General features: G+C 44.1%; 1 protein-coding gene across 1 annotated transcript; it reads right to left on the reverse strand.

Moving 5' to 3' along the window:
• Window positions 1-51,853: 51,853 nt before the first annotated feature.
• On the reverse strand, window positions 51,854-71,621 carry LOC123403748 (protein trichome birefringence-like 19). Its single transcript, XM_045097663.1, has 4 exons — window positions 70,938-71,621; window positions 53,343-53,735; window positions 52,639-53,187; window positions 51,854-52,490 (listed from the first exon to the last, which is right to left on the reverse strand). The coding sequence occupies exons 1-4, from the start codon at window positions 71,376-71,378 to the stop codon at window positions 52,221-52,223; spliced, it is 1,653 nt and encodes a 550-aa protein (XP_044953598.1). The 5' UTR covers window positions 71,379-71,621; the 3' UTR covers window positions 51,854-52,220.
• Between the last annotated feature and the right edge of the window lie 33,513 nt (window positions 71,622-105,134).

A 105,134-nucleotide genomic window follows, 5' to 3' on the forward strand; every position in this document is an offset into this window, starting at 1 on the left:
TTTCTGATTTTGAGCATTTCTGTAGAAAGTCCCCTTGTGGTGAGGTGGCATCACTTTTATCGTTGTAGGGTGGTGCATGTGTTTGGTTAGAGGTTGTGCTTGCTTGCATCATTATGTCTGTGGCATCATCTTCCTGCTGGTATTTATTTCCTGCTTGTTCTCTTTTGGGTAGCTACTGGGACCGGAAACGAGTTCGAAGAGTCCGCTGAGTTCGTGCAGGAAGATCAGGATCAGTTCCACTCTGAAGAAATCACAGGCAAGATGATCGTGACCTTGACACCGTTTCTAGCTTTGTTATGCTTAGTATTATGTTTCCTTCGTTACATCTCCACTGCCTACCACATGATATATAGGCCATCAAACATTTCCATGAAACCTCAAACACCTCCCCTCCTAACAAATATTGTTTGCCTAAGTTAGGCTTGCTCAACCACTAATTGTTAGCGTTGCTAGTTGCAGGTGCTTGCTGGTCCATGTGATAACATGGGCAACTTGATCTCATCATATTTATCTGCTATTTAATTAATGCACCTGTCTACTTGGTAAATAACGAAAGGCCTAGCCTTTTGCCAGGTGATTTGTTCCGTTGTTGCCGCCTTAGTTTTGGCTATCGGTGTTTTATTCCATAACAGAGCGCTCCTAACACGTTCGGGGTTGTTATGGGGACCTCCTCGACAAATCATTCAGTGTTAAGACTTGTCTGGCAGGACCCAACTTTGGTGTTGAATTGCTAATAACTTAATGATAAAAATGCATAGGGATTAGCTACCCCGAGGAATCAAATCAACCCCCGGGGCTAGTGCTCCTCATGAGCATTGGTCCAAACCAGAGCCACTCACGGGGCCACCCGGGGCAACTCGGGGGATGTCTATCCGGCCACTGTACGTAGTGCTCATCCGTCGTGTCATGAGAACGAGATACTTGGCTCCTATCGGGATCGTCGACACCGGGAGGTCTTGCCGGACTTGTCTTACCATAGCGATATATCTTGCGCATTGGAATTCCAGTGAGACTTTGGGTCTTCTCAGAGTTGAGGTTTTCCTCTATGGAATCCTACGAGATCACAAGTTTTGTGGTAGAGGATTACTATGCGGCATGTGGTATTTTGTGATGGACTAGTTGGAGCACCCCTGCAGGGTTTAATATTTCGCAAAGCCGTGCCCGCGGTTATGTGGAAAACATGGATATTTTGTTAACGTCCGGTACTAGACAACTTAAAGTAATTCAAATAAAACTTGCCAACTTAGTGCGTAACCGTGACTGTTTCTTTTAGAGCTCCTTCTCTGATCGAGAACACGGTGGGGTTATGAATGATGTAAGTAGGTGTTCAGGATCACTTAGTGATCAACCTAGTCTTCGACCGTCTTGCGTAGACCACCATATTCAATTGATGCTCATCGTAAGATAGCCACCATATATGCTTAGGATGCTGCAAACTCAAACACTTAACCTACCTCACCCATTTAACTTGGTTAGACTCGATACCAAGGTCATGAGATTGCTGAGTCCTCATGGCTCACAGTTTACTACAAACACCCACAGGTACAGGTACCCCAGATGCAGGAGTTCCTGATGATAACCGGCTGAAGTGGGAGTTTGACGAGGACAGTGGCATGTTGTATGTGACTTATCCCGAGGACTAGAGGCGCATGGTCGTGATCATGGGACTAGCAAGATGGGATAGCATATTGTTCCGTTTAGCTTGTTCTTAGTCAGACCCCATCTTATGTATGAATAATGAATGCTTGTGTGGATAGTAATATAGCATGTGGCGAGTGTAAGCCGAATCTTATACTCATCTCTCTATTTATGTAATGGCATTGTTATCCTACTTGCGAAACGCTTATATGCGACCCTTTCCCCTTTTGAGGCCTCACCCCCAAATAAGGAAAGTGTCGCATCTTGGTCGTTAGAAGTTGGTAATCAGAGCCTTACGACCATAGGAGCCTTTGTGTGATCGAACTTGGCCGAGTCGAGTCTAGCAAAAACTATTTTTAGTCTTAGTTATATCGAATAGTAGGTCTCTTTTTTCTCCTCTTCTATGCTTTGGTGAGGTTCAGGAATTAGGAAATTTTAATTCTACTCCTCTTCTCGCTTAGAATTTTTTCAGGATCTCGTGGATATTTTTGGAATCTATATGATACCGATGTGATGGAGTTCTGTCTTGGTGCCTCCCGCTGTGTTGATTTTATTCCGGAGAGTTGAGATCCATGGAATTCTTGAGCACATCGTTATCATTCATATTTCTTAGTATCTCATGACGAAGGATGTTCGAAATTGCTTCAATACTAGTAGTGGCGAGAGGAGTCTAGATTCCCAAGTACTGGTGCAGATAGGTCCGGATGTATCGCCACACTGAGTATCGTTGTGATTACGAGGATCTGAGATAGATGAAGTTCTGAGATTCTGGTTATGTGTTGACGGATGTGATGCCCTGGACGGGTTAGTATAGGAGTTCAGTGATATATTACTCCTTGTATCCGTGGACCAGATTGCATGTAGAGACCAGACCTCAAACAGTCCAGTCTCTATGAATCTGTGTCATCCCTGGATCGGTAATGCTGACACGCATGGTACTTGAGGATTTATAAAAGAGTTTCAATCACACACTTCATTACATCGAATGTCTCAAAAGAGAACTTATTACAATAATATGGCTTAAGGCCATCTAAAATGATAACAACGGAAGGCTTGGAAGATAAAGTGAGTCCATCAACTCCAACGGCATAGCTGAGTGAAATACAACGACATATGGCACCTTACTCGACGTGTGAAAAGTCTGCAACATGAAATGTTGCAGCCCAAAACGGGTCAGCACATGGAATATGCTGGCAATGTAACACATAGAGTAATGAACAGAATAATTGCTATCTCTACATGCATATATGGCTGGTGGAAAGCTCTATGGTTAACAGTTTTGCATAAAGCCAATATTTTCCCTACAACAAAGGAATAAGTTTATTTAACTATCATGGTTGTTGTTAAACATTCAGAAGGTTCCTCCAACTCAATCCCAATTAAGCATCATCATTAAACCAACAAATAAATTTAGAGTGATGAGTTCAACATGATAATCATAGAACCAGATACTCAAGATGTCCATAACCGGGGACACGGCTAACCATGATTAGTTTGTACACTCTGAAGAGGTTTGCACACTTTTCCCACAAGACTCGAATACATCCATGGTCGGAGATTTGAGACACAGTCTTTCTGAAGCATTAACTCTCTACTCTGGGTAGACCGTACCACCTAACCCACTACATCTGCTACTCTATCGCTTCAAGAGCTTCACACAACTTACTCAACCATGACAGAGCCCATAATGGCTTGTGGCTGCACACGAAAGTTTCTAGCATGAATAATCTTATGATCCCTTTGGGCCTTGGTGGCGGACCGTAGGATGATCACACGGTTCCTCCGGGATATCCTACGACAACACTAGACTTCTCCAGGTGCCGTGACAAGCAATCCACCCAGATGTGTATTTAAGTAGCCACCTTAAGTGAACCATTAATTAACAATACTCACATCTGTCATGGATACACTCACCCAATCCACATCTACGAGCATAACATAGCAATATAAGCATAACATAGAAGTAACTCCCAAAGGTTTGATGATAAACAGGACAATACGTTCTACCTCATCATCTACTTACGAAAATCCACTTGTTAAATCATATCCTAACCATGCAATGTTTTGAGGGTTGATCTAATGCAATAAAAATGGGTAATAAAGGGGTATGACCAAAGTGTTACTTGCCTTGCTGATGATCCGCAAAACCTAGAGACTTGTAGTAGCACGCTTCGCACTCCGGGTACTCTATCGTAAACAAACAATAACATACATAAGCACTCAAACTAGATGCACGGGTAAAATTCAAATAAGAGATCTAACCAGAAAGTTCAAGTGAAGAACTCCGGTTTGCAAAAAGAATCAAAATAAGAAGCAACGAAGCTCAAACTGCGAAAGAAACGAGATTCGTTTACTAATCTAGACTAGAGTCAAGTTTTACAGTACAAAAATCTTGTGCAAGTTGGTTAAATAGAAAGAGGACTTCGTGATGAAGATCTCGGCGTTTGAATCACCTAATTTCGATAAACGAGCGAAAAGGTAAACTAAAACGAAAATCATGGAGAAATCGCGATTGCAAATAATCGCGGAAAATCCCTAGAAAAAGAAAATCTAACGAACAGGCTAACGAACGATCATTCGCTGTCTGCGGCTAACGGATGAACATCGTTCGTGAAAACAAACGTACGGACGAACGTCCGCTATTTAAATAAACCGATAAACTGATCTGGAAAAATTAATATTTTTTTGAAAAACAAATCCGGGGCTACCTTCAGATCTGGCTGGCGGCGGTAATGGCGGCGGCGATGGCGCGGGGCGGCGGCGCGGGAGGCGAGGCTAGGGTTTGGGGGTGGGGCTGGGCTAGCTATATAAAGGCCTTAGGGATAGAGTCCCGGCCGGATACGGCGCATTCAAAAAATTTCGGATTTTTTTCTTTTAAATAATTCCGATGCGTAGTAGATAAATAAAAAGAAATATCACACGGACTCCAAAAATCCTGAAATAAATTTTCCCCGTCCTCTAAAAATATGCCGGACAAGGTGAACATTTATTTGGGTCTCTAATGCAATTTTGAAAAACGCATTTTTTCTAATTCAAATAAAATAGCAATAAAACTTCGAATAAAATTCTTATTTGATCTTAATATTTTTCCTCGAGTATTTCTTTATTTTGGGGAAGTCATTTTATCCCCTCTCTTTTATTTCATATTTAGAAATACTTGAAGAGAAAATAATTAAAACCAAATGATCCTTTTTTCAAATTTTGAGAAAACTCAAATATGAAAATAACGAAATTCCCAACTCTCTCCGTGGGTCCTTGAGTTGCGTAGAATTTCTAGGATCAACCAAGAATGCAAATAAAATATGATATGCAATGATGATCTAATGTATGACATTCCAAATTGAAAATTTGGGATGTTACAAACCTACCACCTTAAGATGAATCTCGCCCTCGAGATTTGGGTTGGCTAGAGAATAGGTGCGAGTGATCCTTCCGTAGGTCTTCTTCTCATTCCCAGGTGGCTTCATCCTCGGTATGGTGGCTCCACTGAACTTTGCAGAACTTGATAACCTTGTTGCGTGTGACTCGGCTGGCAAACTCGAGAATCTTCAATGGTTTCTCCTCGTAAGTCAAATCGCTATCCAACTGAATCGCTTCTAGTGGCACTGTATCTCTCCGAGGAATATCGGCCATCTATGGATGGAACTTCTTCAACTGGGAAACGTGGAACACATCATGAACTCGTGGCAATCCTTCTAGCAATTCCAACTTGTAAGCAACTTCTCCCATACGTTCACTTGGTATGGTCCCACAAAACGTGGTGATAACTTTCCCTTAATTCCAAAACGCTTAACTCCTCGAAGTGGGGACACTCGAAGATAAACTCTGTCTCCGACTTCGTAAACTGTCTCCTTGCGTTTTGAATCCGCATAGCTCTTCTGCCTGGACTAGGCTACCTGAGTCTATCGTAAATCAACTTAACCTTCTCTTTAGACTCTTTAATCAAATCTGGCCCAAACAACTGATGGTCTCCAACTTTATCCCATAACAACGGTGTCCTGCACCTCCTTCCGTACAAAGCTTCGAAAGGAGCCATCTTCAAACTGGCTTGATAAATGTTGTTGTAAGAGAACTCTGCATACAACAAATTGTCGTCCCAACTAGATCCATAGTCTAGCGCACAAGCTCTCAACATGTCCTCCAGAATATGATTGACTCTCTCGGTCTGTCCATCTGTCTGTGGATGAAAGGTTGTACTGAACTCTAGCCTGGTACCCAAAGTTTCATGCAACTGATTCCAGAACCTTGAGGTAAACTGGGTCCCTCTATCTGATACAATGGTCCTCGGAACTCTGTGCACACATACGATCTTGGCCATGTATATATTTGCCAACTTAGCACTGTTGTAAGTGGTCTTTACTAGGATGAAATGAGCTACCTTAGTCAAACGATCGACTACAACCCAAATCAAGTCATAGCCAGAACGAGTCCTGGGTAATCCTGTGATAAAATCCATGCCTAGCTTGTCCTACTTCCATTTGGGTATCGGCAATGGCTGTAGCAATCCTGCTGGCTTCTGATGCTCTGCCTTCACTCTCTGACATACATCACAGACTGCTACATACTTCGAAATATCCTTCTTCATTGCTGTCCACCAGAAACCGTCCTTCAAATTCAAATACATCTTGGCATTTCCTGGGTGAATCGAATACGGCGAATCATGGGCCTCCTGCAGAATCAACTTCCTGATCTCGGGGTCATTAGGCACGTATACGCGATCCTCAAACCATAAGGTATCGTGCTCATCCTCAAGAAATCCTTTAGCCTTTCCTTTGCTCATCCTTTCCTTTATCTCGGCTATCTCTTTGTCAGTATTCTGAGCTTCTCTGATCTTATCCATTAGGGTAGACTGAATCTCCAATGCTGCTACATAACCTTTCGGAACTATTTACAAACATAGCTCGCGAAGATCTTCTGCTAAGTCCTCGGGTAATCCTCTGGTCATGAGTGTATTGACATGACTCTTGCGACTCAAGCATCGGCTACTACATTAGCCTTTCCGGGATGATAGTGCAACCTCATATCATAATCCTTGATGAGCTCCAACCATCTTAGATGTCTGAGATTCAACTCCTTTTGCGTGAAAATATACTTCAAACTCTTGTGATCCGTGTACACCTCACAATGGTTTCCGATGAGAAAATGTCTCCATGTCTTCAACGCATGCACTACGGGGTGCTAACTCCAAATCGTGGGTAGCATAGTTCGACTCATGGGGTTTAAGCTGTCGTGAGGCATACGAAACAACTCTTCCCTCCTGCATCAGCACTGCTCCAAGTCCTCAACGAGAAGCGTCGCAATACACTTGATAATCCTTGTGTTGATCTGGGAGAATCAACACTGGGGCTGTAACCAAGCGTTTCTTCAACTCCTGAAAACTAGCTTCACATTCCTCAGTCCATTTAAACTTGGTGTCTTTCTTCAATAACTCCGTCATGGGCTTTGCAATCTTAGAGAAATTCTCAATGAATCTCCGGCAGTATCCTGCGAGTCCAAGAAAACTCCGGATCTCTCCAACTGACATGGCTGATTCCCAATTAGTCACAGTGACAACTTTGGTGGGGTCTACTGCTATTCCTTCTCCGCATATAACGTGCGTGAGGAAACCAACTTCCTTCAACCAAAACTCACACTTGCTGAACTTGGCATATAACTAATGTTCTCTGAGCTTCCCAAGTACCAAACGCAAATGCTCCTTATGCTCCTCTTCATTCTTCGAGTAGACCAAAATATCATCAATGAACACCACGACGAACTTATCCAAAAACTCCATGAACACCTTGTTCATCATGTTCATGAAATAGGAAGGTGCGTTAGTCAGACCAAATGACATAACGGTATACTCATATAGCCCATACCTTGTGGTAAAAGCTGTCTTAGGTATATCCTGCTCTCGAATCTTCAGCTGGTGGTATCCTGATCGCAGATCGATCTTAGAAAATACCTTAGCTCCTTGCAACTGGTCAAACAAATCATTGATCATCGGCAGTGGATACTTGTTCTTGATCGTCCCTTCATTCAATCCTCGATAATCAACAACCATCCGCAATGATCCATCCTTCTTCTCCACTAGAAGCACTGGTGATCCCCAAGGTGACGAACTTGGGTGAATATATCCTTTATCCAGTTACTCCTTAATCTATTTTTTAATTTCCTCCAAATCCTTTGCGGGCATCCGATACAGTCTCTTAGATATTGGCCCTGTGCCTGGCAAAAGTTCAATCAAAAACTCAATGTCTCTATCCGGTGGCATGCCTGGCAACTCCTGTGGGAATACATCAGGGAAATCCTTCACCACTGGTACTTCCTCTTTACAACTCCTGATAGGGAATTTACTTGAGTTCTCTTTGGCACATGCCGGGATACATACTTAATCCTTCTTCCTTCTGGGGTGGTGAGTAAAATCGACTTACTGACGCAGTCAATGTTACCTCCATACTTCGATAACCAATCCATGCCTAATATTACTTATAGTCCTTGTGGTTCCAATACTATTAGGTATGAGGGGAACACGTAGTTACCAATCCTCAATGGTAACCGATCACATCATATGCTAGCCATGTACTCTGCTCCTAGCGAGGTTACTAACATGGGTGACCTAAGGGCTTGGGTTGTAGGTTATACTTATCCACAAATCCCCTTGATATGTATGAATGCGATGCACGAGTATCAAAAAGAAAGATTGCAGTAAATGACTTATTCAAAAACTTACCTATTATTGCATCGGGTTGTGCTTCAACCTCCTCCACACTAACGTGGTTCACTTGTCCCCTGTTGAAAGGGTTGGGCTTGTTCCCAGAGCTTCCATTGTTATTTCCATTCTTTGCTTCATGACACTCCGTGGCGTAATGTCCATTCTTCCCGCACTTGAAACAAGTAATGTGACTTAGATCCTTCTTGGAGGGTGATACGTCCATTTTGCATCATGTTTTCATGTTGATACTTATCACTTCTTTGGATGTTATTTCACTTCACGGTACTATTCTTATGCCTTTTCTCTCTTATTTTGCAAGGTTTACATGAAGAGGGAGAATACTGGCAACTGGAATTCTGGCTTGAAAGTGGAGCAAAGTTGAGACACATATTCCGCGTAACTCCAAACGCCGTGAAAATCAACGGAGATTTTTTTCCCAATATATAAAAAATACTGGGTCGAAGAAGTGCCAGAGGGGCACCAGGGGGTGGCCACAAGCCTACACGACCCGACCATCCCCTAGGCCGGGCCATGGGGGCTTGTGGGCACCCTGCTGGCCCACTGCCCCCCTCTTTTGCTATATGGAGGGTTTTGTCCAGAAAAAAAATCAAACGGGAGCTTTTTCGTGGTTACGCCGCCGCCATGAGGCGGAACTTGAGCAGAACCAATCTAGAGCTCCGGCAGGACGATTCTGCCGGGGAAACTTCCCTCCCAGAAGGGGGAAATCGTCACCATCGTCATCACCAACACTCCTCTCATCAGAGGGGACTCGTCACCATCAACATCTTCATCAGCACCATCTCATCTCCAAACCCTAGTTCATCACTTGTAACCAATCTCCGTCTCGCGACTCCGATTGGTACTTGTAAGGTTGCTAGTAGTGTTGATTACTCTTTGTAGTTGATGCTAGTTGGATTATTTGGTGGAAGGGTTTATGTTCAGATCCTTTATGCTACTCATTACACCTCTGATCATGATTTTGATTATGTTTTGTGAGTAGTTAATTTAGTTCCCGGGGACATGGGATAAGTCATGCTAATAATAGTCATGTGAATTTGGTATTCGTTCAGTATTTTGATATGTTGTATGTTGTTTTTCCTCTAGTGGTGTTATGTGAACGTCGACTACATAACACTTCACCATTATTTGGGCCTAGATGAAGGCATTGGGAAGTAGTAAGTAGATGATGGGTTGCTAGAGTGACAGAAGCTTAAACCCTAGTTTATGCGTTGCTTCGTAAGGGGCTGATTTGGATCCACTAGTTTAATGCTATGGTTAGACTTTGTCTTAATTATTCTTTCGTAGTTGCGGATGCTTGCGAGAGGAGTTAATCATAAGTGGGATTCTTGTCCAAGTAAGGGCAGTACCCAAGCGCCAGTCCACCCACATATCAAACTATCAAAGTAACGAACGCGAATCATATGAACATGATGAAACTAGTATGACAGAAATTCCCGTGTGTCCTCGGGAGCGTTTTTCCTCCTATAAGACTTTGTCCAGGCTTGTCCCTTGCTACAAAAGGGATTGGGCCACCTTGCTGCACCGTTGCTACTTTTGTTACTTGTTGCTTGCTATGAATCATCTCACCACACAATCACTTGTTACCGATAATTTCAGTGCCTGCTGATTTTTCCTTGCTGAAAACCACTTGTCAGATCCTTCTGCTCCTCGTTGGGTTCGACACTCTTACTTATTGAAAGGACTACGATTGATCCCCTATACTTGTGGGTCATGAGAGGGCGTTGCTGGGTTGGGACGGTTCTGTCCGTTGCTTCCTCCATTCCCATTCCCATTCTTGGGGCCACTATGATTATGTGAACTCCCTCCATTGGACTGATGGCCTCCATGGTTATGGTGATGTGTCCTCCCGAGTTCGGGGTAAAACGGGGCCTCTGCTGAGTTCCTGAGTTGTACTTCCCTTGTCCATACTTCCTCTTGCGGTTGTCAATTTACTGCTGCTTCCCTTCAATCATGAGCGTTCTATCTACCAACTCCTGGTAGTTGTTGAACGTTGCCACCATCAACGGCATGCTCATCTCATCATTCAGTCCTTCCAGGAACTTCTCCTACTTAGCAGCATCTATAGCAACATCATCCGGGGAATAAGGTGCTAACTTACTAAAATCCTCCACATACTGGCCCAATGTGCGTCCTCCTTGTCGCAAGTTGCGAAACTCGCGGTTCTTCATGGGCATAGCTCCTACTGAAACATGGACGGTGGGAAAAGCTTGCTGAAACTGGTCCCATGGGAAAGTGTCGATGGGGTAAGTGACTGTGAAATTCTACCACCATGATGTTGCGGGCCCATCTAGCTGATGTGCGGAAAAATGCACTCTCTCCGCATCTGTGCATCCTGCAGTGGTCAACTCCCTTCCAATCTTGCGCAACCAATCATCTGCAACAATCGGCTCGGTGCTACTGGAGAACACCGACGGATTTAGCCTTAAGAAACGGGCTAAGTGATCAACATCTGGTGGTGGTGGTGGGTTGTTGTTGTTGTTTCCCTCGTTCTGATTTTGGACTAGTAGCTGCATCAGGGTATTGTGCTGTTGGATCAACTGAGTGAGCTCCGGCGGGAAAGCAAATCCGGGGTCACGTCTCGGAGGCATCTGATGGGTTTAGAAAAAGTGAGAAATCAGAATAGAATGAGGTCTAAGGAGAAAAACACTACCCATATGCTCATGAGACAAACACAATCATATCACTCAATCAATTCAACCAAGGGCATACAAATGGTCTAACTATCGTTACAAAAGTGCTCGGACTATACTATATACATTGGGAAAATACTACTACTGATATGGTGGTCGACTAAAAGTTTTGATTGGTGGAAGACTCCATGATATCTGTTCCAGCTTGATCAACATAGGCATCATCACTATCATCAGGGTCTGAGTCGGTGTCGTCGATGATGATGTAGTTCTCTGGACAGGTGGAATCGTCTTCATCTCCTCTTGGCACGGGGTCTACCATGATTACTTCTAGCTTCTTGGTCATATCTTCATTCTTGTCCACGAGTATCTTTATCTCCTCCTTGTATCCATCGCATGTAGACTTGAGTTCTTCCTCCATCTCCGTGATCCTGGTCATTGCCTTCTTCAGATCATTCATGCTTGCACACATCTCGTTCTCCTGACGTCGAAGTGTTGGTTTTACTCCTGGATGAAAGCTGCAATGGATCTGTCTCTCCTGGTGATGATCATCTCCCATTGCTCGTCTCGGCGCCCACAAATCTGGTAGATAGTATCCTTGAGATCCTGGTGGTAAACTTCTCCAATGCGTCCCATGGTGACGTGGGCTGCCATGTTCTTTCCTAGACTCCAGGTTGGTGCATCAAAGGAAAACTCTATGGGATGGGTGACTGGCATGAATTTCCTTCCTGGAACTTGAACTCGAATCTTCCAACGCTCCTCTTCTGGTAAAGTGGCGATGTAGGTCCCGGTGAAGCTTGGTATTCCGATGTTCAGGTACCTAGTAACTTCCTTAAAGTATCTTCCAAAAGGGGTATCTTCATCGGGTTGCGTGAACTTGTTCCTTGCATCTGCCATCCTATAGAGTATAAAGGGGTGAGGAGTTAGAAATGAGATGAGAAGAGTGACCTATGGTTTTAGCTTAGTGGTCATGTCCTATAGTCAAGGTGTGCTCTGATACCATCTTGTAGCGACCAGACCTCAAACAGTCGAGTCTCTATGCATCTGTGTCATCCCTGGATCGGTAATGCTGACACACACGATACTTGAGGATTTATAACTGAGTTTCAATCACGCACTTCATTACATCGAATGTCTCAAAAGAGAACTTATTACAATAATATGGCTTAAGGCCATCTAAAACGATAACAACGGAAGGCTTGGAAGATAAAGTGAGTCCATCAACTCCAACGACATAGCTGAGTGAAAGACAACGACCTATGGCACCTTACTCGACGTCTGAAAAGTCTGCATAATGAAATATTGCAGCTCGAAACGGGTCAGCACATGGAATATGCTGGCAATGTAACACATAGAGTAATGAACAGAATAATTGCTATCTCTACATGCATATATGGCTGGTGGAAAGCTCTATGGTTAACAGTTTTGCATAAAGCCAATCTTTTCCCTACAACAAAGGAATAAGTTTATTTAACTATCATGGTTGTTGTTAAACATTGAGAAGGTTCCTCCAACTCAATCCCAATTAAGCATCATCATTAACCCAACAAATTAATTTAGAGTGATGAGATCAACATGATAATCATAGAAGCAGATACTCAAGATGTCCATAACCGGGGACACGGCTAACCATGATTAGTTTGTACACTCTGAAGAGGTTTGCACACTTTTCCCACAAGACTCAAATACATCCATGGTCGGAGATTCGAGACACAGTATTTCTGAAGCATTAACTCTCTACTCTGGGTAGACCGTACCACCTAACCCACTACATCTGCTAGTCTACCGCTTCAAGAGCTTCACGCAACTTACTCAACCATGCCAGAGCCCATAATGGCTTGTGGCTGCACACGAATGTTTCCAGCATGAATAATCTTATGATCCCTTTGAGCCTGGGTGGCGGACCGTAGGATGATCACACAGGTCCTCCGGGATATCCTAGGACAACACTGGACTTCTCCAGGTGCCCTGACAAGCAATCCACCCAGATGTGTATTTAAGTAGCCACCTTAAGTGAACCATTAATTAAAAATACTCACATCTGTCATGGATACACTCACACAATCCCCGTCTACGAGCATAGCATAGCAATATAAGCATAAAGTCGAAGTAACTCCCAAAGGTTTGATAATAAACAAGACAATAGGTTCTACCTCATCATCTACTTCCCAAAATCCACTTGTTAAATCAGATCCTAACCATGCAATGTTTTGAGGGTTGATCTAATGCAATAAAACTAGGTAATAAATGAGTATGATCAAAGTGTTACTTGCCTTGTTGTTGATCCGCAAAACCTAGAGACTCGTAGTAGCACGCTTCGCACTCCGGGTACTCTATCATAAAAAAACAATAACATACATAAGCAATCAAACTAGATGCATGGGTAAAACTGAAATAAGAGATATAACCAGAAAGTTCAAGTGCAGAACTCCGGTTTGCAAAAAGAATCAAAATAAACGAAGCAACGAAGCTCAAACTGCGAAAGAAACGAGATTCATTTACTAATCTGGACTAGAGTCCAATTTTACTATACAAAAATCTTGTGCAAGTTGGTTAAACAGAAAGAGGGCTTCGTCACGAAGATCTGGGCATTTGAATCACCTGATTCCGTTAAATGAGCGAAAAGATAAACTAAAACGAAAATTAGGGCAGAAATCGCGATCGAAAATAATCTGGGAAAATTCCTAGAAAAAGAAAATCTGACGAACAGCCTAATGAATGATCGTTTGATGTCTGCGGCTAACGGATGAACATCATTCGTTAAAACGAACATACGGACGAACGTCCGCGCTATTTAAATAAACCGAAAAATAATAAATAAACCGATCTGATATTTTTTTAAAACAAATCCGGGGCTACCTTCAGATTTGGCCGGCGGCGCAATGGCGGCGGCGGCGATGGCACGGGGTGGCGGCGGTCAGGGCGGGGCGGGGAGGCGTGGGCGGCGGGGCTAGGGTTTGGGTGTGGGGGTGGGCTGGCTATATAAAGGCCTTAGGGATAGAGTCCCGGCCAGATACAACCCGTTTAAAAAAATTTAGAATTTTTTTTCTTTTTTTTAAAAAATAATTCCGACCCGTAGTAGATAAATAAAAAGAAATATCAAAGGGACTCCAAAAATCCTGAAATAAATTTTCCCCGTCCTCTAAAAATATGCCAGACAAGGTGAACATTTATTTGGGCCTCTAATGCAATATTGAAAAACGCATTTTTTTCTAATTCAAATAAAATTGCAATAAAACTCCGAATAAAATTCTTATTTGATCTTAATATTTTACCTTCAATATTTCTTTATTTTGGGGAAGTCATTTTATCCCCTCTCTTTTATTTCATATTTAGAAATACTTGAGAGAAAATAATTAAAACCAAATGATCCTTTTTTCAAATTTTGAGAAAACTCAAATGTGAAAATAACGAAATTCCCAACTCTCTTCGTGGGTCATTGAGTTGCGTAGAATTTCTATGATCAACCAAGAATGCAAATAAAATATGATATGCAATGATGATCTAATGTATAACATTCCAAATTGAAAATTTGGGATGTTACATTGCATGACCAGAAATTTCGGGAGTTCTTAGGTCGGAACTCACGTAGTTACTTATAGGACAATCTTCCAATAGATGCATGATTTGAGGCTGGGATTCGAGGTTTAGTGGATTCGTTTGTTCAAGGTCATTTTACAGTGGTTCTCGTTGTGTCTTAAAGAGTCCTTGTAGATTGCTTTGACTTGGGGACGCTTCGTATGTAGTGTGCATTGCCTTGTACATGATGGGTACTACAGGATCGAGCCCGTGCGATCATATCCACAAAGATATTGGATGGAATCTCTGTCATACATTTGTTCCGAGCAATCCTAGCTCATACTTGGTTTTCGAGTGGCTTTGAATCAAATGTTGTCAGCAGTTACTTTGAGGAAGCATTCTTACTAATTATTGTTCGAATGCAATTGCTAAGTATTCTTGTTTAGATATTTGTGTCTGTTGATTCAGCTTAATCTTTGAATGTTAATCTGTGGTCTAACGTATTGTTCGTCTCTAGGATGGCTCCACCAACTCACCAGAATCCGGGTCGTGAGGGTGCTGATCCTCCACCACGCCTCCTCCGCCATATCATCCGCCACCGCCTCCTCCTCCAGAGGCATGACAAGCGGTGATGGCTGCAACAATTGCAAACACTTAGATGTTACTTCAGTTGTTGCAAGAGAGGAATAATCAGTAGAAGGGCAATTTCAACTATGGTGGACATCAGTTTGCAACTCTGAATCAATTCCTTGCGAACCAGCCGAAGTCCTTCACATCTTGTGACCAGCCATTCGATGTTGATGACTGGATTCGTGACATGACCAAGCACTTCGAGTGCAGTAATGGGCGACCACAGGACTTCGTCAATTTTGCAACGTTTCAGCTCAAGGGTCAGGCAACAGAATGGTGGCAACAGTTGAGGGACTCTAGAGGTGACAGAATGATCATCTTTGATGATTTCTGCAGGGATTTCAGGGCTCACTATATTCTATCTAGCTTCGTGGAAGAGATGCGTGAGAAGTTCACATGCTTGAAGCAAGGAGGATCTTCTGTGTACAAGAACAATGTCGAGTTCCATGAGCTGGCTCAGTATGCTAAACAGGACATCCCAGATCAAAAGAGAAAAATTTATCAGTTCACAGGTGGTCTAAAGGAAGACTTGCAGTTGGCCCTTGCCTTGCACGATCCCGATGAGTTCGATAAGTTCTACAACTTGGCTCTTGATACGTCTCCAACGTATCTATAATTTTTTATGGTTTCATGCTATTATCTTGTCAAACTTTGGATGTTTTGTATGCCTTTTATATAATTTTTGGGACTAACTTATTAACTCAGTGCCAAGTGCCAGTTGCTGTTTTTTCCATCTTTTTCACCCCTTTCAGAGGAAATTTTGAAACGGAGTCCAAACGGAAGAAAGTCCCCGAAAAGATTTTTTTTGGAACGGAAGAAGATCAGGAAGCTTGGGAGCCAAGGGAGGGGAGCCTCAGGGGCCCCACAAGCCCCCACCCCACGGCCAAGGGGGGAGACCGCGCCATCCAGGCTTTTGGGCCCCCTGGACGCCCTTTGCCCTAGGTCTTTCGCCTATATATTCCCATAAATTCAAGAAAAAATCAGGAGATCATCGAAAGTACTTTTTCGCCGCCGCAAGCTTCTCTCTCCGCAAGATCCTATCTGGGGCATGTTCTGGTGCCCTGCCGAAGGGGAGATTCGGATATGGAGGGCTTCTTCATCAAGACCATGACCTCTCCGATGATGCTTGAGTAGTTCACCATAGACCTATGGGTCCATAGCTAGTAACTAGATGGCTTCTTCTCTCTCTTGGATCTTCAATACAAAGTTCTCCATGATCTTCATGGAGATCTATCCGATGTAATCTTCTTTTGCGGTGTGTTTGTCGAGATGCGATGAATTGTGGATTTATGATCAGATTATCTATGAATCTTATTTGAGTTTCTTCTGATCTCTCTTATGCATGATTTCATATCCTTGTAATTCTCTTCGAGTTGTGGGTTTTTTCTGGCCAACTAGATCTATGATTCTTGCAATGGGAGAAGTGCTTGGTTTTGGGTTCATACCGTGCGGTGACCTCACCCAGTGACAGAAGGGGTAGCGAGGCACGCATCATGTTGTTGCCATCAATGGTAAAAAGATGGGGTTTTCATCGTTGGTTTGAGATTATCCCTCTACATCATGTCATCTTGCTTAAAGCGTTACTATGTTTGTCATGAACTCAACACACTAGATGCATGCTGGATAGTGGTCGATGTGTGGAGTAATAGTAATAGATGCAGAAAGTATCGGTCTACTTGTCTCGGACGTCCTATATGTATGATCATTGCCTTAGATATCATCATGACTTTGCGCGGTTCTATCAATTGCTCGACAGTAATTTGTTCACCCACCGTAATACTTCCTATTTTGAGAGAAGCCTCTAGTGAACACTATGGGCTCCAGGGTCTACTCCACACCATATTTTCAAACTTACACTTTTTACCTCGTTGCACTTTCCGCCTTCAAATCTCACTTTGCAAACAATCTTGAAGGGATTGACAACCCATTTGAAGCGTTGGGTGCAAGCTTGTTTGTGTTTGCGCAGGTACTCTCGACTTGATAAGACCCTCCTTCTGGATCGATACCTTGGTTCTCAAACTGAGGGAAATACTTACTGCTCCTGTGATGCATCACCCTTTCCTCTTCAACGGAAAATCCAACGCAAGCCCAGCCTCCGTCAACGTGTCAATTTCTGGCGCTGTTGTTTGTGGGATAGCAGAAGAATTTCTGGCGCCGTTGCCGGGGAGGAAGATTAAGTCAAGGACTCATCCAAGTAGGTGTCGCAAACTCATCTCTTGCATTTACTTTGTTTTCCAGTTGCCTCTCGCTTTCCTGTCCCCCACTTCACCAATTTGCCTTTTTCGTTCGCCCTTTTCGTTCACTCATTTTCTCGCGTGCTCTTTGTTTGCCTGTGTTCTTGCTTGCTTGCTGAAGTCGCCATGAACGAAAACACCAAACTTTGTGACTTCTCGAATACTAATACTAATGATTTTATTAGTACTCCGATTGCTCCCGCCACTAGTGCGGAGTCATACGAAATCAATGCCGCTTTGCTGAATCTTGTTATGAAAGAGCAATTCTCTGGCCTTCCTAGTGAAGATGCCGCATCCCATCTCAATACCTTCATTGAGATTTGCGATATGCAAAAGAAAAAAGATGTGGATAATGAGGTGATTAAATTGAAGCTTTTTCCTTTCTTGTTGCGAGATCGCGAAAAAACTTGGTTTTCTTCTTTGCTCAAAAATAGTATCGGTTCTTGGGATAAGTGCAAAGATGCTTTTTATATCCAAGTATTTTCCGCCGGCTAAGATCATCTCTCTCCGTAATGATATCATGAATTTCAAGAAACTTGATGATGAACATGTTGCACAATTTTGGGAGAGAATGAAATTAATGATTAGAAATTGTCCCGCTCATGGCTTGAGTCTTTGGATGATTATTCAAATCTTTTACGCTGGCTTGAATTTCGCTTCTAGAAATATCTTGGACTCCGCTTCAGGTGGAACGTTCATGGAAATCACGTTAGGATGATTTTCAATGCGTCCATAGAGGAAAAGCTACTCAAAATTGACGATTTGGCTATGAGCGTTGATAGAATGTCTAGTGATGTTGATGCTTTGAAAGTTAGATGTGCTCCTCCCAAACTCAACATGGATGAAACTCTGAAAGCTATGTGTGTTTCCATGATTGAAAGCCAAGAAAGAACCGCCCAAATTCGTGCTAGACATGAATGGCTTAAAAAGGCGTGTTCTCGTGATGAGAATCACGAAGATCTTAAAGTGCTTGGTGTGACTCCTATTGAATATTTGTTTTCTTGTGTTAAACCTAATGATTATGGGGCTGGATATGAATCCACTTTGGTTGAAAAGTGCCCCAAAGATTCAGAGTCCATCTATCTTGATGCTAAAAGCATTAAAAGTGGAGTAGAAGATGTTAAAACTTTGAGTAGTAATGAAATTACTACCGTGGATTTCAAGGAATTCAATTATGATAGTTGCTCCTTGATTGAATGCATTTCTTTGATGCAATCCATGTTAAACTCTCCACACTCTTATAGACAAAACAAGGCCTTTACCGATCATATCGTCGAAGCTATGATAAAATCTCTTGAAGAGAAACTTGAATTGGAAGTATCTATCCCTAGAAAGCTTCATGATGAGTGGGAACCAACCATCAAAATCAAAATCAAAAACTACGAATGCAATGCTTTGTGTGATTTGGGTGCTAGTGTTTCTGCGATTCCAAAGTCTTTATCTGATGTTCTGGGTTTTAATGAGATTGAAGAGTGTTCTCTTAATTTGCATCTTGCTGATTCTACTGTCAAGAAACCCATGGGAAGGATCAATGATGTTATTATTATTGCAAATAGGACCTATGTACCCGTCGATTTCATTGTGCTTGACATTGATTGCAATCCTACATGCCCTATTATTCTTGGTAGACCTTTCCTAAGGACTATCGGTGCTATCATCGATATGAAGGAAGGGTATATTAGATTTCAATTTCCTTTAAGGAAGGTCATGGAACACTTTCCTAGAAAGAAAATAAGATTGCCTTATGAATCCATGATGAGGGCCACTTATGGTTTGAGCACCAAAGACGACGATACGTGATTCTATCGCTTATATGCCTAGCTAAGGGCGTTAAACAATAGCGCTTGTTGGGAGGCAACCCAATGAATTTATCTTTTTTTTTTCTGTTTTGTTGAATCCACACTTTCATAATTATGTTGTGATTGTGTTTTTGTGTTTCTTTTTGTGTTGGAGCCAAGCAAAGCCTTTATGACTAGTCTTGGTAATGGTTGTTTGATCCTGCTGGAAAAAGACAGAAACTTTTCGCTCACGAGATGATTTTTCATTTTTATTCAGAAAGAGCTTTTAAGTTGATTCTTTTTTATGCTGATTGATATGCTTTTTTCCCAGGCCGTTGTAATTGGTCAGATTTGTTGAGGTACCATAAGTATCCGAAGTATACAGATTGCTACAGACTGGTCTGTTTTTGACAGATTCTATTTTTTTGAGTTAGTTGCTTGTTTTGATGAAACTATGGTTAGTATCGGGGGGTACTAGCCATGGAAAAGTGAGAATACAGTAGCCCAACATCAATATAGGTAGAATTCAAGTTTGCTACAGTACCAAAAGAAGTGGTAGTTTGTTTTCTTGTGCTAATGTTATCACGAGTTTCTGTTTAAGTTTTGTGTTGTGAAGTTTTCAAGTTTTGGGTGATGTTCTCATGGACGATGAGATAAGGAGTGGAAGGAGCTCAAGCTTGGGGATGCCCAAGGCATCCCAAGCCAAATTCAAGGACACCAAAAAGCCTAAGCTTGGGGATGCCCCGGGAAGGCATCCCCTCTTTCGTCTTCAATCCATGAGTAACATTACTTGGAGCTATATTTTTATTCACCACATGATATGTGTTTTTCTTGGAGCGTCTTGTATCGTAGGAGTCTTTACTTTTTGTTGTGTCACAATCATCCTTGCTGCAAAAAACTGAGAGAGAGAGACATGAACTCATCATGATTTTGCTAGAATGCTCATAGTGCTTCACTTATATCTTTTGAGCTAGATACTTTTGCTCTTGTGCTTCACTTATATCTTTTGAGCTAGACACTTTTGCTCTTGTGCTCCACTTATATCTTTAGAGCACGGCGGTGCGTGATTTGGTAGTTGGCTTATGCTATGAAAGTAGTCCCAAATGTGATAGGTACCCAAAGAGGATACAAAAACCTCCATCTTCATGTGCATTGAATAGAAAGAGAAGTTTTGATTCCTCTCAATTAGTTTTGAGACGTGGATTCGGTAATATTAAGAGTTATGTTAGTAGGGTGTTGTGAATCTAGAAATACTTGTGTTGAAGTTAGTGATTCCCGTAGCATGCACGTATGGTGAACCGCTATGTTAGGAAGTTGGAGCATAATTGATCTATTGATTCTCATCCTTTGTGTTGAGGTCGGGATCGCACGATGGTTAACAACTACCAACCCTTCCCCTTGGAGTATGTGTTTAGCACTTTGTTTCGATTACTAATAAAAACTTTCGCAACAAGTATGAGAGTTCTTCATGACTAATGTGAGTCCATGGTATAGATGCACTTTCACCTTCCACCATTGCTAGCCTCTCTAGTGCCGTGCAATTCTCGCCGGTGCACAAACCCACCAAATTCCTTCCTGAAAACAGCCACCATACCTACCTACTATGGCATTTTCATAGCCATTCCGAGATATATTGCCATGCAACTCCCATCCTTCCGTCTCATGACTTGTGTCGTCACTCTCATATTGCCGTTGCATGATCGTAAGATAGCTAGCGAGATGTTTCAACGTCATACGCCATGCTAGATCGTTGCACATCCCGGTACACTACCGGAGGCATTTCCTATAGAGTCATCATCATTTTGAGCTGTGAGTAAATAAAAGTGTGATAATCATCATTATTAGAGCATTGTCCCATGTGAGGAAATAAAAAAAGAGGCCAAAGAGCCCAAAACAAAAAAAAGGAAGGGAGAAAAAAAAGAGGCCTAAGAGCCCAAATAAAAAAAAGAGAAAAAGAGCGAAGGGACAATGCTACTATCTTTTTCCACACTTGTGCTTCATGATAGCACCATGTTCTTCATGATTGAGAGCTTCTTGCTTTGTCACTACCATATGCTAGTGGGAATCTTCATTATATAACTTGGCTTGTATATTCCAATGATGGGCTTCCTCAAAATTGCCCTAGGTCTTCGTGAGCAAGCAAGTTGGATGCACACCCACTAGTTCTACTCTTGAGCTTTCATATACTTATAGCTCTAGTGCATCTCTTGTATGGAAATCTCTACTCATTCACATTGATATCTATTAATGGGCATCTCCATAGCCTTTTTGATACGCCTAGTCAATGTGACCATCTCCTCCTTTTTTGTCTCACAACCACCACCACACTCTATTCCACCTATAGTGCTATATCCATGGCTCGCGCTCATGTATTGTGTGATAGTTATAAAAAGTTTGAGAAAGTAAGAGTGCGAAAACAATTACTTGGTCAATACCGGGGTTGTGCATGATTTACATTAGTTGTGTGAGGATGATGGAGCATAGCGAGGCTATATGATTTTGTAAGGATAACTTTCTTTGGCCTTGTTATTTTGAAAGTTCATGATTACCTTGCTAGTTTGATTGAAGTATTATTGTCTTCATGTCAATAGAAACTATTGTTTCAAATCTTACGGATCTGAACATTCATGCCACGTAAAAGAAGTTGCAAAGGACAACTATGCTAGGTAGCATTCCACATCAAAAATTCATTCTTTATCACTTCCCTACTCGAGGACGAGCAGGAGTTAAGCTTGGGGATGCTTGATACGTCTCCAACGTATCTATAATTTTTTATGGTTTCATGCTATTATCTTGTCAAACTTTGGATGTTTTGTATGCTTTTTATATATTTTTGGGACTAACTTATTAACTCAGTTCCAAGTGCCAGTTCTTGTTTTTTCCATGTTTTTGACCCCTTTCAGAGGAGATTTTGAAATGGAGTCCAAACGGTAGAAATTCCCCAAAAATATATATTTTTGGAACGGAAGAAGATCGGGAAGCTTGGGAGCCAAGGCAGGGGAGCCTCAGGGGCCCCAAAAGCCCCCACCTCGCGGCTAGGGGGGAGGTCGCGCCATCTAGACTTGTGGGCCCCCTGGAAGCCCTTTGCCCTAGGTCTTTCGCCTATATATTCCCATAAATTCCAGAAAAAATCAGGAGATCATCGAAAGTACTTTTCCGCCGCCGCAAGCTTCTCTCTCCGCAAGATCCCATCTGGGGCACGTTCTGGTGCCCTGTCGGAGGGGATATTCGGATACGGAGGGCTTCTTCATCAACACCATGACCTCTCCGATGATGCGTGAGTAGTTCACCATAGACCTACGGGTCCATAGCTAGTAACTAGATGGCTTCTTCTCTCTCTTGGATCTTCAATACAAAGTTCTCCATGATCTTCATGGAGATCTATCCGATGTAATCTTCTTTTGCGGTGTGTTTGTCGAGATGCGATGAATTGTGGATTTATGATCAGATTAGCTATGGATCTTATTTGAGTTTCTTCTGATCTCTCTTATCCATGATTTCATATCCTTGTAATTCTCTTCGAGTTGTAGGTTTTGTCTGGCCAACTAGATCTATGATTCTTGCAATGGGATAAGTTCTTGGTTTTCGGTTCATACCATGCGGTGACCTCACCCAGTGGCAGAAGGGGTAGCGAGGCACGCATCATGTTGTTGCAATCAAGGGTAAAAAGATGGGGTTTTCATCATTGGTTTGAGATTATCCCTCTACATCATGTCATCTTGCTTAAAGCGTTACTCTGTTTGTCATGAACTCAATACACTAGAAGCATGCTAGATAGCGGTCGATGTGTGGAGTAATAGTAGTAGATGCAGAAAGTATCGGTCTACTTGTCTCGGACGTGATGCCTATATGTATGATCATTGCCTTATATATCATCATGACTTTGCGCGGTTCTATCAATTGCTCGACAGTAATTTGTTCACCCACCGTAATACTTGCTATTTTGAGAGAAGCCTCTAGTGAACACTATGGCCCCCAGGGTCTACTCCACACCATATTTTCAGCCTTACACTTTTTACCTCGTTGCACTTTCCGCCTTCATATCTCACTTTGCAAACAATCTTGAAGGGATTGACAACCCCTTTGAAGCGTTGAGTGCAAGCTTGTTTGTGTTTGTGCAGGTACTCTGGACTTGACGAGACCCTCCTTCTGGATCGATACCTTGGTTCTCAAACTGAGGGAGATACTTACTGCTCCTGTGCTGCATCACCCTTTCCTCTTCAAGGGAAAAACCAACGCAAGCCCAGCCCCCGTCAACGTGTCAATTTCTGGCGCTGTTGTCTGTGGGATAGCAGCTCTTAGGGCTGAAGCGGCTTTGCTCAAAGTGGAGAACTCAAGGAAGCATTTCAGAGATTCCAGTTCCCCGTCCTCAACTCAGGTGGTCTAGAAGCAGTAGAAATATTGGGTGTCTCCTCCTCCTCGGCAGATTCAGCAGTTCAAGTAGTCAGGTGGTCGTGGTTCTTCCTACCCACCCAACCCAGCTTTCTAGCAGAGGTTTCAACAGCACAAGCAAGGGAATCCTCAAATGCAATTCCGTCCTCTGTCAGAGGTCACTTGTCACAAGTGTGGGCAGAAGGGTCACTACTCTAACAAGTGCACCACTCAGCAGCGTCTTCCGCCTCCTCCTCTAGTGAAGCCTCCATGCAATGCAATGGTGAAGTTCAATCCCAAGTCTACGAGAGTCAGTATGGTGAAGGCAGCAGAAGCAGAAAAATCCTCTCATGTGATCATGGGTAATCTTTTGGTTAATGATTTTCCTGCAAAGGTTTTATTTGATTATGGTGCATCCCATTCATTCATTTCAAGGCCTTTTGTTGCAAAGCACAATCTTGTGACAGAAGACACTCCTAGGCCGTTAAAAATCATTTTTACGGGAATGCAAATGACTTCGAATGGGTTTGTTCCTGATGTCTCTGTCAAGACGGGCGGCTATTCCTTTGCGGCTTCTCCAATTGTCCTTGGCAAGTCTGATATTGATCTGATCTTTCGGATGGATTGGCTGGCTATGAACAATGCATTTCTTGATTGTCAAGCAAAAGAAGTCAAGATAACTCATCCTTCGGAGGATGTGATTATCTTCGCTGCGCGTGATCACACGATCCGTCTATTTTCCTTGAATGAGAAGGGTGAGATCTCTCCAATTTCTCAAGTCCTAGTGGTCTGTGAGTATGAAGATGTGTGGATACATAGACAAAACACTATAACTAGTAAGCCTCTAGTTGACTAGCTTGTTGATCAAAGATGGTTAAGGTTTCCTAGCCATAGACAAGTGTTGTCACTTGATAACAAGATCACATCATTAGGAGAATGATGTGATGGACAAGACCCAAACTATGAATGTAGCATGCAATCGTGTTATTTTATTGCTACTGTTTTCTGCATGCAAGTATGCATTCCTATGACCATGAGATCATGTAACTCACTGACACCGGAGGAATGCCTTGTGTGTATCAAACGTTGCAACATTACTCGGTGATTATAAAGATGCTCGATAGGTATCTCTGAAGGTGTCCGTTGATTTAGCATGGGTCAAGACTAGGATTTGTCACTCCGTATGACAGAGAGGTATCTCCGGGCCCACTCAGTAATACAACATAAAAACAAGCCTTGCAAGCAATGTGACTAAAGAGTAAACCACGGGATTTTGTTTTACGGAACGAGTAAAGTGACTTGCGAGTAATGAGATTGAAATAGGTATAGAGATACCGATGATCGAATCTCGAGAAAGTAATATACCGAAGGACAAAGGGAATGTTATACGGGATTAACTGAATCCTTGACCTAGAGGTTCAACCGATAAATATGTTCATAGAATATGGAGGAGCCAATATGGACATCCAAGTCCCGCTATTGGTTATTGACCGGAGAGTGTCTCAGGTCATGTATGCATAGTTGTCGAACCCGCACGGTGTGCACACTTAAGGTTCGGTGATGTTTTGGTATTATTAAGTTATGTATGTTGGTGACCGAAAGTTGTTCGGAATCCTGAATGAGATCCTGGATGTCACGAGGATCTCCGTAATGGTTCGGAGGTAAATATTTATATATAGGAAAGTTGCATTTGGCTTCCGGAAAGATTTCGGGCATTACCCATAAAGTACACGGAGTGACGAATGGATTCCGAAATTTTGCCGGGAGGGACCACCCACCCGGGAGAGGACCTATTAGACCTAGAGGTGGCGCACCAGCCCCTAGTGGGCTTATGCGGCCAGCCCAATAAACCTATTTTTGGCCAAGGTGCAAAAAGAAAAGGAAAAGAAAAAAAAGGAAGGAGGTGGCCAAGTAGGAAGGGAGTCCTCCACCAAACCGAATTGGAGGAGGACTCTCCTCCCTTGGCTCGGCCTAACCCTCCTCCTTGGAGTAGGAGGCAAGGAAGCCCTCCCTCCTATTCCTCCTATATATAGTGGAGATTTTGAGGGCAAACTACAACAGAAAAGCCACGTGGTGCCGTCTCCTCCATAGATCGTCGTCTAGATTAGTCCGACATAGCTTGGCAAAGCCCTTCTAGATTAGTTCACCACCACCACCACTATTACGCCATCGTGCTACCGGAGAACTCATCTATCTCTCTGCCCCTCTTGCTGGATCAAGAAGGCGGAGATTGTCATCGAGCTATATGTGTGCTGAACGCGGAGGTGCCGTCCGTTCGGCGCTAGATCAGGACGGAGTTCGTGGGACGGCTTGCAATTTGGATCGCGGGGACGTTCGACTACATCAACCATGTTTGTTAATGCTTCCCTCTTAGAAATCTACAAGGGTATGTGGATCTGATCTACCCTCTCGTAGATCATCATCACCATGGATAGGTCTTGTGTGTGCGTAGGAATTTTTTTGTTTCCCATGCAATGTTCCCCAAAAGTGGCATCATGAGTTGGGTCTATGTGTAGATGATATCTCGAGTAGAACACAAAGGAGTTTGTGGGCGTTGATGTTCAATTTTCTGCCCTCCTTAGTCTTTTATTCATTCAGAGGTATTGTTGGATGAAGTGGCTCGGACCAACATTACTCGTACGCTTACGAGAGACCAGTTTCATCGGCTGACATGCAACTTGTTGCATAAAGATGACTGGTGGGTATTTGTTTCTCCAACTTTAGTTGAATCGGATTTGACTGAGGCGGTTCTTGTAAAAGCTTAAATAGCAAGTTGCATATGACCATTGTGGTTTTGCGTAAGTAAGATGCGATCATACTAGATACCCATAGCAGCTACGTCAAATTTGAACAACAAATTAGAGGACGTCAAACTTGTTTTTTAGGGTATGTTGTGATGTGATATGGCCAAAGACATGATATGATATATTTGATGTATGAGATGATCATGTTGTAATAGTTAAATATCGACTTGCAAGTCGATGCTACGACAACCGACAGGAGCCATAGGGTTGTCTTTAATTATTTTGCGCTTGGTGATGCTTTGCTTTATCGCTAGTCAATACTTTTAGTAGTAACAACATAGTTAGCACGACAACCTCAATGTTAACACAATGATGGATACCATGATGATGGAGATCATGGTATGGCGCCGGTGATGATGGAGATCATGCCGGTGCTTTGGTGATGGAGATCAAGAAGCACAAGTTCATGACCATATCATGTCACTTATTATTTGCATGTGATGTTAATCCTTTTATGCACCTTATTTTGCTTAGGACGACGATAGCGTCATAAGGTGACCCCTCACTAAAATTTCAAGATAAAATTATCTTATCCCCAAGTGTGCACCGTTGCGACAGTTTGTCCTTTAGAGACACCACGTGATGATCGGGTGTGATAGACTCTACGTTCACATACAACGGGTGCAAAATAGTTGCACATGCGGAACACTCGGGTTAAACTTTATGATCTTAGCATGTACAGACATGGCCTCGGAACACAAGAGACTGAAAGGTCGAACATGAATCATATAGTGGATATGATCAACATGGAGATGTTCACCATTGAAGCTAACTCAACTCACGTGATGATCGGACTTGAGTTAGTGAATTTTGATCATGTGACACTCGAATGACTAGAGGGATGTCAATTTGAGTGGTAGTTTATTAGTAATATGATTAAATAAACTCAGTTATCTTGAACATATTCTAAGTAATCTTTGCAAAATTTTATGTTGTAGATCAATGGCTCGCGCAGTAGCAACCCTGATTTTTAATGCGTTCCTACAGAAAGCTAAGCTGAAAGATGATGGAAGCAACTTTGTTGACTGGGCGTGTAATCTGAGAATTATCCTCACGGCAGCCCAAAAGCAATATGTCCTTGATGCGCCGCTAGGTGATGAACCACCCCAATTGACATTGCGAGAAGTTATGAACGTGTGGCACATGCGCAAGGATGACTACTCATTAGTTCAATGTGCAGTTTTGTATGGCTTAGAACCGGGACTTGAAAGACATTTTAACGTCGTGGACCATATGAGATGGTCAAGGAGTTGAAGTTTATCTTTGATAAGAATGCCCGGATCGAGAGGTATGAGACCTCCAATAAATACTATGCTTGCAAAATGGAGGAGAACGGGTCTGTCAGTGAACATGTCCTTAGAATATCTGGGTACTCTAACCGTCTGGCTGAGCTCGGAATTGCTCTCCCGCCAGAGGCTATCACTGACAGAGTTCTTCAATCACTGCCACCTAGCTATAAAGGCTTTGTGTTGAACTACAACATGCAAGGGATGAATAAGTCACTCGCCGAGCTGTTTGCGATGCTGAAAGTCGTTGAGTCTGAAACCGAGAAAGAACATCAAGTGTTGATGGTCAATAAGACCACCAGTTTCAAGAAAAATGGCAAGGGAAAGAAGGGTAACTCCAAGAAGAGTGGTAAAGAAGTTGCCCCTCCAACGAAGAAACCCAAGTTTGGACCCAAGCCACAGACTGAGTGTTATCATTGCAAGGGGACTCGTCACTGGAAGCGGAACTGTCCCAAGTATCTGGCCGATAAGAAGGCGGCCAAAGCCAAACAAGGTATATTTGATATACATGTTATTGATGTGTACCTCACCAGCTCTCGTAGTAGTGCCTGGGTACGGTTCTGTTGCTCACATTTGCAACTCGAAACAGGAACTGCGGAATAAACAAAGGTTGGTGAAGGACGAAGTGACGATGCACGTGGGAAATGGTTCCAAGGTTGATGCGATCGCTGTCAGCATGCTCTCACTTCAACTACTTTCGGGATTTGTGATGAACCTAAATAAGTGTTATTTAGTGCATGTGTTAAGCATGAACATTATATATTGATCTTGTTTATTCCGAGATAGTTACTCATTTAAGTCACAGAATAATGGTTGTTCTATTTATATGAGTAATATCCTTTATGGTCATGCACCCAATGTGAGGAGTTTGTTCATGTTGAATCGCGATAGTGATGACACTCATATCCATAACATTGAGGCCAAAAGATGTAGAGTTGATAATGATAGCACCACTTTCTTGTGGCACTGCTACTTAGGTCATATTGGTATAAAACACATGAAGAAACTCCACGTTGATGGACTTTTGGAGTCACTTGATTTTGAATCACTTGACACATGTGAACCATGCCTCATGGGTAAGATGACTAAGACTCCGTTCTCCGGAACAATGGAGCGTGCAAGTGACTTGTTGGAGATCATACATACTGATGTGTGCAGACCAATGAGCATAGAGGCACGCAGTGGATATCGTTATTTTCTCACCTTCACTGATGATTTGAGTAGATATGGTTATATTTATTTGATGAAGCACAAGTCTGAAACGTTTGAAAAGTTCAAGCAATTTCAGAGTGAAGTTGAAAATCATCGTAACAAGAAGATCAAACTCCTACGATCTGATCGAGGAGGTGAGTATTTGAGTTACGAGTTTCGTGCTCACTTAAGACAATGTAGAATTGTTTCTCAGTTGACACCGCCTCGAACACCATAGCGTAATGGTGTGTCTGAAAGTCGTAATCGTACTTTATTAGATATGGTGCGTTCTATTTTGTCTCTTACCGATTTGTTGTTATCATTTTGGGGCTATGCATTGGAGATAGCTGCATTCACTTTAAATAGGGCACCATCAAAATCCGTTGAGACGACCCCATATGTGGTATGGCAAGAAACCAAAGTTGTCGTTTCTTAAAGTTTGGGGATGTGATGCTTATGTCAAAAAGCTTCAGCCTGAAAAGCTAGAACCCAAAGCGGAAAAGTGTGCCTTCATAGGTACCAAAAATAGACAGTTGGGTACACTTTCTATCTAAGATCCGAGGGCAAAGTGTGAATCGCTAAAGACGGAGCATTTCTTGGGAAAGAGTTTCTCTCAAAAGACTTGAGTGGGAGGAAGATAGAACTTGTAAGTGCATCTAGTGCCCCTTAGTGATTTGGTGGTTTGAAGACTTATATGTTAAGTATCTAATGTGTTCATGAGTGTACACAGGATCTATAAATTGCTAAGGAGTTTGAAATATACGATGAATATCGACCCCTAAAAATTGATACCTTCGGCTGAAGAAATTGGTCTTCTGCTGAAGACTTTGATCGCGAAGAAATTGCGGTGAAATTGATATTCCTCATGAAGATATTGAAGATGAGGAATTCAGTGTGTCATGAAGAAAAACGATCCGAAGACTTTGAAGCGTGAAGATTTATTTTTTGTGTTTCATTTTCTTCAGTCTTAAGTCATACGAACATCGTACTGTTAAAGGGGTTTGAGGTAACACTTCAGAATGAATTTCCTCATGATGCTCAACCCAATCCTAATCCTACCAAAAGCCTCAAGTGAGGAATAAGAGAGACATGAGGACTCTTACACATGAGGGTCCCGACAGTTGCCGCAATTCGCGCCACATCAGCGATCTTATCCATACCAACGGTCATATTATTTAAGGGCATTAATGTCAAATCATGTCGGGATGCTCCTAGGCTATAAATAGCCACCCCCCACAACCATTAGCTGGTTGGCTGCTCTGCGAGAAACTGACACTTGTCATTAAGAGCAACCCAAATTCCTCAGAGTCTGCGAGAGTAAATCATCAGTGAGGAAAGACCCCAAACACCAAACCACAAACCAAAAACCAAGTGATTGAGCATCACTGAAGAATTTGTCCCTGTGTGGGATTGAAGCCTTTTACCTTTGAGGATGATGCATCCTCCAAACGGTTAGACGTCATGGTCTAGAGCAATCCAGCAGTCAATTGTGGATCGCCTGGTGACCAAGTTTGTGAGGGTTTGGAAGTCTGCCCTGAAGACTTACCACGAGTGTTGGGCGAGGACTGTGTGTCCTTAGCTCAAGGAGAATACAGTAGGGACTGTGTGTCCCGGGACTGTGTGTCTTTTGGTTTCAATACCAAGCCGCTCCAAGCCAGACGTACAACTGTCACAACAGTTGGAACGAGGTCATTAACCAATGTCTTCACTATGATACGGGTTCTATTTCTTCAACTCTTTCTATTCCTAAATATTGTATGTTGAAGATTTTCATTGTCTCTGTTTGAAGGATTTACTAAAGACTTTCTCTGAATTTCCTCAACCTCAAATTCTTCATGCGAGTTAATCATCACGTGCTTACTCTGTGCCTGTGTACTGTGCAAACTTTTTTTCATATTCCTCATCTTGAAAACTATTGTAGTGATACTTTGCACCCCTGATCCTTTGTTGTTCCGCTGCAAGTTATTCATCAGTGAGGAATTTCCTCAAAAGGAATTTCCTCAGCGATGAACTTCTAAAAATCTCCTATTCACCCCCCTCTAGTCGATATAATGCACTTTCAAAACTTGATGAGGTTGTAGAACCTTTGCTTCAACCATATGGTGTCGCAGGACAGAAAGAAGTTTATGTCGAACCTACACGAGTTGAAGAGTAAGCTAATGATGATGATCATGAAACTTTAGATCAAGTTTCTATCAGACCTCGTAGGTCGACAAGGACACGTACTGCTCCTGAGTGGTACGGGAATCATGTCTTATCAATCATGTTGTTAGACAACAACAAAACTACGAGCTATGGAGAAGCAATGGTGGGCTCGGGTTCCAACAAATGGTTAGAGGCTATGAAATCCGAGATAGGATCTATGTATGAAAACAAAGTATGGACTTTGGAAATATTACCTGAAGGGAAAAAGGCCATTCAGAACAAATGGATCTTTAAGAAGAAGACGGACGCGGACGATAATGTGACCGTATATAAGGCTCGACTTGTGGCAAAGGGTCTTTCACAAGTTCAAGGAGTTGACTACGATGAGACTTTGCCGATGCTTAAGTCCGTCAGAATCATATTGGCAATAGCTACATTTTTCGATTATGAAATTTGACAGATGGATGTCAAAACAGCATTCCTTAACGGGTTTCTTAAGGAATAGTTGTATATGATGCAATCGGAAGGTTTTGTCAATCCAGAGAATGTTGACAAAGTATGCAAACTCTAGCGATCCATTTATGGATTGGTGCAAGCATCTCGGAGTTGGAATCAGTGCTTTGATGAGGTGATCAAGGCGTGTGGGTTTATACAAGCTTTTGGAGAAGCTTGTATTTACAAGAAAGTGAGTGGGAGCTCTATAGCGTTTCTAATATTATATGTGGATAACATATTCCTGATTGGAAACAATATAGAACTTTTGGAAGCGTAAAGGATTACTTGAATAAAAGTTTTTCACTGAAGGACCTGTGAGAAGCTGCTTACATATTAGGCATGAAGATCTATAGAGATAGATCATGACGCTTGATAGGACTTTCACCGAGCAAATACCTTGATATGATTTTGAAGAAGTTCAAAATGGAACAATACAAGAAAGGGTTCTTGCCTGTTACAAGGTATAAAGTTGAGTAAGACTCAATGCTCAGTGACTGCAGAAGTTAAAGAAAAGATGAGTGTCATTCCCTATGCTTCAGCCATAGGGTCTATCACAAAGTTGTGAGAATTGTGACTCAAGTCTTAGAATCTTACGATCTTACGATCCAAAATAGCTGCTCCGATTCTACGATTTTGCTCATAGAATCTAAGTTTCTGTGATCCCGATAGTCAAGATTCTACGATTCACGATCCTAGCAACGGAGCTCCGATCCGATTCAGAATCGCGATTCTGACAACTTTGGTCTATCATGTATGCAATGTTGTGCACAAGACCTGATGTCAGCCTTGCCATAAGTATGGTGGGAAGGTTTCAAAGTAATCCAGGAATGGAGCACTGGATAGCGGTCAAGAATATTCTAAAGTACCTGAAAAGGAGTAAGGAAATGTTTCTCGTTGAGGGAGGTGACGAAGAGCTCGTCGTAAAGGGTTACGTCGATGCAAGCTTCAACACTAATCCGGATGAATCTAAGTCACAAACCGGTGACATATTTATTCTCCATGGGGGTGCTGTAAGCTGGTGAAGTTCCCAGCAGAGCGTCGTAGTTGATTCTACATGTATAGCGCAGTACATAGTTGCCTCGGAAGCGGCAAAAGAGGGTGTTTGCATGAAGCAGTTCATGACAGACTTGGAGTTGTGCCAAGTGCACTGGATCCAATAAATCAATTCTACGACAAAAACTGGTGCCCTTGCTCTATCCAAGGAACCAAGGTTTTACAAGAGGACCGGACACATAAAATGACGCTTCAATGCCATCCAAGATTACATCAAGGAGGAGGACATCAATATTTGCAAAGTGCACACGGATCTGAATGTTGCAGACCCGTTGACTAAGTCTCTTCCACGAGCAAAACATGATCAACACCTGAACAGTATGGGTGTTAGATTCGTTACATTGTAGATCACATAGTGATGTGAAGCTAGATTATTGACTCTAGTGCAAGTGGGAGACTATTGGAAATATGCCCTAGAGGCAATAATAAAAAAGTTATTATTATATTTCCTATTTCGAGATAATCGTTTATTATCCATGCTAGAATTGTATTGAATGGAAACGCAAATACATGTGTGGATACATAGATAAAACATTGTCCCTAGTAAGCCTCTAGTTGACTAGCTCATTGATCAAAGATGGTTAAGTTTTCCCAGCCATAGACAAGTGTTGTCACTTGATAACAGGATCACATCATTAGGAGAATGATGTGATGGACAAGACCCAAACTATGAACGTAGCATGTGATCGAGTTATTTTATTGCTACTGCTTTTCTGCATTGTCAAGTATACATTCCTATGACCATCAGATCATGTAACTCACTGACACCGGTGGAATGCCTTGTGTATATCAAACATCGTAACGTAACTGGGTGACTATAAAGGTGCTCTACAGGTATCTCCGGAGGTGTCCGTTGAGTTAGCATGGATCAAGACTGAGATTTGTCACTCTGTATGACGAAGAGGTATCTCGGGACCCACTCGGTAATACAACATCACAAAGAAGCCTTGCAAGAAATGTGACTAAAGAGTTAGCCACGGGATTTTGTATTACGGAACGAGTAAAGATACTTGCCGGTTACGAGATTGAAATAGGTATAGAGATATCGACGATATAATCTCGCGCAAGTAACATACCGAAGGACAAAGGGAATGTTATATGGGATGAACTAAATCCTTGACATAGAGGTTCAACCGATAAATATTTTCATAGAATATGTAGGAGCCAATATGGACATCCAGTTCTCGCTATTGGTTATTGACCGGAGAGTGTCTCGGGTCATGTCTGCATAGTTTTCGAACCTGTGGGGTCTTGACACTTAAAGTTCAGTGATGTTTTGGTATTATTGAGTTATGTATGTTGGTGACCAAAAGTTGTTCGAAGTCCCGGATGAGACCCCGGATGTCACAAAGAGCTCCCAAATTGTTCGAAGGTAAAGATTGATATGTAGGAAAGTTGCATTTGGCTTCCGGAAAGATTTCGGACATTACCAGTAAAGTACCGGGAGTGACGAATGGGTTCCGAGATTTTACCGGGAGGGGCCACCCACTCGGGAGAGGGCCTAATAGGCCTAGAGGTGGCGCACCACACCCTAGTGGGCTGATGCTGCCACCCCAATAAACCTATTTTCGGACAAGGTGCAAAATTAAAAGGAAAAGGGAAAAAAGGAAGGAGGTGATGAAATAGGAAGGGAGCCCTCCACCAAACCGAATTGGAGGAGGACTCTCCTCCCTTGGCTCGGCCAAACCCTCCTCCTTGGAGTAGGAGGCAAGGCAGCCCTCCCTCCTATTCCTCCTATACATAGTGGAGGTTTTGAGGGCATACTACAACAGAAAAGCCATGTGTTGCCCTCTCCTTCATAGATCGTCTCCCTCGTCTAGATTAGTCCGGCATAGCTTGGCGAAGCCCTGCTGGATTAGTTCACCACCACCACCACCATGTCGTTGTGCTGCCGGAGAACTCATCTACCTCTCCTCCCCTCTTGCTGGATCAAGAAGGCGGAGATCTTCATCGAGCTGTACGTGTGCTGAACGCGGAGGTGCTGCCCGTTCGGTGCTAGATCGGGACGGAGTTCGTGGGACGGCTTGCGATTTGGATCGCGAAGACGTTCGACTACATCAGCAACGTTTCTTAACGCTTCCTGCTTAGCGATCTACAAGGATATGTGGATCTGATCTCCCCTCTCGTAGATGATCATCACCATGGATAGGTCTTGCATATGTGTAGGAAATTTTTTGTTTCCCATGCAACGTTCCCCAACACGTTTGCCTACCCGAACTATTCGTCTCCCAAAACTACTCTGTTCTGAAACTGCAGCAGTCAGAGCTGACAAAACCACTCTCAAATCTGATGCTCGAGTGACCCAATCCTCAAACCAGCTAACCAGATTGAAGTACTCAAAGTAAGAAATGAGCTCACCAATTTTAGGGTCGATCCAAACACGTTTCATCCTTCAATCACTAGCTTGAACAATGTCTAGTCACATGCATCAAATTTGTACATAACCTCCACTTCTTCTCCTTCCGATCTCTCACATGTTGTGTTCCTCTCACTAACTCTCACGAATGGGAGACACCATGAGGAGGGGTGGAGTGGCTAGGGTTGTCTCCTTGCTCCATTCACCAGGGAGCACTCACAACTGTTGGATGCAACGAAGATCAATGGCTGACATATGTTGGACTTATGGGCTGATGTTGGGCTGCCAACACATCTCCATGTGGAGGGACTTAGCCCAACAAACTCCCCCTCCCGACATCATGGAGAGTCTCACTACCTTCTGGCATCCATGCCAGCGAGCCAGCGCCATACTTTGATCTTCTTCCTCGTCACCACTTTAGTCAACATATCAATCCCATTTTCATCGGTGTGAACCTTCTCAAGTTGCATTTGCTTGGAATACAACACATATCGAATCCAATGATAGAGGAATTCTATATGCTTAGAACTTGAATGAAAACTTGCATTCTTACTCAAGTGGATAACACTTTGGTTGTCACAAAGTAACACATACTTGTCTTGCTTAAAACCAAGCTCAGAAGCCAACCGTTTTAGCCATAGTAACTCTTTGATCGCCTCTATTACTAAGATGAATTCAGCTTCAGTTGTATTCGGTGCCATACACTTTTGCAGCATGCTTTGCCATCACACTGCTCCCCTACATAGGTAACCAAGTAACCTGAAGTAGACTTCCTTCTGTCAACATCTCGAGCCATGTTAGAATCTGAAAAAGCAATCAGCTTGGCCTCACCACCACCAAAGCAAAGCTTTAGATTTGTGCTGCCCCTGAGATATCTCAAAATCCACTTCACGACTTCCCAATGAGGTCTTCCTCAATTAGACATAAATTTGTTGTACTAACTGCATTAGCAATGTCAGGCCTTGTACGCACTATAGCATACATCAAACTCCCAACTACTAAAGCATAAGGAATATTTTGCATTTCCTTTTTCTTCTCATCAGTGGTAGGACATTTGAAAGGGCGTGGATGTCGCCTAGAGGGGGTGAATAGGAGATTTAAAATAATTATGGTTTAGGCTTGAAAAATGCAGAATAAAACTAACATTTAATTTGTCAAGCACAAAACCTACAACAACTAGGCTCACCTATGTGCACCAACAACTTATGCTAAGCAAGATAAACAACTAAGTGATAGCAAGATATATGACAATAAACAATATGGTTATCACGAAGTAAAGTGCATAAGTAAAGGGTTCGGGTAAGAGATAACCGAGGCACGCGGAGACGATGATGTATCCCGAAGTTCACACCCTTGCAGATGCTAATCTCCGTTGGAGCGGTGTGGAGGCACAATGCTGCCCAAGATGCCACTAAGGCCACCGTAGTCTCCTCATGCCCTCGCACAATGCAAGATGTCGTGATTCCACTAAGGGACCCTTGAGGGCGGTCACCGAACCCGTACAAATGGCAAACCTTGGGGGCGGTCACTGGTACCCGTACAAATTGCTCGGGGCAATCTCCACAACCGAATTGGAGACCCCGATGCTTGCCCGGAGCTTTACACCACAATGATTCAGCTTCGAGACACCACCAAGCTTCTAGGACGCCAAAGCATCCACAAAGAACAATATCTAGGGTACTAAGTACCAAAGGTAATAAGCTTCTCAAACTTCACTTCCACGTATCACCGTGGAGAACTCAAACCGATGCAACTAATGCAATGGCAAGGGAACACGGAGTGCCCAAGTCCTTCTCTCCCAAATCCCACCAAAGCAACTAATGCTAGGGAGGAAAATGAGAGGAAGAACGAAGAAGAACACGAAGAACTCCAAGATCTAGACCCAAGGGGTTCCCCTCACTTACAGGAGAAAGTGATTCGTGGAAATGTGGATCTAGATCTCCTCTCTCTTTTCCCTCAAGAACTAGCAAGAATCATTGGAGGGATTGAGAGTTAGCAAGCTCGAAGAAGGTCAACAATGGGGGAAGAACACGAGCTAAAGTGATGAGGTTCAATGGGGAAGAAGACCCCCTTTTATAGGTGGGGAAAAATCCAACCGTTATGCTTCATAGCCCGCACAGAGCGGTACTACCGCTCGGTAGGTTCACCAACCATGCTGAGGACAAAAAGGATGCGAAAAACAGTCCGACGGAGCGGTACTACCGCTCCTGGAGCGGTACTACCGCTAGGGAGCGGTAGTAAAAAATTACTACCGCTCCGAGGGCGTTACTATAGCTACAAGAGCGGTACTACCACTAGGGAGCGGTAGTAAAAAATTACTAACGCTCCGGGGGCGGTACTACCGCTGGATACTGAAACTGCTCTAACTTTCGCATACGGACTCCGAATTCAACGAAACTAAGTTTGTTGGAAAGCTAACGACATGGGCTAACACAATCTTGATAGAAATATCAATAAGAAGCAAGTGAGAAAAGTCCCATAAGAAAATGGTGAGAACCCTTCTTTGAATAAGACCGGTAAAAGCTCCCAACATCGAAAACATCATAGAAGATGCATATGGACTCCGTTTTCGATGAACTCGAGCTTGTAATGAAGATGACCATAAGCTCTAAAACTCACAAAGAGAAACACCAAACAAGAACCAAGAAGTATGATGCAAGGATGCAAATGGTTTGAGCTCTCAATGAACGATATGATCAAGCTACTCACTTCAGAGCCCCCCTTGACATTACGGCAATCTATCCTAAAATAGAAAACCTATCAAGGGCAAACCTATACCTTGAACCTCGTCCTCTTGAGCTAGATGACGATGATCTTGGCTTCCTCAAGATGGACCACCTTTCTTGATTGCGTTGGCTTGATGAAGACTAGTTGATTGCTCCCCCATACACACTATGGATGAGCCGCTCTTCAGCATATCTTCACAAGTCCATTGCCACCACAATGGACGGCAAACTCCAAGCATGATATATTCATGCTAATCCGCTTAAACTTGCACGCCGCAATCTTGATGACGATCACCACTTGACGTCATCCTTCATGGGTTGTATGAGATCTTCCTCTAGACGCAAGCCCATGAAAACACACCTAACCCCACATAGAATTCTCATGAAGACCATGGGTTAGTACACAAACACGTAATGGACAATGCTTACCATACCATGGGATCACTTGATCCCTCTCGGTACATCTTGTACTCTTTGTGTGTTGATCATCTTGATTTACTCTTTGTCTGACGTTCTTGATCAACCTTGTGTCTCTATGACCATTCTTTGGATAATACCTTGAAGACCACCTTGGTCATCATATAAACTCCTTGAACCCAACAGATGGATTTCAAGAAGTGTCTATGGACAAATCCTATAAATATAACTTAAGGAAACCATTAGTCCATAGGGATTGTCATTAATTACCAAAACCACATATGGAGAAATATACTCTAACAACATTGTTTTTTTCTCAACTTGAAATGGGCTGCTAGTGGACAACTCACAACTTTAGCATTCTCCATCTTGAACTTCTGAAGTACCTTCTCAATATACATCTCTTGAGAGAAGTACACCTTGTTGCAATTCCTGCCTCACTCAATTTTCATTCCGAGAATGTTCTTTGGTGGACCTAAGTCTTTCATGGCAAAGCATTTTCTCAGCTCCTTCTTCAACTTAGCAATCCTAGAGACATTCTTGCCAACAATCAGGGTATCATCAACATAGAGCAATAATATGATAAAATCATCACCTGAGAACCTCTGAATAAATACACAATGGTCAGAGCTATGCTTCTTGTAGCCTTTCTCCCCCATGACAGTTTCAAACTTCATGTACCATTGTCTTGGTGCTTGTTTCACGCCATAGAGATTTTTCTTTAGCTTGCACACATAGTCTTCTTTGCCTTTCACAAGAAACCCCTTAGGTTTCTCCATGTATATTCCTTCCTCCAACTCACCATGAAGGTATGCAGTCTTCACATCCATTTTCTCAACCTCCAAGCTGAGACTTGCTGCCATGCCAAGGATTACTCAAATGGATGTCATCTTCACGACCGAAGAAAATATCTCATCATAGCCAATGCCTTTTCTCTGGTCGAATCCTTTTACAACTAGCCTCGCCTTATACCTTGGATGTAATGTGTGCTCTTCTTGCTTGATTCTGTAGACCCACTTGTTCTTCAAAATTTTCTTGCCTTTGGGCAACTTCACCAACTCATAAGTATGATTGGGCAACTTCACCAACTCATAAGTATGATTCTTATGCAAGGAATCCATCTCTTATTGCATAGCATTTTTCCACTCCACCTTGTGCTCATATTCCATTGCATCTTCAAAGAATTAAAGTTCCGATCCGTCAGATAAGAACACCACGTATTGATCTGAGGGATACCTGCTGGAAGGAATTCGACCCATTTTGGATCCCTTGAGTGGAGCGGCTGGTGGACTTTCTCGTGGTGCTACTTCCTACTGATCTAGATCATCAACTTAACATCATACTCTTCCTGCTATTTGGGAGCATCTTCTTCACCCGCACCACCATGTACATCATCTTGTACATCTTCTACATCTGCTTCAACTTGCACATGAGGAGGAGCTGCAGGAACTGGGTCAGAATCAATCATGTCTCGATGCTGCTAAGGAGGAACCTGCCCCTTTGTATTCACAATATCCTCAATTGTTTGGTCTTCTACAAACACAACATCACGTCTTCTCACAAATTCCCTTGCTATAGGGTCAAACATCTTGTAACCAAACTCATCACCACCATAGCCAAGAAAGATGCACTGTCGTGTCTCTAAATCAAGCTTTGACCTTTCATCTTGAGGAATATGAAAAAAGCCTTGCACCCAAAAACTTTCACATGGTCATATAAGACGTCCTTGTCACGACAAGCTCTGTCAGGAACATCTCCCTGCAAAGGATAACATGGCGATAGATTAATAAGATAAACTGCAGTCATCAAAGCTTCACCCCAAAAGTGTTTACGTAGCTTTGCACTTGACAGCAAGCATCTAAATCTCTCCACAATTGTCCCGTTCATCCTCTCAGCAAGACCAATTCATTTGTGGTGTCTTCGAGGGAGTAAATTGATGCCTAATACCTCGCTGCTTACAATATGCATCAAATGGCCCAATATACTCTCCTCCATGATCAGCTGAATGCACTTGATCTTCTTCTCAATTTCTCTCTCACCTCAAGCTTGGAATTGCTTGAATGCATCTAGTACTTGATCTTTGGTCCTCAAAGTGAAGGTCCAAACTTACGTGGAAAATTCATCAATAAAAGTCACAAAGTACTTTGCACCACCAAGAGATCTTACCGACATTTTACAAATATCAGAGTGTATCAAGGCAAGCTTCTTAGGCTTCTTGTGACGAGGTAGAGTCTTGAAGGCAATTCTAAGTTGCTTCCCTGCTAGACAATTTGAACAATTTTTGATGTGAACTCATTTCAAACTCTTCAACAAATTTTTCTTTAGTGGCACTGTCATCCCCTTCTCACTCATGTGCCCAAGTCTCTTGTGCCATAGTGCACAATGATCATCCTTCTCTAGTCCATTGACATAAGTACTAAAGATCTTAGTATGAACATGATACAAAACTGAGACTGTTTTACTCGTTGCAACAATCATGTTGCCTTCGATGAGCTTGTACTGCCCTTTTCTAAAATTTCTCAAGTAATCATCTCCATCAAGCAAACCAACTGAGATAATATTGAGACAAAGTGCCTCAACATGCCTCATAGACTTGAGGACTAACCTTGTACCATTTGCGGTCTCCAAATGCACATCTCCTTTTCCAATGATGGTTGCCCTATCATTATTTCCCATCTTCACAACACCAAAATCAACAAATATATAGTTAGTGACGAGATCTCTATGAGATGTAGCACAAATGTAGAACCGCTATCTGGTATCAAATCATCTCGTCACCATCCACAAGGTTTACGGTTTCATAAAAAAACAACAATGATCCTCTCCTCAATAGTGGAACCAAATCTGCCCTCATTTTCTTCGTGCATAACAAGCATGATGTCCTCTTCTACTGCAGTAACTCGGTTGCCCTTCGTTTCACTATCACTGTCAGGTGCCTTCTTATCTTGCTTCTTATTTTTCTTTTTGTATTTCTTCCACTTGTCACATTGCCACTTAATTAGCACACTTGCCTCTTGATTTGCTCCTACCTCTTTCTGCCCCTTTACCTCTACATATGCTATTCTTCTCCCGCTGGACTCACTGACCAACACCTATGAATGTGAGGAAGAACTTGCTTCAGCCACCTTTCTGAATTCTTCATTTAGTACCCTAGTATTCACAAGATTCTAAGTGACAACTCCATTAGGTGCTGAATTGCAAACCATGACTTTAAAGGTCTCCCAGCTGTCCGGTAATGAGCCTAGTAGTAGCAAGGCTCTCACTTCATCTTCAAATGTTATTCCCATTGAAGAAAGCTGATTTATAATTCCTTGGAATGTATGCACATGATCTGGAATTAGAGTGCCCTCTTTGTACCTCAAACACATCAAATTTTTGATCAAGAACATCTTGTTTGTACCTTCTTTTCGGGCAAAAAACTCATCCAATTTCTTCCATAAGGTGTGTGCATGTGTCTCATTAATGATATGGTTCAAAACATTGGCATTGACTCATTGTCGAATAATCTCACAAGCTTGGCGATGAAGTACCTTTCACTCACCTTCCTTAATGCCCTCCGACATCTCAATGGAGAAGATTGGCTTCTACTATTCTTTCACATATAACAAGTCCTCCATCTTGCCCTTCCATGCTTGGTAATTTGTACCATTCAAACATATCATCCTGCTCATATTCACTTCCATCTTTCACCACAAGAAACACAACAATTTGCACAAGCAAACCAAGGCTCTGATGCCACTTCTTGGGGCTGGACAATAACAATGAGTTGCACAAATTTACCGACACAAAAAATATGCACTCTACCCAACACCCTCCACTTGCGACGAACTTTGAGGACAGATTAAACCAACAAGTAAGCAACGGAATAACACAAACAACATGCACATGTGACACGGGATTTAATGTGGAAAAACCTCCTCAAGTTGAGGAGTAAAAAACCACTTTTGTGGACCGATCGGTCCACACAAATTTTCTACTAGAATGATGAGTACAAAGTCTTCTCTAGAACCTCTAGAGAAATTTACAACACACTCTCCACATTGCCAACCAACAACAGCAACAACAACCACAAGAGGCAATATTTCAGCAAAGCAGAGTACACACAACTTATGTCCCCTTCACTATTTTGCAAACTGCTCTTTAACCTCTTAATCAAACGGTGCCAAATTTGACAGACAAGTAGATACGCGAGTTCCTGAGATTCCCTCAAAATGTTAGCTCAATCAGACACTGTTTGCCTACCCAAACTGTTTGTATCCCAAAACTACTCTAGTCTAAAACTGCAGCAGCCGGAGCTGACAAAACCAGTCACAAATCTGATGCTCCACTGTCCCAATCCTCAAACCAGCTAACTAGACCGGAGTACTCAAAGTAAGAAATGAGCTCACCAAGTTTGGGGTCGATCCAAGTACGTTTGAGCCTTCAATCACTAGCTTGAACACTGTCTAGTCAGATGCATCAAATCTGGACAGAACCTCCACTTCTTCTTCTTCCTCTCTCATACACGTTGTGTTCCTCTTTTGTGTGTTCTCTCTCACTCACTCTCATGAATGCCAGCCACCACCAGCAAGGGTGGAGTGGCTAGGGTTTTCTCCTTGCTCCCTTCACCAGAGAACACTCACAAACGTTGGATGCAACGAAGATCTACGGCTGACATGTGTTGGACTTATGGGCTGATGTTGGGCTGCCAACATACCTCCATGTGGAGGGACTTAGCCCTATATAGACAACATAGGCGGAGTGAGCATGTGTTGTACATGATGTGCGGTTTTGTTACTACTAGGCATGGGAGGATAAGGAAGTTAGTCTTGATGGGTAGGTGGTGCCTGACAAGGACACATTTGGGTCTAGATGGATGATGATATCGATGAACATGTGAGCCATTGAATCAAAGATAGATGGATGAAGTGGCACCAATATTCTGACAATCTCTATGATAAGATAATCCATAAAAGTTAAAAGATAGAATTTGACATGTGGTATTGTATCGAGTTGAGTGTTGGCCAATTAAAAGGCGATATGTCCAACAATTAGGTGCAGGAAAGACTCGCATGTTGAGATGGATACATGACAACATAAGAAAGGATCAGGTCTGAAATGATGTTATGCATAACAGAGTTGGGGTGACACCGTTTAAAGAGAATGTTGGCGAACATCGCGTCAGATTGTTTTGGCATATACACCACAAGACTTCATAAGTTTGAGTGCACAACACACGATTAAGGTGTGTTGATAATGTCATGAGTGTTTCGGGTAGAGCAAACTTAACGTGGAAGGATTCCATAAAGAGAATCTGAAGGTCTGGAATATCACCAAAGATATAGTCATGGATAGGGGTGTGTGGGAGTTTTTTATCCACGTGCCAGATTTGTGACTTGGTTTTGATATGTTATAGGTTTCAACTCTAGTCCATCCTAACTTGTTTTAGATTGAGAGGTTGTGTTGTTTTTATTGTTTCAAAAATTATTGTTCACCTAGGTGCATCCTAAGAGCATAATGGTACTTCCAAGCACCAACGTGATATATGACACCACTTTAAGAGCATCTCCTACAACTTCTCTTTCCCTCATAATTTGCCAATCATGGGGGAGTTGGTCAAAACAAACATCTCACTTTCCAAAATAGTTTTAGTGATCAATGAAATAGTCTATCCCCCCTATATGAAGGGGGTGGCGCTCTCCTTATATAACCTTCATTACATGTCACACCATCAACAAACCTAAAAAATCACTCTCTCCACAAATGCTTCTCCACCCGTCCCAAGCCCGACCGCTACATGGCTATGTCGCCGCCTCCATGCCGGGGGATGCCTTGCCTTTCAGCGTGCCTCCCCCAGTATTGCAGTGTCTGTCGTCGTCGGTCCACTGTTGCGCCCTGCTCGTGACAGCTCCCCAACACGCCTCCTTCTCCCGTCAGTCGTCGCCTCCCCACCACTGTGACACATCTTTGGTAGTACACAAGCATTCGGTGAGTTCTCTCACATTGTATTACCTTTTCTTTGTTGTGTAAGATCCTAAATAACACAAGTGTGAGGATGATGATTTTTTGTGTTGTCTATGCACTCCTCTGCACCGCATGGATATTCCATGCTTTTTGTTGTTTCTTCTGGAAATTTCGGTCTGTGCCACTACTTAACTTGGATATTCGAAGGACACCACCAAGATTTCACAAATTCGGTTCGTTCCACTATAAGTGAAAATAAATTAGCTACATGCCCCTACGCGATGTCTCCGCTAGTTCCCCTCAAGTTGTCATCTAATTTAATATGTTTTCTCCACTGTGGGACTCATCGGATGCCATGTAAACCCAATGTGACTTTCATACGTGTGGATGGTGGGATCGTTCTTCAACATGGTTCCGCCTGATCACACTAGACTCTAGATTAAGGTTTGGATTGCCCCAACCCTAGTCGCTGATAGCTGCGCGGTGTCGTAGGCACATGCACCCATGATATGTGATCGCATGGACGCATGCCTAGGTGCAATGTCCCCCCCCCCCCCCCCCCCCCGCGCCCCATTGGAAGACAACTAAATCAAGGATTGGCCGACAACCGTGTTGAACACTGGTCAGGGGCGTATGTCGGTGGGCCGTGTAAGAATATTTATTAAAATTCACAGTGCGAGGTGTGCACAAGTGATTATAGGATATGAAATAATTTGAATGTAGTTGTTGATTCAAATATCAAGGTTTGGTTTTATATTATGTTTTCTTAATTTCATAACTCAAAATTCATGTAGTGTTTGAATCATTACTTTTGTTAGAAGACAAATGATGCTTTATTTTATAACATGCGGTTAGTTTATTGCTTTAGTACCACATTTTCTTTCCTTTAGCATTCAGTTTTCGGTTTTATAAGTTTATGCCACTAGTTATATCTCACTACTCATTTTTGTCATTACAAGTTACAATTACTCACAAATGTCATCGTTCTATGAGATGCTTGCCCAAAAATGACATCGTTCATGAGATGCTTGCACACAAATGCCATTAGATATCTCAAAAATGCAATCATTCCATTATATGTTTGCTCAAAAATGCCATTAGACATCTTTATTGTCAGGTCAAGCACGTTGACATGCTATATCACAAAAATACCCCTAGACCCATATGTCACTTCTCTCTATCTCACAATGATAAGTGTGAGCCCCACTTGTAAGGAGTAAGCAAGATATTAATTTTAGAGGAAAAATAACAATGTTGTTGGGATAAAGTGGGATCCATACTTTACTGTAGTGAGATAGATGAAGAGCTGACATGTTGGTCGATAGGTATTTTGACCATTATAACCTCGTAAACGAGACTAAAGCTCACAGTAATGACGTCTAGTGGCATTTTTAAGAAGGAGAGCGCTAGAGATCAGACTACTGATCCGTTATGTTTTATCAGACTAGTCATTGACTGTACGATAAGAAGCATGATGTCCATCAAATTTGGCAGTATAGCCCCGCATGTGGTGTCGAGGTGTGTTGAATTGCTTCCTTAAAAAATGCGCCCATTAGTTTATTTGCATGTGTGATTCCACACAAATTGCAATCAATTTGTTTCCAAACAACCACTCATATAAATGAGGGCATATCGAATTAATTAGGCGCCATGATAAGTGCTTCCATGAATGTGATTTGCTTCCATACAATTAGATTTCATTGCTCATTTCGACTGTAAGTTTAACTGCCTCTAAAATAATATTATGTTTTTCGGCCAACTTTAGAAATTGTTTCCGTGGCAAATACAGGTTGCTTCCATCCTGTTAGAATTGGTCTTCCAATGGAGAAGATTCCTTCCTTCGGGTTAGAAATTGATCTTTTAATAGATAAGATTCCTTCCTTAGGGTTAGAATTGTTTGCTTCAATTGGCAGATTTTTTCACTTCCACCGCAGCAGTTGATGGTTGCTTCGATCTATTTCGATCATATTTGTGTCCAATGCAAGCACACAAAAACACGTTTCAAACAACTTGAAAATTATTTGGGTTGTAGGATAAAGGATTTGTTGACAAGATTAAAATTTGTTTACATTAAACACTTCCTTTTAAAGATTAGATTTTCTTTCGAAGCAAGAGGAGATCACTTCTATCTAGTTGAAAATTGTACTTCGATCGATCGGACAAATTATTTCCATTGCAACCGTTGTTCACTTTGATCTAGTTAGAAATCGTTTAATTCAATCATCCATGAATATTGCTTCCATTATAAACAGAGATTTTTTCGATCCATTTAGAATTTGATAGTTTCAACATGTCATATAAATTGCTTATACGGCAACAATAACCAGAATTGATTACAAAGGTAGGTCATGTGTGTCTAGCTAGGTCTCTAGGCGCAATGCAAGCAACATTATGGAATTAGGTATTTGCATCCATCAACTTAAAGTGGAACTTTGCCTCCAAGAAATTTGGTATTTGCATACAAATAAATGAGAATTTGCTTCCAAAGAATTTGGAACTTAGATCTAAAAAATGCGGTGCTTTCGCACAATAGTGACGTATATGATCAGGTTTTGCATCGATCTAGCACAATGCAGACGTTGTGCTTTCAAACATATATATTTTGCTTCTAAATTATTACGATACTACATTGCTGTCATACGAACAAAGATTTGTTTCCATCAAAATGAAAAATACATATTTTAACCTATATGACTATATGTTTCCACAATAATGAAACATTTGTCTCAGTTAAACAAAGAATTTGCTTCCATGGTGATCGCAAGGCACCACACCATCTACGGCCGTGACATGAACTGCAAGCAAAAGTGTGAACACCATGTGAAAAGATATGTTGCATCTTACTACCTTCTTCTGTGCTTCCCGCAATCCAAGCCATAATCTTGTTAATATAATTCGATGAAATCAACGAGCGTTGGACAAGAACTCTATACTGCTTAGTATAGTGAAAATGTCCCAATGGAAAAAAATACTAACCATGGTTCCTCCATTCATTGAGTTAATTGTCAATTAAATAAAAAACATGATGCCTGCAAATATGTATGTTGCATGGAGATGAAGCAAAATTGAAAACAATGTCAAAGCATAAGTTTGATATGTGTCAAGCAAACTGGACTTGGTGACAAAGCGTTACCATGGTATTGTACATACGGACGATGCAAAAGCAAGATGTATATGAAGCATGGAATGGATGCAATCTCAATATAACTATTTGTATCGGAAGCATGAAAAATTGGAACCTGAAATTAGCCATGCTTGCATCCATGGTGTGAGTGCATCTTGGTGTGATGTGCAAACCAGATCCACCTAAACGAATAAAGTGCAGTCTGCTGGTCACAAAATCATACTTCCAAATAAGAGTGTCTATTATTTCCATTGTACGGATTTGAACTCTGAAATTGACAAAGAATAAGATTAATCAGTCTCTTCACGAATGGAGGATATAAGACAGGTTACATACTATTGGCCACGTGAGATGTCGTTGCTATGGAGAAGGGACGTGCGCAAGCTGTAACCTACACAGGAGGTCGTCCGGGGGCAGCACCAAGGAGTGGGGTGCTACAGGCAGATCTGATTTGCCAACTGCGGTGGATGGTGAGCTGAATTGGAATCCTGGTGAACATGAGATCGATTCCGAGAGCGATGCAAGAGAAGGCATGGGGAGGCATGTGCAAGGCGAACTTGGAGGTGTGGTGTGTCGACAGCCAGGCAGGGAGAGGTGGGACGAGTGATTTATGCGAGAGTCCACCAAAACCGGACAGTTAGCAATGACACGAGGGGTCAAGCTATGATTTATCATCCGTCTGATTAAGCAAAGATCAATGGCTCACGAGTAGTCTGACTAATATTTTGCATGAGGCTACTGGTAGGAAGTGTTTCCCTTTTAAGAATGCCTAATGAAACAATGACATTTTTTAGCAGTTCAAATTTGCAATGGTAAAACTAATTAGTGAGACATAACCAATGACATAAATGATAACAACCTGTTTTTCCTTTGGCGACGGACCACGGTAGATCACTGCATCATTTGTTAAAGACCCTAACGATGCATTCTCCTCCGTATGTCATCCCCCGTGCCTTCTTTATGAATTCTGGTGGTTATAGCATTCCGACGAAGCGCGTCGAGTCAAATTTAGGTGGCCGCACAAATTTGCATCTTCTGAAACTGAGTAGGATCACCGCGGAATCAAGGAGCCCGTACCGTTGTTTTGTTCAAGCCCAATGTGCATGAAAGAAGAAGTAGAATGTGCTAATGATGAAGGTGCGATTGATCACACACCACATGTACTTCCGAGCAAAGGGGAGAAAGATCTTTGACTTTTCATTCTTCTGAGCTGCGTGCTTTGACTTTTCAAGGACCGAGAGGAGTAAAAACAACCGTTATTGAGGCTGCCCGTAATGGGAGTATCATAGGTAGTATCATACATGCCAACTAAGCAATTTTGATGAGGTGACATAGAATTAAATGAGAAAAGAGAGGGTTGAGTATCATATTATGATACCGTATCATATTAAATGATGTGCTAATATGTATCTTGCATGTCAATAAATGACCTATCTATGATACTATCATATGATACTATGCATTACGAATGTGGTATCATACACTAGTATCATATGCATGATACTAGTATATGATACTACCCATTACAACCAGCCTGAGAAAGAGGAAGGGACCATCCATCATTCCCAACTACCAAGTGCTTTTCTCCCATTCCCAACGGTGATTGAGGAATTAAGAGGAAGGGGGCATCCATTCTCAACTATCAAATTTAGGGTCGAGATAACGCCCATTTGTAGTAGAAGCAACAACGGACCACACGCTCAATGGTCATATGTTGCGTCATGTCACTGCATGCATGCATAAGTGACGAAACTGATGATGTCATTCGAATTTTTTTGTATTTTCACTATTTAAAATATTTTATCGCTTAAATAAAAAATTCAATTAAAAATCGTTTTTATCATCAAATCCGTCGGGACAAGATCTTCGAAAATAGATCTCATATCGATACATTTCGACGACTTCTTTTTTGGATTAAAAGTTGTCACGTTCATTGCACATAAATTGTCATCATGATTCCACTAAAGTTGTCATCATATATTTCAACTAGTTTTTCTTCTATATTTACAGAAAACTTTGACATGTTATAAAAAAAGAAATAAATAAACTAAACTTGACATGATGAATTACTAAGATTCTCCATGATCCATTAAATAATGTTGACATGCTTCACAAGTAAAAAATGATATATGTCGTTAATTACTATAAAAATGTATGGCCATTAGCTTAAATTTGACATGAACATAAACTAAAATTGCCATGATGAATTACATAATTTGCCATGCTACATGCACTAAAATTTATCATGGTTCATAGAATTTTTTTTCATGTTCAAAATACTTAGATTGCCATGGTTAAAATAATAAAAGTGCCATTATCTGTGAACTTAAATTGCCATGATGAATTACTAAAAACTGTCATGATCCATGAGTTAAATTTTTCGTGATTAATTACCAAAATTTTCCATGGGCAGCTAATAAAAATTGCCATGAAAAACAGTGGAAATACAATGATAGCTTTAAATCTAGAAGAAAAAACTGGATGAAACATGTCGTGGCAATTTTATTGTAAACACTATGACAACATGAGTGTAAACATGTGACAACTTGTGGCCTCAAAAAAAGTTATCAAAACATATCAATATGAGATCTAGTTTTAAGATCTCCTTGAGACGAATTTAACGGTGAAAACGGATTTTCAATTAGATTTTTTATTTAAGAGATAAAACATTTTTAAGTCTAAAAAATCAAAAAGATTCTACCGATGTCATAAATTTGATGTGGCAAGATGAATAACTATGGAAACGTGTAGACCATGTTGCCTCGTGTCACACATGTGAACATAACTATTTCCGTTGTTTTAACCTTCTCCTTCTTAGAACATCTCCAATAAAAGATATATATATATATATATATATATATATATATATATATATATATATATATATATGCAAAAATAACTATTTTTTCCATCTTCGAGGCCCCAAAACGCTTCTTTAACAAATGGTGTGAATGCAAAAAGAATTACATCTCCATCTTCCGAAGATGTAATTAGAACACGTTGCGGTGTAAATTTGCATCTCCACATCTAGGAGATGTAAAAAAGGGAAACCGTCCACGAACCCACCAACTGTCGTTCAGTTGCCTTCTGCGCGCATAGCCGCCGCCCGATTCCCGACTGTCCGCCTTTTAGTCGCCGCCCGCCGCCGCCATGGCCGATGCCAATGACCCCGCTGCCTTCTCCGAGTCCGCCGCTGGTGCCCTGCCCCACCTCGCGCGCGACTGTCTCCTCCGTGACAATCGTTCCTCATGCGGCCATCGCCGCCCTGGATTTGCCCAACCCGTCTGCTCGCCGTCGAGCCGGACGCTGCAAAGAAGAAGCAAACGGTCAAGCCTCCGGTGGAGGCATCAAGCGGCCGGCTGGCCGTGGCCGCAACCCGATGGCAAACCCTCGGCCGATGTGTTGGTGGAGGATGAAGAGGATGTCCCCGGTGATGAGAGAAGGAACCCCACCGCTCATTCGGCGACTAAATCATATAGGCCGGATGGAGTGAAGAAAGTAAGGGAACCAAGGTCAGCGACAATGATCTCAAGGAATCGGTGGCAACATGATGAGTGGCATGGAAGGTGGCTTCAGTGGCAACATGAGCGGCACGAGAGGTGGCAACGGAGGTGCTTCTGATGGAGTTCGCGGTAATGAGACTTCAACGCAAGAAAACTTCGACAAAGATGCCATCGATGATGCTTATACCGCCGTCCACAATGGCACTAGTGACAACGGAGAACACAATTTAAGATATATATATGCGCATTTTCATTTGTTGGACCAAGAATTGTTTGAGACAATTGACTTTTGCTTGCAGGACATAAAACTATGGTTGATTGTCCACTTCTGTTGCTAGAATTATGAAAACGCACTGTGCAAATGCACCTGTGCAACACTTGTGCAGCGGCTGTGTAGCAACCATCACTGATCACAAAGCAATCCTTCCCCGTGGGGCCCTTAATGTATTTGTATCTACTTGATGCTATATTTTCTGTTAGTAGAAATGTCATTTATTGAAAAAAGTAACATCTTTATTCGATTGTTCATAATACCACCGTTTGTTAACGGTAATCCATCTCTGCCCGATGAACAGTACGGCGGTTTGGATTACAAAAAAAATCAAAAAAAATATCAAATTTTTTAATGGTACAAGATGCTCTTATGTGTGAATTCCCTGCAAATTTTTATGAAGTTTGGACATTCGAGGAGCTTGCGGTAAAAAAGACAAAATCAGGCATGAATAGTGCGTTTTCGAAAAGTTTCTTGCACATCCGTTTTTTTTTACCATAAGCTCCTCGAATGTCTAAACTTCACAAAATTTTACAGTAAATTCACACATGAAAGCATCTTGTACCACAAAAAAAATTGAATTTTTTAAATATTTTTTTACCCAAACCATCGTAATGTTCACGCCCAAGCCAGGGAGCCAAAACGCCGCATCCCGTTTGTTAAGTAGTACTATACCTCAGTTCACTAATATAAGGCCTTGTTTGGAACCATAATGAATTATAATAATCTGGATTATTAACATAGATTATATAATCTGGTTTATAAAAATAATCTAAGTGGGCATGTTTGGAGGTCAGATTATATAAACTGTAAACCAGCTTTTAAATTGTACAATGACATGTTTGCCCTCAGTTTATAAGAAAAAATAGGAAAGTGACGGTGGCACTGCGTAATTCTCTTAAAGTTTACAAGGATAACACGTCATTTGTAATCCATAATCTTATTTTAACTGGGGTAGAGGGGATTATGAGATTATAATAATCTGGTCATCTAGTTTATAAAATCTACAATATAAACTGTCCTGTTGAAAAATACAATAGATTATAAAATCAGATTATATAATCTGGGTGGTTTCAAAAACAGGGCCTAAGACGATTAAATTAAAAAGAAAAAGTCTTACATTAATGGACAAAGGGGTGTCGCCTTCTAGGATGCAGCATTCAGAACTGTGAGCACATGTTCTCTCTGCTCTGCTTACGTGGAATGGAAGAGTTTGCGTATCGCCTGTCGGGGGTGGAGCTCACAGCGTGCCTTGCACACCATTTCTCTCAGTTTCTTTTTCAGAAACCCTGCTGCTATACCAGTAGATACAGATAGACAGACCACGCTCTGATTTGCAACCGTGAATTCACTTCGCTCTGAATTAATGCGGCAAAAACAGAAAGATCAATTTACACGATGTCAGCACGCTCTGGACGAGCCGCCAGCATGTGGAACAGCAGCTCGGTCCACAGGTCGATCGGCCCGGGCAAGCACCAGTGCAGGCAGTCCACCACGAAGCTCCCCTCCACGCTCCCGCCCGGCGGATGCCCGTACCGGCTCGGGTGCCCGTCCGGCCGCAGCTCCATCGCCTCCGTGATGTCCAGCAGCCGCAGCTCCGCGCCGCCCCGCTTCCACTTCCGCTGCGCCGCCGCCGCCTCCGTCTCCCTCAGCGCGTCAACCTGCGCACGCACAGCCCAAACACAAACCGTCAGACGACGGCGTCACCCGCCATTCGCGTCACGTCTCCGCGTTCGTCAACAGTTTTCAGTTTTCTTGTTGGGGCATGCGTATGGGGCTGCATGCATGGTTTCCGTCTCCATTTCCCACCTGCGCGGCGCGGAACTCGGCCACGACGGCGTCACGGGCGCGCTCGCCGCGGCGGAGCGGCCGTGTGCGGACGCAGTCGCCGCCGGTGTCCCACTCCCCGTTCTCGAAGTGCGCGGGCGTGACCGTCCGGACCACGGCGTCGCCGCGGAACCCCTCGCGGGCCGCGATGGCGCCGAGCGCCGTGCGGAACGCGGCGCGCACCACGCCGGAGACGGGCGCCTCGGTCGCGTTGTGGTGGGCGCCGCCGTTGCGCCCGACGGCTCGGCCGCCCTCGTAGTACACGGAGGGGCGGAAGAACCAGTTGGTGCCGGACAGCACGATGTAGTCGAAGTCGGCGATGTGCGCCGCCCACCGGGCGTCCGCCGTGTCGAGGTGCACGTCCCACAGGCCCAGGCCCTGCTCCGCGTTCGAGAGGTTGGCCTTGACCAGGAATGGCGACCAGAAGAGCGACACGTTGAACCCGTGGCTGCCGTAGTGGAAGTCTCGCCGGACGGCCCTCCCCGTCACGTCCGTCTCCGTCGTGGTGACCCGCTCCACCGGTTCTGCCACCTGCAACATGTTCATACGCCAGTTGCATCAGAAGCTAGCATGCCATGCATGAGCCGCGGACATGCTATTCCCGTGCATGCCCTCGAGTTGCCAAGAGCAACGGGATGCTGTCCAACCGAGCCAACATGAGAAAGATGTGCCGTGTACGTACGTACCTGGGACAGGATGCAGAGCAGAGACTTGAGGTGGTTCCTGGCGAGCGAGTCGCCGACGAAGGCCATGGACCGGCCCCTCATGGCCTCCAGGAACCGCCCGGCGTCGAAGCGGGGGAGGTCGCAGTCGTCAGGCTTCCAGCGCCAGTGCATGAGGTCGAGGCCCGGCTTGCCGAACTTCATGCAGTTCTGGAGGTCGTCGATGAACGGGCACGTCAGGTTGGTGTAGTATGGCGGCTCGTCGTCCGGCACCCATTGGCCCCGCGTAAGATCGCATGCTTCGACGGCGGACGCCGGCGAGGAGGAGTTGGCCGGAGACGCCGAAGTCGAGGAGGAGCTGGCCGGAGACGGCGACGAAGTTGACGATGGTACGGGTGCCGGAACCGTGGGAGACGGGTGTTGAGTAAATAGGCAATTTTCCGAGTAGATTAATCCACAAAATAATAACTAGCATGGCATTGACTAGACTAATGACATACTGATGTTGAGCTAACCTAGCACATACTACGCATATAGTGGATACATCTATGCAAACAAGTAGTACTGCTAGAATAAATACGAACAAGAGGATAAACGAGTCATACCCTCCAATCGGCCAGTTGGCCGTAGCAGCAGCAGCGGCGGCGGCGGCAGTATCCTCTGCCGTCTTCTTTTCGGCTTCCTCGCGGAGACGATCAGCTTCGCTTGGTGAAGACATGGCGATGACGAGGGCGACGCGGACGTAGACGAAGCAGACGGACGGAGGCGAGCAGTCGCGTGATCGCTCCCCAAAAACCTAATCGCCCCTCTCCCGTACAGGAACCGGAGAGGCGAGGTTTCGGAGGCCTGCTCTCCCGTCGACCGTGTACGCGGTAAACGGGACGGAGTCGCCGGCGGCAGCAGCAGTTCAAGGAACGAACGCGTGAGGCAGATGTGATCTGATTTCGTGACGGCTAGGGTAGGCGATCGCGTGCTTATAAAGACGGCTGGGTGGAAGAGTCCGAGTCGGTAACGATCACGATCCGACGTCTCGGATCGTTTCCTTGTCCGTTACGTATTCTCCGTTCCTGACCGGCAAAAATAAGCGCGTAGGTATGAGCTCGGCTCGGCTCATTCCCGCAACCCGCGGCGCGTCGTGACGAGGCGTGGCGTGGCGAGGCGGGCGGCGGAGGAGGAGTGCGCGAGGGCACCTTCTCTTCTCACTCTCCAATAGCATGTGGAAGAGAGACCCTTATAAAGGGGTCCAAACTCTCCTCCACTAGCGGGGTGGGACTAAACTCCCACCACCTTGCCATGCCACCACCTACATGGGCCCTTTAGATTTTTCTGAAATTCTCTAGTGGGCCTAAGGCCCACCTCCAAATTTCAACAATCCCCCACCAGATCTCAAGGGCACATCGCGTTCCCTCGTTCCAATCACTGTTTTAATATACCAGCATTTCAGTGAAGACCTGTTAAGGTTGAGCTTCACCTAGAACAAGTAGCTACACCCCTTCACAACTGAACAATGGACTATGCCTTGAATTGTCAGTTTGGCGTAAAGGAGCTTCACCACAAGTCTTACTAGTACTAGGCTGCCGAAGGTGACCCCTCGGGTGGAGCATATTAGTCACACTCCTGGCCTATTCATGAGTTTACTAGAGATCACCCAAATCTCATAGACTGTGACCAGCAGTCAAGCTCATATAGGTGTGTTCCTCCAAAGATCGCTCTGTAGGACAGCATCTTGCTTACATATAAGCTTTAGAACACATTAAGACAGTAGTCATCCTACCATACAGTATCCGAGAGTATTGCATCTCCAACGGAGTGGGTTAGTAAAGTTACTCTCCTCAGTTCACCACTGGCTTGTTTTCCCAGGTCCTACTTCACGGGATCTCCGATCATATAGGTTAGGTTACTACCATGGCAACTCATGTGGGTCTCATACCCATCTCCCTCGATGCACTATCTATCACAACACGTGATAGCCCTTTAGTAAAGGGATCTGCCAGATTCTTAGCCGTTTGGATATAATCCAACGCTATCACTCCGGAGTTTCTCAAACGTCTGACAGACTTCAATCTCATTCTTATATGTTTGTTGGACTTCATATTGTCCTTTGAACTCTTCACTTTAACAATAACCGTCTGATTATCGCAGTTCATAAGGATAGCCGGAACTGGCTTCTCAACCACAGGTAAGTCCATCAAAAGATCTCGAAGAAATTCTGCTTCGACACCAGATGTGTCTAATGCTGTTAATTCTGCTTCCATTGTCGATCTTGTTAAGATCGTTTGCTTGCAAGACTTCCAGGAAACAGCACCACCCCCAAGAGTAAACATATACCCAGTAGTGGCCTTCATCTCATCAGCATCAGAGATCCAATTCGCGTCACTATACCCTTCAAGTACCGATGGGAATCCCGTATAGTGAAGCCCGTGGTTGACAGTACCTTTCAAGTAGCGCATAATTCTTTCAACAGCACGCCAATGAACTTCGCCCGGGTTTGCAACAAACCGGCTAAGTTTGCTCACAGCAAACGCGATGTCAGGCCTCGTTGCGCTAGCTAGGTACATAAGTGAACCGATAATTTGAGAGAATCTCAGTTGATCTATAGCTGTGCCTTTAAACTTTCGAATAAGCACACTAGGATCATATGGTGTTTGACAAATCTTGCAGTCTGAATATCCAAAGCGACTCAAAATCTTGTCAACATAGTGGGATTGCAGAAGTGTAATCCCACCCTCATCATCTCTCAATAGCTTGATGTTCAAGATAACATCAGCCACCCCAAGGTCCTTCATCTCAAAGTTTTGAGACAGAAAGGACTTAACCTCCTCAATTACTTTGAGGTTGGTTCCAAATATCAGTATGTCATCAACATACAAGCACAATATAACTCCTTCGCCCCCACCATGGCGATAGTATACACATTTGTCAGCTTCATTAACAACGAAGCCAACAGATGTCAGAGTTGTATTAAACTTCTCATGCCATTGCTTAGGTGCTTGTCTCAGACCATATAAAGATTTCAGCAACTTACACACCTTTCCTTCCTGACCTTCTATCACAAAGCCATCTGGCTGTTGCATATAGATTTCCTCATTTAGCTCTCCATTCAGGAAAGCCGTCTTAACGTCCATTTGATGAACGAGAAGACCATGAGAGGCCGCCAATGAGAGTAGTACTCTAATGGTGGTCAGTCTAGCCACAGGTGAATAAGTATCGAAGAAATCTTCCTCTTCTTTCTGGGCATAGCCCTTGGCCACAAGCCTAGCCTTGTACTTTTCAATTGTACCGTCGGGCCTAAGCTTCTTTTTGAACACCCACTTGCATCCCAATGGTTTGCAACCATAGGGACGATCAGTGATTTCCCATGTCCCGTTAGCCATGATGGAGTCCATCTCGCTACGGACAGCAGCTTTCCAGTAATCAGCATCTGGAGAAGCATACGCTTCTGAAATAGAAGTGGGATTATCATCCACGAGGTATACGAAGAAATCATCACCAAAGGTCTTTGCAGTCCTTTGTCTCTTGCCCCTACCACGGGCTTCCTCGTCATCCTCCTCAGGATTTTCATCATGTGTTTGTTCATAATATTCCATAGGAATGGCAGGCTCAGGAGTTATCTCAGATTCCTGTCTAGAAGTGCTTTGCATATCTCTCATGGGAAATATATCCTCAAAGAATGTAGCATCCCTCGACTCCATTATTGTACCGACCTTCACGTCAGGTACCTCAGATTTCACTACTAGAAATCTATAGCCTACGCTATTCTTAGCGTATCCCAAATTAACGCAATCCACAGTCTTTGGTCCAAGCTTGCGCTTCTTGGGGATCGGTACATTGACTTTCGCCAAGCAGCCCCAAGTACGTAAGTACGAGAGTGTCGTCCTTCTCTTCGACCACTCCTCGTAGGGAGTGACCTCATTATCTTTTGTAGGAACTTTATTCAGGACATGACACGCGGTCAATATAGCCTCCCCCCACCATGCCTTGGATAAACCCGATGTATCTAACATGGCGTTAACCAAATCAGTTAGAGTACGGTTTTTCCGCTCGGCAACCCCGTTTGACTGGGGTGAATAGGGAGGCGTCCTCTCATGAATAATGCCGTGTTCCGCACAAAATGAATCAAATTCGTTTGAGAAGTACTCTCCACCACGATCAGACCGGACTCGTTTAATTTTCTTTTCAAGTTGATTCTCAACTTCTGCCTTATAGATTTTAAAGTAGTGTAGAGCCTCATCTTTAGTATTTAACAGATACACATAGCAAAATCTAGTGGAATCATCTATCAATGTCATGAAGTATTTCTTTCCACCTTTAGTCAACACACCATTCATCTCACAAAGATCAGAATGTATGAGTTCTAATGGTGCCAAGTGTCTCTCCTCTGCAGCCTTGTGAGGCTTGCGAGGTTGCTTTGCTTGCACACACGAGTGGCACTTAGAACCTTTGGCTAAAGTGAAAGTTGGGATTAAATTCAGTTTTGCTAGCCGCGACATAACACCGAAACTTATGTGACAAAGACGTGAATGCCAAACTTCAGATTCATTAACACTCGAATGAATATTGTTCACGACTTTATTACAAAAATCTGCTAGAGAAAGGCGGAACAGACCTCCGCATTCATAACCTTTTCCAACGAAAAGTCCATATTTCGTAACTACTACTTTATTAGACTCGAACACCAACTTAAACCCTTCTCTACACAGAAGGGAGCCACTAACGAGATTCTTCTTGATGGCGGGGACATGCTGCACGTTCTTCAGCTGCACGATCCTTCCCGAAGTAAACTTCAGATCGACCGTGCCAACACCAAGAACAGAAGCACTCGCGCCATTCCCCATCAATACGGACCCGCGACCGGTGGCCTGATAAGAAGAGAACAATGACAAGTCAGCACACACATGAATATTTGCACCTGTGTCCACCCACCAATCGGTGGACTGACAAACTGTAAATACAGTAAGTAAATTACCGTACCCAGATGCACCACTTTCATTGTTGCCCACAATCATGTTTGCAGACTTGGAGTCCTGCGCCGGCTTCTTGTACTTGTTTGGGCATTTGTTCGCCCAATGTTCCTCTGAACCACAAGTATAGCAGCCATCTCCCTTCTTATTCTTCTTGAAGGGCTTCTTCCCCTTCTTCTTGAAGTCGGTATTCTGTTGGACAGAGTTCTTTCCCTTGGGCTTGTGAGAATTGAAGTTCCTCTGATGTACCATATTGGCAGCAGAAGAGCTTTCCACCGCTTTTCCATTGGAGTCCTTTGCTCTCGAGTTCTGCTCAACACTCAGATGGCCGATGATGTCCTCTACTGAGAACTCACGCCTCTGATGTTTCAGAGTAGTAGCAAAGTTCCTCCAGGAATTAGGGAGCTTAGCAATTATACAGCCCGCGACAAACTTGCCCGGCAAATTGCACTTAAGAACCTCAAGTTCCTTAGCTATGCATATTATCTCATGAGCTTGTTCCAATACAGAACGGTTGTCAACCATCTTGTAATCGTGGAACTGCTCCATAACATACATCTCACTCCCAGCATCGGTGGCCCCGAATTTAGATTCGAGCGCCTCCCACAAGTCCTTGGCAACCTGCATATGTAAATATGCATCAACCAGCTTATCTCCGATCACGCTAATGACTGCTCCAAGGAATAGGACGGTGGCCTCCTTAAACATCTTCTCCTGTTCAGGAGTGATAGTTTCCGTAGGAGTGACACCGGCTACCCAGAACACGTTCATAGCCGTGAGCCATAAGGTGGTTCTCGTTTGCCAACGCTTGAAAAAAGTACCGGTAAACTTATCCGGTTTCAGTGCAGCAGCAAAACCATTACTCGAAAAATTCCTACAGACATTAGGTTTTTGGATTGTTGAGTAAATAGGCAATTTTCCGAGTAGATTAATCCACAAAATAATAACTAGCATGGCATTGACTAGACTAATGACATACTGATGTTGAGCTAACCTAGCACATACTACGCATATAGTGGATACATCTATGCAAACAAGTAGTACTGCTAGAATAAATACGAACAAGAGGATAAACGAGTCATACCCTCCAATCGGCCAGTTGGCCGTAGCAGCAGCAGCGGCGGCGGCGGCAGTATCCTCTGCCGTCTTCTTTTCGGCTTCCTCGCGGAGACGATCAGCTTCGCTTGGTGAAGACATGGCGATGACGAGGGCGACGCGGACGTAGACGAAGCAGACGGACGGAGGCGAGCAGTCGCGTGATCGCTCCCCAAAAACCTAATCGCCCCTCTCCCGTACAGGAACCGGAGAGGCGAGGTTTCGGAGGCCTGCTCTCCCGTCGACCGTGTACGCGGTAAACGGGACGGAGTCGCCGGCGGCAGCAGCAGTTCAAGGAACGAACGCGTGAGGCAGATGTGATCTGATTTCGTGACGGCTAGGGTAGGCGATCGCGTGCTTATAAAGACGGCTGGGTGGAAGAGTCCGAGTCGGTAACGATCACGATCCGACGTCTCGGATCGTTTCCTTGTCCGTTACGTATTCTCCGTTCCTGACCGGCAAAAATAAGCGCGTAGGTATGAGCTCGGCTCGGCTCATTCCCGCAACCCGCGGCGCGTCGTGACGAGGCGTGGCGTGGCGAGGCGGGCGGCGGAGGAGGAGTGCGCGAGGGCACCTTCTCTTCTCACTCTCCAATAGCATGTGGAAGAGAGACCCTTATAAAGGGGTCCAAACTCTCCTCCACTAGCGGGGTGGGACTAAACTCCCACCACCTTGCCATGCCACCACCTACATGGGCCCTTTAGATTTTTCTGAAATTCTCTAGTGGGCCTAAGGCCCACCTCCAAATTTCAACAATCCCCCACCAGATCTCAAGGGCACATCGCGTTCCCTCGTTCCAATCACTGTTTTAATATACCAGCATTTCAGTGAAGACCTGTTAAGGTTGAGCTTCACCTAGAACAAGTAGCTACACCCCTTCACAACTGAACAATGGACTATGCCTTGAATTGTCAGTTTGGCGTAAAGGAGCTTCACCACAAGTCTTACTAGTACTAGGCTGCCGAAGGTGACCCCTCGGGTGGAGCATATTAGTCACACTCCTGGCCTATTCATGAGTTTACTAGAGATCACCCAAATCTCATAGACTGTGACCAGCAGTCAAGCTCATATAGGTGTGTTCCTCCAAAGATCGCTCTGTAGGACAGCATCTTGCTTACATATAAGCTTTAGAACACATTAAGACAGTAGTCATCCTACCATACAGTATCCGAGAGTATTGCATCTCCAACGGAGTGGGTTAGTAAAGTTACTCTCCTCAGTTCACCACTGGCTTGTTTTCCCAGGTCCTACTTCACGGGATCTCCGATCATATAGGTTAGGTTACTACCATGGCAACTCATGTGGGTCTCATACCCATCTCCCTCGATGCACTATCTATCACAACACGTGATAGCCCTTTAGTAAAGGGATCTGCCAGATTCTTAGCCGTTTGGATATAATCCAACGCTATCACTCCGGAGTTTCTCAAACGTCTGACAGACTTCAATCTCATTCTTATATGTTTGTTGGACTTCATATTGTCCTTTGAACTCTTCACTTTAACAATAACCGTCTGATTATCGCAGTTCATAAGGATAGCCGGAACTGGCTTCTCAACCACAGGTAAGTCCATCAAAAGATCTCGAAGAAATTCTGCTTCGACACCAGATGTGTCTAATGCTGTTAATTCTGCTTCCATTGTCGATCTTGTTAAGATCGTTTGCTTGCAAGACTTCCAGGAAACAGCACCACCCCCAAGAGTAAACATATACCCAGTAGTGGCCTTCATCTCATCAGCATCAGAGATCCAATTCGCGTCACTATACCCTTCAAGTACCGATGGGAATCCCGTATAGTGAAGCCCGTGGTTGACAGTACCTTTCAAGTAGCGCATAATTCTTTCAACAGCACGCCAATGAACTTCGCCCGGGTTTGCAACAAACCGGCTAAGTTTGCTCACAGCAAACGCGATGTCAGGCCTCGTTGCGCTAGCTAGGTACATAAGTGAACCGATAATTTGAGAGAATCTCAGTTGATCTATAGCTGTGCCTTTAAACTTTCGAATAAGCACACTAGGATCATATGGTGTTTGACAAATCTTGCAGTCTGAATATCCAAAGCGACTCAAAATCTTGTCAACATAGTGGGATTGCAGAAGTGTAATCCCACCCTCATCATCTCTCAATAGCTTGATGTTCAAGATAACATCAGCCACCCCAAGGTCCTTCATCTCAAAGTTTTGAGACAGAAAGGACTTAACCTCCTCAATTACTTTGAGGTTGGTTCCAAATATCAGTATGTCATCAACATACAAGCACAATATAACTCCTTCGCCCCCACCATGGCGATAGTATACACATTTGTCAGCTTCATTAACAACGAAGCCAACAGATGTCAGAGTTGTATTAAACTTCTCATGCCATTGCTTAGGTGCTTGTCTCAGACCATATAAAGATTTCAGCAACTTACACACCTTTCCTTCCTGACCTTCTATCACAAAGCCATCTGGCTGTTGCATATAGATTTCCTCATTTAGCTCTCCATTCAGGAAAGCCGTCTTAACGTCCATTTGATGAACGAGAAGACCATGAGAGGCCGCCAATGAGAGTAGTACTCTAATGGTGGTCAGTCTAGCCACAGGTGAATAAGTATCGAAGAAATCTTCCTCTTCTTTCTGGGCATAGCCCTTGGCCACAAGCCTAGCCTTGTACTTTTCAATTGTACCGTCGGGCCTAAGCTTCTTTTTGAACACCCACTTGCATCCCAATGGTTTGCAACCATAGGGACGATCAGTGATTTCCCATGTCCCGTTAGCCATGATGGAGTCCATCTCGCTACGGACAGCAGCTTTCCAGTAATCAGCATCTGGAGAAGCATACGCTTCTGAAATAGAAGTGGGATTATCATCCACGAGGTATACGAAGAAATCATCACCAAAGGTCTTTGCAGTCCTTTGTCTCTTGCCCCTACCACGGGCTTCCTCGTCATCCTCCTCAGGATTTTCATCATGTGTTTGTTCATAATATTCCATAGGAATGGCAGGCTCAGGAGTTATCTCAGATTCCTGTCTAGAAGTGCTTTGCATATCTCTCATGGGAAATATATCCTCAAAGAATGTAGCATCCCTCGACTCCATTATTGTACCGACCTTCACGTCAGGTACCTCAGATTTCACTACTAGAAATCTATAGCCTACGCTATTCTTAGCGTATCCCAAATTAACGCAATCCACAGTCTTTGGTCCAAGCTTGCGCTTCTTGGGGATCGGTACATTGACTTTCGCCAAGCAGCCCCAAGTACGTAAGTACGAGAGTGTCGTCCTTCTCTTCGACCACTCCTCGTAGGGAGTGACCTCATTATCTTTTGTAGGAACTTTATTCAGGACATGACACGCGGTCAATATAGCCTCCCCCCACCATGCCTTGGATAAACCCGATGTATCTAACATGGCGTTAACCAAATCAGTTAGAGTACGGTTTTTCCGCTCGGCAACCCCGTTTGACTGGGGTGAATAGGGAGGCGTCCTCTCATGAATAATGCCGTGTTCCGCACAAAATGAATCAAATTCGTTTGAGAAGTACTCTCCACCACGATCAGACCGGACTCGTTTAATTTTCTTTTCAAGTTGATTCTCAACTTCTGCCTTATAGATTTTAAAGTAGTGTAGAGCCTCATCTTTAGTATTTAACAGATACACATAGCAAAATCTAGTGGAATCATCTATCAATGTCATGAAGTATTTCTTTCCACCTTTAGTCAACACACCATTCATCTCACAAAGATCAGAATGTATGAGTTCTAATGGTGCCAAGTGTCTCTCCTCTGCAGCCTTGTGAGGCTTGCGAGGTTGCTTTGCTTGCACACACGAGTGGCACTTAGAACCTTTGGCTAAAGTGAAAGTTGGGATTAAATTCAGTTTTGCTAGCCGCGACATAACACCGAAACTTATGTGACAAAGACGTGAATGCCAAACTTCAGATTCATTAACACTCGAATGAATATTGTTCACGACTTTATTACAAAAATCTGCTAGAGAAAGGCGGAACAGACCTCCGCATTCATAACCTTTTCCAACGAAAAGTCCATATTTCGTAACTACTACTTTATTAGACTCGAACACCAACTTAAACCCTTCTCTACACAGAAGGGAGCCACTAACGAGATTCTTCTTGATGGCGGGGACATGCTGCACGTTCTTCAGCTGCACGATCCTTCCCGAAGTAAACTTCAGATCGACCGTGCCAACACCAAGAACAGAAGCACTCGCGCCATTCCCCATCAATACGGACCCGCGACCGGTGGCCTGATAAGAAGAGAACAATGACAAGTCAGCACACACATGAATATTTGCACCTGTGTCCACCCACCAATCGGTGGACTGACAAACTGTAAATACAGTAAGTAAATTACCGTACCCAGATGCACCACTTTCATTGTTGCCCACAATCATGTTTGCAGACTTGGAGTCCTGCGCCGGCTTCTTGTACTTGTTTGGGCATTTGTTCGCCCAATGTTCCTCTGAACCACAAGTATAGCAGCCATCTCCCTTCTTATTCTTCTTGAAGGGCTTCTTCCCCTTCTTCTTGAAGTCGGTATTCTGTTGGACAGAGTTCTTTCCCTTGGGCTTGTGAGAATTGAAGTTCCTCTGATGTACCATATTGGCAGCAGAAGAGCTTTCCACCGCTTTTCCATTGGAGTCCTTTGCTCTCGAGTTCTGCTCAACACTCAGATGGCCGATGATGTCCTCTACTGAGAACTCACGCCTCTGATGTTTCAGAGTAGTAGCAAAGTTCCTCCAGGAATTAGGGAGCTTAGCAATTATACAGCCCGCGACAAACTTGCCCGGCAAATTGCACTTAAGAACCTCAAGTTCCTTAGCTATGCATATTATCTCATGAGCTTGTTCCAATACAGAACGGTTGTCAACCATCTTGTAATCGTGGAACTGCTCCATAACATACATCTCACTCCCAGCATCGGTGGCCCCGAATTTAGATTCGAGCGCCTCCCACAAGTCCTTGGCAACCTGCATATGTAAATATGCATCAACCAGCTTATCTCCGATCACGCTAATGACTGCTCCAAGGAATAGGACGGTGGCCTCCTTAAACATCTTCTCCTGTTCAGGAGTGATAGTTTCCGTAGGAGTGACACCGGCTACCCAGAACACGTTCATAGCCGTGAGCCATAAGGTGGTTCTCGTTTGCCAACGCTTGAAAAAAGTACCGGTAAACTTATCCGGTTTCAGTGCAGCAGCAAAACCATTACTCGAAAAATTCCTACAGACATTAGGTTTTTGGATTGTTGAGTAAATAGGCAATTTTCCGAGTAGATTAATCCACAAAATAATAACTAGCATGGCATTGACTAGACTAATGACATACTGATGTTGAGCTAACCTAGCACATACTACGCATATAGTGGATACATCTATGCAAACAAGTAGTACTGCTAGAATAAATACGAACAAGAGGATAAACGAGTCATACCCTCCAATCGGCCAGTTGGCCGTAGCAGCAGCAGCGGCGGCGGCGGCAGTATCCTCTGCCGTCTTCTTTTCGGCTTCCTCGCGGAGACGATCAGCTTCGCTTGGTGAAGACATGGCGATGACGAGGGCGACGCGGACGTAGACGAAGCAGACGGACGGAGGCGAGCAGTCGCGTGATCGCTCCCCAAAAACCTAATCGCCCCTCTCCCGTACAGGAACCGGAGAGGCGAGGTTTCGGAGGCCTGCTCTCCCGTCGACCGTGTACGCGGTAAACGGGACGGAGTCGCCGGCGGCAGCAGCAGTTCAAGGAACGAACGCGTGAGGCAGATGTGATCTGATTTCGTGACGGCTAGGGTAGGCGATCGCGTGCTTATAAAGACGGCTGGGTGGAAGAGTCCGAGTCGGTAACGATCACGATCCGACGTCTCGGATCGTTTCCTTGTCCGTTACGTATTCTCCGTTCCTGACCGGCAAAAATAAGCGCGTAGGTATGAGCTCGGCTCGGCTCATTCCCGCAACCCGCGGCGCGTCGTGACGAGGCGTGGCGTGGCGAGGCGGGCGGCGGAGGAGGAGTGCGCGAGGGCACCTTCTCTTCTCACTCTCCAATAGCATGTGGAAGAGAGACCCTTATAAAGGGGTCCAAACTCTCCTCCACTAGCGGGGTGGGACTAAACTCCCACCACCTTGCCATGCCACCACCTACATGGGCCCTTTAGATTTTTCTGAAATTCTCTAGTGGGCCTAAGGCCCACCTCCAAATTTCAACAATCCCCCACCAGATCTCAAGGGCACATCGCGTTCCCTCGTTCCAATCACTGTTTTAATATACCAGCATTTCAGTGAAGACCTGTTAAGGTTGAGCTTCACCTAGAACAAGTAGCTACACCCCTTCACAACTGAACAATGGACTATGCCTTGAATTGTCAGTTTGGCGTAAAGGAGCTTCACCACAAGTCTTACTAGTACTAGGCTGCCGAAGGTGACCCCTCGGGTGGAGCATATTAGTCACACTCCTGGCCTATTCATGAGTTTACTAGAGATCACCCAAATCTCATAGACTGTGACCAGCAGTCAAGCTCATATAGGTGTGTTCCTCCAAAGATCGCTCTGTAGGACAGCATCTTGCTTACATATAAGCTTTAGAACACATTAAGACAGTAGTCATCCTACCATACAGTATCCGAGAGTATTGCATCTCCAACGGAGTGGGTTAGTAAAGTTACTCTCCTCAGTTCACCACTGGCTTGTTTTCCCAGGTCCTACTTCACGGGATCTCCGATCATATAGGTTAGGTTACTACCATGGCAACTCATGTGGGTCTCATACCCATCTCCCTCGATGCACTATCTATCACAACACGTGATAGCCCTTTAGTAAAGGGATCTGCCAGATTCTTAGCCGTTTGGATATAATCCAACGCTATCACTCCGGAGTTTCTCAAACGTCTGACAGACTTCAATCTCATTCTTATATGTTTGTTGGACTTCATATTGTCCTTTGAACTCTTCACTTTAACAATAACCGTCTGATTATCGCAGTTCATAAGGATAGCCGGAACTGGCTTCTCAACCACAGGTAAGTCCATCAAAAGATCTCGAAGAAATTCTGCTTCGACACCAGATGTGTCTAATGCTGTTAATTCTGCTTCCATTGTCGATCTTGTTAAGATCGTTTGCTTGCAAGACTTCCAGGAAACAGCACCACCCCCAAGAGTAAACATATACCCAGTAGTGGCCTTCATCTCATCAGCATCAGAGATCCAATTCGCGTCACTATACCCTTCAAGTACCGATGGGAATCCCGTATAGTGAAGCCCGTGGTTGACAGTACCTTTCAAGTAGCGCATAATTCTTTCAACAGCACGCCAATGAACTTCGCCCGGGTTTGCAACAAACCGGCTAAGTTTGCTCACAGCAAACGCGATGTCAGGCCTCGTTGCGCTAGCTAGGTACATAAGTGAACCGATAATTTGAGAGAATCTCAGTTGATCTATAGCTGTGCCTTTAAACTTTCGAATAAGCACACTAGGATCATATGGTGTTTGACAAATCTTGCAGTCTGAATATCCAAAGCGACTCAAAATCTTGTCAACATAGTGGGATTGCAGAAGTGTAATCCCACCCTCATCATCTCTCAATAGCTTGATGTTCAAGATAACATCAGCCACCCCAAGGTCCTTCATCTCAAAGTTTTGAGACAGAAAGGACTTAACCTCCTCAATTACTTTGAGGTTGGTTCCAAATATCAGTATGTCATCAACATACAAGCACAATATAACTCCTTCGCCCCCACCATGGCGATAGTATACACATTTGTCAGCTTCATTAACAACGAAGCCAACAGATGTCAGAGTTGTATTAAACTTCTCATGCCATTGCTTAGGTGCTTGTCTCAGACCATATAAAGATTTCAGCAACTTACACACCTTTCCTTCCTGACCTTCTATCACAAAGCCATCTGGCTGTTGCATATAGATTTCCTCATTTAGCTCTCCATTCAGGAAAGCCGTCTTAACGTCCATTTGATGAACGAGAAGACCATGAGAGGCCGCCAATGAGAGTAGTACTCTAATGGTGGTCAGTCTAGCCACAGGTGAATAAGTATCGAAGAAATCTTCCTCTTCTTTCTGGGCATAGCCCTTGGCCACAAGCCTAGCCTTGTACTTTTCAATTGTACCGTCGGGCCTAAGCTTCTTTTTGAACACCCACTTGCATCCCAATGGTTTGCAACCATAGGGACGATCAGTGATTTCCCATGTCCCGTTAGCCATGATGGAGTCCATCTCGCTACGGACAGCAGCTTTCCAGTAATCAGCATCTGGAGAAGCATACGCTTCTGAAATAGAAGTGGGATTATCATCCACGAGGTATACGAAGAAATCATCACCAAAGGTCTTTGCAGTCCTTTGTCTCTTGCCCCTACCACGGGCTTCCTCGTCATCCTCCTCAGGATTTTCATCATGTGTTTGTTCATAATATTCCATAGGAATGGCAGGCTCAGGAGTTATCTCAGATTCCTGTCTAGAAGTGCTTTGCATATCTCTCATGGGAAATATATCCTCAAAGAATGTAGCATCCCTCGACTCCATTATTGTACCGACCTTCACGTCAGGTACCTCAGATTTCACTACTAGAAATCTATAGCCTACGCTATTCTTAGCGTATCCCAAATTAACGCAATCCACAGTCTTTGGTCCAAGCTTGCGCTTCTTGGGGATCGGTACATTGACTTTCGCCAAGCAGCCCCAAGTACGTAAGTACGAGAGTGTCGTCCTTCTCTTCGACCACTCCTCGTAGGGAGTGACCTCATTATCTTTTGTAGGAACTTTATTCAGGACATGACACGCGGTCAATATAGCCTCCCCCCACCATGCCTTGGATAAACCCGATGTATCTAACATGGCGTTAACCAAATCAGTTAGAGTACGGTTTTTCCGCTCGGCAACCCCGTTTGACTGGGGTGAATAGGGAGGCGTCCTCTCATGAATAATGCCGTGTTCCGCACAAAATGAATCAAATTCGTTTGAGAAGTACTCTCCACCACGATCAGACCGGACTCGTTTAATTTTCTTTTCAAGTTGATTCTCAACTTCTGCCTTATAGATTTTAAAGTAGTGTAGAGCCTCATCTTTAGTATTTAACAGATACACATAGCAAAATCTAGTGGAATCATCTATCAATGTCATGAAGTATTTCTTTCCACCTTTAGTCAACACACCATTCATCTCACAAAGATCAGAATGTATGAGTTCTAATGGTGCCAAGTGTCTCTCCTCTGCAGCCTTGTGAGGCTTGCGAGGTTGCTTTGCTTGCACACACGAGTGGCACTTAGAACCTTTGGCTAAAGTGAAAGTTGGGATTAAATTCAGTTTTGCTAGCCGCGACATAACACCGAAACTTATGTGACAAAGACGTGAATGCCAAACTTCAGATTCATTAACACTCGAATGAATATTGTTCACGACTTTATTACAAAAATCTGCTAGAGAAAGGCGGAACAGACCTCCGCATTCATAACCTTTTCCAACGAAAAGTCCATATTTCGTAACTACTACTTTATTAGACTCGAACACCAACTTAAACCCTTCTCTACACAGAAGGGAGCCACTAACGAGATTCTTCTTGATGGCGGGGACATGCTGCACGTTCTTCAGCTGCACGATCCTTCCCGAAGTAAACTTCAGATCGACCGTGCCAACACCAAGAACAGAAGCACTCGCGCCATTCCCCATCAATACGGACCCGCGACCGGTGGCCTGATAAGAAGAGAACAATGACAAGTCAGCACACACATGAATATTTGCACCTGTGTCCACCCACCAATCGGTGGACTGACAAACTGTAAATACAGTAAGTAAATTACCGTACCCAGATGCACCACTTTCATTGTTGCCCACAATCATGTTTGCAGACTTGGAGTCCTGCGCCGGCTTCTTGTACTTGTTTGGGCATTTGTTCGCCCAATGTTCCTCTGAACCACAAGTATAGCAGCCATCTCCCTTCTTATTCTTCTTGAAGGGCTTCTTCCCCTTCTTCTTGAAGTCGGTATTCTGTTGGACAGAGTTCTTTCCCTTGGGCTTGTGAGAATTGAAGTTCCTCTGATGTACCATATTGGCAGCAGAAGAGCTTTCCACCGCTTTTCCATTGGAGTCCTTTGCTCTCGAGTTCTGCTCAACACTCAGATGGCCGATGATGTCCTCTACTGAGAACTCACGCCTCTGATGTTTCAGAGTAGTAGCAAAGTTCCTCCAGGAATTAGGGAGCTTAGCAATTATACAGCCCGCGACAAACTTGCCCGGCAAATTGCACTTAAGAACCTCAAGTTCCTTAGCTATGCATATTATCTCATGAGCTTGTTCCAATACAGAACGGTTGTCAACCATCTTGTAATCGTGGAACTGCTCCATAACATACATCTCACTCCCAGCATCGGTGGCCCCGAATTTAGATTCGAGCGCCTCCCACAAGTCCTTGGCAACCTGCATATGTAAATATGCATCAACCAGCTTATCTCCGATCACGCTAATGACTGCTCCAAGGAATAGGACGGTGGCCTCCTTAAACATCTTCTCCTGTTCAGGAGTGATAGTTTCCGTAGGAGTGACACCGGCTACCCAGAACACGTTCATAGCCGTGAGCCATAAGGTGGTTCTCGTTTGCCAACGCTTGAAAAAAGTACCGGTAAACTTATCCGGTTTCAGTGCAGCAGCAAAACCATTACTCGAAAAATTCCTACAGACATTAGGTTTTTGGATTGTTGAGTAAATAGGCAATTTTCCGAGTAGATTAATCCACAAAATAATAACTAGCATGGCATTGACTAGACTAATGACATACTGATGTTGAGCTAACCTAGCACATACTACGCATATAGTGGATACATCTATGCAAACAAGTAGTACTGCTAGAATAAATACGAACAAGAGGATAAACGAGTCATACCCTCCAATCGGCCAGTTGGCCGTAGCAGCAGCAGCGGCGGCGGCGGCAGTATCCTCTGCCGTCTTCTTTTCGGCTTCCTCGCGGAGACGATCAGCTTCGCTTGGTGAAGACATGGCGATGACGAGGGCGACGCGGACGTAGACGAAGCAGACGGACGGAGGCGAGCAGTCGCGTGATCGCTCCCCAAAAACCTAATCGCCCCTCTCCCGTACAGGAACCGGAGAGGCGAGGTTTCGGAGGCCTGCTCTCCCGTCGACCGTGTACGCGGTAAACGGGACGGAGTCGCCGGCGGCAGCAGCAGTTCAAGGAACGAACGCGTGAGGCAGATGTGATCTGATTTCGTGACGGCTAGGGTAGGCGATCGCGTGCTTATAAAGACGGCTGGGTGGAAGAGTCCGAGTCGGTAACGAGGTATGAGCTCGGCTCGGCTCATTCCCGCAACCCGCGGCGCGTCGTGACGAGGCGTGGCGTGGCGAGGCGGGCGGCGGAGGAGGAGTGCGCGAGGGCACCTTCTCTTCTCACTCTCCAATAGCATGTGGAAGAGAGACCCTTATAAAGGGGTCCAAACTCTCCTCCACTAGCGGGGTGGGACTAAACTCCCACCACCTTGCCATGCCACCACCTACATGGGCCCTTTAGATTTTTCTGAAATTCTCTAGTGGGCCTAAGGCCCACCTCCAAATTTCAACAACGGGGAGGTGGTGGCCGGAGGCGACGTCGTCGACGATGATGCGGAGGAGGCGCGGCGTGTGTGCTGGTAGCTTTCGGCGAAGCTGAAGTCGTAGAGCAAGACGACGGCGAGGGCCAGCAGGAGGAGGATCGGCGTGGCAACGGCGACGGAGACCTTCCGCGACAAGGGGCTGCTCCTGTGTGGCTTCATGGTCGAGGGGTGTACGTGAAACGCGATGGAGAGCAGTTGTCGAGGACGCTGGCTACGTACGTGCTCGCTTTCTTGTGGGTGACGGGCAGAGCCCCGCATCGAAGAAGAAGAAGAAGAAGAATGCGCGCGCACGCAGCGCAGCGCGTGTCGTGTGCCGGTAATTGCCCGCGTCAAAGCACGGGTCGCGCTGGCGAGCAAGCCGTTTCTCCTTTGGTGACGGACCACGGTAGACTGCATGCATTTGCCTCGTTCCATGGTTTAAGACCCCGACAAAGCATTCTCCGCCGTACGTACGTCATCCCCCGTGCCTTGTTTCTGAATTCTGGTGATTATAGCATTCCGGCGAGGCGCGTCGCAAGCGAGTCAAATTCAGGTGGCCGCACAAATTTGCGTTTCAAAACAGGTCGCAAACGGGAACGGGGGCCAATCCTCTGTTTCCCTCGGAGGAAGAAAAAGAAAAGAAGAAGCAGAGCACCCAGTGCAACATTCGTGAAAATAGCACTGACTGCGTTTTCTCCAGTGTCTGTGAGAGAGAATTGGATTCAGCCTCGAACTATCCTTCTGTCTGACGATCCGAGTTTTGTTCTTCTTGCGGCAACGGGAGACTTGCTGGAAACTTGTTGCCGGTCTACGGAGTCGGAGTAGCTTTCTATACAAGCACACGCACGAATCTTGCGTCCACGCAAAGGGCAGAATGAGCTTTGAATTTTCAACCAGGAGAGTGTCTTCATTCTTCCGAGCTGCGTGCTCTGACTTTTCAAGGAATGAGAGGGGTAAGAAAACCGCGATCGAGAAAGAAGAAGGGGCCATGCATTCCTAACTACCGAGTGCTTTTCTCCCATTCCCAACCGTGATTGAGAAATTAGGAGGAAGGGGGCATCCATTCTCAACATCCAAGAGATACCCATTGTTTTACTTTTAATCCTGTCCTCCCTAACACCCCGATTTTTTTCATGCTTTTATTAATTTAAATTTGTCAGAAATATTAATTTTTATTTTCTGGATTCTCTGTTGGTTTCAAAACCATCCTTTCCTTTAAATTCAGTTTTTTTTCTTCAAATAGGGACTTTTGAAAAATATTGTGGGACTGGAATGTTTGATTTAAAAGCATTTCATCTCATTTTTATGAATTCGATAAGACATATTTTTGTCAACCTTTATTTCTTTAAAATGGCATTTCCATTCTTTTAAGGGCCTCCATTTCACTACAACCATTTTAAATATTTATTTTAAAATCCACCAAATTTTGAAGATGCCATGATGCATATAGATCACTTTTATGCAAAACCCTTCCTGGCCTTTTGAAAAATTTGAGCAAATCATCCTCATTTCTATGCTGGTCTAGTTTTGTGGTTTGAACAACAACCCTATTTTATCTTTCTCTAATGACTATGAGATTTTTCTTGCTTCTAGTACACCCTATCAAACCCTTAAATCCAGGAGTTTAGCCCTATTGAAATTTATTAAATCCATGAATAATCCCATGCAGTTTTTGTCCAGATATGGTTTTCTCAAAATCTTGCATTATAGAGTTTTCTATTTTGCCAAACCAACAAGACCATCACTTTTAGCATCTAAAGATACCTTACTCTTGGAAGTTTAGTGGCCAACAAAGTTTTGTAGATGGCCCTCGCATTTTGTCAAGCACGTGGAGTGCATGGCCAGATTTGGCATGATCCTCAGGTTGCATTATGGACTAGCTCCGCTCACCACACCAGCATGATCCTGAGGTTGCATTATAGACTAGCTCCCCTCACCAAACCAGCATGTCCTAGGTTCCCTCATGTCATTGGTAACCATCCTGCCGAAGCTTAGCTCCACTGGACTAACCTAACATGCTCTGGCATTTCGTTGAGCACCTTGGGTGCGTGTCCAGAGAGCGCTTATTGCACGCAGCTGAGCCGCGTCGCCGCGCCGCGTTGCCGCACCCCACCTACCCCCGCCGCACCTCGTTTTTCCCTGCTCGCAGAGCCAAGCCAGTGCCACTTCCCTCTCACTAGCGCCGCCGACAGACGCCCAAAGCTGCTCAGAGTCGTCACCATAGTTGCCTTTATCGAGGAACGTTGCATGGGAAATAAAAAAAAATCCTACGCACATGCAAGACCTATCCATGGTGATGATCATCTACGAGAGGGTAGATCAGATTCACATACCCTGGTAAATCGCGAAGCAAGAAGCGTTAAGAAACGCGGTTGATGTAGTCGAACGTCTTTGCGATCCAAATCGCAAGTCGTCCCATGAACTCCTTCTCAATCTAGAGCCGAACGGACGACACCTCCGCTTCAGCACACGTACAACTCGATGACGATCTCCGCCTTCTTGATCCAGCAAGAGGGGCGGAGAGGTAGATGAGTTCTCCGGCACCACAAAGACGTGGTGGTGGTGGTGATGAACTAATCCAACACACTACTGGAAAACAGTTATTTGTCATCTGCTGCTTCTTTGCCGTCTGCTGGCTGATGGCAAAGACCCTCTTTGCCATCAGCTACCAGAAACCAGACGGCAAAGAGCACGCTGATGCCAAAGGTACTATTTGCCATCAGCCAGCTCTTTGTCGTCTGCCAGCTCACGGCAAAGAGCATGCAGGCAGACGACAAAGAGCATGGGTGGTCCACCCCGTAGCCCCTCTCTCCCCCCTAACGACCACTTTCTTTGCCGTCTGCCTGCATGCTCTTTGCCGTCGGGAGGCGGACGGCAAAGAGGGTGCCCCCCTAACGGCCGTTAGCCCCACCCCCACGCGCCTCTCTCTCCCCCTAACGGCCACCCCGACTCCCCTCTCTCTCACCCCCGACACCACCACCGCCGCCCCGCCCTCCTCCGGCCTCCCTGCGCCGCCCTGCGCCCTCCTCCTCCCCGGCCGCCCTGTGCCCTCCTCCTCCCCGGCCGCCCTGCGCCCTCCTCCTCCCCGGCCGCCCTGCACCCTCTCCACCGCCGCCCTACGCCCCCTCCTCCACCCCGGCCGCCCTGCACCCTCCTCCACCGCCGCCCTGCGCCCCCTCCTCCTCCCCAGTCGCCCTGCACCCTCCTCCATCGCCGCCCTGCGCCCCCTCCTCCACCCCGACACCCCTCTCTCTCACCCCCGACACCACCACCGCTGCCGCGCCCTCCTCCGGCCTCCCTACCCCACCGCCGCCCCCGCCGACGCCACCCCACCCCAGCGCCCCACCCCACCGCCGCCGCCCTCCTCACGCCCCTCCCCCTGCTGCCCTCCTCCCCCTGCGGCCTCTCCTCCCCCTGCGGCCCTCCTCCCCCCGGTTAGTTTTCTTTCTTCTTCTTTTAAATAGTTTTTGTTTAATTAGTTATATGTTTTACTGAGGTTTGGCTTAGTTTTAGTTTAGTTTAGGTTTAGTTAGGTTAGTTTCCTGTTTAATAAAGGAGAAAACGAGAAGAAGAAGAAGAAGGAGAAAGGAGAAGAAGAAGAAGGAGAAAGGAGAAGAAGAAGAAGAAGGAGAAATAAGAAGAAGAAGAAGGAGAAAGGAGAAGAAGAAGAAGGAGAAAGGAGAAGAAAAAAATAAGAACAAGAAGGAAAAGAACAAGAAGGAAAAGGAAGGGAAGGAGAAGAAAGAAGAAGAAGAAGAAGAAAAATAGGAGAGGAAGAGAAGAATAAGAGGAAAAAAGAAAATAATAATAATAAGAAGAAGAAGAAGAGAAGAATAAAACAAGAAGAAGGAGAAGAAGAATAAGAGGAAAAAAGAAAAAATAAAATAAGAAGAAGAAGAAGAAGAAGAAGAAGAAGAAGAGAAAAAGAAAAGAAGAAGAAGGAGAAGAAGAAGAAGAGGAAAAAAGAAAAAAGAAAATAAGAAGAAGAAGAAGAAGAAGAAGAAGAAGAAGAAGAGAAGAAAAGAAGAAGAAGGAGGAGGAGGAGGAGGACAAGGCCAAGGACCTTCTAGTCCTTCTCCTCCTCCTCCTTCTCCTCCTTCTCCTCCTTCTTCTTGATTTCTTCTTCTTCTCCTCCTCCTCCTCTTTCTTCCCCTCTTTCATATTATCCTTGCTTTAATTTCCCCAAAAAGACATAATTAGCCCATTTAGCTACAAAATGACATAATAACCTCAAAATGGCATAAGAACCTTGGTTAGCTCATGAATATTATATACTTAGCTTGTTTTCCTCTAAAATGAGATAATTAGCCCATTTAGCTTCAAAAAGACATAATTAGGTAATTTAGCTCCGAGAAGAGGAGAAGAGGAGAAGAAATAGGAAAAATGAAAAGAAAGAAGAAGAAGAAGAAGAAGAGAAGAAGGAGAAGGAGGAGGAGGAGGAGGAGGAGAAGGACTAGAAGGCCAAGGACCTTCTCCTCCTTCTCCTCCTCCTCCTCCTCCTCCTTCTCCTCCTTCTTCTTGATTTCTTCTTGTTCTCCTCCTCCTCCTCTTTGTTCTCCTCTTTCGTATTATCCTTGCTTTAATTTCCCCAAAAAGAGATAATTAGCCCATTTAGCTCCAAAATGCCATAATAACCTCAAAATGGAATAAGAACCTTGGTTACCTCATGCATATTATATACTTAGCTTGTTTTCCTCTAAAATGAGATAATTATCCCATTTAGCTCCAAAAATACATAATTAGGTAATTTAGCTCCAAGAAGAGGAGAAGAAATAGGAAAAATGAAAAGAAAGAAGAAGAAGAAGAAGAAGAAGAAGAAGAAGAAGAGAAGAACGAGAAGGAGGAGGAGGAGGAGGAGGAGGAGAAGGCCAAGGACCTTCTAGTCCTTCTCCTCCTTCTCCTCCTTCTTCTTGATTTCTTCTCCTTCTCCTCCTCCTCCTCTTTCTTTTCCTCTTTCATATTATCCTTGCTTTAATTTCCCCAACAATGACATAATTAGCCCATTTAGCTCAAAAATGCCATAATAAGCTCAAAATGGCATAAGAACCTTGGTTAGCTCATGAATATTATATACTTAGCTTGTTTTCCTCTAAAATGGGATAATTAGCCCATTTAGCTCCAAAAAGACATAGTTAGGTAATTAAGCTCCAACAAGAGGAGAAGAGGAGAAGAAATAGGAAAAATGAAAAGAAAGAAGAAGAAGAAGAAGAAGAAGAAGAAGAGAAGAAGAAGGAGAAGGAGGAGGAGGAGGAGGAGAAGGAGATGGCCAAGGACCTTCTAGTCCTTCTCCTCCTCCTCCTCCTTCTCCTCCTTCTCCTCCATCTTCTTGATTTCTTCTTCTCCTCCTCCTCCTCCTCTTTCTTCTCCTCTTTCATATTATCCTTGCTTTAATTTCCCCAACAATGACATAATTAGCCCATTTAGCTCCAAAATACCATAATAAGCTCAAAATGGCATAAGAACCTTGGTTAGCTCATGAATATTATATACTTAGCTTGTTTTCCTCTAAAATGGGATAATTAACCCATTTAGCTCCAAAAAGACATAATTAGGTAATTTAGCTCCAACAAGAGGAGAAGAGGAGAAGAAATAGGCAAAATGAAAAGAAAGAAGAAGAAGAAGAAGAAGAAGAAGAAGAAGAAGAGAAGGAGGAGAAGGAGGAGGAGGAGGAGGAGAAGGCCAAGGACCTTCTAGTCCTTCTCCTCCTTCTCCTCCTTCTTCTTGATTTCTTCTTCTTCTCCTCCTCCTCCTCTTTCTTCTCCTCTTTCATATTATCCTTGCTTTAATTTCCCCAAAAATACATAATTAGCCCATTTAGCTAAATTAATTTCCCCAAAAAGACATAACCTGAAGAAGAGAAGAAAAGAAGAAGAAGGAGAAGAAGAATAAGAGGAAAAAAAGAAAAAAGCAAATAAGAAGAAGAAGAAGAAGAATAAGAGGAAAAAAAGAAAATAAGAATAAGAAGAGCTAGGTCACATATTTTTTGATTATCTTATAAAATCATCATATTTGTGTTGATCGGGTGAATTTCAATGTGCAGTTGTTCGACGACCTCCACGTGCGTTGGACGAGCTTCGCCCCTACGTTTGTTGGTGAGCACAAATGACTTCTCGTCCTACCCCCTCAATTTTCTTTGTCCCGGTCTTCATGTCGATGAAACTTGCTAGCTATATATAGGTTTCTTCAATCATGAGTATGCGTGACCAGTATGCGTCTCCCGTTCGAAAGGGCGACATCTATAAATATGCATGTCTTTGCATATTTATAACCGCCATCCTTTCGAATTGTCCAACATTATCCATGGAGAGCCCGAGTATGTGTAGATTGGGTTCGTTTTCCCGTATGCTGTGCTCTAGATCCGATGCGAAATTTCGTCAGTGCCTCCCTGTTGTTCTCCGGATGCACATCCTCTCTGTTTATTGTGGAGACGTGTATCAGGAGAACAACGGGGAGGTGCTGCCGAAATTTTGCGTTGGATCCGGAGCAGAGCATGGGAAAACGAACCCAATCTACACATACTCGGGTGGGATTAGGACCTATCTTTACCTATTAGCGTGTAGGTTGCCTGGACGTAATAAAAATGGCGAACCTGATTAACCGATGAATATAAATTCTAAATTATATATAAATATATTTCTTCTGTCTTTAGTAGCTACGCAAGATGAGTGATCATGCGTGGATGTATACCGGTCACCCTAGTCAGAAAGAGATGACGAAAGAATGGTTTGTAAAAACAAAGGAATTTGTGAAAGCCGCATTCACAAATGGCCAGGAAAGAAACTATTGCCCCTGTCCTGGATGCAACAACTATAAAAAGACGACAGAGGCTATAATGATTAAACACCTGCAGAGGAGGGGTTTTAAGCCTAATTATACGGTGTGGACATTTCATGGTGAGTCTATACAACACAGAAGAGCTGAGGTGGTCCGTCGTCGCACGGACGAGCATGGTACCGGGATCGAAGACATGGTGCAAGACTTTGATGATGCTCCGGATTCGGAAGATGAGATGGAGGAATCTGCAAAGGCCTTTTATGAAATGTTGGAGTCTTCAAAACGTCCTCTCCATGAGCACACTGAGCTCTGTGAGCTGGATGCAGTTGCACAAGTAATGGCTCTGAAGGCTCAGTTCAACTTGGGAAGAGAATGCTACGACGCGATGATGACACTATTTGGACGTTTCCTACCCAAAGGCCATGTCATGCCTGCAAACCTGTACGAGTCGGACAAAATACTTCGTGTACTTAAGATGCCCTATGAGAAGATAGATGCATGTGAGAAAGGATGTGTCTTATTTAGGAAGGAGTACGCACACTTGGACTATTGTCCCAATTGCGAGTCTTGCAGGTATCTTGTGGTAGACAACGGTATGGGTGAGAAGAGGCAGACCAAAATCGCAGTTAGTGTTCTTCGGTATATGCCAATCGTACCAAGACTTCAACGTCTTTTCATGGTCGAAGAGACAGCCAGACAGATGACATGGCACAAATTGGGCAAAAGAACCGAACTAGATGCGGATGGGAATAATATGATGGTACACACATCGGATGGGGAAGCGTGGAAACATTTCGATGGATTGCATCAGGATAAAGCGGCAGATCCAAGGAGTCCTCGAGTCTGCGCCGCTACGGATGGTTTTAATCCCTTCGGCATGACGGCAACCCAATACAGTTGTTGGCCTGTATTTGTCATTCCACTCAATCTCCCCCCTGGCAGATTATGCAAAGAAAGAACATATTTCTGACGTTGATAATTCCAGGACCCAATTATCCGGGGAAGAATATGAATGTGTACCTGCAACCGCTTAAGGATGAATTGGAAGAAACTTGGGATAATGGGGTCAAGACATACGATGCCGCTAGAAAAGAAAACTTCAAAATGCATGTGTGGTACATGTACTCTATGCATGACTTGCCAGCGTATGCGCTATTCTCTGGATGGTGTATGCATGGAAGGTTCCCGTGCCCCCAATGCAAGGCAGCTCTTCAGTTTCATTGGTTGCAGGAGGGTCGGAAGTATTCTTGCTTTGACTTGCATAGACAGTTCCTGGATCCTGACCATCAGTTCAGAAAAGACAAGAAGAACTTTACGGAAGGTAAAGTTGTCAAAAACTTGGCACCACCTGCGTTCACAGGCCAACAGATCCTGGATCAGTTAAACACCCTCGAGCCTGATCGAGAGCGTCCAGGGTATTTCAAGGGGTATAATTCAAAACACGCCTAGACTCACAAGCCATGCTTCTGGGATCTGCCTTACTTCAAAGACCTCCTTCTTCCACACAATATCGACATGATGCACACTGAAAAGAATATCAAAGACACTACAGGAATCAGCTTCTTTGCCGTCTGCCATCACACACGGCAAAGACAATATCCCGGACGGCAAAGACAATATAACAGACGGCAAAGATTCTCACGGCCGGCAAAATTTCTGCGTCAGCCTACGATGACAAAGGACCTTCTTTGCCGTCTGCCCCCCCCAAAGCGGACGGCAAAGCTCTTTGCCGTGAGCTTTCCTTAGGAGTAGTCGGCAAAGTGCTCGAGACGGCAGCCGACAGGCGTTGCCTCCGTTAGGGGTTAACGGAGGCTTTGCCGTCTGCCTCGCCGTCCATCTATGCCGTCTGCCTCCCCGTCCATCTTTGCCGTCTGCCTTCTCTTCCCCTCCCCTCCCCCTCCATCTTTGCCGTCTGCCTCCCCGTCCATCTTTGTCGTCTGCCAGCTCCTCCCCTCCCCCTCTCTCCACTCTTTGTCGTCTGCCTCTTCCTCCCCCCTCCCTTGTTCCCTCTTCTTTGTCGTCTGCCCACCCTGGAGGCTGACGGCAAAGAGACTACATAGACACCCCAGAATGCACAGTTGGGTGCCATGTGGCACCTTTGCCGTCTCCCAGCTGATGGCACAGGTCTTTGCCATCAGCTGGCAGACGGCAAAGAGACTATATAGTTCCTGTTTTTTTTGTTTTATATTATTTCAAAACACACACACACACACACACACACACACACACACACACACACACACACACACATATATATATATATATATTTGACAGCACATTCATATAATTCACCACACATATATGATATATAGTTCACCACACATATACTTGCCAACACATATATATAATTCACCACACATATATGATTCACCAATGTACATCCCCATATATCCAAAGAACCAACATACCAAGTATTGCACTGTTTATCCATATATACATATACATATAGTTCGACATTGTTCATCAACTCAAATGAAAACTAGATGATATACATATAAAGTTCATCCATCGACATTGTTCAACTCCATGAATGCTAACTTCCATGCATGTAGTATATCCAATCTGCAAAAATGTGAATAAGAAAGTCAGAAGAAGAACAAAATATGATGTTTTTCAGCTAATTATGTCATTTTTAGCGGAAAACAAGCTAAGTATATGTGTGGTGAACTATATATCATTTGTTGGAGCTAAATTACCTAATTATGTCTTTTTTGAGCTAAATGGGCTAATTATGTCATTTTAGAGGAAAACAAGCTAAGTATATAATATTCATGAGCTAACCAAGATTCTTATGCCATTTTAAGCTTATTATGGCATTTTGCAGCTAAATGGGCTAATTATGTCATTGTTGGGTTAATTAAAGCAAGGATAATATGAAAGAGGAGAAGAAAGAGGAGGAGGAGGAGAAGAAGAAGAAATCAAGAAGAAGGAGGAGGAGGAGGAGAAGGATAGAAGGTCCTTGGCCTTCTCCTCCTCCTCCTCCTCCTCCTCCTCCTTCTCCTTCTTCTCTTCTTCTTCTTCTTCTTCTTCTTTCTTTACATTTTTCCTATTTCTTCTCCTCTTCTCCTCTTGTTGGAGCTAAATTACCTAATTATGTCTTTTTTGAGCTAAATGGGCTAATTATCCCATTTTAGAGGAAAACTAGCTAAGTATATAATATTACTGAACTAACCAAGGTTCTTGTGCCATTTTGAGCTTATTATGGCATTTTGGAGCTAAATGGGCTAATTATGTCATTATTGCGGAAATTAAAGCAAGGATAATATGAAAGAGGAGAAGGAAGAGGAGGAGGACGAGAAGAAGAAGAAATCAAGAAGAAGGAGGAGGAGGAGGAGAAGGATAGAAGGTCCTTGGCGTTCTCCTCCTCCTCCTCCTCCTCCTTCTCCTTCTTCTCTTCTTCTTCTTCTTCTTCTTCTTTCTTTTCATTTTGCCTATTTATTCTCCTCTTCTCCTCTTGTTGGAGCTAAATTACCTAATTATGTCTTTTTTGAGCTAAATGGGCTAATTATGTCATTTTAGAGGAAAACAAGCTAAGTATATAATATTCATGAGCTAACCAAGGTTCTTATGCCAATTTGAGCTTATTATGGCATTTTGGAGCTAAATGGGCTAATTATGTCATTGTTGGGTTAATTAAAGCAAGGATAATATGAAAGAGGAGAAGAAAGAGGAGGAGGAAGAGAAGAAGAAGAAATCAAGAAGAAGGAGGAGGAGGAGGAGAAGGAGGAGGAGGAGAAGGATAGAAGGTCCTTGGCCTTCTCCTCCTCCTCCTCCTCCTCCTTCTCCTTCTTCTTCTTGTTCTTCTCTTCTTCTTCTTCTTCTTTCTTTTCATTTTGCTTATTTCTTCTCCTCTTCTCCTCTTGTTTGAGCTAAATTACCTAATTATGTCTTTTTTGAGCTAAATGGGCTAATTATCCCATTTTAGAGGAAAACAAGCTAAGTATATAATATTAATGAGCTAACCAAGGTTCTTATGCCATTTTGAGCTTATTATGGTATTTTGGAGCTAAATGGGCTAATTATGTCATTGTTGGGTTAATTAAAGCAAGGATAATATGAAAGAGGAGAAGAAAGAGGAGGAGGAGGAGAAGAAGAAGAAATCAAGGAGGAGGAGGAGGAGAAGGAGGAGGAGGAGAAGGTCCTTGGCCTTCTCCTCCTCCTCCTCCTCCTTCTCCTTCTTCTCTTCTTCTTCTTCTTCTTCTTCTTCTTTCTTTTCATTTTGCCTATTTCTTCTCCTCTTCTCCTCTTGTTGGAGCTATATTACCTAATTATGTCTTTTTTGAGCTAAATGGGCTAATTATCCCATTTTAGAGAAAAACAAGCTAAGTATATAATATTAATGAGCTAACCAAGGTTCTTATGCCATTTTGAGCTTATTATGGTATTTTGGAGCTAAATGGGCTAATTATGTCATTGTTGGGTTAATTAAAGCAAGGATAATATGAAAGAGGAGAAGAAAGAGGAGGAGGAGGAGAAGAAGAAGAAATCAAAAAAGAATCCTCCTCCTCCTTCTCCTTATTCTGTTCTTCTTCTTTATTTTCATTTTGCCTATTTCTTCTCCTCTTCTCCTCTTGTTGGAGCTAAATTACCTAATTATGCCTTTTTTGAGCTAAATTGGCTAATTATCCCATTTTAGAGGAAAACTAGCTAAGTATATAATATTACTGAGCTAACCAAGGTTCTTATGCCATTTTGAGCTTATTATGGAATTTTGGAGCTAAATGGGCTAATTATGTCATTGTTGCGGAAATTAAAGCAAGGATCATATGAAAGAGGAGAAGGAAGAGGAGGAGGACGAGAAGAAGAAGAAATCAAGAAGAGGGAGGAGGAGAAGGAGGAGGAGGAGAAGGATAGAAGGTCCTTGGCCTTCTCCTCCTCGACCTCCTCCTCCTCCTCCTTCTCCTTCTTCTCTTCTTCTTCTTCTTTTTTTTCTTTTCATTTTGCCTATTTCTTCTCCTCTTCTCCTCTTGTTGGAGCTAAATTACCTAATTATGTCTTTTTTGAGCTAAATGGGCTAATTATCCCATTTTAGAGGAAAACTAACTAAGTATATAATATTAATTATGTCATTGTTGGGGAAATTAAAGCAAGGATAATATGAAAGAGGAGAAGAAACAGGAGGAGCAGGAGAAGAAGAAGAAATCAAGGAGAAGGAGGAGAAGGAGGAGGAGGAGAAGGACTAGAAGGTCCTTGGCCTTCTCCTCCTTCTCCTCCTCGTCCTCCTCGTCCTCCTCGTCCTCCTCCTCCTCCTTCTTCTCTTCTTCTTCTTTCTTTTCATTTTGCCTATTTCTTCTCCTCTTCTCCTCTTGTTGGAGCTAAATTACCTAATTATGTCTTTTTTGAGCTAAATGGGCTAATTATCCCATTTTAGAGGAAAACTAGCTAAGTATATAATATTACTGAGCTAACCAAGGTTCTTATGCCATTTTGAGCTTATTATGGCATTTTGGAGCTAAATGTGCTAATTATGTCATTGTTGCAGAAATTAAAGCAAGGATAATATGAAAGAGGAGAAGGAAGAGGAGGAGGACGAGAAGAAGAAGAGATCAAGAAGAGGGAGGAGGAGAAGGAGGAGGAGGAGAAGGATAGAAGGTCCTTGGCCTTCTCCTCCTCCTCCTCCTTCTCCTTCTTCTCTTCTTCTTCTTCTTTTTTTTCTTTTCATTTTGCCTATTTCTTCTCCTCTTCTCCTCTTGTTGGAGCTAAATTACCTAATTATGTCTTTTTTGAGCTAAATGGGCTAATTATCCCATTTTAGAGGAAAACTAACTAAGTATATAATATTAATTATGTCATTGTTGGGGAAATTAAAGCAAGGATAATATGAAAGAGGAGAAGAAAGAGGAGGAGCAGGAGAAGAAGAAGAAATCAAGGAGAAGGAGGAGAAGGAGGAGGAGGAGAAGGACTAGAAGGTCCTTGGCCTTCTCCTCCTTCTGCTCCTCGTCCTCCTCGTCCTCCTCCTCCTTCTCCTCCTCCTCCTTCTTCTCTTCTTCTTCTTCTTCTTTCTTTTTATTTTTCCTATTTCTTCTCCTCTTGTTGGAGCTAAATTACCTAATTATGTCTTCTTGGAGCTAAATGGGGTAATTATCTCATTTTAGAGGAAAACAAGCTAAGTTTGGAGGAGAAACTTACCGTAGTGGTCATCAAGGAGGAGAAACACCACGGTTGCTCGCGCCGGCTTCGTTTGGAGACGGTTGCCCTGGAGAAGGGTCATGCAATGCCGCTCGGGAGTTATTTTGCAGAAAAGATATTTTTCAATGTCTCACTTAGCATGATGACACTCAATTATTAATACTAGTTTATAATTAAACTCACCGTGCCAATCGAAGAGAAGACGCGCATCGGCGGAGGGACTTGACCGCTCTTCTCGCATAGACCCTGAAGAGTGGGTCGTATTAGTTAGTATTGAAACAGACATTACACACCTGATTTGGCTAATGTGAAAAAAAACATACCACAAAAAGCTCGTACAGGGCTCGTTGACCCGCCTCATTCCGGGCCCTCTCCTCCTCAAGCAATCATGTCGTGGTCTCGTCCCTCTCATCAAGAGCAGCGTGAAGAGCAGCCTGGCTTGCCAATCTCTCTTTCTCAAGAGCAGCCTGGTTTGCCGCTCTCTCTTTCTGAAGAGGAGCCTGAAACACCATTCCTCGTTACCACAGTAATGATCTATGGTGACACACATAATGAAATGGATGAAAGTGTTCTTAGTGCGTACAACTAACCTCGATGGCAAGTTCGACTAGCCGTGGACAAGATGTAATCTCAGGACATCTGCTCGACTGGTGCGCCTTGATCTCCGGAAGTGTGAGTGGGCAACGTATTATCCCATCTCCAATGGCTATCGAGCCATGGGGCCTCCCGCCACCAGATATCATCACCAGCTCTGGATCCAAAGGTTCCTGGCTAGGGTTAAAGTCATCCCCTTTCGTAGCCTTCCCCGCGTCCCTGTATGCCACGAGCTTCTGGTGGGATGATATGTTGGTGAAGTTATTGCGATCATCCAGGTCAGACTCAGAGAATGCCTTCGCCTTCTTGTACGAGGCAGTATGGGCCATGCCATAAAGGTCGTACAAGTGTGGCATCTCAGTCTTATTGTGATGCGCCTAAAAGAGAGGAACAAAATATTAGCATCAAGAATGAAGTGCATGAATCATGAAGCAAATCACATACCCAGTTTCGTCCAAACTGAAGTAAGTTGACGCTGCCTTAATGGTGTGGCACACCAATCATTTGGCTACGCCGACCCTTGAGGTTATTATGGCATTTTGGAGCTAAATGGGCTAATTATGTCATTGTTGCGGAAATTAAAGCAAGGATAATATGAAAGAGGAGAAGAAAGAGGAGGAGGGGGAGAAGAAGAAGAAATAAAGAAGGAGGAGAAGGAGGAGAAGGAGGAGGAGGAGAAGGACTAGAAGGTCCTTGGCCTTCTCCTCCTCCTCCTACTCCTCCTCCTCCTTCTCCTTCTCTTCTTCTTCTTCTTCTTCTTCTTCTTCTTTCTTTTCGTTTTGCCTATTTTTCTCCTCTTCTCCTCTTGTTGGAGCTAAATTACCTAATTATGATTTTTTTGAGCTAAATGGGCTAATTATCCCATTTTAGAGAAAAACAAGCTAAGTATATAATATTAATGAGCTAACGAAGGTTCTTATGCCATTTTGAGCTTATTATGGTATTTTGGAGCTAAATGGGCTAATTATGTCATTGTTGGGTTAATTAAAGCAAGGATAATATGAAAGAGGAGAAGAAAGAGGAGGAGGAGGAGAAGAAGAAGAAATCAAAAAAGAATCCTCCTCCTCCTCCTCCTTCTCCTTATTCTGTTCTTCTTCTTTATTTTCATTTTGCCTATTTCTTCTCCTCTTCTCCTCTTGTTGGAGCTAAATTACCTAATTATGCCTTTTTTGAGCTAAATTGGCTAATTATCCCATTTTAGAGGAAAACTAGCTAAGTATATAATATTACTGAGCTAACCAAGGTTCTTATGCCATTTTGAGCTTATTATGGAATTTTGGAGCTAAATGGGCTAATTATGTCATTGTTGCGGAAATTAAAGCAAGGATCATATGAAAGAGGAGAAGAATGGCCATTTTTTAGCTAAATGGGCTAATTATCTCATTGTTGGGGAAAATAAGGTAAGGAGAATAAGATAGAGGAGAAGAAAGAGGAGGAGGAGAAGAAGAAGAAGAAATCAAGAAGAAGGAGAAGGAGGAGGAGGAGAAGAAGGAGGATAAGAAGGAGAAGGAGGAGAAGGTATTCTTCTTCTCTTCTTCATCTCTTCTTCTTTTCTTCTTCTTTTCTTCTTCTCCTTCTTATTTTTGTCTTCTCCTCCTCCTCCTGTTCTTCTTCTTCTTCTTCTTCTTCTTCTCCTCCTCCTCTTCTCCTCTTCTTCTCCTCCTCCTCCTCTTGTTCTTCCTATTCTTTCTGTTAAGCTAACTAACTAACTAACCTAACTAACGAAGCTAACTAAACCTATCGCTAAACCTAGATAGCACTAAACAACAAAAAAATAACAAAAACAGAATCTACCATTAAGTAACTAAAAAATAATCTAGCTACCACTAAATAACAAAACAAAATCTAGCACTAAACTGTTGGAATTATGCCCTAGAGGCAATAATAAATATAGTTATTATTATAATTCCTGTATCAAGATAATCGTTTATTATCCATGCTATAATTGTATTGAATGAAGACACATTTACATGTGTGGATACATAGACAAAACACCGTCCCTAGCAAGCCTCTAGTTGGCTAGCCAGTTGATCAAAGATAGTCAGTGTCTTCTGATTATGAACAAGGTGTTGTTGCTTGATAACTGGATCACGTCATTAGGAGAATCACGTGATGGACTAGACCCAAACTAATAGACGTAGCATGTTGATCGTGTCATTTTGTTGCTACTGTTTTCTGCGTGTCAAGTATTTGTTCCTATGACCATGAGATCATATAACTCACTGACACCGGAGGAATGCTTTGTGTGTATCAAACGTCGCAACGTAACTGGGTGACTATAAAGATGCTCTACAGGTATCTCCGAAGGTGTTAGTTGAGTTAGTATGGATCGAGACTGGGATTTGTCACTCCGTGTGACGGAGAGGTATCTCGGGGCCCACTCGGTAATGCAACATCACACACAAGCTTTGCAAGCAATGTAACTTAGCATAAGTTGCGGGATCTTGTATTACGGAATGAGTAAAGAGACTTGCCGGTAAACGAGATTGAAATAGGTATACGGATACTGACGATCGAATCTCGGGCAAGTAACATACCGAAGGACAAAGGGAATGACATACGGGATTATATGAATCCTTGGCACTGAGGTTCAAACGATAAGATCTTCGTAGAACATGTAGGATCCAATATGGGCATCCAGGTCCCGCTGTTGGATATTGACCGAGAAGTCTCTCGGGTCATGTCTACATAGTTCTCGAACCCGCACGGTCTGCACACTTAAGGTTCGACGTTGTTTTATGCGTATTTGAGTTATATGGTTGGTTACCGAATGTTGTTCGGAGTCCTGGATGAGATCACGGACGTCACGAGGGTTTCCGGAATGGTCCGGAAATGAAGATTGATATATAGGATGACCTCATTTGATTACCGGAAGGTTTTCGGAGTTACCGGGAATGTACCGGGAATGACGAATGGGTTCCTGGAGTTCACCGGGGGGGGCAACCCACCCCGGGGAAGCCCATAGGCCTTGAGGGTGGCACACCAGCCCTTAGTGGGCTGGTGGGACAGCCCAAAAGGGCTCTATGCGCCAAGAAGAAGAAAATCAAGAGGAAAGAAAAAAAAAGGAGGTGGGAAGGAAGGGGGACTCCCTCCCACCAAACCAAGTCCAACTCGGTTTGGGGGGGGGGGACTCGGCCGACCCCCTTGGGGCTCCTTGAGCCCCAAGGCAAGGTCCCCTCCCTCCCACCTATATATACGTAGGTTTTGGGGCTGATTTGAGACGACTTTTCCACGGCAGCCCGACCACATACCTCCACGGTTTTTCCTCTAGATCGCGTTTCTGCGGAGCTCGGGCGGAGCCCTGCTGAGACAAGGTCATCACCAACCTCCGGAGCGCCGTCACGCTGCCGGAGAACTCTTCTATCTATCCGTCTCTCTTGCTGGATCAAGAAGGCCGAGATCATCGTCGAGCTGTACGTGTGCTGAACGCGGAGGTGCCGTCCGTTCGGTACTAGATCGTGGGACTGATCGCGGGATTGTTCGCGGGGCGGATCGTGGGACGTGAGGACGTTCCACTACATCAACCGCGTTCACTAACGCTTCTGTTGTACGATCTACAAGGGTACGTAGATCACTCATCCCCTCTCGTAGATGGACATCACCATGATAGGTCTTCGTGCGCGTAGGAAAATTTTTGTTTCCCATGCGACATTCCCCTACAGTGGCATCATGAGCTAGGTTCATGCGTAGATGTCTTCTCGAGTAGAACACAAAAGTTTTTGTGGGCAGTGATGAGCGTTTTGCTGCCCTCCTTAGTCTTTTCTTGATTCCGCGGTATTGTTGGATTGAAGCGGCTTGGACCGACATTACTCGTACGCTTACGAGAGACTGGTTTCATCGTTACGAGTAACTCCGTTGCTCAAAGATGACTGGCAAGTGTCAGTTTCTCCAACTTTAGTTGAATCGGATTTGACCGAGGAGGTCCTTGGATGAGGTTAAATAGCAACTCATATATCTCCGTTGTGGTGTTTGCGTAAGTAAGATGCGATCCTACTAGATACCCATGGTCACCACGTAAAACATGCAACAACAAAATTAGAGGACGTCTAACTTGTTTTTGTAGGGTATGCTTGTGATGTGATATGGCCAATGATGTGATGTGATATATTGGATGTATGAGATGATCATGTTGTAATAGAAATATCGTCTTGCAGGTCGATGGTACGGCAACCGGCAGGAGCCATAGGGGTTGTCTTTATACTAACGTGTGTGCTTGCAGATGCGTTTACTATTTTGCTAGGATGTAGCTTTAGTAGTAATAGCATGAGTAGCACAACAACCCCGATGGCAACACGTTGATGGAGATCATGGTGTGGCGCCGGTGACAAGAAGATCGTGCCGGTGCTTTGGTGATGGAGATCAAGAAGCACGTGATGATGGCCATATCATGTCACTTATGAATTGCATGTGATGTTAATCCTTTTATGCAGCTTATTTTGCTTAGAACGACGGTAGCATTATGAGGTGATCTCTCACTAAAATTTCAAGACGAAATTGTGTTCTCCCCGACTGTGCACCGTTGCTACAGTTCGTCGTTTCGAGACACCACGTGATGATCGGGTGTGATAGACTCAACGTTCACATACAACGGGTGCAAAATAGTTGCGCACGCGGAACACTCGGGTTAAGCTTGACGAGCCTAGCATGTGCAGACATGGCCTCGGAACACATGAGACCGAAAGGTCGATCATGAACTATATAGATGATATGATTAGCATAGGGATGCTTACCACTGAAACTATACTCAACTCACGTGATGATCGGACTTGAGCTAGTGTAAGTGGATCATGAACCACTCAAATGACTAGAGAGATGTACTTTTTGAGTGGGAGTTTAGCAAATAATTTGATTAAGTTAAACTCTAATTATCTTGAACATAGTCTAAGTCCACTTTGAATATATTTGTGTTGTAGATCATGGCTCACGCGACAGTCATTCTAAATTTCAATACGTTCCTAGAGAAAGCTAAGTTGAAAGATGATGGAAGCAACTTTGTAGACTCGGCTCGTAATCTTAAGCTAATCTTACAAGCTGGGAAGAAGGATTATGTCCTTAATGCTACGCTAGGAGATGAACCACCCGCTACGGCTGATCAGGATGTTAAGAACGCTTGGTTAGCACGTAAGGAGGACTACTCAATAGTTCAATGTGCAGTCTTGTATGGCTTAGAACCGGGACTTCAACGTCGCTTTGAGCGTCATGGAGCATTTGAGATGTTCCAGGAGTTGGAGTTTATCTTTCAGAAGAACGCCCGGATCGAGAGGTATGAGACCTCCGATAAATTCTATGCTTGCAAGATGGAGGAAAACTCATCTGTCAGTGAACATGTGCTCAAAATGTGTGGGTACTCAAACCGTCTAGCTGAGCTGGGGATTGAACTCCCGCAAGAAGCTATCACTGACAGAATCCTTCAATCACTGCCGCCAAGCTATAAAGGCTTTGTGTTGAACTACAACATGCAAGGGATGAACAAGTCTCCTGATGAGTTGTTTGCGATGCTGAAAGTCGCAGAGTCTGAACTCCGTAAAGAGCATCAAGTGTTGATAGTGAATAAGACCACTAGTTTCAAGAGAAACGTCAAAGGCAAGAAGGGCAATTCGAAGAAGAGCGGCAAGCCTGTTGCCAATCCGACGAAGAAACCCAAAGCTAGACCTAAGCCTGAAACGGAGTGTTTCTATTGCAAGGGTATGGGTCATTGGAAGCGCAATTGCCCCAAGTATCTGGCAGATAAGAAGGCGGGCAAAGAAAAATCAGGTATATTTGATATACATGTTATTGATGTGTACTTAACAGGCTCTCGTAGTAGTGCCTGGGTATTCGATACCGGTTCTGTTGCTCATATTTGCAACTCGAAACAGGAACTGCGGAATAGGCGAAGGCTGGTGAAAGATGAAGTGACCATGCGCGTAGGAAATGGTTCCAAGGTTGATGCAATCGCCGTCGGCACAATGTCACTTCAGTTACCGTCAGGATTAGTGATGAACTTAAATCATTGTTATTTAGTGCCTGCGTTGAGCATGAACATTATATCTGGATCTTGTTTATTGCGAGACGGTTACTCTTTGAAGTCAGAGAATAATGGTTGTTCTATTTCTATGAGTAACATCTTTTATGCTCATGCACCGAATGTGAGAGGATTGTTCATATTGAATCTTGATAGCAATACGCATATACATAACATTGAGACCAAAAGAGTTAGAGTTAACAATGATAGCGCCATATTTTTGTGGCACTGCCGCTTAGGTCATATTGGTGTAAAGCGCATGAAGAAACTCCATGCTGATGGACTTTTGGAGTCACTTGACTTTGATTCACTTGACACGTGCGAACCATGCCTCATGGGCAAGATGACTAAGACTCCGTTCTCAGGAACAATGGAGCGTGCTAGTGACTTGTTGGAAATCATGCATACCGATGTGTGTGGTCCGATGAGCGTGGAGGCACGCGACGGATATCGTTATTTTCTCACCTTCACTGACGATTTAAGTAGATATGGTTATGTCTACTTGATGAAACACAAGTCTGAAACATTTGAAAAGTTCAAGCAATTTCAGAGTGAAGTGGAAAATCATCGTAACAAGAAGATCAAGTTCCTACGGTCTGATCGTGGGGGTGAATATCTGAGTTTCGAGTTTGGTACTCACTTAAGACAATGTGGAATTGTTTCACAGTTAACACCGCCTGGAACACCACAGCGTAATGGTGTGTCCGAACGTTGTAATCGTACTCTATTAGAGATGGTGCGATCTATGATGTCTCTTACTGATTTGCCGTTATCGTTTTGGGGTTATGCATTAGAAACAGCTGCATTCACTTTAAATAGGGCACCATCAAAATCCGTTGAGACGACACCATACGAACTGTGGTATGGCAAAAGGCCAAAGTTGTCGTTTCTTAAAGTTTGGGGATGTGATGCTTATGTCAAAAAGCTTCAGCCTGAAAAGCTGGAACCCAAAGCGGAAAAGTGCGTCTTCATAGGTTACCCAAAAGAGACAGTTGGGTACACCTTCTATCTCAAATCCGAGGGCAAAGTGTTTGTTGCTAAAAACGGAGCTTTTCTCGAGAAGGAGTTTCTCTCGAGAGAATTGAGTGGGAGGAAGATAGAACTTGACGAGGTTGTCGAACCTCTCATCCCTCTGGATGGTGGCGCAGGGCAAGGGGAAACCTCTGTCATTGCGACGCCGGTTGAGGAGGAAGTTAATGATGATGATCATGAAACTCCAGTTCAAGTTTCTGTCGAACCACGCAGGTCGACGAGATCGCGTGCTGCTCCAGAGTGGTACGGTAATCCCGTCTTATCAATCATGTTGTTAGACAACAATGAACCTGCAAATTATGAAGAAGCAATGGTGGGCCCAGATTCCAACAAATGGCTGGAAGCCATGAAGTCCGAGATAGGATCCATGTATGAGAACAAAGTGTGGACTTTGGAGGTACTACCTGAGGGCCGCAAGGCCATTCAGAACAAATGGATCTTTAAGAGGAAGACGGACGCTGATGGTAATGTGACCGTTTATAAAGCTCGACTTGTGGCAAAGGGTTTTTCACAAGTTCAAGGAGTTGACTACGATGAGACTTTCTCACCCGTAGCGATGCTTAAGTCCGTCAGAATCATGTTAGCAATAGCTGCATTTTTCGATTATGAAATCTGGCAGATGGATGTCAAAACGGCGTTCCTTAACGGTTTCCTTAAGGAAGAGTTGTATATGGTACAACCCGAAGGTTTTGTCGATCCTAAGAATGCTAACAAGGTGTGCAAGCTCCAGCGATCCATTTATGGACTGGTGCAAGCATCTCGGAGTTGGAACAAACGCTTCGATGAGGTGATCAAAGCATTTGGGTTTATACAAGTGGTTGGAGAATCTTGTATTTACAAGAAAGTGAGTGGGAGCTCTGTGGCGTTTCTAATATTATATGTGGATGACATATTACTGATTGGAAACAACGTAGAGTTTTTGGAGAGCATAAAAGGTTACTTGAATAAAAGTTTCTCTATGAAGGACCTAGGAGAAGCTGCTTACATTCTAGGCATTAAGATCTATAGGGATAGATCAAAACGCCTGATAGGACTTTCACAAAGCACATACCTTGATAAAGTTTTGAAGAGGTTCAAAATGGAACAGTCCAAGAAAGGGTTCTTGCCAGTTTTACAAGGTACGAGATTGAGTAAGACTCAGTGCCCAGCGACTGATGAAGATAGAGAGCATATGCGCTCCGTCCCCTATGCTTCAGCCATAGGTTCTATCATGTATGCGATGTTGTGCACTAGACCAGATGTTAGCCTGGCCATAAGTATGGCAGGTAGGTTCCAGAGTAATCCAGGAGTGGATCACTGGACAGCGGTCAAGAATATCCTGAAGTACCTGAAAAGGACTAAGGAGATGTTTCTCGTGTATGGAGGTGACGAAGAGCTCGCCGTAAAAGGTTACGTCGATGCAAGCTTTGACACAGATCCGGACGACTCTAAGTCACAAACCAGATACGTATTTATTCTTAATGGGGGTGCAGTAAGCTGGTGCAGTTCCAAGCAAAGCGTCGTAGCAGATTCTACATGTGAAGCGGAGTACATGGCTGCCTCGGAGGCGGCTAAGGAGGGTGTCTGGATGAAGCAGTTCATGACGGATCTTGGAGTAGTGCCAAGCACACTGAATCCAATAACCTTGTTCTGTGACAACACTGGTGCCATTGCCTTAGCAAAGGAACCACGGTTTCACAAGAAGACCAGACACATCAAACGACGCTTCAACCTCATCCGCGACTACGTCGAGGGAGAGGACGTGAATATATGCAAAGTGCACACGGATCTGAATGTAGCAGACCCGCTGATTAAACCTCTTCCACGGCCAAAACATGATCAACACCAGAACTGTATGGGTGTTAGATTTATTACAATGTAATTCACATGGTGATGTGAGGGCTAGATTATTGACTCTAGTGCAAGTGGGAGACTGTTGGAATTATGCCCTAGAGGCAATAATAAATATAGTTATTATTATAATTCCTGTATCTCTCGGGTCATGTCTACATAGTTCTCGAACCCGCAGGGTCTGCACACTTAAGGTTCGACGTTGTTTTATGCGTATTTGAGTTATATGGTTGGTTACCGAATGTTGTTCGGAGTCCCGGATGAGATCACGGACATCACGAGGGTTTCCGGAATGGTCCGGAAACGAAGATTGATATATAGGATGACCTCATTTGATTACCGGAAGGTTTTCGGAGTTACCGGGAATGTACCGGGAATGACGAATGGGTTCCGGGAGTTCACCGGGGGGGCAACCCACCCCGGGGAAGCCCATAGGCCTTGAGGATCGCACACCAGCCCTTAGTGGGCTGGTGGGACAGCCCAAAAGGGCTCTATGCGCCAAGAAGAAGAAAATCAAGAGGAAAGAAAAAAAAGGAGGAGGTGGGAAGGAAGGGGGACTCCCTCCCACCAAACCAAGTCCAACTCGGTTTGGGGGGGAGTCCTCCCCCCTTGGACTCGGCCGACCCCCTTGGGGCTCCTTGAGCCCCAAGGCAAGGTCCCCTCCCTCCCACCTATATATACGGAGGTTTTGGGGCTGATTTGAGACGACTTTTCCACGGCAGCCCGACCACATACCTCCACGGTTTTTCCTCTAGATCGCGTTTCTGCGGAGCTCGGGCGGAGCCCTGCTGAGACAAGGTCATCACCAACCTCCGGAGCGCCGTCACGCTGCAGGGGAACTCTTCTACCTCTCCGTCTCTCTTGCTGGATCAATAAGGCCGAGATCATCGTCGAGCTGTACGTGTGCTGAACGCGGAGGTGCCGTCCGTTCGGTACTAGATCGTGGGACTGATCGCGGGATTGTTCGCGGGGCGGATTGAGGGACGTGAGGACATTCCACTACATCAACCGCGTTCACTAACGTTTCTGCTGTACGATCTACAAGGGTACGTAGATCACTCATCCCCTCTCGTAGATGGACATCACCATGATAGGTCTTCGTGCGCGTAGGAATTTTTTTTGTTTCCCATGCGATGTTCCCCTACATAAACTACCTACTAAATCTACTAATTAACTAATTAAATCTACCAACTAACTAAACTACCACTAAAACTACTAATTAACTAACCTACCAACTAAACTATATATGCCACAACAACTACAATAACAACAACAACTACAATAACAAGAACAACTACTACAACAACAATAAAAAATCATGCTGGTAGTTAGAATCTAATTCCAAAAAACTAAATACCAAACAATAAAAAATCAAAAAATAAAGAACAAGGGGGCGGGGGTGGATGGGCTTACCGGCACTGGGGCTGCGGGGGCGGCGCCGAGGCCTGCGGGGCAGTGGCTGGGCCGGCGGCACCGGCGGTGGGGCTGCGGGGGCGGCACCAGGGGCGCCGGGGGTGGGGCAGCGGGGGCGCACCAGGGGCACCACGGGGCGCGGCGGTGGGGCTTCAGGGGCGGCACGAGGGGGCGCCGGGGGGGTTGTGGGGCTTCGGGGGCGGCACCAGGGGCACCGAGGCGGCGCCGGGGGTGGCCGGGCGACAGTGGTGGCGGCGTTGGGCGTCGGGGGAGGAGAGAGAGAGAGGGAGGTGCCGTTTGAGAGAGAGAGAGGGCCGCGGTGGGGGCGGGACAACCGTTAGTAGATTCAGGACCTTTGCCGTCTGCTGGCGGACGACAAAGGGGTCTATACTCTTTGTCGGCTGCCTCTGCCATCTTTGTCGTCCGCCAGCAGACGGCAAAGAAGGGAGTAGGTTAACCTAAGGTTCCCCCGGCCAGATGAGCTTCTTTGCCGTATGTTGGCGCCTTCTTTGCCGTCTGCGGCAAACGGCAAAGAGTTGAGTGCTGGCAAAGACCTTCTTTGCCATCAGCCAGTTCTTTGCCGTCAGTTTTGCTAAAGCTGATGGCAAAGAGTATCTTTGCCGTCAGCTAGCAGACGACAAAGAATAGGCAGACGGCAAAATCTCTGATTCCAGTTGTGAGAGGCTATTTTTGGTACATTGTTCGACATAGATGGGAAGACAAAGGATAATATTAAGGCTACAGTCGATCAAGAGACACTATGTCATAGACCATTACAAAACATGCGAGAAGGCAAAGGAAAGCAGAAGTGGTCGAAGCCAAAGGCCTGGTTCAATCTTGGAAGGCCAGCTATGAGGGAACTTATCTTGTGGGTCAAAATGCACTTGATGTTCCCCGATGGGTATGCAGCGAATCTAAAGAAGGGAGCGAGTCTTGAAAAATTAAAAATCTTTGGTCTCAAGAGTCATGATTGGCACATATGGCTAGAGTGGGTAATGCCGATGATGTTACATGGCTTTATTCCTGAGGATGAATGGCTAGTACTGGCGGAGCTGAGCTATTTCTTCCGTGTTCTTTGTGCGAAAGAATTGTCGCCTGGCGTGGTAGAAGACATGGAGGAGTTTGCACTGGAGTTGTTGTGCAAGTTAGAGAAGATATTTCCACCGGGCTTCTTTAATCCAATGCAGCATTTGATTTTACATCTACCGATCGAGGCAAGATTGGGTGGGCCCGTGCAAGATCGTTGGTGCTATGCAACTGAGAGGATGCAGAAGACCCTTCGAGCTAAATGTAAAAATAAGCGTAGAATTGAAGCATCGATGGCTGAGGCATTCATTACTGAGGAGGTGGCAAACTTTGTCACAGCACACTACGAAGCCAAAAATCATCATTTGCATAATCCGAAGCCTCGGCACAATGATGCAGACCCTAAAAAATGTGGGTCCAACCTCAGCCCATTCAAAGGGAAGCTCGCACCAGCCGGTGCTTCGAAACCAATAACGTTGGATGTCGAAGAATGGCGGAACATTTCTTTGTATATCTTCAACAACCTAACAGAAGTGCGGCCGTACATCGAGTGAGTTCTCGGCACATTTTCCCGTAACTTCTAATTCATTTGAACTGCTCTTATTCCCGGATATTTCAAACAGTCGTTACGTCGCCAAATTCTCGGATGGAGCGGTGATCGAAAATGATTCCGTCGAAGAGTATGAGCTTCTGTCAAAGACAGGAGGCGGCTATCCCGGTTTCATCTCTTGGTTCAAACAAACGGTAATTATCCATAATGGACCATTTCATTCCTGGTCTAACTTGCGGCTAATGCAACAACCGTTTTGTATTAAACTTGTAGGCTAATTCAGAGTCTATGGACGCTGAATTGAGACAAGTCGCTAATGGTTTTGACTATAAGGTCCGTTCATTTGAGAAATACAACATCAACGGGTATCTCTTTCGTACCTTTGGCAAAGAGCTATCTATGCCCGACCGGAAATCTACAAATTGTGGTGTCTCTGCTATCGGCGAAGGTGTTATCAAGTATTATGGAAGAGTTGAAGAAATTTATGAACTTCGATTCTATGGTGAAAACCCACCGAACGTCGTAGTCTTCAAATGTTATTGGTTCCAGCCGAAAAAGACTAGAAGGACTCATGAACATATAGGACTAGTCGAAATCAATCCAAACACCCATTTAGATGTTCCCAATGTCTATATTACGGCTCAACAGGCGACCCAAGTTTTCTATCTACCGTGGGCATGCCAAACGGATAAGAATCTGGAAGGTTTGTATGTTGTTTATGAAGTGTCGCCACATGTCAGACCACCTCTCCCAAATGAACAGGATTATGAACCTCATATTAACCCAGACACATATGATGGAGAATTCTTCCAAGAAACGCGTCTTTCCAAGAAACGTTTCAAGAACCGCCGTGCTTCACCCAAGAACATGGAAGTAGACAGCGACAATGAATCCGACTCCAGCCATGAGCCGGAACTAGAAGACCTGGAACTTGTAGAGGTTACTGATGCGGATGACCTGTCAATGCTTCAACGATTAAAGGAAGGCCTTTCACAACTTCACGCTGTTGAACCCGACGAGCACGTCATTCATGAAGACATGCGTGATAGTGATGATGATGCATTTATTGATAATGATTATTAGTTTGTAAGATTCACAACTTAAATTATATATATATTAATCTTTATTATTCATGTACATATTATTATTCATGTTAGTTATGTTGTACTAATTTCTTTTACTCTTTATCATGGCAGGTCACCAGGTGTGGAAAGATGGTGGGCGCTGGTCCAGATCGCTCGACGGGTTCTTCCCAGGCGCCCCGCACGAGGGGTGGTACTTCCCTTCCACCCCTATCTCCCCATAGAGCCTTGGCAGACAGTCTGTCGACACCACCCGTGGGTTCTTCTTCGTCGGCGGCGTTGCCCACTAGGAGAGGTGCTGGTCGGGTAGGGAAGAAGGGGAAGGGTACACGGAGAGGTGGTGGCCGCGGAAGATCCAGGAGGACTGTTGAGCTGTCCTCGCCACCACCACCAGCTCATTCACCCGAGCATAGAACTACTATGGTCGACCCGTTTGTGGAGGAGGCTACGGGGACTCCGTTCCAGGAGCCTGTTGTTGACGGGCATTCGTCCCATGAGACTCCGGTCCAGGAGCAGCCTCGGGTCGAGGTGCATTCGGCCCAGGAGCAACCGGAGGAGACTACGGTTCCGGAGGCTTCACCCGACGTGGAGAGGCCCGGATGGGAGACCTGGCCGGAATGTACCAAGTTGCCGGATTGGACCGAGGGTCCGCGTGGCTCAGGGGGCGGGGATGAGCTTACGGATAATGAGGGCGATGTGCAGGTGGACAGGGCCACCGTGTACAAGCGTGGTAGTACACGTCTCCCGGTCGCGCCGGCTACCCGCGAGCAGAGGCCGGTGATTAAACCTGAAGGAGGTAGGTAAGTACATTTACTCTTTTTTAGCTTTTGCCTTCAAGTTTGTTCAAATATCTAATGCATTGACCTTATCATACTGCAGGGGATGGGTACACACTCTTGGAGTCCGCACGCCGAACTCCGTCCTTGGTGTGCTATGCCGGACAAATTTCCCAGGGTTTGTCACGTTGCCTGCTCAGGGTCAGGTTCCCACACTAGTATTTTCCTGGGAGCACTACCAGGCTGCGCAGGCCCCGCCGGAGGAGATTATAGATGGTGTCTTGTGCCACACGAGGGCCGAGATGGTGATCAAGAGCTTTTGGGTAAATTATCCTTTTACAGAATCTAAAATTAACAATATAGCTAATTATTGTACTAATCGGTGTTTTCACGTTTGATTGCAGACCTTCTATAGGTGTGAGGATGGATATGAGGAGGAGGCGGCCAGGGTTCTCGAGGCCGAGTGTAGGCGGTTACTACAGAACTTGCGCCACGAGGCTCGGCCGCAGGCTATTCGAGATTACTACGCCACGCGTGGTATTAAGAAGCAGAAGAAGGATTGCCGCGGAAAGTTTCTGAAGAAGGAGCAATACATGAAGGTAATTACCTATTCTTAAGTCCTTCTACGTAGTTTTCTTGATTTCATTCATAGGCGTAGCGCTGAAAATTCTTTCTAATAACTTATAGGTGCCCCCGAGATGGTGTGCGGATAATATGGATTGTTGGGAGGCGTTGGTTGATGAGTGGTGCACACGCAGCTGGCGAGCCGTCCACGAGAATGCGAAGGATCGGCGTAGCCAAATGGTTGGTGTGCCACATCATCAAGGCAGCGCCAACTTACTTCAGTTTGAACGAAACTAGGTATGTGATTTGCTTCATGATTCATGCAATTCATTCTTGATGCTAATATTTTGTACCTCTCTTTTAGGCGCATCACAATAAGACGGAGATGCCACACTTGTACGACCTTTATGGCATGGCCCATACTGCCTCGTACAAGAAGGCGAAGGCATTCTCTGAGTCTGACCTAGATGATCCCAATAACTTCACCAACATATCATCCCACCAGATGCTCGTGGCATACAGGGACGCAGGGAAGGCTACGAAAGGGGATGACTTTAACGCTAGCCAAGAACCTTTGGATCCAGAGCTGGTGATGATATCTGGTGGCGGGAGGCCCCATGGCTCGATAGCCATTGGAGATGGGATAATACATTGTCCACTCACTCTCCCGGAGATCAAGGCGCGCCAGTCGAGCAGCTGTCCTGAGATAACACGTCGTCCACGGCCAGTCGAACTTGCCATCGAGGTTAGTTGTACGGACTAAGAACACTTTCATCCATTTCATTATGTGTGTCACCATAGATCATTACTGTGGTAACGAGGAATGGTGTTTCAGGCTGCTCTTCAGAAAGAGAGAGCGGCAAACTAGGCTGCTCTTGAGAAAGAGAGATTGGCAAGCCACGCTGCTCTTCAGGCTGCTCTTGATGAGAGGGACCAGACCACGGCACGATTGATTGAGGAGGAGCGGGCCCGGAATGAGGCGGGTCAACGGGCCCTGTACGAGCTTTTTGTGGTATGTTTTTTTCACATTAGCCAAATCATGTGTGTAATGTCTGTTTCATTACTAAGTAATACGACCCACTCTTCAGGGTCTGTGCGAGAAGAGCGGTCAAGTCCCTCCGCCGATGCCCGTCTTCTCTTCGATTGGCACGGTGAGTTTCATTATAAACTAGTATTAATAATTGAGTGTCATCATGCTAACTGAGACATTGCAAAATATCTTTTCTGCTGAATAAATCCCGAGCGGCATCGCACGACCCTTCTCCAGGGCAACCGTTTCCAAACGAAGCCGCCGCAAGCAACCGTGGTGTTTCTCCTCCTTGATGACCACTACGGTGAGTTTCTCTTCTCCTCTTTCATATTATTCTTGCTTTAATTTCCCCAAAAAGACATAATTAGCCCATTTAGCTCCAAAATGCCATAATAACCTCAAAATGGCATAAGAACCTTGGTTAGCTCATGAATATTACATACTTAGCTTGTTTTCCTCTAAAATGAGATAATTAGCCCATTTAGCTCCAAAAGGACATAATTAGGTAATTTAGATCCAAGAAGAGGAGCAGAGGAGAAGAGGAGAAGAAATAGGAAAAATGAAAAGAAATAAGAAGAAGAATAAGAGAAGAAGAAAAAGGAGGAGGAGGAGGAGGAGGAGAAGGCCAATGACCTTCTAGTCCTTCTCGTCCTCCTCCTTCTCCTCCTTCCCCTCCTTCTTCTTGATTTCTTCTTCTTCTCCTCCTCCTCCTCTTTCTTCTCCTCTTTCATATTATCCTTGCTTTAATTTCCCCAAAAAGACATAATTAGCCCATTTAGCTCCAAAATGCTATAATAACCTCAAAATGGCATAAGAACCTTGGTGAGCTCATGAATATTATATACATAGCTTGTTTTCCTCTAAAATGAGATAATTAGCCCATTTATCTCCAAAAAGACATAATTAGGTAATTTAGCTCCAAGAAGAGGAGAAGAGGAGAAGAAATAGAAAAAATGAAAAGAAAGAAGAAGAAGAAGAAGAGAAGAAGGAGAAGGAGGAGGAGGAGGAGGAGGAGGAGAAGGAGGAGAAGCCCAAGGACCTTCTAGTCCTTCTCCTCCTTCTTCTTGATTTCTTCTTATTCTCCTCCTCCTCCTCTTTCTTCTCCTCTTTCATATTATCCTTGATTTAATTTCCCCAAAAAGACATAATTAGCCCATTTAGCTCCTAAATGCCATAATAACCTCAAAATGGCATAAGAACCTTGGTTAGCTCATGAATATTATATACTTAGCTTGTTTTCCTCTAAAATGAGATAATTAGCCCATTTAGCTCCAAAAACACATAATTAGGTAATTTAGCTCCAAGAAGAGGAGAAGATGAGAAGAAATAGGAAAAATGAAAAGAAAGAAGAAGAAGAAGAAGAAGAGAAGAAAGAGAAGGAGGAGGAGGAGGAGGAGGAGAAGGCCAAGGACCTTCTAGTCTTTCTCCTCCTCCTCCTTCTCCTCCTTCTCCTCCTTCTTCTTGATTTCTTCTTCTCCTCCTCCTCCTCCTCTTTCTTCTCCTCTTTCATATTATCCTTGCTTTAATTTCCCCAAAAAGACATAATTAGCCCATTTAGGTCCAAAATGCCATAATAACCTCAAAATGGCATAAGAACCTTGGTTAGCTCATGAATATTATATACTTAGCTTGTTTTCCTCTAAAATGAGATAATTAGCCCATTTAGCTCCAAAAAGACATAATTAGGTAATTTAGCTCCAAGAAGAGGAGAAGAGGAGAAGAAATAGGAAAAATGAAAAGAAAGAAGAAGAAGAAGAAGAAGAAGAAGAAGAAGAGAAGAAGGAGAAGGAGGAGGAGGAGGAGGAGAAGGAGGAGAAGGCCAAGGACCTTCTAGTCCTTCTCCTCCTCCTCCTTCTCCTCCTTCTTCTTGATTTGTTCTTATTCTCCTCCTCCTCCTCTTTATTCTCCTCTTTCATATTATCCTTGCTTTAGTTTCCCCAAAAAGACATAATTAGCCCATTTAGCTCCAAAATGCCATAATAACCTCAAAATGGCATAAGAACCTTGGTTAGCTCATGAATATCATATACTTAGCTTGTTTTCCTCTAAAATGTGATAATTAGCCCATTTAGCTCCAAAAAGACATAATTAGGTAATTTTAGCTCCAAGAAGAGGAGAAGAGGATAAGAAATAGGAAAAATTAAAAGAAAGAAGAAGAAGAAGAAGAAGAGAAGAAGGAGAAGGAGGAGGAGGAGGAGAAGGAGGAGAAGGCCAAGGACCTTCTAGTCCTTCTCCTCCTCCTCCTTCTCCTCTTTCTTCTTGATTTCTTATTCTTCTCCTCCTCCTCATCTTTCTTCTCCTCTTTCATATTATCCTGGCTTTAATTTCCCCAAAAAGACATAATTAGCCCATTTAGCTCCAAAATGCCATAATAACCTCAAAATGGCATAAGAACCTTGGTTAGCTCATGAATATTATATACTTAGCTTGTTTTCCTCTAAAATGAGATAATTATCCCATTTAGCTCCAAATTGAAATAATTAGGTAATTTAGCTCCAAGAAGAGGAGAAGAGGAGAAGAGGAGAAGAAATAGGAAAAATGAAAAGAAAGAAGAAGAAGAAGAAGAGAAGAAGGAGAAGGAGGAGGAGGAGGAGGAGGAGAAGGCCAAGGACCTTCTAGTCCTTCTCCTCCTCCTCCTTCTCCTCCTTCTCCTCCTTCTTCTTGATTTATTCTTCTCCTCCTCCTCCTCCTCTTTCTTCTCCTCTTTCATATTATCCTTGCTTTAATTTCCCCAAAAAGACATAATTAGCCCATTTAGCTCCAAAATGCCATAATAACCTCAAAATGGCATAAGAACCTTGGTTAGCTCATGAATATTATATACTTAGCTTGGTTTCCTCTAAAATGAGATAATTAGCCCATTTACCTCCAAAAAGACATAATTAGGTAATTCAGCTCCAAGAAGAGGAGAAGAGGAGAAGAAATAGGAAAAATGAAAAGAAAGAAGAAGAAGAAGAAGAAGAAGAAGAGAAGAAGGAGGAGGAGGAGGAGGAGAAGGAGGAGAAGGCCAAGGACCTTCTAGTCCTTCTCCTCCTCCTCCTTCTCCTCCTTCTTCTTGATTTGTTCGTATTCTCCTCCTCTTCTTTCTTCTCCTCTTTCATATTATCCTTGCTTTAGTTTCCCCAAAAATACATAATTAGCCCATTTAGCTCCAAAATGCCATAATAACCTCAAAATGGCATAAGAACCTTGGTTAGCTCATGAATATTATATACTTAGCTTGTTTTTCTCTAAAATGTGATAATTAGCCCATTTAGCTCCAAAAAGACATAATTAGGTAATTTAGCTCCAAGAAGAGGAGAAGAGGAGAAGAAATAGGAAAAATAAAAAGAAAGAAGAAGAAGAAGAAGAAGAAGAGAAGAAGGAGAAGGAGGAGGAGGAGGAGGAGGAGGAGAAGGAGGAGAAGGCCAAGGACCTTCTAGTCCTTCTCCTCCTCCTCCTTCTCCTCTTTCTTCTTGATTTCTTATTGTTCTCCTCGTCCTCCTCTTTCTTCTCCTCTTTCATATTATCCTGGCTTTAATTTCCCCAAAAAGACATAATTAGCCCATTTAGCTCCAAAATGCCATAATAACCTCAAAATGGCATAAGAACCTTGGTTAGCTCATGAATATTATATACTTAGCTTGTTTTCCTCTAAAATGAGATAATTAGCCCATTTAGCTCCAAAAAGACATAATTAGGTAATTTAGCTCCAAGAAGAGGAGAAGAGGAGAAGAAATAGGAAAAATGAAAAGAAAGAAGAAGAAGAAGAAGAGAAGAAGGAGAAGGAGGAGGAGGAGGAGAAGGCCAAGGACCTTCTAGTCCTTTTCCTCCTTCTCCTCCTTTTTCTTGATTTCTTCTTCTTCTCCTCCTCCTCCTCCTATTTCTTCTCCTATTTCATATTATCCTTGCTTTAATAACCCATTGAGCTCCAAAATGCCATAATAAGCTAAAAATGGCATAAGAACCTTGGTTAGCTCATGAATATTATATTCTTAGCTTGTATTCCGCTAAAAATGACATAATTAGCTGAAAAACATCATATTTTGTTTTTCTTGTGACTTTCTTATTCACATTTTTGCAGATTGGATATACTACATGCATGGAAGCTGGCATTCATGTAGTTGAACAATGTCGATGGATGAACTTTATATGTATATCATCTAGTTTTCATTTGAGTTGATGAACAATGTGGAACTATATGTATATGTATATATGGATAAACAGTGCAATACTTTGTATGTTGGTTCTTTCGATATATGGGGATGTACATTGATTTTTATGTATATCATATATGTGTGGTGAATTATATATATGTGTTGGCAAGTATATGTGTGGTGAACTATATATCATATATGTGTGGTGAATTATATAAATGTGATGTCAAATATATATATATATATATATATGTGTGTGTGTGTGTGTGTGCTGTGAAATAATATAAAACAAAAAAAGGTACTATATGGGCTCTTTGCCGTCTGCCAGCTGATGGCAAAGACATGTGCCATCAGCTGGCAGATGGCAAAGGTGCCACATGGCACCCAGCTGTGCATCCTGGGGTGTCTATATAGGCTCTTTGCCGTCTGCCTCCAGGGTGGGCAGAAGGCAAAGAAAAGGGCACAGAGGATCGGGGAGGAGGAGGCAGACGGCAAAGAGTGGAGGGGGAGGAGGAGGAGGCACACGGCAAAGAGTAAGGGGGAGCAGACGACAAAGAATAAGGGGGAGGCAGACGACAAGGAATAAGGGGGAGGCAGACGGCAAAGCCTCCGTTAACCCCTGTCGGCTGTCGTCTCGAGCACTTTGCCGATAGCTCCTAAGGAAAGCTGACGGCAAAGAGCTTTGCCGTCCGCTTTGGGGGGACAGACGGCAGAGAAGGTCCTATGCCGTCGTAGGCTGACGCAGAAATTTTGCCGGCCGTGAGATTCTTTGTCGTCTGTTGTTTTGTCTTTGCCGTCTGGGATTTAGTCTTTGCCGTCTGTGATGGCAGACGACAAAGAAGCTGATTCCTGTAGTGACAGGGATTTGCCAAGCTATGCCGAGCTAATCTAGACGAGGGAGACGATCTATGGAGAAGAGGGCAACACGTGGCTTTATGTGGTGTAGTTTGCCCTCAAAACCTCCACTATATATAGGAGGAATAGGAGGAAGGGCTACCTTGCATCCTACTCCAAGGAGGAAGGCTTGGCCGAGCCAAGGGAGGAGAGTCCTCCTCCAATTCGGTTTGGTGGAGGACTCCCTTCCTACTTGGGCACCTCCTTCCTTTTTTCCTCTTTTCCTTTTTCCTTTTGCACCTTGGCCAAAAAGGGGTTATTGGGCTGGCCGCACCAGCCCACCAGGGGCTGGTGCGCCACCTCTAGGACTATTAGATCCTCTCCCGGGTGGGTGGCCCCTCCCGATAAATCCCCGGA

The sequence above is a fragment of the Hordeum vulgare genome, chromosome 6H (assembly GCF_904849725.1).
Source record: "Hordeum vulgare subsp. vulgare chromosome 6H, MorexV3_pseudomolecules_assembly, whole genome shotgun sequence".
Classification (NCBI taxonomy): domain Eukaryota; kingdom Viridiplantae; phylum Streptophyta; class Magnoliopsida; order Poales; family Poaceae; genus Hordeum; species Hordeum vulgare.

Coding starts and splice junctions, on each gene's coding strand:
- LOC123403748 (XM_045097663.1), bottom strand. CDS start 71,378: ATGGAACGAGGCAAATGCATGCAGTCTACCGTGGTCCGTCACCAAAGG. Junction 53,188..53,342: donor TGCTCTGCATCCTGTCCCAG/GTACGTACGTAC, acceptor AACATGTTGCAG/GTGGCAGAACCGGTGGAGCG. Junction 52,491..52,638: donor CCGAGTTCCGCGCCGCGCAG/GTGGGAAATGGA, acceptor GTGCGTGCGCAG/GTTGACGCGCTGAGGGAGAC.